Source organism: Loxodonta africana, chromosome 3 (assembly GCF_030014295.1).
Source record: "Loxodonta africana isolate mLoxAfr1 chromosome 3, mLoxAfr1.hap2, whole genome shotgun sequence".
NCBI classification, from domain to species: Eukaryota; Metazoa; Chordata; class Mammalia; order Proboscidea; family Elephantidae; genus Loxodonta; species Loxodonta africana.
The window spans coordinates 33,754,450-33,880,337 of NC_087344.1; the positions used below are offsets into that span (position 1 = coordinate 33,754,450).

The following is a 125,888-nucleotide window of genomic DNA, read 5'->3' on the forward strand; positions in this document are numbered from 1 at the left end:
AGGCCAGAGCCCATGCTGCCAGGGGCATCAGAACACAAGCAGAGGTCCCTGGGGACTTACCAGAATGCTCCAGTGCCTCCTTACCACCCAGCAACCTCCAACCTGAGCTCCCCCAAAGAGAACCTTCTCCTGCTGGAGGCACGGCCCCCTCGGGGGGTGGGGAGCAGCCTCTGCCAGCTGCAAGTCCCCCCAGATCAGCTCACACCTCGGAACATCTTGTCCCCAATGAGCTGGCAGGGGGCGGGGGCGGGGCGGGGGCAGGGCGCGGCCGTATCTAATCGGCTCGATTGTGCAGAACTGTCTGGGCTGGTGCATGGAATGTTCTCGGGGGCCCCCTGCCCCTCCCTCGCACCCACCCCCCCGGAAGAAAGGAAAATTATTTTTCGTATTGTAAACTTTAAACACGAAAAAGCTGTTTTTAATTTAGCAGAAACTGGCTTGAATCTTCACGTTGTGAACGTTTGTGTCCTTCAGAGAAGGGAGAAACATGAAAACATGCATGCTCGACGCACATAGACCTGCATCCACACATTATGATGTGCACACGGTTGCATGTACACGTGTGACGCCTGCACACCTGCACTCATACATTGTCATGTACAGGCACACGCTTACTTGTGCATGCACACATGAATATGCTCACTCACACATGTGCTCGCTCACACTCACAAAAACAAGCACATGCATGCACACACTTGCATGCACACCTGCACCTACGTATTGTAACATGCACATGTGCACATAAACACATGTACTTACACACAAGCTCATAAACGAACACACACAAGCTCACACACAATATACTCACACACGCACACATGCACACAAACAAGCTTATATGCACACAACTTCACATGCACACGTGAACACACACTCATGCACACACTTGGGCACATTTGCAAACACTCTTGTCCACACCTACACAAATCTTGAACATAAACACACATACATAAACATGCATATTCACTCATGCTCACACACATGCACACAAGCTTACACCCATCTTCCCCTCACCTAGGCTGGCTGTCTCGCTGGCCCACCTTATCATGGCACCTTGGAAGCCCTGGCCCCTCACGTCTCCGAGCCCTTGCCTCCCTGCCTGCTGCGCGTGGGATGGGCTCTCCAGGCCAGGAGGGCCGTCCGCTTCCAGATGTGATGCTTCCTCCCTGTGGCCTGGCTGCCTCCCTCTGCACCTGGCCCGGCTGTGGGAAAGGCCTCTCGGGAGGGCGGATGCAGGCCCGCGGGGGGGTGGGGAGTGTGACGCGGGCCGGGCCTCTGGGGGCCTCACGGGCCCCCCTCCGACCTGGCCGGCTCAGATCCGCCCTGGCTGCATCCCGGGGCGCGGCTCCAGCTCCTCTTTCTCACGACTGAGTGCTCCCTTCCATGAGGAGGCCTCAGAGCTCAGAGTTCGGCTTAGGAGGGTCACCTGGCTGTGTGTGGATATTCGTAGCACAAACAGATTCAGAGGGCAGGGAGTGAGAGCAAAGCTCCTACCTCCCTTTCGATGTCCCTGGGAATGTCAACAGGCATGTGGACCCCAGGATGGGAGGCCACCATGCCGCACTCGGGGCCCTGCTCGACTATTCTCGACATCCTGTGGCTGCTGCCAGCTGGCAGCCCCCTTCCCCCACCACCTCATAATGAGGTGCCAGCAGCGTGGCTGGGCCCTGGAGCTGATGCACACTGGGCGGAGCCATTGTTGGCAATGCCGTTGGCCGAGTTGTTTTAGATTCGGGCACTCTTCCCAACTCTGGTCAGTGAGCTATGAGCAGGGGAGTTCTGAGGTGGGGGCTCCTGGGTGAAAGAGAGGCCTGGTTACCCCCCATCCCTCCTTCATTGCTTCCCCCCAGAACACGATGCCAGGAGCTTCTGCAGCCACCTTGCGGCCGTGAGGAGAAAGTTAAGAGAGACATCGAGATGCCTGCTTCAAGCCTTGGAATCACAGTGCCGCCAGACCCACCCAGAGTCTCTGACCTCTAGCTTCGTGTTACAAGAAGTGGCAGTGTCTGTGCTGCTGGAGATAGGATCAGCAAGATGTGCTAATGCTTGTAACCCAAAGAATCCCCAAATATCAGCATGACAGGTGCTGTGGTTTCTCTGCCTCAAATAAGAAAACAGTTGCTGTTGAGACAACTCAGACCCATGGTGACCCCACGTGTGTCAGAGTAGAACTGTGTTCCTCAGGGTGTTTGATTCTTTTTTTTTTTACTTCTGATAAATACATAAGTAACAAAACCTTTGCTGGTTCAACGAGCCTCACATGGACAGTTCATTGACATTAATTACATTCATCATGTTGTCCAACCGTCACCGTTAACCATTGCCCAATTTTACCATCTCCCTCAACAGAAGCTCAGTGTCCCCTAAGGCTCCATAGGGTTTTCAGTGGCTGATATTCCGGAAGTAGATTGCCCAGCCTTTCTTCCGAGGTGAGCCTCTGGGTAGACTCAAGCCGCCAAACTTTTGGTGAGCAGCTGAGCAGGACATCACCATTTGTACCGCCCAAGGACTCCTCGACTCACATAATCTAGGAGTTTTTGCAAGCAACAGAAACTGACCCTGGCCAGCTTAAATAGCAAAGGTACTCATTGGAGGGCTCCTAGGTAGTGCATAGATGTGGCTGAATGGCTAGAAAACCAGGCCCAGAAAAAGGTATGAGTCAAGGTGTGAGGCCCCTGGGCCCACAGTTCCCTGCCAGGGAGCTTGTCTTAGTTATCTAGTGCTGGTATAACAGAAATACCACAAGTAGGCTGCTTTAAAACCAAACACCAAACCCAGTGCTGTCGAGTCGATTGCGACTCATAGCGACCCTATAGGACAGAGTAGAACTGCCCCATAGAGTTTCCAAGGAGCGCCTGGCGGATTTCAACTGCTGACCCTCGGGTTAGCAGCCGTAGCACTTAACCACTACACCACCAGGGTTTCCAGGCTGCTTTAGCAAACACAAATTATTTTCTCCTAGTTCAGGAGACTGGAAGTCTGAATTCAGGGTGTCGGCTCTGGGGGAAGATCCTTGTCTCTTTCAGCGTCTTTTCCTTGGTTCCTTGGAGATCTCCAGGTAGCAGGTATCTTTCCCCAATTCTGGTTACTTCTTTCTGGGCCTTATCTACTGTTTTTATATCTCAAAAGTGATTGAGTTTAAGACACACCTTACCCTGCTATGTCCTCATTAACATAACATAGAAAACCCTATTCCCAAACAGAATCACATTGCAGGTATAGGGGTTAGGATTCCAATACAAATTCGGGGGGACACAATTCAATCCATAACCGAGCTGCTTGGTGACGACACGTCTGCCACCATGGCAAAATCCAGGGGCCTCAGTCGGCATTGCTGGCTGCTGGCGGTGCTCGGCCACAGCTCCCCGGGGAAGCAGATGCCCCTGCCTGACGCTGTTTCTCTGCGCCACTTGTTCCTGAATAGAGACCTCCTGTCCACACTGGGAGCCAGGGCCCCAGCTCCCTGGGGTTGGCAAAGGGGACACATTAACATGAGAATCTGCTTCTGCTATGTAATGAACACCCCCAGTCCCAATGGCAGGCACCAGTAAACAGTTGTCTCTCAAGGGTCAGGGGTGTGTCTGTCCTGGGCTGGGCCGGGAGTAGGGGGGGCAGCTCTGGTTCCAGGTGAAAGGCTGCGGATGGCCCAGAGGCCCCGCTCCACCTGTCTCTTCTCCCCTTTGGACCAGTGGCCACCCAGGGCCTGTTCTCACCTGCAGTGGAGCAGGGGACACATGGACTCACGGGAAGCCACTGGAGGTGAGGCACATGTGGTCACTTATGTCATGTGCCATTGGCCAAAGCCAGCCATGTGGTCGATGATGGAACCTAAAATCAGAGCCCAAGCACCATTAACCAAAGCAAGTCACATGGCTGAGCCCCAAATTGGGGCCCCTGTGTCATTTAACCAAAGCCAGTCACATGGTTGAGCCCCAGCTCTTGGGTGGGGAATATGTCACCTTTAGAAAAACAGCTACAAGGCCATGGACACAGGGCAAGGAGACAGGAGGTGGGTGGGACCAGCAGTCTGAACGCTTGGCTTTGGGGCTTCTGTTGTAGAGGGACCCTGCTGCCCCATGGGGACTCCCCAAACCTAGGATCAAGACCTAGGATGCTGGGCCACTGGGAAGAAAACCCACCTGCCTTTGCTACAGCCCTACCCCTCCATGTCAGGGGACCCCCTCATTTGCATGGTGGATGGGGGCTTGTGAATGTCCTGGGGCTTTGGAAAGTGGGGGTGGGGGTGCATGGGATGATCAGCTGGGCCTCGGCTTGGGTTCCGGGTACTGGCTTTGTGCATGTTATGGAAAGGCTGGCTGTAGATGGCTGCCCGGTGTGAGTGGAGGCTGTAGGTAGGGGAGGAACTACACTGTTGGCTCCATCCCCTTGGCCGCTGTCCCCACAGTCCCAGAATCTCCCCTTGACAGGCTTACCCTGTCCTACACCCAGCCCAAGGGGTGGTGGAGAGGGAGCCGGTGGTCTTCCTTCTTCCTGTCCTCTTGTCCCACTTGGCTGCAAGACGTGGGGTTGGGGTCTGTCATATTTCGTTTCCGACAGACTCTCGCCTTTCACTGCATCTTTAAACCCAGCTCTTGCAAAGTGTCTGATGAGGGCCTGGCTTGGCCATCAGAGATGAACCCTGTCAGCATTCCTCTGTGCTTTCCTGCTCCGATGGCCCTAACTCACCTCTGGATTGACGAAGATCCCATATAAGGAAGCGCAGAAAAGCAAAGCATGAAAATTAGCATTGCGACGTTTGCTTCTCTAACAGTTACCGAATGCTTTTAAGAAGTGGGCAATGTGCTAAGTGCTTTGCCCACATTATCTGTTTAATCTTCCTAAGGGCCTGCTATGAGCAGAGCCAGTGTCCATATTTAACAGGGAGGGTAGATTGCATTTAGAGGTTTCAAGTCAAAGAGTACCATGGCCTGGATACAGGGGAAAGGACATTTCAACCTGTGCAAAGTCTCTGAAGCAGGGTCCAGCAAGGCTGGGTGGAGGATATGAGAAAGGGAAGGCGAGGAGGTGAAGCCAGCAAGGAGGAAAAGGGCCAGTTGGAGCTGTGAGGCAGAGGAGAGAAAACGATCCTATAGGCTTGGATGTGTGCTGTGTGACTGAAGTGAAGCTATTCAACAATCAGACACTCCCAGCCCTATGGGGTCAGGGCTGGCAGGAGAGGGACCCAGGGCTGTGTGAGCCAAGAGTAAAGAATGAAACTCTGCTTGGAGGTCAGGAAAAGCTTTCTGGAGGAGGGAATATTTGAGGTGGGCTTTGAGGGATGAGTAGGAGTTTCTCAGGCAGAAAATGAGTTCAGTCAACAAATACTTCCAGATGCCCCCTTTGTGCCTAGTCTTGTGTTGGCTCTGGGGACCCAAGGAAACAGAATAAACTCAAAGAAGTATACAAAGGAGTTTAAAAAAAAGGGGGGTGGATTTTAAAGTGCCCAAAGCTCTTGGTATGGAGAACAAGCCTTAAGAGAAGGGGACTTTATGTATCTGCGTCCTTTCCCCATCACACAGGAAGCTCTTGAAGGGAAGATCCTGGCCGAGCAAACATACTTTCTACTCCTGACCTCAGGTCACTAGGGGGGAACAGACAGGATCCTGGAAACAGCTTCCTTCAGAGAGCAGGGCGTTCCTGGGTTATAGGACACACAGACACAGGGGAGCCACTTCAGACAGGGACCTCGGGGAGGGTCTCAGTGGAGGAAGGGCCTGAAAGATGAGAAGGTGCCAGATACCAGAGGATCTGAGGGGAGAGCAGGCCAAACACAGGAACAGCACATGCAAAGGTCCTGAGGTGGGACAGCCAGAATGGGGGCCACAGGCTGCATGAGCTGCCAGGAGGGGAGAGAATGTTTTACTAAATTCAGTGGGAAGTATGGTATCCATCCTGGTTTACAGAGACTCCTGGTCTGCTGCAGGGAGCAGCCCTGAAGCCCTCCCCATCCCCAGGCCAGCACTCTGGCTGCAGCAGCTTTCTGAGATGGAGGAAGACAGTGAGCACGATGGGGCTGGGTTCTTCCTGAGTTGCCAGCCGCTGCTTCCTTGGGGTCAGTGGAGTGGGGAGGAGGGCTTGGGTCACATTCAGGCCATTGTGCAATAAGCAAGGCTGGCCACTTCCTCTGACTCATCACAGGGGCTTAGGACAGATTGAGTTACCACCGGGTGTGGGGTGAGCGGGGTGAGTTGAGCTGGCCTGGCCCCTTACTTCTGCCCAAACAGGTGTGCCGCCTCCCAGCACCTTACTGTGCCCTGACACCACCTCCTTCTCCCTCCAAATCTTTTTTCCTCAATCTCTCTGTGCCTGGGAAGCAGCTTAATCTGTGAGTGATCAGGGTAACCAGCATTGTCAAGCACTTACTCTGAGCCAGGCACTTGATATACATTGAAAAACAAAACAGTTGCCGTCAAGTCAGTCCTGACTCATGGCGACCCCATGTGTGTCAGAGTAGAACTGTGCTCCACGGGGTTTTCAGTGGCTAATTTTTCGGAAGTAGACTGCCAGCTCTTTCTTCCATGGCACCTCTGGGTGGACTTGAACCTCCAACCTTTCGGTTAGCAGCAAGTGCATTCACCGTTTGCACTACCCGGGGATACCTGACACACATTAACTGCATTTAAACCTTAAAAAAAACAGCTCAGAGAAGGAAGCTGAGCTCTGCCATGAGATAGGCCTGAGTTCCAGTCTTGGCTCCAGGGCTTGCCTTGCTATGGCCAGCTGCCTTTCTTGCTTTCTATTTCCTGACCTCACAGGATGGTGGAAAGAACTGGAAGGCATATATGCAGAGTGCCCAGCCCTGATCCCTTGGAGCTTTGGTCTTAATCAGTGCCAGGGGCAGAAAATGGAATTCAAATAGACTCAGGCAAAAGAAGGAATAAATTATTGGATCATATAACTGAAAAGATATGATGCTGGCCTCAGGTGTAGCTGGATCCAGGCACTCAGAAGATATGTCTCTCTACCTTTCTGTTTTCCTGTGTGAGTTCCCTCTCTTGGGCCAGTTTCTTCCATTTGGCAACCTCTGTCACTGCAGACCTGTGTTATCCTTAAACCAGTAGCCCACACAAAGGAGTTTCTCCTTCCCATGGCTCCAGCAAAAATCCCAGGATTGCATCTCATTGGACAAACTGGGTCACATGCCCACCCTGAACCAAATGTGGTGGCCAGAGAAATGGGGTCTGCTGACTGCCCAAGGCTTCCACTTTGGGGTGAGGTGTTTGTGGGGAGAGAGGGAAGTGAGGCCAGCCCCATCCACATGTCATGGGCTGAAAGTTGGAAACCGTTCTCTGGAGGACAGCTGGGTGGTGACATCAAAATGCCATCTTGAGCAGATGCTTGTTAGGCAAAAAAGACAAGTTTGCAAAAGTGCTCAAAACAATATAAACAAGAAAAAATCAGGGCAGTGGTGGTGCCCAAAACATTCTAAATATATGTGTGTATGTATTTTAGCACGGACAATTGACATTTGATTAAACTGCTGTAAAGCCAAAGAAAGCATCTTTGGAAAATGATGGGGTCCCCTTTGATCTCCCTCAGTGCTCCCTCCAGCCACCCCTTGGTTTAGTAAAAAGTGTGCTTGCTGTGTGATGACAGCTGCCCCAAATTTCACGCTGCACTGCCCTCCCTGCTTCGGGCTGCCCTTTCCCCCACCCCTCACCCCCAGTTCTGGCACTTCAATATAAACCTTCTGATATTGGCAATCACAGTCCTGCTTGGGGCGATAGATCGATGTCAAAGCACCCTCACAATGGGGAGACCCTACTTCCCCTTTTTAACTGGGATTTCTGGACTTTCCTTTAGCACCCTAAGTAAAGCTGGGGTCTCCGAACAGGACAGGACTGGCAAAATTCACACAGAAGAGCCTGAAGTGCTGTAATTTCTATTCTTTAGGTCCCTGGGTGGCATAAACAGTTTGTGGTCGACTACTAACTGAAACGTTGGCGATTTGAACCCACCCACTACAAGCCGTGGAAGAAAGGCCTGGTGATATGCTTCGTAAAGATTACAGCCAAGAAAACCCTATGGAGCAGTTCTACTCTGTAACACATGGGGTAGCCAAGAGTTGGGATCAACTGGACAGCAATGGGTTTTGGGTTTAAGGATCTGGGGGGATAAAGAGAACCAGTCAAATGTCAGGGAATAGGAAAAGAAAGGTGTGGAAGACAACTCTCGGGTTTATGGGCTGGACTCTGCTTGCAAGGGTCAGGCCTCAGCTCAAATGTGCCCCCTCCCCTGACCATGGTGGCTGAGGGAGCACCCCTCCCTCCCTCCCTCCACCTCGCTCCAGCCCATCATGGTTTTTATTTTCCACATTACACCATCGCCATCTGAAATGTTCTTGGTGCTGCTTATGGGTTGTGTGCGTCCAACCTCCACGAACTGTGCACCCCATGGGGGCGGGGACCGCATCTGCTTGTTCATTTCTGTACCTTGGTTTGCCAGTTTCTAGTAGACACTCAACAAATACTCGTTGAATGAATGAATGCACTGGTCTCAAAGCTAGGGGTCCAAGTCCGGCCCTTGGGGGGTGCCTGGCTCCCCCTTGCAAAGGGTCTCGGCCGGCTGTCTCACTCTTGGGGGCTCCAGCGCCCCAGCCCATCCGGACCTCGTCCAATGAACGGCCAGGTGGCCGCTGTCCAGCGAGCCAGGCGGTGGCTCACCGCGCTTGCGCAAAAATCTTATTCGCTCCTCCACCTCCGCCCCCCGCCAGCCCTCCGCGCCGCTGCTTCGCCTGAGAGAGCCTCCGGGACGCGCGCATGCGTCCTCGCCTCCACGCCGCGCGCCGTTCCCGTGCGCCTGCGCCACGCTCCCGGCCGCCGGCGCGTCTGCGCACTGCCCTCCGCCCGCGGGCCCGGCCAGCGCTTGCGCGGTGGCTCGGGCGAGTGGGGGGCAAGGAGGAGGAGGAGTGGAGGAGGAGGAGGAGGAGGAGGAGGAGGAGGTGGCGGCGAGAAGATGGCGACTTCGAACAATCCGCGGAAATTCAGCGAGAAGATCGCGCTGCACAACCAGAAGCAGGCGGAGGAGACGGCGGCCTTCGAGGAGGTCATGAAGGATCTGAGCCTGACGCGGGCCGCGCGGGTAAGGGGCTGCCGCGGCCCAGCACTGGCCGGGAGGGGGCGGCTAGGGGCGGGGGCGCTGGCCGGGCGGCTAGGGGCGGGGGGCGCGGGGGGCGGGGCGGAGGCGGGGTGTGCGTGGCCTGGGGACAGGTGTCCCCACCCTCCGGACGTCGTGGGCGGGACAGGGGCCCCGCATCATTGATACCTGGAAGGGACAGGTGCCCCACATCCTTTCTACCTGGAGGGAACAGGGACCTCTACATCGTTGCTACCTGGAGGGGACAGGTGCTCCTGCATCATTACTACCTGGAGGGGACAGGTGTACCCATATCGTTGCTACCTGGAGGGGACAGGAGACACCACATCATTGCTACTTGGAGGGAATAGTGCTCTCTCCATAATTGTTACTTGGAGAGGACAGGTGCTCAGGTGCCCACATCTCATTGCTATCTGGAGGGGACAGGTGTACCTAGATCATTAGTACCTGGAGGGAACAGGTGTCCTCGCATCATTGTTACCTGCAGGGGACAGGTGCCCCCAGCCTGCATTGCTTCCTGGAGAGGGCAGGTGCCTCTTCATCGTTGCTACCTGGAGGGGATGGGGCCTTTACATCACTGTTATCTGGGGGAACAGAGGTCTCTACGTTGTTGTTAGCTGGAGGGGACAGATGTCTCTGCATCATTCCTACCTGGAGGGGACAGGTGCTCCCACATCATTGCTACCTGAGGGGGACGTTTCTCCCACATCTTTGTTACCTTGGTGGGATGGAAAAAAAAAATCAAACCTGCTGCCATCAAGTCGATTCCGACTCATAGCGCCCCCTTAGGACAGAGTAGAACTGCCCAATAGAGTTTCCAAGGAGCACCTTGTGGATTTGAACTGCTGACCTTTTGGTTAGCAGCGGTAGCACTCAACCACTACACCATCAGGGTTTCTCTTGGCAGGACAGGCACCCCAAAATCATTGTTACTCGAGGGGGGGAACAGGTGCCTGTATATCATTGCTACCTGAGAGAGGCAGGTGCCTGCACGTAACTGCTACCTGAAGGTGACAGGTGCTCCCAAATTATTGTTACTTGGGATAGGGACAGATACCCCCACATCATTACATGTGGGGACAGGTGCTCCCACGTCATTGCTATCTGAGGAGAACATTGTCCCCATATCATTGTTACCTGGGGGGACCAAACTGAAGAAACCCACTGCCGTTGAGTCAATTCTGGCTCATAGTGACCTTATATGACAGAGTAGAAATGTCCCATAGGGTTTCCAAAGCTGTAAATCTTCACAGAACCAGACTGCCACATCTTTCTCCCATTGCTTTGGAGAGGGGACAAGTTCCCCAAATCATTGTTATGTGAGGGAGACAGGTGCCCTTACATCACTGTTACCTGTACTCCTGGGTGCTGGAGGAGCGACAGATGCCTCTCTTGGGGACCTGGGTGGGATAGGTATCTCTCTCAGACACCTGAGAGAAGGGTCAGGTGCTCTCCCCCATGGTGACCTGGGGGTTGGGAAGGCAGGTTGTGGTCAGTCCTGGAGCTTAAAGTGGGGATAGCCACCCTTCATGCATCCCATGTGGTAGGGCCAGGTGATGTTTCCCCCACTGGGACAGGGTCAGGTAGGACCAGGGCGGAGGGACAGCCTGAAGGGGCATCCCAGGTTCTGCCAGGGGCTGGGCTGGGGTTGGGCACCTTGCTATTGTCCTGGGCTGCTGCTCTTTGCCCACACAACCACAGTGAGGTTCCCAAGCTCCTCTTGCCTCAGTTTCCGCCTTTGTTAGTTGTGGGCCAAGGAGGTAAACTGCTTTGCCCGGATGGCAGTGACCTCAGCCACAACTCCTGCAGAACGGTGGGACCCCTGGCCTGCGCAAGAGGCCTGGGGGAGGGGTTGGGGGAACTTGCTGAGACCACCTCCCTGGGTCCGAGCAGATACAGTCGGGGTGGACCGACCCTATGTGCAGCTCCAGCTCCTTGGTGGAACTTTCTGTCTGTGGTTTTATAATAGGTTGCTGTTTTTCACTGGGTAGTGACCTTATATACTGGGATACATGTCTTCATTTTTATGCATTTGTTCATCACCTATCTGCAACTGCTGCTTGGTGGACACGGCACATCGATTTGGCTCAAGTGCCTCATGCGTGTGATCAGGATGTAGAGGAGGAGGTGGTTGGTGAATGAGTGCATGCATGAATGAGTGAAAGTGTGCAGCATAAATGTCCCCTGAAGGACAGGGCTTCGAAGGCAGGGGTGGTGGCTTCATCTTATCTGCCCTGCTGGCATGCAGTAGGTGCCTAATATTTGTAGCGTGACAAGAGGTCACACTACATGGCTGTGGTCAGGGATGAGGTCAGATTTCTGCCTTGGAATTGAAGATAGATTATTGTTTTAGAAAAGATTGTTTTTTAAATAACAGGTTTATCGAAGTATATTTCACATACCATACAATCCACCCATTTAAAGTCTACAACTTAGTAGTGTTTAGTGTACTCAGACTTGTGCGGCCATCACCACTGCCTAATTCCTTAACATCCAGCAAGAGATCCCGTCCCCATTAGCAGCCACTCCCCACTTTCCCTCCTCTCAGCCTCAGGCAACCACGAATCCACTTTTTGTCTCTGGATTTTTCTGTTCTGGGCTTTTCATATAAATGGAAACACACAGTATGTGGTGTTTTGTGACTGGCTTCTTGCGTTCAACATGATGTCTTCTAGGTTCTTCTGTGTTGTAGCATGTGTCAGGACTTCATTCCTTTTTATGGCTGAGTAATATTTCATTGTATGGATGGACTACATTGTGTTTATCCGTTTGATTGTTGTTGCAAGTAGAAAAGATTTTCAAAATACCCAGCTGGCGGTTCTCTTAGCCGTGGCACCCACTTCCCGTCTCCTTTCCCCTCTGTTCTCTTCCTTTGCATGGTGTGGAAGGAAGGTGGATACGGGCGGGTGGGGGGACTGGACCCTGGGTAGAGGCGAGCTTCCATTGGATTTTGGAGACACTCAGAGCATTGTTCTCATCCGGGGTTGATTCTGTGTCCAGGGATGCTTAGTGATGTCTGGGGACATTGTGGTTGTCACAAATGGGGGAGTACTATTGGTGTTGAGTGGGTGTGGACCAGGGATGCTGCTCAACACCCCGCAATATTCAGGATAGCCCGATGCCTGAGAATGATCAGGCCCCAACTGTCCCCACTGCTGCAGTGGGGAGCCCTGAGTTAGAGGGTGGCGGGAGGCAGACTTGGGGTAAGAGCCCTGGATGTGGGCAGGCAGTGAAAGTGCAGCCACAGCCTACGGGCTCATGGCCTTGGGCAGAGTGATGAGGCCTATGGCACTGGGGCAGGTCTACCAGTAGTTCCCAGCCAGCGTGCTGCCCCAGGGCCAGGGGCATGCCCCCTCCCCACAGTAGATCCCAGGAGTTTGCCAACACCTCTGGATAGGTGAGGGGTGGCTATCAGTACCTGCTCCTCTGCTGTGGATTCCGAAGGGCGGCATGTCCACTCCTGTGCAGGGAGACCGCCCTTGCTTCTGTGGGGATCAATTCTCCGGTGGTGGCAGCAACGGGATGGTCTTTAGATTTTAGCCAACCCACACCCCCATCTCCTCCACTGGGAGAGACTGCTTATCGGGCACAGGGCCGAGAGGCGCAGGCTTTCCCCTTCTGCCCTCAGACCCTGGGCAGTGTGCAGTAGGGTGGATTGGGTGCTCTGCCGTGTGACTTTGGGCTGGTTTCTCAGCCTCTGAGCTTCAGAATCCTGACCTGTAGAGCTGGCTAGGAGCTTTGGTGGTTCATCGGTAGAATTCCTTGCCTTCCATGTGGGAGACCCGGGTTCGATTCCTGACCATTGTACCTCATGCACAACCACTACCCATCTGTCTGTGGAGGCTTGTGTGTTGCGATGCTGAACAGGTTTCAGCAGAGCTTCCACACTCAGATGGACTAGGAGGAAAGGCCTGGTGATGGACTTCTGAAATCAGCCAGTGAAAACCCTGTGGATCCCAACAATCCAACCAATCACGGGGATGGTACAGGACTGGGCAGCATTTCATACTGTTGTGCATGGGGTCACCATGAGTTGGGGCCGGCTTGAGGATAGTTTATTGTAAAGGTGAGAGGCTTGTTCTTTTCACAGAAGGGCATTTTTGTTTGTGGGATGCTGGGGACCCCTTAGTGGACAAGGCCTGTGGGGCCGTACTCTTGGGGAGCTGACACAGTTTTAGGGGACCTGGTAAGGAATAATGGTAAAGGGATGGCTTGGAGAGAGTAAAGGAGAGGTGTGTGTTGGGGGCACTGAGGGTGGGGGGCTGGCACCCCAACAGTGAGATGGAGCCCCCATTTGCCGAGTGCCCGTGGGAATGAGGTTCCAGGTGGGGGACGGTGGGTGCAGAGGCTTCAGGGAAGAAGGGTTTGGTGGGGATTAGAACAGGACCAGGGGCCTGGAAGGGCACAGATCCTACGTAGTGAGGAGCCTGGGGGGTTTTTCCGCCTATGAGAAGCTGATCTGGTTTGTCTTTTTTAAAGCAGTTTTATTGAGATACAATTCACATACTACACCATTTAAAGTGTGCAGTTCAGTGGCATTTAGTACATTCACCATGTTGTGCAGCCATCCCTGCCTAGTTCCAGAACACTCTCATCACCCTAAAAGGAGACCCCCTACCCATTAGCCATCATTCCACATTCCTTCCTCCCCCAAGCACTAGGCAACCACTAATCTACTTCCTGTCTTTGGATTTGCCTGTTGTGAACATTTCATGGAGCCCTGGTGGTGCAGTGGTTAAGAGCTTGACTGCTAACCAAAGGGTTGGCAGTTTGAATCCACCAGCTGCCCCTTGGAAACGCCATGGAACAGTTCTTCTACTATCTTATATAGGGTCGCTATGAGTTGGAATCGACTCTTTGGGAATCGGTTTGTGACATTTAATATAAATGGAGTTATGCAATGTGTCCTTTTGTGTCTGGCTTCTCTCACTGAGCATAATGTTTTCAAGGTCTATCCAGGTTATAGCATGTATCGGAACTTTATTTCTTTTTATGGCAGAGTAATACTCCATTGTATGGATGGACCACATTGTGTTTAGCCATCATCTCTTGATGGACACTTGGGTTGTATCCACCTTTTGGGCTGTTGGAATAGTGCTGCAATGAACATTGGTGCACAGGTTTCTATGTGGACTCACATCTACATTTCTCCTGGGCATATTCCCAGGAGTGGAATTGCTGGGTCAGGTGGTGACTGCATGTGTAATCATTTGAGGACACTTCCTGTTCTAAAGAGATGGCTGTGGCTGTGAGTGGGATGCACGTGGGGGCAAGAGGGGACATAGGGAGATGCTGAGAGGTGGCCACAGGAGTCTAGGTGGGGAAGGTGATGGCTCAAGCTAGGGAAGAGGCTGAGGGGATGAACCCCAGAAATGGTAGGTTCTGGTGATGTGTTGGCTACAGGGCTGCCCAGATGGCCATATCGGGGGATGGGGCACGGGAGTGGAGAGATGTGCAGGGGGATGGACATGAGGGTGGGCAAGATGTGAGGTGGGGGACAGATGTGCAGGAGGGATAGATGTGTGGGAACGGTTGGACACAAGGGGAGGACAGCTACGCGTGTGGATGAGACATGGGGGATGAACATGCATGTGGATAGATGCAGGGGACGGATGTGGGGGGATGGATGTGTGTGGGCGAACTTGGGGGGCAGATGTGGAGGGAACACGTGCTTGTGGACGAACACGGGGTGGATGTGGGGGGACGGGCACGCGTATGGATGGATACAAGGGGAGGGACGTGTGTGGATGGGAAGGGGGGATGGACACGGAAAAGATGAATGCGGGGGGACGGATGCACGGGAAGGACAGACGTGCAGGAGGATGGATGTGCGTGTGGACAGGATTTGGGGCGGACAGATGTGCATGGGGATCAATGGGGGGGTAGATGTGTATGTGGATGGGATGTAGGGGGGATGGACTTACGTGTCGATAAATGTGCATGGTGATGGATGTGCGTGTGGATCAGATGCGTGGTGGATGGGAAGGGTAGGGCGTGTACAGGAGCCATGTGTCTGACCGTGGCCTTGGAGCCCGTCATGTGCGGCGCTGGGCAGAGGTTGTGCTGTGTAACTGCAGGCCTGCAACTCGCCAGGTTGGGAGGGCATGTGTCCTCTGGGCTCTTTGGGCACTGGTCTCACTCAGGCTGGAGAAGAAGGGTCCCTGGGTGTAGGCGTGGGTCAGCAGCACACGGGTTAGCTGACGACGGGGAACACTTCCCCCTACAAGCCCTGCTCCCGCAATGCCTACTGTTGTGGCTACAGCCTTAAATTCCACTGCTTCTGAGCCGCTGCCCAAAGGACAGGCTGATCATCTTTGCAGCCTGTGCCTCCCATAAACCCCAACAGTCTGAGTGCACCCCAGGTGCGTCCTGTGTACCCGCAGTAGGCTGAATGGTGTCCTCCAAAAAGACATGCCCATGTCCAGCCCTCTGTGAATGGGACGTTGTTTGGAAGTAGGGTCATTGCAGACGTGATTAGTTAAGGATCTGGAGATAAGATCATTATGGATATAAAACCAAAGAAACCAAACCCACCACTGTCGAGTCGGTTCTGACTCACGGTGACCCCATGTGTTCCAGAGTAGAACTGAGCTCAGTAGGGTTTTCTTGGCTTTAATCTTTATGGAAGCAGATTGTCAGGCCTTTCTTTCCCAGGCCCGCTGGATAGGTTGAAACCGCCAACCTTTAGGTTAGTATTTGAGCACAAACCGTTTGCACCTCCCGAGATATGTTGTTGATGTTAGGTGCCGTGGAGTCACCTCTAGCTCCTGGTGACCCCATGTATAACAGAGCAAAATGTTGCCCGGTCCTTGGTCATCCTCACAATAGTAGGTATGTTTGAGCCCATTGTTGCAGCCACTGTGTCAGTCCAACTTGTCGAGTGTTGTCCTCTTTTTCGCTGACCCTCTATTTTACCAAGCATGATGTCCTTCTCCAGGGATTGGTTCCCCCTGATAACTTGTGCAAAGTAAGTGAAACAAAGTCTTGCCGTCCTTGATTCTAAGGCATGTTCTGGATATTGGATGGGTTTAAATCCAATGGCAGTGCGTATAAGAGGAAGGGAAGGAAAAACAGAAAAGGAGGTGGCCACGTGAAGGCAGAGGCAGAGATTGGCGTGACGCAGCCACAAGCCCAGGACCACCTGGAGCCATTAGAAGCTGGGAAAGACAAGGAAGGGTCCTCCCCTAGAGCCTCTGGAGGAAGCGTGGGCCTGACTACACTTCGATTTCAGACTTTTGGCCTCAGAACCAACCAGTTGCCATTAAGTCGACTCCAGCTCATGGCGACCCCACATGTCAGAGTAGAAGTGTGTTCTGCAGGGTTTTCAGTGGCTGATTTTTCAGAAGTAGGTCACCAGACCTTTGTTCAAAGATGCCTCTGGGTAGACTCGAACCTCCAAACTCTTGGTTAGCAGCCAAGTGTGTTCACCATTGGCACCACTAGGGACTCTACAGTGTGAGGAAATAAATTTCCCTTGTTTTACACTGCCCTGTTTGTGGTCATTTGTTTCAGCAGCCACCGGACTCACACACTCCAGCCTGCGACAGACCCTTCGGAGTTCTGATTCCCCGTTGGAGACCACCTGTGGGGGGAGGGGCAGGGACTCCCTGACATCTGTCCTTCCCTGGACATCTCACGCCAGACATGCCCTAGAGTGGACACTTCATTCACCTGTCAGAAATTCGGGTCTTCACTTCTGCTGGGAATGAGGGGCCGGGTAAGGGTGAATGAGACACAGGACAGGGTGGGAGGGAGCGTGGCTGTGGCTTCAGGGAATGGAAAGAGTGAGTTTGGCTAGAGGGTGGTGGGGCATGGGGGGGGCGAGGTGAGGTGTGTGCGAAGAACTTGGATTTTATTCTAAGAGGGGTGGGGTGCCACCAGGGGCTGTTCAGAGAGAAGGGTGACCAGCTTGCCTTCTGCGTTTGTGGAATCTATACTCTGTGCTCGGCACCATGTAGCTTCCACCCAGCGCCAGATCCTTGATGCTCATACCTGCCCCCACCCCTGCCAAGGAGGGGGTCATTGTTTCCATTTTGCAAAGTGGGAAACTGAGGCCAGAAGCATGACCTGTTTGGCACCAGTGCAATCTCACATTGACTATATCACTCCACGCCTATTGGAAACCAAAAAGCAAACCTGTTGCCGTTGAGTAACCCCATGTGTTACAGAGTAGAACTGTTCCATAGGGTTTCTTGTCTGTAAACATTAAGGAAGCAGATGGCCTGGCCATTCTTCCGTATTGCCGCTGGGTGGGTTTGAATTGCCAACCTTTCAGTTAGTAGTTAAGTGCTTAACCATGTGCACCACCCAGGGCTCTATTAGAAATGTGTTTTTCACAGCACCCCAGCACCTACCCGCCAACCTGCACAAAACAGTGATTTCTCCAGGGTGTCCCCCTCACTGCGTGTGGACACGCGGATGAGGTCTGGTCTGTTTCATTCAGAAAAGCTGGTTGGGACCCGCCGCACTGATTTCTTCTCCACCACTGTGGGTCTGCAAATGCCACCTGTTTCTGTCAATAAAGTTTTGTTCTTGTTTTGTGACAACTGACTTTTTTGTTTTATTGTGGTAAAAATACAGACAACAGCACATGTGCCTTTTCAGCAGTTTTTACATGTACAGTTCAGTGACATCGGTTGTGTTCATCGTGTTGTGTCGCCATCACCACTGCCCGTTTCCAGTGATTCCGCCGCCATTTTTTTTTTTTTTAAGTGCACCATAAGCGGTGACTCCCAGCTCTCCACCCTCCCATCTCTGGTAACCACTAATAAGCTCTGGTCTCTATACATTTGCCTATTTCATATAAGTGGGATCATACGATATTTGTTCATTTGTAACTGACTTCCTCCGCTCAGCATGTATTTCAGGTTCGCCCATGTCCTAACGTGTCGGAATTTCATTTCTCTTGTTGATTTTGATTTAGGAGATGGCAGGTGTTACAGAGTGGGACTGCTCTGTGGAGTTTTTTTGGCTGTAATCTTTATGATTACAGATTGCCAGGCCTGTTTCTTCTGCGGCGCTTGTGGGTGGTTTCGAACCACCAACCTTTAGGTCACCAGCCAGCCACAAACCGTTGGTTCCACCCAGGGACCTTAGAACTTCATTTGTCTTTATGGCTGAGTAAGATTCCACTGTGTGGATGGACCACAATCTGTTTATCCATTTACCTATTGATGGATACCTGGGCTGTCTCCACCTCTGGGCTACTGTGAACAGCGCTACGGGGAACATGGGTGTACAGGTTTTGTCAGTAATGTTTTATCGGCATGCAGCCACACCCACTTGTTGACATGTGTTCTTTGGCTGCTTTTGTGTGACAACAGCAGAGGTGGGTCATTGTGACAGAGACCATCTGGCCTGCAAGGTGGAAATATTTACCATTTGGCTGTTTATTGAAAAAGCTTGCCTGTCCCAGGCTAATGGGTCTCTTCCTCAGTTTGAGACCCTTTGACCTGGAGCAGCAAATAGGGAATGCCAGGGGCATGGTGGATGGTGGTCATCAGCTCTCCCACTTCCAAGGCCTCTGAGCCGCCTGGGGAGACAAGGAATGCAGACTGTTGGGCTCTCCCAAGCCTCTGCTTTTGTAGGTCTGGAGTGGGGACCAGAATTCTGAGTGGGGGTCTTAGTGGGTGACCTGGGCACCGAGGGGGGTCTGGATGGTGCGTGGGCAGGGGCTAGCCCCTGCTTGATGGCACAGGGGTCCACATTAGTCTGCAGAGCCCAGAAGGTGTTCTGCCATCGCTGTCTCCAAGGTTGGCCAGGGACGTGGCGCCGCATGACTCTGCCCCAGGCCAGTCATGTCCCCACCCTGTTCACTGGCTCCTGTCTGTGCTGTGGGCCTTCCGGCCCCTCCACAGGGGCTGGATGGAGCTAATCAGGTTACTCTGGGCCAGAGCATGGCACACCTCGGAAGCTCTCAAGATGTTGATCCGTCTCCCTGCCGGGGCTTCCCGGTTTCCAATGGCTGTAGTTCTCAGGCGTCAGATTCTGGCTGCTTGGGGAGCGCTGCTCGGTGAGACGAGGTGGTTTGGCTCAAGTGTCGGGACTCAGAGTCACCGGCATGAAGGTGTCTTCTGAAACAGGACCCTCTGTGTAATGCCAGGGGAACAGTTGGATCTGGGAGAGCTGGCTGAGTGCTATAGCATGGCTTGCCCAGCACCAGGGAGGGAGCCTTGGAGATTTCCAGGCCCCTCCATGTAGAACAGTGTCCCCCCAGGGCCACGGCCGACCTACAGGGTATATTGACCACATCTGGGGATATATGTGGTTGTCATAACTGGGGGGTGCTACTGGCATTGAGTAGGTGGAGGCCAGGGATGCTATGCAACACCCTACCCTACAGTGCACAGGATGGCCCCAAACATCAGCAGTCAAGGTGGGGACCCCTCATTAATTATTTGGGGGGGGAATTGAGTTCAGCTCCTGCTCAGACTATAAAAGAACAGTTGCTGTCGAGCTGACTGTACTCACGGTGACCCCGTGTGTGTCAGAGCATGATTGCGCTCCATCGGGTTTTCAGTGGCTGATTTTTCGGAACTAGATCAGCAGGCCTTTCTTCTGAGGATGCTCTGGGTGGACTTGAACCTCCAACCTTTTGGCTGTAGCTGTGCACTTAATCGTTTGTGCTACTCAGGCATACCCCAGAAAAAAATTCCCGATAGGTTAGATCGTACAAACCTGGGTGACCTTGCAATTTCTGTGATTTCCGTCCTCTCTCCCTCCCCACTCTGTGTGTATTTAAGTGTGTGCAGCGTCATAGGACTTCAGTAGGTCAGATGGTTGTGGGACACAGAGTCTCTTGAGGGTCAGTGGAAGCCTCTAACCCAGGGGTTCTCACCTGGGCAGTTATGCCTCCAGGGAACATTGGCCATGTCTGGAGAAATTTTTGAGTGTCACATCCAGGGAGTTCTACTGACATCTGGTGGGTGAAGTCCAGGGACGCGCTGCCCAACACCGTACAGTGCGTGGGACTGCCCCACTCCAGAGAACAATCTGGAGCCAAACGTCAACAGTGTCGCAGTGGGGAGCCAGGCTTGATCCCCCCGCTGCTGGGACTATGAGGTGCAGACAGGGTGGGAGGAGGCCCCCGGCTGCATGAGACAGAACCCTCCAACCTGGGGGCATCTGACAACAATGTTGGGTAACCGATGACATCGTGTCGAGTTTGCAGGGGGGAAGGCTGAGGCCGACAGAGCAGGTGTCACAGAGCCTCATAGGTGGGAGAGCTGGCATGGGGCCAGTGTATGACCTAGAAAGGAAGTCTGTTCAATTCCCCTGTCCCACACGGCCTTGGGCATTTGCTAGTTGGTCAAGGGGGGTGTCTTAGTCTCCTAGTGCTGCTATAACAGAAATACCACAGTGGGTGACTTTAAAAAGCAAACATTTTCTTACAGATCAGGAAGCTAGAAGTCCGAATTCAGGGCGCCGTCTCAAGGGGAAGGCTCTCTGTCTGCTGTAGGGGAAAAATCCTTGTCTCAGCTTCTCTACATTTTTCTCAGCCTTCCTTGGTGAGTTCTAGGTGGCTTCTATCTTTCCCCTATTTGTGCTTTTTTCTCTCTGTGCCTAATTTGCTCTTTTTATATCTCAGAAGTGATTAGGTTTAGAATCCATCCTGAGTTAACATGACAAAGAAAACCCAAATGGGATCCCATCCACAGGATTAAAAAAACCAAACCAGTTGCCGTGCAGCTGATTCTGACTTTTAGCGACCTTATAGGACAGAGTAGAACTGCGCCTCCATAAAATTTTCAAGGCTCTAATCTTTACAGAAGCCAACTAGCACATCTTTCTCTCATGGAGCGGCAGGTGGGTTTGATCCACCAACCTTTCAGTCAGCAGCCAAGCACTTAACCACTGCACCACCTGGGCTCCTCCATCTACAGGTATAGGGGTTAGGATTTCAACATGCATTTTAGGGGACACAATGTGTTGGGGCAGCAGGAGCCCTGTGTGTGGAGGAGATGGCTCATGGAACATCGACTGTGTGGGGAGAGTGGCTGGGAGGAGGTGGGGGAGGTGACAGAGGGGTCCGGACCAGGCCCAGGATGCGGGCAATAGGGGACCATGGAAGTTTCCAGAAGGAGGCGATATGCTCTATGCAGGGAGTGGCGGAGGCCAGCCTTGCAAGAGCCCACATCTGTGCTCATTGGATCATTGTTACAACCAATGAGAAAGGGCCTGTGGCTCCCTGCATTGCACATCTGAGAAATTGAGGCACGAGAGGTCGAGTGGCTTGTAGTGTAATGTAGTGTATGGAGGAGCTGGGATTCAAACCTGTATCTGACTCTGAGGTCCATGTTTTTCCTAAACAAGCTGTTGTTGTTAGCTGTTGAGTTGTCTCCGACTCATGGCTGCCCCACGCACAGCAGGACAGAATGCTGCCTGGTCGTGAGCCATCTTCATGACCATTGTTATGCTCAAATCCATTGTTGCGGCCACTGTATACTCTGAGGGCCTTCTAATCTAGGGAGCTCATCTTCCAGCACTATATTGGACAATATTGTTATGATACACAGAGTTTTCATTGGCTGATTTTCAGGCCTTTCTTCCTAGTCTGTCCTAGTCTAGAAGCTTCACTGAAACCTGTCCACCGTGGGTGACCCTGCTGGTATTTGAAATACCAGTGGTGTAGCTTCCGGCATCACAGCAACAGGCAAGCCACCATGGTATGACACGGGAACCATCTGTAAAGGCCTCCGTTGTCTGCTGAGCCACAATTCACATTCAGCTGTCTCCCACTGAGGAACATGGAGGTCGGCCCTAGTTTTCCGCAGACAGAGACGTTCTTCCTGTTTGTCCTCAAGCATGTAAGCTGTTCAGTTTACGTGCCTGGGCACAGCTGCCCCTCTGTGTCTCCATGCCTCTTGCATAGGGAGGAGGGTGCAGCAGCCTTAGTGACGGAGGTGGCTGTGGTGGCAGAGAGGGAGGGCTGATTTGGGGTATTTAGAAGGTAACAGTGACAGGGTAAGAAGCCCTGGTGGTACAGTGGTTAAGCACTTGGCTGTTTACAAAATGGTCCGCGGTTCAAACCCAGCGACTCTGCCGGAGAAAACACCTGGTGATCTGCTCCTGTAAAGGTTACAGTCTAGGAAACCCTATGGGACAGTTCTACTCTTCTGTAGAGTTGCTGTGAGTCAGAATTGACTCGATGGCACGTAACAACAACAAAGTGACAGGGTCGTCGGGGCCCTGTGTCTTAGTTTCTCAGTGCTGCTAAAACAGAAATACCACAACTGGGTGGCTTTAAAGAACAGGAATTTATTTTCTCACAGTTCAGGAGGCTGGAAGTCCAAATTCAGGGCACCGGCTCCAGCGGAATGCTCTCTGTCTGCTCTGGGGGAAGGTCCTTGTCTCTGTGAGCTTCTCTTCCTGGGTTCCTTGGCGATCTGCAGGTGGCATCTCTCTTCCCCCATCTGTGCTGCTTTCTCTCTGTGCCTACTCTACTCTTTTTATATCTCAGAAGTGATTGGCTTAAGACGTGCACTATACTGATGAGGCCTCATTAACATAACAAAGAGAACCCTGTTCCTAAATGGGAATCGCATCCACAGGTATGGTGGTTACTATTTCAACATATATTTTAGGGGGACACAATTCAAACCCTAACATTCTGGATGGTGTTAATGGTTAAGCACTCAGCTGCTAACTGAAAGGTTGGCAGTTTGAACCCACCCTGGGGTACTGTGGAAGAAAGGCCTGGCAATCTGCTTCTGAAAGGTCACAGCTTTGGAAACCCTATAGAGCAGTTCTACTCTGCACACACGGCATCTCCATGAGTTGGAACTGGCTTGATGGCAATGGGTTAGTGACAGGGTTTAATGGGAGATGGGCAAGTGGGTAGGGTGGGAGTCTACTAGGCTGTGCTATAAGAACCAAAGCAAAGGCGTGAGAGCAGGCGGGTCCTGCCTCCCCTTGGAGCTCATGGGGTGGAAAACCCTCCATTTCTGGTTGGGGTATCTTTGACTTTGGCCCCTTCTTCCATCATCATGTCCAACCCAGACCCAGGACAGAGGGTGGTGCCTGCCTTGACTGGGCTTGACAACCAGGGAGGGGTGGCGGGGTCCAGGTGTGCAAACAAGGAAGCCACCACATGCCTCTTGGCCCAGCATACGGAGAAAGTCAATATTTATTATTTGCCAAATGGAAACGAAGCGCAGCCAAGCCATGTCCTTAGGGTTCTGAGTTGGCTGCGGAGGGAGAGAGTTCGGGGCGTTCTGCAGTACTCTGACCCTCAGAGAGGGTGGCACTGTCCATTGGTGCCAGGCTCAGTCTGCTCCCTGGATTTCCATGGGGGATATTGGACCCAGGATGTCCCCTTTAGCTCTGTTCCCTGTTCAGTGGAGGGCACAGTGGTTCCCCCTCATTGGATTGTGGTAAGATTCAGATGAGTTAACGTGTGTGGTGTGTCCGGAATGGGGCCAGGCGTGTAGGCAGTACTCAGTGCGTCTTGCAATAGTTGTGATTCTGGAGTCGAGCACATGGAGGACATTTAGCAGGCACGCAGTGGGTGCTCAGCAGGCACTCAGTAGGTACACAGCAGGTGCTCAGCAGGCACTCAGCAGGCTCTCAGCAGTTGCTCAGTGGATGCTCAGAAGGTGCTCAGCAGACATTCAGCAGGCACAAAGCAGGCATTTGGCATACACTCACCTGTTCCATCCAGTGTCCTTTAAAGGGCTGGTGTCCCCCCTCACAGTCAGGCTCCCACCCCGGGTAGTGGAAGTGTGGCCCTCCACCTGGGACCTGTCCCAGGTGCCGAGGGGCCCCTGAAGCCAGAAAGTAGCATGGGGTCTCAAAGGAGCTTCAATTTTGTGAAAAACTTTGGGGAGACACCCCAAGTCTGCAGTAACCGCACATGGTATTGAGGGAACAGACAGCAGACCCTCATGGGCTAGGGCAGGATGGGCTTGGGGCAGCGGGGTGTCCCCCCCCTTCAGGAGTGCCTGGGGGGAATGTTAGAGGCACTGATGTTGCCCAGTGAAGGACTGAGTCCTGGCCTGGGCCACCTGTGGAGGGGGGGCGGTTTGCACCAGACCATCCATTCCTTTAGTCTGTCACCTGGACACCCTAGATACCCTGTCCTTGGGAAGCACTCCGAAAACCAGCCACCAACAGCTGATCCTGGCCCCGAGGAACATCAGCCTGTTGTCTGTTCTGGTGCTCTTTAATTTACTCTGAAGGTCAGTTCCTCAAAAGCTTAACGTGGAGTTGAATGTGCTGGTTCAGATTTTCAAATGTTTCACATTCATTGTCCGAAAAGTATACCACCCACTTGACAACCCTTGCCCAAGAGTCAAGGGACGCTCCTCTTCCCTCCTGAATGGAAACAAACAAAAACCTTTCACTGTGTAACAAAAGTTTCAATCAAAACTCCCAGTCCCCATCATTAAACAAGCAGTAGTCATCTGTCTCTGTCTCCTTGATGAGTCCCTTTTGATGGCAAGTGTGAGGCTTCCCACAGGGAATACCTTGGGTTGGTTGGGTGCCAGGCAGGCTGCCCTGGCCAAGTTTTGGGTGATGTCCCATGGACTGGGGTGAGGGATTGGCCTTTGGCTCTGGGATGATAGGGGCTCCAGAAACGGTTTTCTTTTTATTGTGGTGAAAATGCGTTATAATAAAACCTCGACCATCTCAGTCATTCCAAGCTGTACAGTTTAGTGGCATGGATTACATTCTTCAAGTTACGCAATCACTCTCGCTGTCTTTTTCCAAATCATTCCAGTACCATTAACGTAAACTCACCGTCCCCTAAGCAAAGCTCTCCCTTTCCCCTTCCTTCCCACTAAGTGTCAACTAGTAAAGTTTGGTCTCTACGCATTTGCCTCTTCTAGATAGTCCATGTAAGTGTGATCACACAACATGTGTCCTTTTGTGACTGACTTCTCTCACTCAGCGTAATGTTTTCAAGGTTCATCTGTATTGTAGCATGTATTGACTTCATTTCTCTTTGTGACTGAGTAATACTCCATCTGTTGGTGGGCACTTGGATTGTTTTCACTTTTTGGTGATTGCAAATAGTGTTTTGATTAAATAAATACCCACCTTTGGTCATCCCCCCTACACACATTCGTTATCTGGTGGTGGTGGAGCTGGAGTAGTGCTGGGCGCTGATGGGGCCAGACGCTCTGGCATCCAGCCTCCAATGTGTGGGTGTCACAGTGGTTTGAGGAGGGAGGCACCCTGAGGGCAGTGACTTGGCATAGAGGGGCACGTCCAACTGGGGGCTTCTCTGAGCTCAAAGGTGACCTTGACTGGCAAGACGAATGGGGGGTGGGGAAGGGTGTTCTGGGCAGAGGGAACAGCATACACAAAGTTAGGCTATGTAGAGGACCGCTTGTTTGTCAAGGTGGCAATGGGGGCTGCAGGGGGCCGGGGATCTCCCTTGAAGAGCGTGCTTACCCCACGTGTTGGATCTGCATCTGTGCCTCTCATGCTCCCATGGTTTGCCCCTTTGACGCTGTGTGGACCGCTGTGCTGTGTCTTTGCCAGGACTGGTGCTGGCCTCCCCAGGCTGGTCGCCCTGAGGAATGGGCTGTTTCCTGCATCTCTTAGGGGCATCTTCAGGTGGTTTCTATGGCTCTGCCTCAGGCTTAGCCACCGCAGCCTTGTAAACCTGGGCCCTAGGTGTTCTGGAAGGGAATGTGTGTCATCCTGCTCGTGGATAGCAGTCTTTGCTCCTCGTGTCTCCTGCACGATCAGTCACCTGTCTCAGGTGAGAATTTGCCAGAAGCCCCCGCTGCTCCTGGGAAGGCGGGGTCTGGGGTTTGATGTCCGCAGGTCTGAATTCTGGCACTGCTGCTGTGCTGGCCAGAGGGCTTAGAGCCCTGGGGCCCAGTGGCTGAGTGGGGAACAGCTGAATCCCGTTTTCTCTGGATGAGGCCACTGGCTCCGTGCTGAGGTCACTCCAGCCACAGGGGCCTTAGTGGTCCGTGTGTTCATGAGCACTGGGCATCAGCCGAGTGCATCCTCCCTATGCGGCTCCTTTCCGGGCCCCCCAGATGACCAGTAAGGACCTGCGTCAGGGAATTACCATGGGCTGTCTGTGGGTCATTTGTGGGTCGTTCGTGGGTCATCCTGGCTCCTCCGTGGGCTGTCCAGGGTCACTGTGGGTCATCCCTGGATTGTCTGGGGGTTGCCCTGGGTTGTTTGTGGCTCATTCTAGTTTGTTCTGGTTGATCTGTAGGTTGTCTTGGGTCACTGTGGGTCATCCCTGGGTCATCTAGGGGTAGTCCTGGGTTGTCTCGGGGTCACCGTGTGTCATTCCTGGGTTGTCTGGAGGTTGTCCAGGAGTTGTTCTGGGTCATCTGTGGGTCATTGTAGGCCGTCAGTGGGTTGTCTATGGGACACTGTGGGTTGTCCGTGGGTTATCCATGAGTCATTTGTGGGTCATTCTGGGTGGTCCATGGGTCATCTGTATTGGTGCTGTGTTCATCCAAGCCCCCCAGGAGCTCTCAGCCTGCATACATGTGATGAACAGTCCAGTTGAGGCGGAGGGATGCATTGGGATGGCAGGACGAGACAGGGACCCACTTGTGACCTACGCCACCGGCCTGGTGGCTGTGTGGATGCGCTCCCCTTGCCTGTCACAAGTCTGGAGACCAGTCGCCCCCGGTTACACTGGTGCAGGGGTCTGACATGGCCGCTTTTCCTGTACCTGCCATGTGACTGGTTACAGCACATGGCCGTTCCCTTCCTCAGTGTCCTCATCTGCTGGGTGCCCTGCATGGGATCCCCGTGGTCAGTGAGGCCAGCCTTGTCTGCTGTCCCCTGAGGAGTCACTGATCAGAGCTGGTGGGAGGTGTGGCCGGGTGAGCAGGTATGAAGGCTGCCTGGAGGAGAAAGCAGCAGGAGGGGTGCCCCATGTTGCTGGGTACAAGGATGCATGGGGTCTCCGAATGGAGGAACAGTAGATAAAGGGTGTGGGGGTGTGAATCCAGGTGCAACTGGTATGAGGTGTGTCTGGGGCATAGGGAGGGGAGGACTGGGGGTTTGGGCCTGACTCAAGGCCAATTACTACAAGGAGTGTGAGGGAGGGTCTTGGTACTGTGTATGGTGCTGGCAGGAGCTAAGAGGCAGAGGAAGCAGATGCCATGAGCCTAGTGGGGGTGCTGAGATGGGGAGGGAATATTCTGGAATCAGGGCTGGACTGGGCCTTGGGAGTTGTTGGCTGATGGGTGGTGGACAGGGTGCCTGGAAGGGATGACCCTGTAATGGAAGGGTGGGGCCTGGGAGGAGTTGGAGGAGGGCAGATGTGGTCCCCATATGAGGAAACGTGTCACCAGGTACCAGGCAGCCGGGCAGGCCGAGGTGACTGTAGGGTCACCTGCCAGGCTCCCATGTCCTCTGTGGACACTTGTCCGCCTTGTCTCTGTCCCCATCATCAGTGCTGTGGTGTTCAGATGCAGGCTGGACAGGAACCTAACTGCGCGCACGTGCCATCTTGCAGACGTCTGGGTGCCTGGGCTCAGAGCCTTCCCTCCCCCCAACCCCTGCTGCCCCACCCTTGTGGACAAGCGTCTGGTGTGGCGCTTGCATGCATGGGGTCTGTGGCTGTCCAGGGGCAGCGGGGCCCAGTGGGTGTGGTAAGAGTGGCCCAGAGACCCAGGTGGTGAGGCTTCCCCAGAGGAGAGGGATGTATCAGGCAATGGGGTACAGCAGCTGCAAGAGGACTAGCTTGGGGATACAGGAGTGTCCAGGAAGGAGGTGGGGGCCGAGGACTGCTGGGTCTGGGGCACCTTGTGGAACCTTGCCCTTGCCATTGCCATTTCCATGCCCACTCATCAGACATCCTCCTGTGGGGAGGACTGTCCACTTATGCTGGGGAAGGGGATTGACAGGTGTTTCAGGGACATGGGAGTCGGCTGAGCCCAGGAGGGAGGGGACATCAGGAGGAGGGACTGCCAGGCTGGGGAGGGGCATAGACAGGAGTCTGGGGGCCAGCAGGGACTGTGTCCATCTGGGAATTGGGGCGAGCCCCAAGTGTGTCAGCACCCCTCTCAGAATCCTCTGGGGGATTGGAAGTGCATCCAGGGAGTGACCTGGGAGAATTTGGTACTGGGGCACCATCTATCTGCCCCAATACAGGGCTGCTGTGATGAGGGGCCAAAGGGACACCTGCCCTGCTCCCCATCTTCAAGGCTGATCCCCCTGTCCAGGCTCTTCCCAGCCACTGACTTAGAGTGGGGAGCTCAGTAGAAGGGACGTCTGCCCCAGTCATCCTGGCCTAGAACCTTCTGGCACCTTCTTGTCATACTCAGAGTCAGGACCCTCCCCACCCCAGGCTCCCAGCCCCGTTCCCTCCTCTCGTCTCCTTGCTTGAGGGCCCACCCTCCTGGCTTCCTGCACTGTCCCCCATTCCTCATTCACTCAGCCCTAGGGGGCCTCTGCCCACACTGGGCTCCTGTCTGGAGCACTTTTCCAGCCTCTGGCCCCTCCCTTGGAATCCTTGGCCGCCTCCTCATATCTGTGGCCTGTCTGCCTGGCTCTGTGCCCTGTGCTCCTCTGACCAGTACCCCTTCTTGTGGGCATGCCAATGCTCTTTCTTGGGGACCCAGACTGCCGCAGGGCCAACATGCAGGGGTCATGCGGCTGCGTCCAGTTGCCCCCTAGCTTGTGGGCCCAGGACAGGCGTGGAGCATGTGCAGCTTCCCCACAGAAGGTCAGTTCCCTCTGGTTCTCCCAGGCCCCCCTACAGGCCCCCCTGCAAGGTCCATGGCAGTGCTGGCTCCCAGCAGGGGGCTTCATCCCCTGGGCCTGACCCATAAACAGTCATGTCCATTGCTGGACCAGCAGTGGAGGGCTTCTTGGGGGCTTGGTGCCACACGCAGGTCCCAGCCCCTCACCACCCACCCTTTCTTCCTTTCAGGCCTCTAGTTAGCCACACAGCTGCCAAGGGGGCCAGGCAGAGAGGATCTAGCTGGGGCCATCAGACCACACCACCCTCTCTGAGAAGATAAATGGGAGTCAGGGACAGGGGTGCTCATTGAGGGGCAGCGTGGCCCCACTCAGTCTAAGTTAATGTTGAGTCTATGTTAATGTTGGTGGAACAGTACAGAGAAGGATAGTGATAATAGCGCTGGCCAGAGTCTGGCCCTGGCTGCTGACACTTCTGTGTTTCCCAAGAAGCCGGTGATTCTGACGTTGAAGTTAACTTTGAAAAATGTGAAAGCTGGCCATCTAGTCGCATTTTTTGTGAGACTTCCGACCTTGAGGAGCCACAGCTATGTTGGACAGGGTGGCCACCAGGCCGGGCTCTGACGTGCGCTGACTGGGCCCGGCGCCCACCGGACTGAGCTGAGCAGCCAGCCAGGGCCATGGGGGTGGGGGGGAGGGTCTTGCCCCTACCACTGTGGTTGTGAGTAGGACCTGGGGTCTGTTGCCCACCTCTGGGCCTGCAGGATCTGTGTGGTGGCTCTCAGGATGGCGACATGGTCCATGGTGACTGTCCCTGGTCACTGTGCTACTTCAGTGGGGACATGGGTGGGGATGGGGCAGCCAGACACCCTGTCTCCCACCTCTGCACCGACTCGCCAGAACCTTGGGAATTACTCTTTTTTTAAAAATATATATTATTTTTCTTGTGGTAAAATTTACATGACATAAAATTTACCACTTTGAAGTACACGATTCAGTGGCATTTTAGTCCATTCACAGTGTTGTGCAACCTCTGTCTAGTTCCAGAACATTCTCATCACCCTAAAAGGAAACCACATACCCACTAGCAGTCACTTCCCATTCCTCTTCCTCCAAACCCTAGGCAACCATGAATCTACTTCCTGCCTCTATGGATTTGCCTGTTCTGGATGTTTATATAAATGGAATCACACAATATGTGGTCTTTTGTGTCTGGCTTCTTTTACTGAGTATGATATTCTTGAGGATCATCCATGTTGTAGCATGTATCAGTGCTTCATTCCTTTTAAACCAAAAAACCAGTTGCTGTCGCATCAGTTTTGACTCCTGGTGACCCCACACGTGTCAGAGTACAACTGTGCTCCATAGGGTTTTCAGTGACTGATTTTTCGGAAGTTGATTGTCAGGCCTTTCTTCTGAGGTGTCTCTGGGTCGGTTTGAATGTCTATGCTTTCAGTTAGCAGCTGAGCGCTTAACCATTTGCATCACGCAGGAACTCCTTGTCCTGTTTTCATGACTGAGTACTATTCTGTTGTATGGGAGACTCCAGTGTTTGAAACTCCCTTTGTTGAGCCCTTGGCTCGTCTCTGACGGCCTCGAGGGGTTACATCCTCTGTGAGTGCCATAGAGAAGTGAAGCCCCAGAGCTGCCATGTGTTGCGCCTGGCCACACTGCCCTGATCACAGAGCCCATCCCTGTGCTGAGCTGACATCCCGAGGCCATGTGTGTGGTGGTGTGAGCAGACGGTGGTGGAGGGGCCACCATGTGGTGTCTGGTGGGTGAGCCCCCTGCCCACGGCCCCTCCTGTCTCCTGGGCTGACTGGGAAGATCTGAGTGTGGGAAACCTCACTGAAAATAGCAGCCACGTGCTTCTGTGGGTGGCTACACTGCCTCCCACCCGGCAACTGGGCCTGCGGGAGATGGTGAAAGGGGCATACAGGGTCTTGTAGAATGTGCTCCTGGCTTCCCTTGTGCACTGTGACACGAGTGGGTGCTCCATGAGGCCCCACCTTAATCCTGGAGACAGGGATGATGGTTAGGGGCCCAGAACAGAATAGTTCAGAGTTCAGGACAATGCTGCTGTTCTGGTGTGTGTTCCAGGGTATTAGGCGCTGGTGTAGGGTACCGAGTGCTGGTGTGGGGTGGTGGGCATGGGTGTGGGGTACCAGGTGTGAGTGTGGGGTGCCAGGCACAGGTATGGGGTGCCAGGTGCAAGTATGGGACATTGGGTTCAGGTGTGGAGTTTTGGGGTACTGGATGCCGGTGTGGGGTCTGGGTGTTATTGCTGGGGTCTTGGGCAGCCCTGCATCACCATCCTGGTGATAACTTTGCTGTGAATCCAAGGGGTGCCCACCATTTAGCACCGGAGTATCTTGACTCCGAGCCCTTGGGTTTTGGGACAGTGAGTTAAAGCTATGGTGCATTATACCTCCCAAGGGCAATGACGACCCTGGGTCCCCCCATCCTGCTGCCAGCACTGCCTGATGCCTTGGGGTCCTGCCCCTCTCCCTGCTGTGCCAACCCTCAGGAAGGGCCCCCGGCCTGTGTACGGGACATCTAGGCAGCTCCTAGGGCCTGCAAGTTCTTTCTCATCTTTTTTCTTCTGTTTTTGTTTTTTTTGTGTGTAATTTTTTTTATTGTGGTAAAATATACAAAACATAAAATTCACCATTTTAACCATTTTTTAAGTAACTTTTTTTTTTAATTGTGGTAGAAATATATACCCATTCACCAATACAAGTTGTACATATACAATTCAGTGTCATTGGTTACATTTTTCATGTTGTGCCACCATTACATTTTAACCACTTTAAAGTGCACAATTCAGTGGCATTTAATACATTCACTGTGTTGTACAGCCACCACCTCTGTCTAATTTCAGAACATTCTCATGACCCCAAAAGGAAACCCCATACCCATTAGCTGTCACTCCCCATCTCCCTTCCTCAAAGCTCTAGGCAACCACTAATCTACTTTCTGTCTTTATGGATTTGACTGTTTTGGACTTTTCATATAAATGGAATACACTATGTGGCCTTTTGCATCTAGCTTCTTTCACTGAGCAAAGTGTTTTCAGGGTTTGTCCACATCATGGCATGTGTCAGTACTTTAGTTCTTATTATGGCTGAGTAGCATGCCATTGTGTGGAAGGACCACTTTGTGTTTATCCATTCATCTGTCAATGGTTTGTTCTGTGTTTTTGGAGCCAGAACATGTGCAGGGCCAGGCCTGTGACAGCCTGTTCTCACTTGTCTACCCCACTGTGATCCTTGAGCAGGAGGGGCAGAGGAGCTGGGACCCTGGCTGACTGGCTGGGCCTGGGTGTCCATGGCAACTGCATCATCAGTGTCCCACTGGCCTGGCCCCCCACACCTCTTTCTTCATCGGTGCTAGCTCCAGGCCTGCCCAGGGACCCCAACAGAGCTGAGCTCATTCCTGCAGGTCCCATAGCCTCCAAGTGTGGCTGGTGTGCTGTCGTTGTTCAAGATGGTGCACAGCATCAAGGAGTAGCCCCTGAGCATGGCCAGGGGACTCTCTGTCCAGCACTTAGTGGGCTCAGTGAGCTCAGTGCAACCAGTTGGGGGCAGATACCGGCTCCCTTGCTGGGCAGTGTTGGAACCTGGCTGCTTCGTCTGCAGAGTGGGGGTGACAGTGCCTGCCTGGAATGTTCTCAAGGGGCCCTCCAAGGTCCTCTCTGTCAGCTCCAGACATGGCAGCAGTGTTGTCTGCAGGCCTGTCCACAGCAGTGCAGCCTCATCTGGAAGTTCCTCTCCATGTCAGGAGAGGGCCACAGATGGGGTGAGCTGCTCACACTGCGTTTGAGACGCCACTACCACGCAGCTGCCGTGTCTGGCATAGGCAAGAGTGTCCCCCGTGGCCACCTGGGCCCTCCTGGTAGGGTCCTTCCTCTGCTTTCGTCTTTCACGATTTTATGCAGTGCCAGCCCCGGGGCCCCGGGCTGAAAGATATAGGCTCCCCTTGCCAGGTCCTTCTGCAGATGAGTGCCCACGCCCGCCCCTGCCTTGCGGCACCTCACCCAGGCCCTCCACCACACTGGCTGCCTGTCCCCTGTGCCCCTGTTGGCATTCACCTCTCTAGCCCCCACCCCCGGGGGTGCAACCTTGGAGGGTAATGCTGACCCCTCAATGCACCTTGTGGCTTGGCCAAGCCCCCTCTGTGCTTGTCGCTACTTCCACGGGCCCTGCATGTCCTTGGCCAGCCTGGGCATCCTCGTGGCTGCTCTGAGTGCACAGGAGGGACACACAGTTCTAGGCGCTGCAGTGGATGTGGGAGCAGCAGGCAGCCCGAGGGCCCAGCCATGGCTTAGGGAATAGCTCTGGTCAGGCTTGGGTTGGGGGCATCTGAGGGGGACAAGGTGGCCCAGTCGGGCTGGGACCCTACTACCAGATCATGACCCCATAGTTCACATGATTACATAACTCGGCAGTCTCACCGAACCTGAAAAATGGAGCACAGAAAATGGAGCACGGACGCTATTTTGGGTGTGTAACGAGGGCATCTCTGCATGCACCCGTATTCTTGGGGCCCAGGCATCCAGGGGAGCCACCAAAGCATGGGGCGTGTAGGGGGGTTCCCGCCCAGCCTCCAGGTGAGGCAGTGGGAGGGTTGGCTTGAGGCGCTATTTCCAGAATCATCCGCCATGGTTCTGGGGCCAGTGGCAGGCTGCCCCTCCGGCTGGGATGCTGTCAAAAACCGGGCCTGACGCTGTCAAGACGCAAGCAGCACCGTCGGCCCGACTGTGCTGTGCCTGGCGCCCTGCCTGGCTGGTGGCCGTGCAGAGAGGCAGCCCATCCTGAAGGCCATGCCGGGGTGTGTTTTGTGTTATTCAATCGGTGATGAGATTTGAAATGAAACTGCAAAGGATTCACTCTCCAGCTACAAATAGGGTTGTGTGCTCCAGGGTGGAGGGGGGATCCACAGCATCAGACTCTTCGCATTTTATGTGCGCCAGTGTGTGCACACACACGTGCGTGAGGCACCCAGTGTCCCCACCCCCCAGCCTTGGTGAAACCCTCAGTGCCCCCGAGGTCAACCTGGAGCCTCAGGCTTGTGAACAGGCACCATGGGGTATGTGCTCAGGACCCAGGTAGTGGGTGGCATATATGTGTCACACTTGTGTGTCCTGGGCACTGCACTGAGTGTGCCATATGTAATCCTTCATCTGTTCCCTCTTGCTGCCTGCATATAGATGAGGAGACTGAGACCTAGTGGGGATGGATGCCCTGGAAGACGTGGGTCCTTATGCTGTAGACTGGCTGGAGCATCACCACTCCTGGCCCTTTGCGCGTGGTCTTCCTGCTGCCTGAACTGCTTTTGTCCCCACCCACCCTCAGCTGTTCCTCAGCCTCAGCAAGGGCCCCTCTGACTGCCCCTGGCCCTCACCCTCCCAGGCCTCTCTGCCCCCCCTGCCTTGCTCGTTTCCTCCTTGGCAAATCTGCCCATCTGCAGTTTTGTTTTTCTTTTGTTTTAATTGAGGTAACTCACATAACATAAAATCAACCATTTTAAGGTATACGATTCAGTGGCATTTTGTACATTCACAATGTTGTACAGCCGTCCGCTCTGACTAAACATTCTCTTCACCCCAAAGAAGACACTGTATCCATTAGCAGTCACTCCCATTCCCCCTCCACAGCCCCTGGCAACCACTAATCTACTTCCTGTCTCTGGATTTGCCTGTTCCAGGCATTACATGTAAGTGGAATCAATTTTACCAAACATTTAGAGAAGAACTGATACCAATACTGTATATACTCTTCCAAAACATGGGGAGGGAAGGCCTACTCCCTAATTTATTCTGTGAAGCAGACATAACCTTCATACGAAAACACAACAAGAAAAGAACTACAGGCCAATACCTCTTATGAATATAGATGCAAAAATCTTCAACAAAATACAATTGAACAGAATCCAACAGCATATTAAAAGAGTCATATACCATGACCAAGTGGGATTTATTCCAGGAATGCAGGGATGGTTCAACATTAGAAAATCAGTCAGCGTAGTATACCTCATCAACAGAACAAAGGAAAAGAACCACATGATCATTTCTGTGGATGCAGAAAAAGTATTTGATGAAATCTAACACCCTTTCTTGATGAAAACCCTAAAGAAGATTGGAATAAAATGGAAATTCCTCAGTATGATTCAGGGCATATGTGAAAAGCCAACAGGTAATATTATACTTAATGGAGAAAGACTGTGAACTTTCCTCTTGAAATCAGGAACAAAACAAGGGTGCCCACTCTTACCATTTCTATGCAGTATTGCATTAGAAGTCCTAGCCAGAGCAAGAAGACAAGAAAAAGAAATAAATACTCAGACTGGAAAAGAAGAAATAAAATTATCAGTTCACTGATGATAGATGTGATTCTATATATTATAGAAAATTCCAAAGAGTCCACAAGAAAACTAGAGCTAATAGAGGAATTTAGTAAAGTTTCAGAGACTCAGAAAGAGACTTGTACACCAGTGTTCATTGCAGTGTTATTCACAGTAGCCGAAACGTGGATATGATCTAAATGTCCATCAACAGATGAATGGATAAACAAAATGTGGTACACACATACAGTGGACTCCTACTCAGCCAGTGGGAGAAATGAAGTCTTGATACATGCTATAATATGGATGGAGCTTGAAGACATGCTGAATGAATAAGTCAGTCACCAAAGGACAAATGTTATATGACTTCATATGAAAAGACAAGAAAAGGCAAACATACAGAGACCAAGTTTATTAGTGGTTATCAGGGGCGAGAGGAAGGGGGAAAGAGGAGGTTAACGGTGATGGACAAATTTTTGGCATTGATTAAGGGTAGGGTTGTGCAGCCGATTACTGTAATTGCTATCAATAAATTGTACACTTGTAAAAGGTTGAACTGGCAAAAGTTGTGTGATAGACGTATTTATAGTAATAACTAAGAGTGGCTGCCAAGGCTGCTTATGTACAACCAAAAATCTCATGGAATTTGGTTCCTTGGTTTGGAGGTTTAGGGTCATGGTTTCATGGGGCATCCCAGGTATTTGGCCTAATAACATGTGTAGTGCTTCTGTTCAGCCCTCTAGTTTGTTGTGTAGTGTGTGGGATCTTAAAAGTTTGTAAGCAGCCGTCCAAGGCACAATAATTGGTAGCTCTGTTCACCTGGAGCAACAGAGGAAGAAGGAGAGTCAGGAATAGGAGGAGGATATGGAATGCATGGCTGGGCCTCCTTTGCCCTGAGACCAGAAGAACTGAATGGTGCCTGGCTACCATTACTGAACATTTTGATCAAAGATTCTTTAGAAGAATCCTGATCATAACAGGGAAAATACAGAACAGAATTTCAAATTCTCATGGACTCCAGACTTCCTGGAGCTATGGAGGCTGCATGAACCCCTAAAACTGTTGCCCTGAGATAATCTTTAAAACTTAAACCAAAAATACCCCCGAAGTCTTCTTTAAACCAAATAATAGTTTGGGTTAACTAAGTAAAAAATGTCTGCCTTGAACATGATGTTCTTTTAAGAACTATCTATATGGCATCAAAGCGACAGCAGCGATTTGAAAAGTCGGATAGGAACCTTAGGGGGGCAGTGAGTTTATGTTAATGAAGGAGGAACGATTCAGAAAGAAGGATGAGAATGGTTGTGTAACTGGAAGAATGTCATCAGTGTCCCCGAGTTGTACATGTAGAAGCAGTTGAATTGGTGTATGCTTTGCTGTGTATCTTCTCAGCAACGACAAAATAAAATTTTAAAAAACTGAATAAAAAATAGATTAATCAGAAAAAAAAAATAAATGGAATCACAATATGTAGTCTTTTATATCTGGCTTCTCTCACTGAGCATCGTGTTTTCAGGGTTCATCCATGTTGTAGCATGTTATCAGAACGTCATTTTTTATGGCTAGCAATACTCTATTAGGGAGCTCTGGTGGTACAGCAGCTAAGAGCTTGGCTGCTAACCGATAGGTTCGCGGTTCAAACCCACCAGCCACTCCACGAGAGTAAGATCTGGCAGTCTGCTCTTGTCAAGATTTACAGCCTTGGAAACCCTATGGGGCAGTTCTTTTCTATCCTGTTGGATTGCTATGAGTCGGAATCGACTTGACAGCATTGCGTTAATACTCCACTCGGGAGCCCTGGTGTAGCAAAGTTAAGCACTCAGCTGCTCACCGAAAGGCTGGCAGTTTGAACCCACCCAGTGGCTCCATGGAAGAAAGGCCTGGCTATCTGCTTCTGGAAAGATTATAGCCTAGGAAACCCTATGGGGGAATTCTGCTCTGTCAGATGGGTCACTGTGAGTTGAAATTGAGCCCGTGACACCTAACAACAACCATATTCCATTGTATGGATGGAGCACATTGTGTTTGTCCATTCATCTGTTGGGGAACATTTAGGTTGTGTCCACCTTTGGGCCATTGTGAGCAGCCATCTGCAGTGTTTAAATCTGCTTGCATCTGCTCTACCTCTAGTCTCCCCCAGGAAGGGTTCATTTCGTCTTTGTATCCCACATATCCCGGCCCCTGAAACCACAGCTCACATGGAGACGATGCTCAGGGAAAGCCCTCGAATAAGGAAAGGAAGAAATGAGGCCTGAAACGGGGGCACAGGACTGGGTCCCAGCATCTGACCCTGACACTGCACGGCGCCCCCACTGTAGGTCAGACACTGGCTGAGGCTGGTTCTGGGGAGTTGCCAGGTCAGAACGGTATCTCCAGGGGTACATCCCACGTGGGCATGGCAGGCACGACTTGCGCTGGTGGGCCTCAGAGGAAATTCTGGAAGGAGTGGGAAAGTGGTTTATCTGCCCAGTCTTCCCTGCCTCCGTGGGAGAATGCGGCTTGTTTGGGGCTCAAGGGGGACCCAAAAGATCTGCCTGCCTGGGCCTGTGAGTGAAAGGGGGAGCGCTGCAGGGTGCTGGACCCAGACCGAGTGGGTGGCACCTGCACTGATGTGTCGTAACTCATGCCCACGTCTGTGGTAGCCTTGTCTCCGTGGGAAGCCTTGGGTGCAGAGGTGGGTGTGGAGCCTCAGGAGGGAGGCAGTGAGTTGGTGCATCAGTGGGGGGCCCAGGCTTTCACATGGGGCAGGATCCCCTCACGGCAAAATACCATGTCACGTAACGTCACGGTCACATGCTTTGGGAGCTGGTGACAGGCAGGCCAGGTGCCTGATGAAGGGGCTGAGTCTCCATAGCACCTCCCTCCCTACCCCAGAGACGAGTGAGAAGTTGGAGTGGGATAGTGCTCATCTGCAGGGTGGGTGTGGATGGGAGCCATATTGTTCCCCTGCTTTCTGGAATCCAGTTTTGTTTTCACGGGAAAAGAGAAAGAGAGAGAGGAGTAATGGAGAGACATCGCACTGGGCCGGGCCACCCTCGGGCTCAGTGGCCACCTGTGTCTTCGTGTCACCCCAACCCACTCCCTGCTGCCCCCACCCCCGCACCCTCCGCCCGCCCACCAGGCCTCAGCTTTCTTTGAGGGCGGATAGCGGCATCTGGCTTCAGGTGAGGAGATGTGTGTACGAGTGTCCTGTGGGTGTCGTAACAAGTGGCCACAAAGAGGGTGGCTGAAAACAACAAGAATTTATTTATTTAAAATTTGATTTTTTGTTGTTATCATTGAGAATATGCACAGCAGAACATACACCAATTCAACATCTTCTCCCTGTATATTTCAGTGGCATTGATACATCCCTGGAGCTGTGTAACCATTCTCACCCTCCTTTTCTAAGTTGTTCCTCCCTCATTAACATGAACTCACTGCTCCCTAAGGTTCGTATCTAATCTTCCGAGTTGGCTGTTGTCAGTTTGATCCCATATAGACAGTTCTTTAAAAGAGCACAGTACTCAAAGCAGGCATTCTTTTCTAGTTAAGTTAAAGTGTTAACTTGGTTAACAGCAGAAACTTATTGTTTCATGGTTCTGGAGGCCAGAAGTCCAAAACCAAGGTGTCAGCAAGGGCTGTTGGGGAGAATCCTTCCTTATTTCTTCCAGCTTCTGGTGGCTCCAGGTGGTTCTAGGCTTGTGGCAGCATCACTCCAGTCTCTGCCTCCATTTATAAGGATAGCAGTCATTGGATTCAGGGCTCACCCTAATCCAGAGTGATCTCCTTATCTAAAGATCTTTAACTTAATCATATCTGTAAAGACCCTGTTTCCAAATGTGGTCCCGTTTACAGGTTCTAGGTAGACATGAATTTGTGGGGGACACCATTCAGCACACCATACTCCCCATACCCTGTGTTGTCTCGATCCCAAGCTAAGAACTCTCCTGAAGTTCATAGGCCCTGGGTGCAGTGCTCATCTCTCCCTGGGCCTTGGTCTTCTCTGCTGTCAGTGGGGGAGGATCCCAGCCTGTGGCTGGGGGTGACACGGGGCCTGACTATGTCAGTGTAGACCCCCAGGCTCAGAGTCTGGTGGCCATGAGCATGTGCTGAACAGTTTGACAGCATCATTGAGAGCTGGACAATGTCCCCTCTGACCTGGTAATCCCTCTTCTGGAAAGTTCTCCCAGAGAAATCATCCAGAACACAGATTTATACACAGAGATGGGCAGAGGCGGGGAGCTAGGGTGCAGTCTCAGGCTTTGGTTAGTGGTACAGCCTCAACTTTCTACAGTGTTCTAGAATGTTCTCAGGGAGGTGGAACGGGGGGCAAATCTGGCTGTCCCCTTTCTGGGTTGTCTTTTCAGGGTTCAGGAGAGGTAGCCACAGCTCCACAAGTGCCACAGAGCGAGAGCAGCATTCTTCAGGGCTGGGAGGGCTGTGAGAGCTGGATAACTAGGGTGCACGAAGGCCCAGGCTGGGATTGGGAAAGGGGAGTCAGCAACTGGGCAACTGGTAGAGGGAAAAACTAGACCTGAATGATGAAGGAAACGTAGCATGACTTTCTGGGGGAGGGTGGGGTCAGCACCATGGGTGGCCGGGCTGGGGGCTTCCAGGTGTAGGCAGCTGCACCCCCTCCACTTGAGAAAGGTGACTCCTTGAGGGCCTCCTGTGTGCAGGGCCTGGATACTTGTCCTCCCTGGGGACAGAGGCAGACAGTGGCCCCGAAAACGCCAACACAGTGTTCCCGAGAGTGAGGGGTTCTGTGGAATATTGGGGGAGGTGGTCAGCAAAGGCCATTGGGGAGGGACGCCTCAGTGGGACGCGAGCTGAGGAGGGGTACTGGTGGCACAGGGCCTCATGGGGCCCGAGGTCAGAGAGAGGACCGCCCCTCCCATGCTGCCTTGTGGAGCCTGACGGGGTAGTGGGTAGTGGGAGCTAGTTCTAAGGATAGCAGTTCTCGGGACTGAAAAAAAAGCTGACCTCTCAATTCAGGTGGGCTTCCCGAGGGGGCTCTAGCAGGTGCAGGAGGCACAAGGGAGAGGATCCTCCCAGGACAGGGTGGCAAGCTAAGGCCAGGCAGGAGGCTGGGCATGGCAAGGGTGGGGGCCGTGTGGAGGGCGAGAAAACTAACTGCCAGACTGCGCCTGCTTACCATGTGGTGTCTGGGCCCCCAGTGTGGGTCAGCTCAGGCAGGTGCTAAGAGCTGACTCAGTTTTCCAAAAAGACATGTCCCAAGGGTGGCCTTTGGGGGAAATGAGGACCCTGAGAATGGATAGTCAGAATGATAGGGCCCTTCAAGCTCTGCGTGAAGACAGGCAGGAGAGGGTATGGCAGAGGAGGACACAGGCTGACTCTGGATCTGCTGGAGGTCGGTGAGACTTACAAAAGTTGGGGAGCCCCAGGAAGTGAGGAGAGCGGGGCAAGGCTGGGCCAGCCCAGCAAGCAATCAGAGCAGGGCCTGGTAGGCAGCACTGGCCCAGACAGGAATGGCACAGGTGGTGGAGGGGGCCTGCTCACCCTGCAGGGGACGCCATGGGCTGGAGGTCACTCACAGCAAAGGGGCCCCCGAGAACAAGGGAAATGGAATCGACCCCTAAAGGAGAGAGCAGTTGGGGAAGGTACCGGAGCTGTGGTTCTACATGAGGACGGCTTTGAAATGGCTCTGCTCCTGAATCTGGACCTCTCCTATGTCTGAGCCAAGCTTCTTGGACGCTGCGGCTGCTTCCAGGTTCCGCTGAATTCCACACGGTTCTCTTCGCAGCCAAGTGAGCTGATGAGCCTGGGAACCAAGTTTAAACAAAGGTTAATAAAATTCTTTGCTTAGTAAAGAAAAAAAAAAAAAGGAGAGCCAGAGCGTCAGAGATGTAGAGACAGACAAAAAGAGAAAAAGACAGAGACAGAGCACAGAAAAACAGAGAGATAGATGAACAAAGAGAAATAGAGAAATACAGAGACAGGAGACAGAAATTAAGAAGAAATAGAGATAGAAAGAGAAATAACAGAGACAGAAGAGACAGAGATTAAGAGAGAAAGACAGAGATAGAAATACAGAGACGGACAGAAATCAAGAGAGAGACACACAGAGAGAGACAGAGAGAGACTTCTATAGCTGGGGCAGAGTCTGGAGGATAACCCAGACCTCAGTCACTGGGTGATGTCCCTCCATGCCTCAGTTGCCCTGCCTGTAAAGCAGGGTGGAGCTATGTCGTCTTTTCAGGGCTGCTGGCTGCCCAGCTGGCTGCAGGGCCAGGTTTTCCTCATAGGCAGGGCCCCTTGTGAGCTAGCTCTGGCCACACTCACCCCCTGGGGCCCCACACATCCTGGCCTTGTGTCTTCATGTCTGCACCGAGCGCCACCACCGTCAAGCAGAACAAAACGTGCTCTGCGCAGACACTCTGCTCCCTGAACCCCAGAACTTGGCAGCAGTGGTGGTGGGCCTGATTAAAGGCATTCCGGCGCACGGCGTGTTTGTGTGTTTGTGCTGTGTTTACACGCTCCGGGCCAGCAATGGGCAGCTGTGCAGTGTCTCGGACAACTCAGCTGGAGCCCTTGTGACGGGGATGCCTGCAGCACCCCTGTCCACTCACTCTCTCCCTGTCAAGGGGCTCCATTGTGTTGGGCGTGGCCAGGGATCAGCCAGGGGCCCCCACCACAGAGCCCAGAGACATCCTGGGGGCCAGGGGTGGGGAGGACCAAGGCAGCAACACAATCACCAACAAAAATCAGCTCAGACCTCGATGTAGGAGCCAAAACTCTAAAACTCTTAGAAGAAAACATTGGGGCAAAGCTTCAGGACCTTGGATGTGGCCATGGATTCTTAGATATGACACCGAAAGCACAAGTGGCAAAAGAAAAATAGATAAATTGGGCTTCATCAAAGTTAAAAACTTCTGTGCATCAAAGGACACTGTCAAGAAAGTGAAACAACAGCCCACACAATAGGAAAAGATATGTGTGGACCATATATCTGATAAGGATCTAGGATCTAGAATATATAAAGAACCCCTACAACTCAACAACAAAAAGACAAACAAGCCAATTAAAAAATGGACAAAGGACTTAGACATTTCACCAGCAAGGATACTCAAATAGGCAACAAGCACATGAAAAGATGCTCAGTGTCTTTAGTAACAGGGATATGCAAATCCAAACCACAGCGGGATACTACTTCACCCCCTCTAGGATGGCTACTATCAGAAAAATGGAAAACATCAAGTTTTGGCAAGGATGTGCAGAAATTGGAACCCTCATCCATTGTTGGTGGGAATGTAAAATGGTGCAGCCGCTGTGGAAAACAGTCTGGCAGTTCCTCAGAAAGTTAAACAGAATTACCATGTGACCCAGCAATTCAACTCCTAGGTATATACCCAAGAGAAATGAAAACATATGTCCACACAAAAATGTGTACACAAAGGTTCATAGCAGCATTTTTCACAATAACCAAAAAGTGGAAGCAACCCAAATGTCCATCAACAGATGAGGGGATAAACACAACGTGGTGCATTCCTCCAATGGAATATTAACCAGTTGCCGTCACGTCGACTCCGACTCATGGCGACCCCACGTGTGTTAGAGTAAAACTGTGCTCCACAGGGTTTTCAATAGCTGATTTTTGGAAGTAGATCAGCAAGCCTTCCTTGCAAGGTGCCTCTAGGTGGACTTGAACTTCCAACGTTTTGGTCGGCAGCTGAGCACATTAACTATTTGCACCACCCAGGGACCGCCTACTCAGCCGTAAAAAGGAATGAAGTTCGGATACGTGCTGTGATGTGGATGGACCCTCAAAACATCGTGCTCAGTGAGAGAACCAGATACAGAAGACTACACCATATATGATCCGGTTTATAGAAAATGACAGAAAGTAGATTATTGGTCGCCAGGGGTACATGGAGCAGGGTCCAGCAGTGACCACCACGAGTGTCCAGGTGTCCTCTCCCAGTAGGGTCATGGACGGTTCTTGCTTCTCGCAGCATTGATGTGTGACACCGTACACAGGCTATTGCCCACCAGGGATGCTTCTGTGAGCCCTTGTGTCCAGGGTTTTTACTGGGAGTTGGTCACGCAGGCATGGCTGACCACCCATGTGGCTGACTTCAGTCTCTAGCCCCTCCAGAGGCTGAGCTGATACTGCGTGGCCCAGGACCCCCACCATGAGTTCAACTGTTGGCATAGACCATCTGGGGTGGCCCAAGGCCCAGGTAAACACACATTCTTTTCAGGCAGGACCTTCCAGGGACTCACAGGTCACCTCTCAGGAGCAGGTCTCTTTGGGCAGAGTTAACCCTTTTCTGCACAGCTCCACATTGTTTTTACTGCCGGATGCCACTGAGCCGATTCTGACTCACAGCAACCCCATTTGACAGAGTAGAACGGTAGTATAGCGTTTTCTGTTAAAAAGCAAAGATGTCACTTTGAGGACTAAGGTACGCCTGACCCAAGCCATGATATTTTCAGTCACCTCATATGCATGCAAAAGCGGGACAGTGAATAAGGAAGACCAAAGCAGAATTGATACCTTTGAATTATGATGTTGGCAAAGAACTTTGAATATACAGTGGACTGCCAGAAGAATGAGCAAATCTGTCTTGGAAGAAGTACAGCTAGAACGCTCCTTGGAAGTGAGGATGGCACGATTTTTTTTTTTTTTTAATTGTGCTTTAAGTGAAAGTTTACAGTTCAAGTCAGTTTGATGGTGAGATTTTTGTCTCACATATTTTGGACATGTTAGCAGGAGGGACCAGTCCCAGGAGAAGGACAGCATGCTTGGTAAAGTAGAGGGTCAACGAAAAAGAGAAGACCCTTGACAATGTGGATTGATTCAGTGGCTACAACAACAATGGGCTCGAATATAACAATGATTCTGAGGATGATGCGGGACTGGGCAGTGTTTCATTCTGTTGTACATAGAGTTGCTATGAGTCGGAACCAACCTGACAGCACCTAAAAACAACAACATAGGGCTTTCTTGGCTGTAACTTTACAGGAGCAGATTGTCAGGTCTTTTCTCCCACAGAGTCCCTGGGTAGTGTCAAACCACCAACCTTTCGGTTAGCAACTGAGTATTTAACCATTGTGCCACCAAGCCTCCTTGCAGTTCCATGTGGAGCCCCCCAAAAGGAAGAGCAGTGTCACCACAAAGTTTCCACTCCAGACCTGAGGGCTGTGCCCCAAAAACGGAGAGTCCTCCAGCAAAGTGGGCAGGGATAGGGGCCATCGTGGGGTTGGGGGTGGGCAGAGAGGGACAGGTGGGCTGATCTTGCACGTGGGTGGGGAGTGGATAGGAGGGGTACCCCTGAGGGCTCTGCTTTGCCAGTTCGTCCATCATGTCTGCCCGCCCGGCTTTCTCTGGTTTGGACACATGTTCGCTCAGGAGGTGGCGCTGAGGCCACCTTGCCTCTGCGGGCCTGGGAGCTGGTGACTGAGCCATGATGAGGGTGTGTGCTGGGCTAGCATGTTCTCTGGGCACTTGCTGCTTGTTTGACCCACCCCAGAGGGGAAGACCAAGGCCAGGTGCAGGCACAAAGTGGGGACATGGGAGACATTGAGAGAGGGGTTGGGGGCCAGCCTGGCCCCAGGCCAGGCTAGGGGCTGTGTGTCCAGCACATCAGCTCTTGTGGGGTGGGGGAAGGCCCCAGGGGGTGGTTACAGTGGGCGTCCTGGTGGGCAGGGTTCCCCCAGCACAGACCCCAGGCAGCCTCATGAGAAACCTCGCTGAGGCAGTGAAGGAACAGGCCCAAGCTTCTCCTGCTCAGCTGCTCCAACCGCAGGAAACAGCTGTTTACCTGCATGAGGTGCTTGCCCGGGCGGGCAGCCAGTTCCAGCTTTGCTTTCCCTTGTCCCTGAGGCCCCCTAGGCAGCAGGGAATGGCCTTGAGGGGGGCTGGTCTGGCGGCCGCACGCAAGATTTCCAGAAGCTGTTTGTGAGGGAGGCGGATGGCCTTGTTGACGTACACAGTGTCGCACCTAGCAACCCGCTCGGCCACTGGGCACGAGGCCACTGCAGCTGGCTGGCCCCCCACCGCCCGCGTGCCCGACCTGACGGTGACATGAATCCCGGGTGGTGCCCCTGTCCTACCCCGTCCTTCGCTGAGAGACGGGAGGCCCCACCAGGGGGTTTTGTGCTCCTGGTCTGAGCCGCATCCCAGTGGGCCCTCCCCATGGTGCAGGGTGGACTAGTATCCCAGGTGAATGCCTGGGAATGCTGGTGGCGCACACAGGAGATGGGGAAGCCCGGGAGGCCCCAGAACCAGGCCTTGGGCTCCCTGTGCGAGTCACTGTCAGGGGTTACACATCTTGTACCCCCAGAGTTAGCACTCTACTTATGTGCTGGCCCCTGGTCTGAACTTGGTGTCTGATCGCAGCTCCTGGCAGCCATGAAAACCGCTCCCCGATCCAGGCCCTGTCTGCTCTTATGCTCACTTGCAAACGCTGAGTCAGCCGGGAGGAAAGCCGTTCCCCCATGCTCAGGCCTGGGCCCCCCAGGTTTCCAGGGGTACCTTTCTTGGTGTAGAGACAGCTGGTGTCTTTGAGGACCTGATTCCCAGGTTTGCTGCCCCTCAGATTGCACGGCCCCGTCTTGCCATGCTGAGTGAGCACAGGGAAGGATCCCCCAGACCCACTACTGCTGGCCTCTCTCTTGCAGCTCCAGCTCCAGAAGTCGCAGTACTTACAGTTGGGCCCGAGCCGTGGCCAGTACTACGGCGGCTCCCTGCCCAACGTCAACCAGATAGGCAGTGGCAGCATGGACCTGCCCTTTCAGGTGAGCCCCCCAGGTACACCCCCCCACCAGCCAGAGAGCACGTCTGATGGATGCGTGGACAGCCAGGGTCACTCGACGATTGCCAGGCTGCCCCGCCCCCGAGAGGAAGCAGCCCCCTGACATTCTTCCTGTCAGCAGGCCCTGGACTTGGACGCCAAGTTCAGCAGCCGCTCCACCTGCCGGGCCTTGGGAGGGGGGGCCGCTGGGCTTGGCCGGGTCTTGCCTGGCTAATCCACATGCCTGGGGACCCGAGGGGGAGCCCCAGCGCCTGACCCCACTTCTCTGCCACGTTTCCTGGCTGGGGCCCACGTGGTGCGGTCCTGAGTACGGCCTCATAGCACGGTCTTGCCGCTTTCACCATAAAGAATGAGCGTGGGGGCCACCCTGCGTCCCGTTTGCAGATGGGGTGGGGATGGGGGATGAAATAGGCCCCCGAGTCAGGGCCGCCTCCCAGGTGTGGTCTCAGCTCTGCAGGAACAGCCCACTGATGGCCACCGACCTTCCCTCTGCTGGGGAACAGTTCCAGACCACTGCACGTCCAGCCATCCAGGCCAGCAGGCGGGGTGGCAGCGGAATAAGATCTCTGTCCCCTGAGAAGGATGTCCCCTGGCCCCAGGTCACTGCCTGGCTCCTTCACATGCTGGGGACCCCAGGCCAGTCCAGAGTCAGCCTGGCTCAGGCCTGCACTGCTCCTGCGGTGTGCCTCGATTTCTAGCCAGCATAGGGCTCTTACAGGACTGGTGTGGGGACTTGGAGCCAGCGCCCCCCACAGAGACCCTTCCCTGTGTTCTGGTCTCTTCCTCCTCCTCCCGCATTTCTCCTGGCCCTCTCTTCTCTAGAGGAGAGGGTCTCTTTCCACATGACCTCTGGCATGGCCCTGTGCAGAACTGCACTGAAAGCCTAGGGGCTGAGGGCGGGCCGTAAGGTCGGGTCTCTGAGGGTCTCAGTTCTTTGCACTTGGCAGCCTGGCAGATTTCAGGGGGAAGCCCTGGTGACAGATCCTGTCTCTTTGATAACTGAGACCCCAGGCCCAGGCGTGCCTCCACGTGCACCCCCATGGCCTCACTGGGACTACCCCATTCACTGAACAGACACACGTCTGCCCATCATCCCGGTCTTAGGAGACTCATAAGGTCAATGGAGCCTAACTCCCCTGCCTCTGAGTCTGTCCCCCATGCCCGTCCACATGGACGAGGCCACCGCTGTCTGAGCATGTGCAGCCTGCCGCATAGAAACTCCCCAGAAACACATGAATGTCTGTGTCCCCCAACCCAGCCCTGTGACGGGGCCTGGTTAGCTGGGGGCCCAGGTTCACCCAGACTCAGCTCCAGACATCCCTGTGTATACACTGCCCTATCTTTGCTCTCTGTGCCTTGATGGCATGTCCTGGTTGCAGTGGAGACCCCTGAGCTGGGGGGCGGGAATTGGGAGTCCCTGGTGGCAGGGAGCGTGAGTCACCCCTGAGGATGGGACGCAGAGAGGGGGAGCCCAAGCTCACTGCTGCCCACCTTCTGGAAGGGGAAATGAAGCTTCATGTCGAGGTAGCTGTTTTGCCTGGCTGCTGGGAGCGGGCAGAGGGGCCTGGGGCCAGATGGCTGGCGGGGGAACAGCCAGTCAAGGCTGGCTAAAGCTGCTACACTCTCCACCCGGACAGATGGCCATGGCCCCCAAGCGCCAGGTGGCAGAGGGCCGGGCAGGGACAGAGCCTAGGGGTGGGAGTACGCCCCACCCACAACGGGCCTGGGCTCCGGGAGGCCGGCACTTGGCCCCGTGGTGCTGGTTGAGCAGGTTGGGGGGAGTGCTGGGGGAGTATGTCTCCATCAGGACTGGCCCTGAGCTTGGCGCAGAGCCTCCTGAGATGGTGCACAGCCAGCTGGACCCTGGAGGGGTCCTGGGGTTCCGCAGCCCCTCTTGGCAGCCCCTCCAGGGATGATGTGGGGAGAGGATGCTGCTGGACGGGGAGGGGACTGCTTGCACCTGGTGTGCGGGAGGGGCCCTGCTGCACCCTGTGCAAGCCCTGACCCTGAGTTTGTGCCACCTGCCCCTAGCATGTGCCCACCCCATGCCGACCCTACCCAGCCTCTCCCCCCTGCCCCGAAGCACCAGGGGGCATAGGGACCTGGGAGAGGAGCTGACCTGGGTGTCGGAGTGGGACTGAGGGTGTCGCAGGAGTCCCCAAGGGCCAGGGTTCTAGGAGAGGCTGGACATGGAGACCCCCATACATGTGCCTGGGGTAGGGAGGGCACCTGACTCTCCTGCAGCTGGTAACCAGTGTTTGGTTTCTCTCTCCCCTCCTCCCCACCTCTGCCCTGCCTTGCTCCCAGACCCCCTTCCAGTCTTCTGGCCTGGACACCAGCCGGACCACCCGGCACCATGGGCTGGTGGACAGAGTGTGCCGGGAGCGCGGCCGGCTCGGCTCCCCACACCGCCGGCCCCTGTCTGTGGACAAGCATGGGAGGCAGATATCCTTTTCTAGCGGGACACGGGGAGGGGGCCAGGGCCTAGGGGTGACCATCAGGCACAGGGCAGTGGAGCACAAGGAGGCAGGGCCACCCTGCTCTCCAGGGTTCCCAGGCATCGTGGGGCAACTGGGAGGGCTTCCCAGAGGAGGTGGTGCCACTACCTGACAAGCCGTTGTCCAGACTTGGAGGTCGAGGCAGGGGTCAGGGGGATACAGAATTGGGAGTTGGGGCAGATGAGGCCACACAGAGCACAGACTCCCACCTGGGAAGGGGGCCTTGGAAGGCTCTGAGCAAACCTCTCAGGGGGCGGCTAGTGGATAAGTGCATCCCAGAGGGGTCAGAAGGGGGCTCCATCTCAACAGCTCATGAGCAAGATCTCACCCTGTACCTTGACTGCTGGGCCCTCCCTGTCCCCCCAGCCATTACCAGAGTTGGAACGGCTGCGGGGAACTCCCAGAACCGCCAGCCCCCCAAGAACGGAGAAACCCTTCTTCCTCAGGTGTGTCTTTCCGAGGGTCAGCAAAGCTCAACCAGACAGGGCCCAGACCCCAGAAGCTGCCCATCAGCCCAGCACAAAGGCTGTGCCAGAGGTCGGCTTAGCTCAGGCCCATGGTCGAGGCAGGAGGCAGTGCCGAGTGCTAGGGTCCCAGCTGTCCCTCTTGGGGCTTGGGGGGAACTACACGAGGCCAGGCAGGCACAGCTGCAAGAAGTGCTGCAGACACCCAGCCTGCTGCCTTCCCAACCAGAGCCTGAGGCCAACGCCTGCCCCCGTGCACTTGCTCCAGGTGGGCTGCAGCAGGGATGGGGGCCGAGCCACAGAGCCGTTCCTTAACTCAGCCCACGTGGACAGCTGCCCCTATGGCACCGTGTACCTCTCGCCACCGGCAGACAGCAGCTGGAGAAGGTGAGTGCCCAGGCATCGCAAACCCTCCACCCGAGACAACCACGCTTCCATTCCCGCAGGCTAAGAAAATGAACATGGAAGCAGCCAGAAGCTTCTGGAGATCAGCTCTGTCCCTGACACGGAGTTCATGGTTTTGGTGCTTTTCAGGGCTTTTTCCCCTCTCTTTGTGACTTTTCTTTTTTAAAAAAAACTTAATTGGAATGATAGTGTATGTTCAATTCTGTCACTTGATTTTTTTCATTCATTGCTATATTCTGAGCACCTGCTCTCGTCATCGTTATTAGTTGCCTTGAAGTCGATTTCGACTCATTGGAACCTCATGTGTGCAGGGTAGAACTGCTCCATAGGGTTTTCACGGCTGTAACCTTTTAAAAGCAGATTGCCAGGCCTTACTTCCAAGATGTCTGTGGGTGGGTTCGAAGCACCAACGTTTCAGCTAGTAGTTCAGGACTTAACCGTTTGCGGCACCCAGGGACTGTGTGTTTTTAGTCATCAAAAATGCAGTCATAGAAGCCATCTACTTTTATTATAGAGAATTGGGAAAATACATAAATAGACCCAAAAGAGAAAAAATAATTGCCTGTGGTACCACCATCTAGAAAGGTCTAAAATAACAACAAGATAATATAGGCAAATAGCTACCAAATGGAGACCTTGGGTGGTACAGTTAAGCACTTAGCTATTAACCGAAAGGTTAGAGGTTTGAGTCTATCCAGAGGCACCTCAGAAGAAAGGGCTGGTGACCTACTTCCAAAAAATCAGCCATTGGAAAACCTTTTAGAGCACAGTTCTACTGTCACACATACGGGGTCGCCATGAGCCAGGGGCAACTTGATGACAGCTGTATCTTCTTACCTACCAAGCATTTATGTGCCAGGCCTGGCTCCGACTGTCACACACGGTAACCGAGAAAATGCGCAGGAGCCTTATGCAGTAGTTGCCGTTTTCATCCCTGGCTTAGATGTAGGGAAGCTGGGCCCAGAGAGGTCAGGACATTTGCTCAAGGACACAGAGCTGGTGGTGGGCCGGGGCCTGACCTGGCCTCTCACTGCCAGTCCAGCCCATGGTCAGGAGCCATCAGTACTATCCTTGTGAACTGTCCCCTTGGACCGTGTCCTCTACACCATGATGTGCTGTGACTGTGACGTCCCCCTGCCCTGAGTACATGTGACTCTTATTCTCCCCAAGTTGCCAGCTATGCAACCTGTCCAGCCCTTTGCTCAGGTGGCCCAGCTCCCTGTGGGACACTCCCATTTTACTGGGCAGCCGAGGGCCTCTCCTGGGATCCATCGACAAGGGACCTGCAGTCAGAAGGTGGTCCTCTCCTAGTGTCTATACTCGTAATCCGTTCCCAGAAATTGGGTCCCCAGGGTAGGGGGCTGAGCCTTTCCCAGGCTTCCAACAGCGAGAGCCTCCCAGGCTGACTCCCCTACCTTGAGGACCCCAAGGGACTACATTCATTCTGGCGTCTTCCCCCAGCCCCATGTCACTGACTTCCTCCTTACCTATCATACCTGGTTTGTTATCTGAGCGTTTTGAAGGGCGGAGTCGCCAGGAAGAGCCCCCAGTGACAGGTAGGGGGGCTTGGATCCCTGAGGCTGGGCTTCCAAGGGAGTGTCAGGACTCCTCTTTGGGTCGGGGTGGGGGTCCCAGTGGGAATGCAGCATCCTGTGGCTGCAATGGAGAAACCAAAGAGGAGACCGAGGGACATCGATAGCTTTGCAGAGGGAACATGGTCACCTTGTGGCTCTGTAGAGAACAGAGGGTTTCTCTCGTGGGTGCAGTACAACAGTGACTCACAATGTGCGCAGCATCCCATGGTTTAACAGTTTCTGATGGGCCTGTGGAAACCCTCATGGCGTAGTGGTTAAATACTACAATTGTTAACTAAGAGGTTGGCAGTTCAAATCCTCCAGGCGCTCCTTGGAAACTCTATGGGGCAGCTCTGCTCTGTCCTATAGGGTTGCTATGAGTCGGAATTGACTCGATGGCAGTGGATTTGGATTTGGTTTTGGTTTTGGATGGGCATGTCCCCAGCAGGTGGGGGTAGGGGTCACCGTTTCTTTCTCCCCCCAGGACCAATTCTGACTCCGCCCTGCACCAGAGCACAATGACGCCTACCCCACCAGACTCCTTCTCGGGTGGGTCCCAGGATGCACATCAGAAAAGAGGTATGCATGATGACTGCCCTGACGGGAAACACAACAGAGAACCCCTGAGGGAGCGGGAGAGCAGTGGGATGCAGACCTCAAATTCTCCTAAAAAGACCAGACCTAATGGTCTGACTGAGACTAGAGGACCTTGGAGGTCGTGGTCCCCAGACCTTCTGTTAGCCCAAGACAGGAACCATTCCTAAAGCCAACTCTTCAGACAGGGATTAGACTGGCCTATAAGATAGCAAATGTTATTGGTGAGGAGTGAGCTTCTTGGATCAAGGAGACACATGAGACTATGTGGGCAGCTCCTCTCTAGAGGGAAGATGAGAAGGCAGAGGGGGACAGAAGTTGACTGAATGGACACGGAAATAGAGGGTGGAGAGAAGGAGCGTGCTGTCTCATTAAACGGAGAGCGACTAGGTGTATATAAATTTTTGTATGAGAGACTGACTGAATTTGTAAACTTTCACTTAAAGCATGATGAAAGTTTTAAAAAAAAGAGGTATGCAGCATGTGTGAGTTCAGTGCTCAGGTCTGGCAAACCCAGTATGTGGCCCCTGTGTCCAGGAGCTTGCAAGCTTGTAGGTGGATGGAGCTACCAGCGAAGACTCAGAGTGTCCTGGGGAACAAGGAGAGGGTTATTTGTTTGGTGGGGATGGGGCACTTTCAGAGAGATGGTGCTATTTGAGTTTTGGGTTTTGAAGGATGCATAGGAGTTTTCTAGGCAGAGAAATCAGTTCCTGCAAACACATAGAGGCCTTTGTTCTTGAATTCTTAGCATGTGCACATGATACACATTTAGATTCTTTTTAGATGTAGGGAACAGCAGCCCAAACAACAGAGGTATTTATTGGTTCATGACAAAGTAAATCCAGGGCTAGCCTGACAGCTTCAGGCATGGTTTGAGCCAGGGGCTAACACTGTACTGTTGTGGCTTGTGCCTATTCCTTGGCCCTCCTTCTTCTGGGATGGCTCTACCCTTAGATCCCTCCTTGCCCACAGCCCTTGGGCTGGTCCTTCCAGGGTTACAGCAGGTGGGAGATAAGCCATCTCTTCCCCAGAGCCTTTTCTTGGCGTAGCTGGGGTGGGTCTGTGCCCATTGCCCAGGCCTTTGGCCTGGCCCCCGGAGCTGGAAATGGATGCAGTGTCCTTGGGGACTTCAAGGAGTGTAGATGCTGTCCTAAAAACGAGGGCAGAGTCCCCCAGAGCAAGGATAAAAACTGGGACAAAGTCCCCCAGAGCAAGGAGGGCAGACACTATGAGGCCAGCCCCAGCCGACCCCACGTGGTATGGTCCGCCCCAAGATGCAGGCCCCAGAGGATTCTGTACAGCTCCAGCTCAGAGTGTCTCGGCTTTGGAGCATTTCACTGTGGGCACGTAAATGTCCCTGGAGAGTTTGCTGATGGAAGGACCATGGGCAGAAATCCTCATCCCTGGGGGCTTTATCTGCTTCTTCTTCCCTGGGACCACCAGCCAACCAGGGGCGAAAGTGCAGGAGGAGCATTCCCACGACAAGTGAAGCCCCAACCCACCCAAGTTCCTCTCTGTTCCAATGTCATGGGCCATTCTGAGCCTGTGTTCTCCTGGCAGGTCCCCCAGGAATGCAGGGCTTGGGAGGGTGGGTGGTGTGACCGTGCAAGGGAGCAAGTCTGATGGGCCTAGGGGGGCACAGGCAGAGATGGGGTCAGGTGGCCCCGCTGCCCCCACTCTGGGTGTCAGGAGGAGGACTTTCCTACTTGCCTGAGTTTGTTGAGACACGGTCACAGGGAAGAAACTGAGCCTCCAGCTGCATGAACAGAAGGAGGGAATGTTTTAATCTCACTGTAATTGAAAGGTCTGAGGAAAAGAGGGACCTGCCAGGGCCAGGACCTTGAATGAGTCCCATCCAGTGCCTGAACCTCTCTCCCCTTCATCTCTGTCCCTCCTCTTCTGGGGCCGGGCTGGCCTCTTGGCTGATCCAAGGGGTTGCCGCAACCATGGCTTGATCAACCCAACCTTGGCTGACTGGGTGGCATGGACCAGGCCCCTGTGCTTGGTGCTGAGGGGCCCAGGAGGTAAGGGAGAAGGCAGGAGGTGCCTGGGCCATGTCTGTTCCAAGGGACAGAATAGATGCAGGCCTCAGGCCTGAGGGTTTTAATTTTCGTTTCTGTTTTAGACACAGGACCTCTGACTTACTTGAAATTATTTTTAATTTTACGAAACCCTTGTTTGGAGCTTTAGATCAGTTTGCAGACACTATGGTGACAGCATGGCAGATCCGTGTGTTGGAGGAGGGCCCACCGGTGCCCCCATTGTGCTGGGAAGAGATTTCTTTTCTGATACCCTTTCTCTTCTTCCCCTTTGCCCCAGTTTTACTATTAACGGTCCCAGGAATGGAAGAGACCTCGTCTGAGGCGGACAAAAACCTTTCAAAGCAAGCATGGGACACTAAGAAGGTAAGAGCCTCAGAGCTTTTGTCAGCAGGTTTTCTTGTGTTTTTGAGTCAAGGATCCCTGAAATAACACTTGAGGAGGGGCTTCAGAGTCCCTGAAGTGTGACTGTCACTCGGATTTTGACCACACCCACATTTATTTAACAAGATCTGCAGGCCTGTCAGAGTCCCTGAGTGGTAGACATGGTGGACATGGTGAACATGATCGGCTGCTAACCGAAAAGGTTGGCAGTTTGAGTCCACCCAGAGGTGCCTCGGAGGAAAAACCTGGCAGTCTGCTTCTGAAAGGTTGGATGTTTGCTAAATGAAGCAGACGGGTTTCGAACTTAATGACACAAGGGTGACCCAGTTGCCATCAAGTCAACGCAGACTCATAGGGACCCATGTATGTCAGAGTAGAGCTGTCCTCCATAGGGTTTTCACTGGCTGATTTTTAGGAAGCAGATTGCCAGGCCTTTCTTCCGAGGAGCCTCTAGGTGGACTCAAACCTCCAACTTTTGGGTTAGCAGCTGAGCATGTTCAAGATTTGCACCACCCGAGGACTCCAGGATGGGAGGATACCCTGACATAATGAGACTGGAAGGAGGGCAGGCCCAGCACCGTGGCAAAGCTCTTACCACCCCTTAAACTACGAGTTTGCAATGACATCCTAAATAAGCCCAGTCTGATTTGCTGGGAGTGGGGCGGGCATGGGCGAGTTTTTAATCTGTTTAGAAATCCGTTCATATATGTAGCATCTGTGGGATTCTTTTGACATGCTCTTTAGAGACCCATTGTGAGTGGGCTTTGTGGAAATCCCGTAATAAAGCGAGTGTTGACTTACGGCATTAGGAGGCCCCCGCTGCCAAGCACAGACTCGTCCCTTAGCATCCTCCGCAGCGCTGGGCCCACTGGTCTCATGCCACACCATGGGCTCCCCAACGGCGGTGGCTGGGCGAGGCCCCCGTGTGGGGTGTTGATGGACGGGCCCAGCCCCTGGCAGCAGGTACCCTTTTTCTCAGATAATCCCTAAAAAACACATCAGCTGGCACTGTCTGCTTGGGGCCTGGGGCGGCGGATGGAGGGGGGACATGGGGCACTGCCGGGGACCTCAAGAGCAGACGGGATTCTGTCCTGTCTTGTCTCAGCCGGAAGAGGGCTCTGTCTTTTGTCCTTGAACAGGAGTAAGGATTCCCTGGCTGGAGCTACACTTTCCCCGCCTTCCTTCAACCTTCCTGGGGCCCTTTCTGCCCTCCTGGGGTTCCATTAATCCTTCTGGGTTTTTCAGGAACCTCTCAGGGTTGCTTCAACCCTCCTGGGGCCCCTTCAACTCTCTTAGAGTTCTATTAACCCTCCCAGGATCCCTTTAACGCTCCTAGGACCCCTTCAGTCCTCTCAGGGTCCCTTCAACTCCCTCGGGGTTCTGTTAACCCTTTCAGGGCCCCTTCAATCCTCCTGGTTCCTTCAACCCTCTTGGGGCCTCTTCAACCCTTCCAGAGCCCCATTAACTCTCCTGTGGTCCTTTCAGGACTCCCCGGGCCCTTTCAACCCTCCCGGGGCCCCATTAACCCTCCCAGGGTCCCTTCAACCGTCTGGGACCGCTTCAACCCTCTGGGGCCCTGTTTACCTTCCCAGGGTCTCTTTAACCCTTTTGGGCCCTTTCAACCCTCCCAGGGCCCCTTCAACCTTCTTAGAGTCCCTTCAACCTTCTTTAACCTATTAGTGTCTCCAGCTGCCAGAGGAGCAACCCACGAGGCCCTTCCCTGGGGTGAGCCCACAGGGCAACCAGGAGCACAGGCTGGGGAGGGCGCCCTGCTCCCCAGGCTGGGGCCCCACTGCCCAAGGAGCCCAGGGATGCTTTATTGTGATAAGTTGTCGTGTCCTCTGTCTGAGTACAGAACTCAGAAGTGGGGAGGAAATGCTCTCCATGTGGCTCTGAGCTCAAAGCCCCATGGCCTCCACTGCTGAAAGGGAGGGGGCTGCTTGGCCTGAGACACAGGCTGGAGTGGGTAGGCTCCCATTGTCCTGAGAAGCCACTTTCCCAACTGTGTGTGGTCGTGGGCCGTGGGTCTCCCCCCACAGACCCTGTGTTTCGACAGTGTCCCCAACCAGGCCATTAAACGGAACCACCCACTAAGGGTAGCACAGCCCCTGTGGGGTCCTGATGGCAATTTTGGTGAGTGACTAGGGGTCCCAGGTAGGAGTCACACTTCTGGCGTACCACAGGAAGGCAGGGGAGTACAGGGTGGGCTTTGTTAATATTGTTATTAGTTGTCATTGAGTTGATGCTGATTCATTGCAACCCCGTGTGTACAGAGTAGAACTGCTCCATAGGGTTTTCAAGGCTGTAACCTTTCAGAAGCAGATCGCCAGGCCTTTCTTCTGAGGCATGTCAGGGTGGTTCTAACTACCAACTTTTCGACTCTTAGTTCAGTGTTTAACTGTTTCTACCACCCAGGGACTCCTTGCAGGGCAGACATCATGCTCTAAACTGCTAGGACTCACTGAACCCTGTGTTGTTCTGTGTGTGGACTTGGGGCCTGACCCCCTCCCCAGAGACTGCCATGGCCTCTATGAGTGCCAGGCAGATGGACACATGCAGGGCTGGAGTGGGGAGGGAGCCATGCGGGGAGATCCCCTGCTGTGTCGAGTAGGCCCCTCAACCCTAGGAGCTGGCATTCTTTGTCTTCGGGACTCTGACATCGGAGAAGCTCAGTGCCGCTCACCATCCCTGGGCTCTGCGGGAAGTGACCATGCTGTGAGGAAGCACAGTGCGCACAAGGAGGCTGCCCACCTCCACTTAGTGCCATCTCAGCCTGTGCTGTCTTCTCTTTCAGACGGGGTCTAGGCCAAAGTCCTGTGAGGTTCCTGGAATCAAGTGAGTCTCCTATATCCACAGCCCCCCGGGTCTGCTCGGGGGACCCAGAACTTTCCAACCATGTGGGAGGCTGCAAATCCCAACAGGAGGAACACAGAGCTGCTGGCGACCACCCAGAGAGCCCCTCACTGGGCTGCCCGGGATGGCAGCCTCCCTCCTTGGCCCCCAACACACCCTACCCCTGGGGTGGTTGCCTGCCCTGTCCCATCTCAGAATCAGACTCACTTGAGGCTTTCTGAGGTCCAGTTTGAAGGGCTGCCTCCTTCCCTCCACAGCCCCTGGGGAAGAATGGCAGCCACCCCTCTTTTCCCCAAGTGTTCACCGGCCTTTCTCTGTCTTTACCTCTAGCATCTTCCCGTCCACTGACCAGGAAGCCACGACTGCCCTGATCCCTGCCACCCACAACACAGGGGGCTCGCTGCCTGACCTGACCAACATCCACTTTCCCTCACCGCTGCCCACCCCACTGGACCCTGAGGAGCCCCCTTTCCCCGCCCTGAGCAGCTCCAGCAGCACTGGCAACCTCACGGCCAACCTGACGCACCTGGGCCTTGGTGGTGCCCCCCAAGGTAAGGCTGGGTGTGCGTCACAGTATGGGGCTAAGAGCTCCTCCATGATGAGCTAGGCCCCAGGCGAGGACGGCACCTGTGTGAGTGGTAGCTATGGGAGCCACGTCCAAGTGCCAGGGGCCTGCAGAACCCAGGGAGAGGAAACCCCTCCAGGGGGGCTTAGAGTGGCCAGGCTGACCTGAAGGGGGCGTCCCAAAACAGAAGGAACATCCTGAGAAGGAGCCTGTGCTCTTGGGCTCTTGGGGTAATCTCAGGCGTTGGATGGGCTCTAGGGGTGCTTGAGGTGGGGGCTTCAGAGGGAGGCTGGGTAAACCCAAATGTTTTAAACAGGGAATCCTCAAGGATTTTCACCCAGTGTCCTCTTTGCCTTCTATATTCTCTGTCGGCCCAAGTTGGACCCTCAGCCCTGCACAGCACCCTCAGGTCCCAGTCTTGTTTCTGCCCAGAAGGGTGTGCAACTCCTGTGCCCCCTCAGCTCAGGACCCCTGCATGGTCCCCTGGCTTCCCCCGAGTAGACACCAGGGCCTGGCCACAGCCCAGCATCCATCTCTGAACTCAGCCCTCTCCACTAGGCCGTTCCAGGGCTTTGCATGTGCTGCCCCTTCCACCCTGCAGGACTCACTCCCGCCCCCTCCTGCCTCACCCAGATGCCGCCCCTCGGCCTCCAGCCTATGCCCTCTGACCTCTGTCTTTGAGGCAGTTGACTCCTTAGTTTTGTCATCTCCACTTGCACCAGAACAGCCACCTTTTCACAAACTCCCTGCTGTGGCCCCTGGGCAGTGTTTATTATGAAACATGTGAGGCTGTGTCCTGGGCGGTGCTTCCAGGAGGAGGTGGGGATGGGCCAGATGAAGCTCCAGGGAGAGACCTGGGCGGTGGTGGACTCTTCGTGTGACATGAGGACCCAGGGCCAGCGCTGGGGACATGGCCATGAGAGAAGACAGAGAGCCCTACCCATGGAGCCTCAGAATAAACGAACACCTGCCCATTTCCTCATTACCAGTGGTGGACACTACCACCTGTCAGTCCGTAGTGGCTTCTTGTTGTGATGCTGGAACCTGTGCCACCAGAGCTTCAGATAGCAGCAAGGTCACCCATGGTGGGCACGTTTCAGCAGAGCTTCCAGACTAAGACAGACTAAGAAGAAAGGCCTGGTCATCTGCTTCTGAAAAGCAACCAATGAAAACCTTGCGGATCACAACAGACTCGCTTGCTTTGGGCACATTATCAGGAGGGAGCAATCACTGGAGCAGGACATCATGCTTGGTGAAGTAGAGGGCCAGCGAGGGTGAGGGAGACCTTTGGTGAGTGTTGTGATGCTGAACTGGTTTCAGTGGACCTTCCAGACTAAGACAGACTAAGAAAAAAGACCTGGCGATCTACTTCCGAAAATCAGCCAATGAAAACTTTATGAATCACAACAGAACACTGTCCCATATAGTGCTACAAGAAGAGCCTCCTAGGTTGGAAGGCATTCAAAATACACAGTGGCTCCAACAACACACACAAGACTCAAGCATACCAATGAATGTGAAGAGGTCCAGGACCAGGCACCGTTTTGTTCTGTTTTACGTGGGGTTGCTGTGAGTTGGAGACAACTTGACGGCAGCAAACAAGAGGCGCTGTCTCGTGGCCTCCACACCGCTACCCCCAGGGCCCTCAGGAGCCCCCCAGCGCCCACCCTCCCAGGAACTGACCTAAACATCTCTGCAGAACCGAGCCTAAACAAGCTCAGCAAACATGGCACATGTGAGAGCCATGGACGCAGGAACACACATGGGGCCGGAGCTTGGATTGGAGTGCCCCACACGTGTGGCCGCTTGGGGACCAGTGGCTTTGGCAGCTGTTGGGCAGGGGCATTGCCTTCTGTGTGTGTTTTAAATCAGGCTGGAGCTGCTGACCCCCATGGGCTCAGCTCCCCAGCCTCCAGCCAGTCAGGACATGGCCTTGTGAGGGAAAGGAGCCCTGAGCCCCTAAGGCAGTGAGCCCTGCTGAAAGCACCTCCTGGCCCATGTGCTGTGCATACAGGGTAGCAAGGATGCTGGGTCCCCCATGATAGCGTGTGTGCTTCAGGGCAGCCCTCCAGCTGGTTCCAGTCCCTTTTTCCAAAGGTGTGCCAGGCTGCCAACAGGAATTCAAAGCGAGACAACACCTGTCTACCCACCTGCCCTCCTGGCCTGCTGGTCTGTGGTGGGTGCCAGGCCAGGAGCAAAGACAAAACCTCCCTGCATTCAGGGCAGGTGTTACCAACGGGCAGTATGAGGGCTGAATCCAGCTCACTCTGTGTGTGTGTGTGGGTGTGTGTGGGTGTGAGTGTGGGTGTGTGGTGTGTGTGGTGTGTGAGAGAGAACGTGCACAGGTGTGAGAGCATGTGTGTGTGAGTGAACGTGCATGTGTGTTTCCATCTGTGAGGGTGTGTGCACATCTATAAGTGTGTGTGTGGGAGCGTGTATACATGTTTGTGTGGGTGTGTGTATGTGTATGCATGTGTCATTTTGCACGTGTTGAGTATGTGTGAGTGCATTGTAAAGGTGTGTGTCTGAGTCTGCATGTGTCCGCATGCACAGGTATATGTAATACCATCTGAACTGATGTCAGAGTCGGGGATGGGCATGTAGACAGCTGGATCTTTGGACCCTTTTAGAGAATTGGAAGGTCCAGCAGCAGTGGGCCCACAGTCCTGCACCTGAGACAGGGCTGGAAATCTCTTTAGCTGCAAGCCCCACTCGCCCGTTATCTACATCTGGTCCCTGACACTGGCCCCTAACTCATCTCTGCATTCAGGTTTGCCCTCCCTGAGCTCCCATGCACCGGCTCTGCCACTTGCTGGGTCCCAAAACCCATATCTGACCTGAGCATCGATGTCACTTGGCTTCTGGACCCACGGGGCATGGGAGCTCAGAGAATACATGGGAGCGACATCGGGCCCATCTCTCCGGGTCTGGCCAACTCCTTGTTCAGTGCTCCAGGGACGGCTCCAAGCTCTCCAACTCAGGCCTCTGTAGAAGCCTCCAGCATTGCTGTGTCTGTGCCCGATTCTGGTGCCCGGTGTCTGTGCACAAACCAGCCTTCAGGGCTCAGCTTCAGCAGCCAAAGAAGGCGCCAGTCCCCCCTGCTCAGCTGGGCCTTGCAGAGCCACCAGGGTGTCTGAGGGGAAGTGCAGGCATGACTGAGCTCACCTGCTCTTTGACATGGCCCTGGACTGGAAGCAGCTGCCCTGGGCCGAAGTGGGGAGGCTGGAGGCAGAGAGGGAGGGAGGGAGAGAGCAAAAGGGAGGGAGAAAGAACGTCAGAGACAGAGAGAACAAGAGGGATAGAGACAAGCAGAAAGACGGAGAAGATGAGAGATACAGAGATAAAGGAGAGAGACAGAGAAGAGAGTGACAGAAAGGGAGGAAGGGAGAGAGAGAGATGTAGAGAGGGTGGCTCTGTGCTCCCTGAAAGCATCATGCAGGTCGTGGGTGGAGCAAGCTTGGCCCTGCCCAGACAATCCCTTTGTGGGCCAAGGTTGATTCTGATGCCCTCCACTGTATGGTTCTGGAACTCTCTGGGTGACTCAGGCAGCTTCACCAGCCTTGAATGTGGGCCAGACTCCCTCAGAACTTGCTCATGACCTCACTAGGATCTGATGTGACCCCGGAAAGGTGGCTGTCATCATCTCCATCTCCTGGGCTGGAAAACCACGTAGGGGCAGGTGGGGAAGGCCCTCGGTGCACCCACAGTTCCCAGGGCACGGGCCCTAATACCCCGGGATCACCCACAGGTCCTTCCACAGACATGTCCAGGGGACCTGGCTGCCTGGGGTAAAGGCAGTGTGGGGGCATGGTGGGGACGAGAGCAGAGGGCAGGCCACAGCAGGGATGAATGCATTGGGTCCCGGGCAGGGAGAGCAGGAGGAGAAGAGAGCTTGAGGTTTCTAGCTTGAGGGGCAGGGGCTGCACCCTAGCCATGGGGTGCACAGGAGGGTTGGGGGGTAGGTGTGGGTGAGAGGTGACGGGAGCAGACACATTCATCGAGGAAGGGTGCAAACGATGAGGGGACCCATGGTGTTAGGCAGGACTGACCCACTTGCAGCTAACCAGAATCCACAGAGATTCAAGCAAAAGAGGGACTTTCTTGTCTCCCCAAACCAGGAAGTACCCAGAGTGGCTGGACTTGGGGCTGTTCTCACCACCTCCTGGCTCCCAGTTCTCTGGCAGGCTCTTCCTCTATGGCCACAAAGATGCCCTCCACCCATCCAGAGCTCCAGACTGCTCTTCCTGGAGTTCCATCAAAAGTCCCAGAGCAGGCAGTCATTGGACCAATCTGGTCACATGTCCATCTTGGGCCACTATGCAGCCCAGAGGCAGGGAAGCTCTGATTGGCCAGGCCTACATGACACACCCCTCCTGGAGCTGGCAGTGGGATGGGCCAGTGGGGAGGACCAGATGATGAGCAGGTCTGGTTGGGGAACATTTATCAGCATGGGGAGATGGGGTCCCCAAGGTCAAGGTCCCACCTTCCCCTCTCCCTTTCAGGAATGACCACACCAGTCTCCTCACCGCAGCACCGCCAGCCAGGCGTCAGCCCCCTGTCCCTGAGCACGGATACCAGACGGCAACAGGCCCAGCAGGTGCCACCCACCTTATCCCCACTGTCACCCATCACTCAGGTGCGGGGCCGGGGGACTGGGGTTCAGGGGGAGCCAAGGGGGCCTGCAGAATCCCACAGCCCCTTGACGCTTTTCCTCGTTACCATCAAAGTTGTCAAATGCGTGGGGGACAGAGACCAGCAATGGGAGCACCAGTGCCCAGGATGGGCAGACCCTCAGTGTTAACCGTCTTCATGTGGGCTGGGGCAGGACCCTGAGTGCAGACAGGCCTGGAGTGTCGTCATTATGCCCCTTCCTCTTCTTTCTCTTCTTCAGGGTCGAGTTGAAGCCCCCATACTCAAATGTTTAGAGGGTTTTCCTTTTTGCAGTTTACCATGTTTACTTCCTAACGGTAAAAAAAAAAAAAGGAACTAAAAAAGTAGAGGAAGCAAATATAGCAAATCGTAAAAAGGAAAATCCTCTATAAACATTTGAGTATGAGGGTTTCAACTTGACCCTGAAGAAGAGAAAAAAGAGGAAGGGTCATAATGACGACCATCTAGGCTTGTCTGCACTCAGGATACTGCACCGTCCGACTCGATGGCAATAGGTTTTGGGTTTTTTTTTATAACCGTAAGAGGGAGCCCCTGGGTGGTACAGTTGGTTAATGTGTTTAGCTGGTCACTGAAAGGCTGGTGGCTCGAGTCTACCCGGAGGTGCCTCAACCGTGACAGACAAAAATGTCTCTAGACGTGGCTGAATGTCCTTTGGGGGCAGGATTGCCTCTAGTGAGGACTCCTGGATTAGGGGATTCCACTGACTCCCAAGAGACTAAAGTCCTATGATGCTACACACATGGGGAGGGAGAGAAGAAGGAAATCACAGAAGCTGGAGGGTCACCCTAGTTTATGCCATCTACTGGGTGGTCAAATGGTGAACCAAAGGTTGGCGGTTCAAGACCACCCAGACGCACCTTGGAGGAAAGGCCTGGTGATTTGCTTCCAAAAATCAGCCATTGAAAACCATATGGAACACAGTTTTACCCTGATACACATGGCATTGCCACAAGTCGGCATCTGCTCAGATAGCAGCTGGTTTTTTTTTTTTTAACAGATTAGGGCTTTTTTTTTTTTTTTTAACATAGCACCCACAATAGAATTACCCGTGATTCCTCCTGCACCTGCCTGGTCTGTCTCCTGGCTGACCCATATCCTGTGCAGTGGATGGTCAGGTCTGGCTGTGGATGGCAGCCTGGGCAGCCCTAGGGCTGTGTCACAGGCTGTCCATGAGCAAATCGCCTTGGCCAATCCTCCTGGTCCTCCTCCTCCTGTCCCTCAGCCTGCCTGCCTTTCAGGAAGCCACTTGTTCACAAACTACCCACTGCTTTGGGTTGTAGGCCCTGTAGTCAGGGGTCAGGGCCCTGCCCACCCAGAGACCAGCAACTTCCATACTTGAGTCTAGATTCCACACAGACTGACCCAGCCCTGAGGTCTCACCTCAGTTGGCTTTTGTGTTTTTTCTATCTCTCTCCTTTTTTTTTTATTGTGGTAAAAACATGCATACCAGAACATCTGCAAACACAGGTGCCACATTTACAACTCAGGGACATACATTTCTCATGCCATGTCACCATTATCTCTGTCCTTTTCCAAAGTCCTTTCCATGTTTTCCTCTTTCCAAACACAAAAATGCCAAGCCAGCCATCACCGAGTGACCATGCTCTGTCACCACACCCTGGCCAGCTCCCAGAGTGGACAAGGCCTGGGGGTGTGGCGGGCCTCCAGGGTCCAGAGGAACTGAGCTACTGAGTGTGGCCACAGCAAGGACATCAATGGGCAGGGAGGCCAGGAAGGCATGAGCCGCCAGTGTGCTGAGTGTGGATGTGGCCAGCTCTGGCTTGACCCTCTGGGCCTCAGTTTCTCCAGCTGTTCACCATTGCATGGTTGCGAGCTAGCTGGGAGAGTGGGCCACGACAGCCAGTGTCTCCATGACAGTGTCCATCCTTTCCCCCAGGCCGTGACCATGGATGCCCTGTCCCTGGAGCAGCAGCTGCCCTACGCCTTCTTCACACAGGCGGGTGCCCCACCACCACCACAGCCCCAGCCCCCGCCACCGCCGCCACCCACCTCGCAGCAGCAGCCACCCCCGCCTCCAGGCGGTCCTCTGATGCCCAGTGCCAGCCTGCCGCGTGGCCCACAGCTGCCCCCGCTCCCAGTCACCCTGTCGTCCTCACTGCCCCCGTCCCCTGCTGACAGCCCTGGTCAGCCACCCCTGGGGATCGACGTCACATCGGTGAGCCAGGAGGATGGCTGGGCCACAGACTTGGGGAGGGGGCCCAGAGGGCAGGGGTGGGCTGGGGGCCCAGAGGGCAGGTGGGGGAGCACAGGGGGGCAGATGAGGGGCTTGGGGATCAGAAGGACAGGCTGTAGGGACTATGGGCAGAGGGTTGGTCAGGACCCTCAGCCAAGGCTGTGACCCCAGTGCATAGATGGGAAAATTGAGGCATGAGGAGAGGCCATTGGCTGTCCCGTGTTGGGCTGCCAGACACCTACTTGTGCCCCTCCTGCGACCCCTCGCTCCCTGAGTCCGGCTTCTGTGGAGGTGGGGTGTTCTCAGAGCTCCTAGGGTCTGGGGAATAGATTTCTAGAAAAGGGGGAACCTAGAAGGATGCAAGGGGGTTGGCCAAGGACAGCTCTGTGGGGCTCAAGGTCACCAGGGCTCGGTTTGCCCCTCAGCTCTCACATCCTCTGGACTGCCCAGTCAGTCAGCCTGGTTCCTCAGGGGTGGGAGGCACGGCTACATGTGGCCAGATCCAGAGGAGCAATGTCTGGAGTGCAGTGAGTCCTGCACTTGCCACCAGACTGAGACCTTCAGAGGCCCCCCTGCCCAGGACCGCCACCAGGAGGTGCCCAAGCCTGCCCTTTGGGGGAAGAGCAAGTGTGGAAAGGGGATTCTGGAGCCGGGCTGCCTCACGCCCCAGTCCTCTGAGGCCTTTGGCTGGATGCCTCACACTGGAGAAGGGAGATGCCCAGACGGACGTGGGGTCTGGGTGGGCTCAGAAAGCAGGTGACCACTGCCTGACACCCCCAGGAGAGACAGACCCCTCCTGCTTTGACACGGGCCACCCCTTGGTACCCAGGAGGAGCTGAGTGGTTCAGTGGGGAAAGGGCACTCCCAGGAGGCCTGGCCTGCGGGTGGCTGTGCCCTGTGTTCCCCTGGCTGGGTGGGTCTCCGTGCTGACCCCCTGTCCTGCAGGTGCCGTCCCTGCAGCAGTACCGCACGAGCGCCGGCTCCCCAGCCAACCAGTCCCCCACCTCGCCCGTCTCCAACCAAGGCTTCTCCCCCGGGAGCTCCCCACAGGTGAGGATACCGCCACCCCGATTCTTCCACCTGTCTACCTGCCCTTGTGCTGCCCATGTGTCCTGTCTGTGCCCTCGCTGTACCCCATCCCTTCTCATCCACATCTGTCGGCTGGGGCTGGGCAGGGCTGGGGTGTTACTGATGCGGTGCCAGGTGGGTGGTAGGAGCAGGGGGGTGTAGGACTAGGGGGTGGACTGGGTGGCAACAGGGTGCCAGGTGAGGACTGCGGGATGGCCGCCTGGACGATGGAGAAAAAGGCGCTGCTTCTGGTGCTAAGCAGCCCTCCCTGAAGGTGCCTGCACCTCTGAGGTCCCTGTGGGGCACCATCAGGGGCAAGGGTTTAACATAGTGATGGCCAAGCCTTGTGTCGGCCTTGCCTAGGCCCTTTACTCAAGGACCCAGGGATACCCCTTGAAGCTTCGTGGTCATAAATTCCCAGAATGCACCCCATCGTGTGGCTCTGAGCCTAGACCCCACCCCCACCCCCTCACAACCGAACCCTGAGCTCCCAGAGGCAGAGGGGACCCCCCACTTTAGGGGAACAGAGGTGACTAGGGCTCTGGCCCCTCCTGCCCCCTTAGCTCTCCTCCACCGTGACTGAGCCTCATGGAGCTGGGGGGCAGAGTTTGGGGGCTGAGTCATCATCATGCGTGCCCAGAGGCTGAGCTGTCCCCACACAGCCTTGGGGTCTCAGGGGTCCTTGCCCCATTTCACAGGCAGGGAGACCAAGGCCATCCCAGCCCCTGGGAGATGGGGGGTTTTGCCCCACATCTAGCAGACTCCAGGGTTTCCTGCCATGCCCGGTGCCCCTCTCCCCACCTCCCCCCCCGCAAAAGTGAGCTCGAAATGGATCCGGCTCTCCGACCCAGCCCCAGTCTCCTAGGAGTTACCTGACCCAATTGCCCCAGAGAAGCTTCCAGCTTGGCCTCTGGTCAGGGTTGTGACCTCAGTAGACACCCTTCCCTCACGGAAGAAGGGGCTCCCCAGAACCTGCTGCCCTGTGCCCATGGGTCTCCCCCAGCTGACCCTAGAAGCTGAGAAGATCCCAGAAGCCACTGCAGTGCCCAGGCCCTGAGCAGGACGCTGGGTGGCCTTGTTGCTCTGCCTGATGCAGGAGGGGTTTCAGGGGCAGGGCAGGGCTCTCCCAGGGCACACAGAGACCCCTACTCCATCAATGTTCAGTGGGAGGGCACTGCTGGGGCCCGTTCTATACAGCCTCCTGGCTTCGTGAGCGGGGAAAGGTAGCAGTGACCCCCCATGAGCACCGATGTTGGGGGTCGTCTGGCATCTACACACTCTTGGAGTCTCTCAGCTCCAGTAACATGTTGGTCTTGGGGGTGGTACTGTGAGGGATGAGGGAGAAACAGCTTGGGGAGGTGGTGGGATGTTTCTGAACCATGCGAGGTCCCCTAGGGGCAGCAGAAAGTAGTTGCTGGTCCCTCAGTCACGTCCCTCTCATGCGCAGCAGAATAAGAATCGGGTTGGGTCACTGGGATGGTCAGCTAATTCTCAGGCCCAAACCTGAGGCGGGTTGGCTGACCTCATGCAGAGAGGAAGCGTCCTGCCATCTGTCCAGCAGTGTCTGTGGGTGCCTTTGTCCACCACGTGTGGGCCCATAAGGGTGGGGCAGCCCCATTCAGAGACAAGTACTTAGTGACCTGTTCCCCCAAGAAGTCCAGCCTTGGCTTCAGAAAAGGCCTGTGACAACTGAGATAGGTCAGACACCATTCCTCCATCCTGGTCTTTATCTGGGAAACCCAGCCACAGCTTGGTAGCTTCCTGTTTCAAACCCTGAAGCCGAGGGTTTTTAGAGTAGATGTGGGCATGTGACTGTCCTGTGCATGCTGTAATGAAGTACCACAAACTGGGGGGTTAAAGCACTAGCCGTTCATTCTCTCACAGTTCTGGAGGCCAGAGGCCAAAATCAAGGTGTCACAGGGCTACGCGCTCTCCTGTGGCTCTAGAGAAGGGTCCTGCCTTGCCTCTTCCATCTTCTGGTGGCTCTAGGCAGTCCTCGGCTGATAGATGGCTTTTCACATGGCATCTTTCCTCTGTCTCTGTCTCTTCTCTCTTGTAAGGACAGGTGTTGTATAGGATTAGAACCCGCCTTACTCTAATATGACTTCATGTTGATCTAACTGATCACATGTGCAAAGACCCTACTTCCAAACAAAGTCACGTTCCCAGGCATGGGGGCTAGGACTTGGCCACATCTTTTGGGGAGACATAATTCAACCCAAAATAGTAGAGCTTTTGCCACGTTGCCGTATTCCTCTCTAGCTCCTTTCCTGGCATTTGAGAGGTGTAGGGAAGTCCACCCTCATGGACCCTCCCGCATACTCTGTGCTGGGGGTGGGTGTTCCCCCCTCTTCTCTCAGCCCTGCCAACCACCCACAGCTGCCCGCTGAGTCTGCATTCTGTGTGATCAGCTCCTATCTGGTCAATCAAGGCCCCAGATTCTGGCTTTGGCCATTGTCAGAACACTTGGAGATCTTTCTAGAGCATTATCAGGCACACGCATGTTTCTGGCGTATCTGCAGGGCACATGGGGGTCTTTAGAAGCATCTGTCTCTGAAGGGTTTGTCAGGGTGCGGGGCTCTTTCTATAGCATCTGTTGGGGCATGCAGGGATCTTTCTAGAACGAAGCTCAGAGGGAGAAGGTCCAGGGCTTGTACTCTGTGGAGACACTTGCCTGGACACGTAGTAGGCCCATGTGTTATGCGGCCCCATGCGGGCAGCTAAGGGCAGCAGAGGAAACAGGTCAGGCTGTGGGGGTGGCAGGCGGCTTGTGGTGGACACAGCTGTGTGGGGCTCTGAGGTCCTGGGACACAGGGGTGGTGTCCCTCTGTGGAGCTGCCTGCACTCAGGCCCAGCACCTTGTCTTAACTCTGTCCACCCATCCTGCATCTTCTCGGAGGCCAGCTGGGGGCCAGCAAGCACCGTTTCTGTTCTGAGTGGGGGAGACGACTATTGCCTTGACCCCAGCCACACTGGGTTCTCCTCCTGGGGCCTGTCCCTGCGTCCCCCACCTTCCATCCAGTGGAAGCACAACCACCCACACCCAGGCTCCAGGGGGAGGAGACTGTCAGTACAAAGGCCCCCAAGGAGCAGGCGCTGGGAAGAAGCTGTCATCCCAGGGCATCCGGCACACCCTCGCCCCTCCATCCAGAGGGTAGGATCCCTTAGAGTGAACGCTGCCATCCCCCTACCGTCCGAGTGCTCTTTGGGGTTCCTGGGAGCCTCACCTAGCCAGAGACCACTCCTCAGCAGCCTTTCTCTGTCCGCAGCACTCCTCCACGCTGGGCAGTGTCTTTGGGGACTCATATTATGAGCAGCAGATGGCAGCCAGGCAAGCCAACACCCTGTCCCACCAGGTGAGCCAGGGCCAACGAAGGGCTGGGGCACAGGTGTCAGGAAACCTGGGGTGAGGAGGCAGGTCGGGGAGGAGACGGGAGGGGACCTGGATGGGGGTGGGGTGCACACCTGTGCAGTAGTCTGAGACAGGTCAGAAGACAAGGATGCCTATTATCAGGGGAAGGCGGGGGTACTGAGTGGGGCTGGGACTGGGGTGGGGGCGTTGCAAAGGCAGGCCAGGCAGGGCCAGGAAGGGAGCAGAGGTGGGGCCAGGACTGGGCCAGTGTGGGGTGGGTACAGAGCCAAAATAGGGAGGGGCCAGGACGAGAGTGAGGGTGGAGCAGTGGGCACGGTCCTAGGGCTGGTCCCTCACTTGCTTATCCTCCATCTATCGGGGACTTGGATGACTCTGCGGGGAGGGTGCATGCGTCTGCCTGTGGTGCCCATGGGCTGACGGCCGCCGCGCCCACCTCCAGCTGGAACAGTTTAACATGGTGGAGGGAACCATCAGCTCAAGCAGCCTGTACAGCCCTGGCTCAACACTCAGCTACTCGCAGGCAGCCATGATGGGGCTCACGGGCAGCCATGGCAGCCTGCCAGACACCACACCACTGGGGTACCCGAGCCATGGTGGCATCCCCAACATCATCCTCACAGGTGAGTGGGGTGTCTCGCACTCTGGGATCGGAGCAAGCATAGTAAGGGCCTTGGAACCTGGAACCCCCATGCCCCACCAGACCCACCTGTTGAGTAGGCACATGGGCTGGGACATGCGTGACTGTGGCATGGACTAACAGATATGACAACATGCCACACACCATGACCAGCACCACCCAGAGCCCTGAATAGGGCCTCCGTCCAACACAGAACCCAGAGCCTCCCACCGCCCCCCTCCACATGCTCCCTGGGGGCTCTGGGCTTTGTTGAGGAAAAGAGTGATTTCCTGAGAAGCCAGGGCTACTGGAATTGAGGATGAGACCACCCCCTCAACGGTCCCTGCTGGCGTCTCCAGATGGAGCCTCCTGTGGCCTGGAGTCTGAGTCTGAATTCAGGGAAACACAGGTGAATCAGGCCCCTGGGGTTGTCCTCACAGCCCAGAGGATCAGTAGTTTTCATTCCCATTTCACAGTTGGGGAACAAGCCTGAAACCACATTTCTAGTAAAGCACCTGGGGTTTTGTGGCTTGAAATCCCTGCTGGGAACCTGGGCTTCCCCCGACCTGTGCAGCGCTGTGTCCTCACAAGGCAGTCCTTGTCTCTCCTGTCCCCTGTGCCCACACTGGCATCCCCAGACACGCACACTGACCCACACAGATCTCCTGATAGAGCCTGGGTCAAGCGGGGAACCCTGGCTCCCACTAGGTCAGCACTGACTTCTGGAGCCAGATCATTCTCTGAGGTGAGGCTGTCCTGCGCAGTGCACGGCGTTGAGCAGCATCCCTGGTCCCCACCCACTCGACGCCAGTAGTGCCCCAGTCATGAAAACCACAAGTGCCCCCATACCTTGCTGAGTGTCTCCTGGGGGTTAGAATTGTCCCGGGAGAGGACCCCTGGGGTAGGAAATTCCATTGACCCTTAAGAGACTGTGTCCCATAATCATCTGACCTACTGATATCCTAGGACGATGCATGTATTTAAATACACAGACTGAGTGGGGAGGGAGAAAGGAGGGACATCACAGAAGCTGGAGGACCCCCCTGGAGCCCCTGGTGGTGCAGACGGTTAAGCACACAGCAGTGAACCAAAACTTTGGTGGCTGGAGTCCACCCTGAGTTACCTTGAAAGAAACACCAGGTGATCTGCTTCCCAAAGTTCAGCCATCGAAAACCCAGTGGAGTCCAGTTCTACCCTGACCCACAAGGGATCACCATGAAGGAGGGTTGACTCAGTGGCAACTGTCTTTTTTTTTTTTTGAGGATCATCCTGGTTTATGCCACCTAACTCACTGGGAATTTATTCTGGTATATAGTGTGAGCAGGGATCAAATTCAATTTTTCCCAGACCACTAATGCAAGGCTCCTCCCCCTTGTCACTGTGGACATCTGGGGCTGGATCATTCTCTGCCATGGGAACCATCGTGTGCATTGGAGAGTGTTGAGCATCATCCCTGGCCAACACCCACTTGATGCCAGTAGCACCCCCACCCAGTTGTGACAACCAAAAATGTCTGCAGACATTGCCCAGTGTCCCCAAGGGGAAGAGTCACCCTGAGAGTGTTGATAGGGGACGTGAGGCACAGTGCTCACTGACAGGAAGCAGGAATCCAGGACTCAGCTGTGCCTTTTGTCCCTCTCTCCCCACCCGCCAGTAACTGGAGAGTCCCCGCCCAGCCTCTCTAAAGAACTGACCAGCTCCCTGGCCGGGGTTGGTGATGTCAGCTTTGACGCTGACGCCCAGTTCCCCCTGGACGAGCTCAAGATCGACCCCCTGACCCTGGATGGGCTGCACATGCTCAATGACCCCGACATGGTCTTGGCTGACCCGGCCACCGAGGACACCTTCCGGATGGACCGCCTCTGAGCAGCCGCCACCACCACCGCCACTGCGGTCAGTGGTCCCCACAGCGCCGCCATGCACCGGCCGAGCTTGTGATTCTGAGCTTGCGATGCTGCAAAGCGCCCCGACCCGCCGTCCCCGCCCACCCGCCGCCTCCTGGTTGCCCCCTGCCCGCTTGTCCCAGCGTGAGGCCGCGGGCCGGGCTGGGTGGGGGTCGGAGGCCTGAGCCCCCTGCTCGTGGCCACCCTCTGGTTGTCCCTGCCGGTTCGCCTAGGCTGTCCGCTTGGGACTGTGTGGGGGTCGGAGGCCTGAGCCCCCTGCCTGTTGCCCTCCCCTGCGCGTTCTCGCCCCTTCTCCTGCCTGGGGCGCGAGTGAGCCCCCGTAAGATACCAAGAGCATGTGACAGGTCCGCTGGGCCTGGGGGGCGTATCGAGGTGCATCTTCCGACTGTTGTCCAGCTCTCACTGCCTTCCTCTGCCCCGCCCTCCGCCATCCCCGGCTACCACCCCAGGGAGCTGGCACCAGAGAGGGGGCCCGGACCCAAAGCAAAATAAACACTATTTTGACCGCTGTCTTTTATATTTCTGAGCACATGCAAGACGCTGGGCTCTGCGCGGTGAAGGCGCGGTGTGGACTGAGCGTCCCCAGCAGCAGCGCCTGAGCTCCCAGCCTCAGCCGGTCCTGGGTCACCATCGCTGCGTGAAACTCCTACCCAGGCACGGATGACAGTTCGCAGACGCTCAGGGAGGCAGGAACGATTCCGAAGGTTTCAACAGCTTTCAGTTTTTCGTTATCTGTCCATGGTCGATGTTGTTATGATTTCATCCTGCTCTTTAAGGAATCGGGGTGGGGGGAGCCAGGGCATTTGTCTTGTTGTTTTTCTTTTTCTTTGGTTCATATTTATATTTTGGTTGTAGACAAGACCTGAACACTTCTGGCTGACCCTTGGCTGCCAGCATGTTTGACCCCAACCTCCCTTGTGTATATTTTTACTCTTAACTGGAAGTAGGTATACCCCAATTTGTCCAAAATTTAGGGTCCGAGCCACCTGTATCTGCCAGCACAGTGAACCCCTGGGGAGGGGCTGGATTTTGGTTGAGGGTCTGTATGGACCGGGTGGCACTCCCTGCTGCAGGTGTCGGGCTGGCAGGGGGGCACCTACCAATATCACCACCCTCTGAGAACCCAGGGCCAAGCTGATGCCCCATTCTAGAAGGTTCCTGGTGCTTCTAGAAACACCCCTAAGGCTGGTAATGTACCTGGGGCTGAGACCGAGCCCTGGGCCATCTCTGACCCTTTGCACTACAGATCCCTCGAGGGTCTTTCTGTGGCTGCTTTGGAACTTGAGCCTGTCCCACCCCTCGAATTGTATCCAGGTGTGCTCACCTTCGGCTGCCCCACCTGCTGGGCTGGTACCTTCTGCTTAGCTGGTCCTGTGGTGTTGGGCGCCACCTGCATAGGATCTGGGGGCATTCCTTGCTCTGTCTGGGGGAGCGGACTTGACCCAGCTCCAGTCCCCCCTGATGGCCAGACCATTCCTCTCTCTGGCCCCTGGCAATGGTGTTGGCCTGTCCATGATCACATTGCCCTCTGAGAGCCAGATTCCTCCCTTCCTTCCCCCCCTCCACTGCTGCCGTTCTTGGGAGCATGTGGCGGGGGCTGGGAACGAGAGGCGGAGACATTTTTATTTTAAAGAAACTACATGTAACTTGTACATAGGAGAGTTTGATGAAGATGCTTAGACTCACACGTGGAACTTTTAAACAACGGCCTTAATATAGTGATCTGCACCCACCTGGCCCCACACTGGTCCCCAGCTCAGGCCCCATACTCAGCTGGCCGGCCGTGGCTCCCTGAGGAGCCCAGTGGAGGGAGAGTTGATCTTGGGGACCTGTGTCCTGCTATGCACCCTGAATCATGTTATCCGATGGCTCTGCTCCATCTTCATGTTGTTTTTCCATTCGAGAGGTGACCAACATCACGTGAAACTTCCCAGAGACGGGATGGGGATTTGAAGCCAGCCAGGAGGCAGTGTCCAGGGTCCCTGTGTCGAAGGGCACGTGCCTCCCTGGGTCTGGGCAGCCCTTCAGGGTGCACAATAGGGTTGCTTTTTTTAGTATCACTACTAAATATTCTTAAATTGCCAAGACTTTCTGAGACAAAAAAGCAGACAGGAACCAGCCCTTTGAATGGGTGTGAAAATACTGTGGTTTCTGACATGCTGCAGGGGACAGGAGGGGAGTCCCCAGAGTCATGTCTATAGGTCTGGTGCCTTCGTCCTCTTGCTCGGGACAGGCCTGGATACTCATCCTTCCTGCGTGCCCCCAACCTGGCCAAGTCTGCCACAACAGCAGCTGGCCGAGGAAAAGAGAGAGAGCTGCCTATATGTCCCTGCCTCGGTTTCCTCTCCAGCCTTGGGTCTGCAGGGGCAGTGGGCTTGCTCCCCTGTGTGTGGCACCTGGCCCGAGGGGGGCCCAGGGTTAGCTCCTCCCTATGTCACCAGGAGAGTGGTTTGTGCCCTTGTTCTACTACTGCCCCTGGGGGTGACTAAGGACCTTGTCAGGGTGGCACCCCCACGTCACAGATGACCCGAGGGTGAGGCACTGGCTCCCCACCCAGCTCTTATAAATGGGGACAGGCCAGCACTGTGTGGGGGTGCCTGGTCAGCTCCTTCCCCTCTATGCACGCCCAACCCCCTCCTGATGCCCTCCTGGGGGGTCAGGGCAGGTGCCAGCCCCTGAGGATGGTGGGCTCTGAGACCCCTTGGGGGAAGACCCACGGCTTCCTTGACACTTGAGCAGAATTCGGAAGTCTTGCAGCTGGCGGCACCCAGAAATTGGCTGGCTTCCCAGCGAGGGTGAGCCCTTCATGGGGGCACCCAGAGGGTCAAGCCCTTCTGTGGGAGTTCAGGGAGACCTCTAGGCTTCCCTAGGACAAGGGCCACAGGGTACAAGGATGAGGTGAGGCACATGTTGGGGGCCTTTCCCCCAAAGGACATCCCTCTGTGAATCCCTTCCTCCCTCTGGCCTGAGGGGCGTTGGGGGTAGAAGGGCCTCAAGCTGTCCTTCATCCTCCTGTGGGGTCCTGGGCCAGGGTACCAGAGTCTCACATCTGTGTTCCTGGCTTGATTTTGGGGAGGGGCTGTGCCCCCAGGTGGACCATCCCAAGGCCACGTGTCATAGCGGGTGGCCGAGGCTGGGTGTCTGACGAACACCATGAGACCCCCATGCAGAGGGCGAGAGGCCTCATGTCTGTCCATCCTCTATCCTGCAGGGACAGACCTTGGTCTGGGACTGCGCCTGGCACTGGCTGTGGCGGGGCAGGCCGGGATAGGGGGATTGGGGGCAGATGCCAGCACAAGACCATCCCTGTCCAGCTCTTAGGCCTGGTGAACCCGTCAGTGTGACCCCTGGGGGACTCAGAGGCACCGAGGGTGCGGGGGAGCAACCCACACCCCTGGTCCTCCATGTCACTCGTGACCAAACGTTAATCTATGCACCTGCCCTGTCCGAATCTGAGTTCCTTTCTGTGTTCCCAACAACGGCCATCCCAGCACCCTAGCCCTGGCACAGGCTGAGTGAAGTGTGTGATGCCTGGCAGTATACTGGGGATCCCTGTCTGTGTCCCTCCACCCCACTCCCATCAGAGCAGCAGCCCCAGTCACCCTCACCAGGTCCTGGTGGAGCTGTGCGTCAGAGGATGCGGGGGCCAGGACATGGGGGACCCTCAGTGTGGGGGCTGGGACATGGGAATCCTCAAGTGTGGGGACCGGGATGCAGGGAGACCTGGAGTGCAGGTGCCAGGATGTGGGGGGACCCTCGGTGTGGGGGCCAGGATATGAGGCTTCTTCCTCAATGCAGGGATAGGACACAGGGCACCCTCAGCTTGGTGCTATGGGTCAGCACTGAGGTCACTGGCCACTGCTCCTCTGGGTGGCACAGTGAGGAAGCTGGGGCCCTCTGGGGTGATCGGGAAGCTGGGTACATTTATACCCCCAGTTCTCCCCGGGCCCTCACCTCTGGAGGTCTCCCATGCTTGAAGGGGGTTGTGCAGCCACTAGGCATCCTCCTGTCAGCTCCCGGGGTCCCCGCCTGGCTGGCAGTGGTCAGGGGTGAGGAGGGGTCCCATAGCCCTGGGCAGGCACAGGCAGGCCTCACCTGAGTACTGGCTGTGGTCACTGTTCCCGTCATAGCTCTGTAAGAGCAGAGAGGCGGGGTGACCTGCACCCCCAGGCCTGTCCAGTGGTGTCTGGCCCTACCAACTCCTGAGGGCATAGGGGGCAGGACCAAGCCCAGCCAAGCGGGGCCCTTGGGTTTCCCATGGTGGCTCAGACCTGCAGGTGGGGAGCAGGGACTGGAGTCAGGGTGACTGCTCCAGAGGGCTCCCTGCTGCATGCAGGTGGCCTACGTCCCCGCTCACAGGGCACTGGGATTTGGGGACATTGATGCTCAGCCTCACCCGGCCAGTACCCTGACCCGCAGGTCACCACCCACGTGCCACTCTTGGTAGGAACTCCCAGGGGCCGGGCGCCCCGCTGATATATGCAAACCTGCGGCCTGTCCTCCCCCAGCATGTACTCTGGCGGCGGGGCGGGCTGGCCGGCCGCTCTCCCTTGGCGCGGATGCTTCTGTCTTTGTACCTTTGCATCTTTGTAATGAAATGTAATAAAACTCCAATGTTTTCGTCTCTGCCTCCTCCTTCCTTCCAACCCCTTCCTGCTCCCTCCGGAGGAGCCAGAAGCATCGCAGGGGTCCCCAGGACAGGCACCTGAACATGGCCACGTGTGAGGGCCCCTCACGGGCCCAGACCTGGCTCCTTAGGCCCAGAGCCTACCTAGGGGCAGACTCTCAAACTTAGAACCACTGAGAGACCCACTCTCAGGTTCTGGGGCAGACAATCCAAGGGGTCAGTGTGGCTATCGCACACACTGCAGGAGACACAGCACAAGCCTAGGGGCCTCCCCAAATTGGGGCCAGAAGTTCCTGGTCCCCAGCAGGCTGCTGGAGCATGGGGCATGGGGATGGGGAGGGCACATGGGAACCCTGGCCGAGCCCTCCCACCAGACAGACTGCAGTGCTATAACTACACACACACACACACACACACACACACACTTTATTTCGTCCTCTTGCATCCCCTCTCCCCTTCCCCCCAGGCTGGTGGACAGCCCCCAGCCTTGGCAGGAGTGGTATTTGTCCAGCAGTGAATCCCCACTCCTGGCTCCTAAGTGAGCTGCACCCGCTGGGCCTCATAATCCTCCGGGATGGTGTCTGTGGAAAGGGGGTGTGGTGAGTGGGGGCTGGGGCCCACCTGGCCTCACCCTGCCCAAAGCGGTACCCTCCTTTCCTGTGCTCACCGTTGCAGCGGTAGCGTAGGTTGGCCCAGATGATGTTCTCCTGGGAGAAGCAGAAGACCCCCAGGCGGCCGCCCCGCATGGTGGTATCCAATACCACGTTGCTGTCGGCCACTAGCTCCGGGCCCTCATAGAATCGTACCCTGCCCGTGGGAGAGGGGAGGCATGAGGTGGGGCCTGGAAGAACCCTGCTCTCTGGGAGCCTCAGTGTTTCCGCCCTGGATAATGGCCCCATCCCCACTAGGCAGAGGCCTGCCAGCATCAGGGTGGGCAGAGCCCCAACCTGAGCTTCAGTTTCCCTATATGAAAAGGTCCTGCACAGGGTAGGTGCTGAACAGACCATCTGGACTTTATGGCAAGGCGGGGGGGGATGGAGAAGTACAGATAGGGTGAAACCTTTACCTTCCAGGGCAAAACCTACTTTGTGCACTCCAGAGCCAGGCACAGTTTAACAACACCATCATCGTTCCCATTTACAGAAGAAGAGATCTAGGGCCCCAGAGGGCCCCCTCAGGGAGCAAGGCACTGCAGGGAGTGACATGGTCCATTTGCAGGGGTGGGGGTCCCCACCTGATGTAGCCCACTTGGGGCCGGTGCTGCAGGAACCAGCGGTAGGACGTCTTATCCTTCCAGCCAACATTGCGAGGGTCTTTCCACAGCAGCCGCACCTGCGAAGCTGTGTCCCCTGTGTGCCACAGCGCGTTCCTCAGCTGCTCCCCAGGGCCAGTGGTGGACTTCACAGCCTGTCACCGCACCGAGGACAGGGAGAGGGTCTCAGAGGGCATTCAGGCCAGCAGAACCCTGCAAAGTCTTACACTGCTCAAGGGGGAATAGGCTGAGAGCTGCAGCCCATGGAGGAGTGGGAGGTCCCAGGGGTGCTGGTGCTGGGGGCAGGGGGCCTAGATGGGGGACCCACAGGAGCCTCCTTGAGTACTAAATGGGGCTGCCGGTGGGTCATGGGCTGGTAGTTGCCTGGAGACTCATGAGAGAATTTGGGTGCTCCTAGACAGGTTCAAGTTCTGGGAGGATTTGGGGGGCCTGCAGGAAAATTTAGTGACCTTAGAAACTTGGGGGTCCATGAGGTGAACTGGAGTCTAGAGGATCTGGGAGATTTGCTGGAAGGTTTCGAGAATATATTGGGGCTGGGGAGCCTATAGGTGATACCTGGAGCCTAGAGAAAAGCCTGGAGTTTCTGTGAGAGGGTTTGGGGGCCCAAAGGAAGGTTGGGGGACCAGAGAAAGTATTTGAGGGCTTGTGGGAGGATTTGGGAAGATTAGGGTCTGTGGAAGGGTTCTGAGGACCACAGAACGATGCTGGGGGTCTCTACAGCCTTTGGAGACCGGTGGGGAGGAGGTGGACAAGTCCCTAGGAAGATCAGAGTGCTGGCGGAGACTCCAGGGAGGTCAGGGGTGGTGGAGGATAGCATTGTGGGAAGGTCCGGGGGTCCCCAGAGAGACAGGCACGGGCGCACCCCCAACCTTGAGCTGGATGCCCGGCTCGGCCACCGCACGGAAGGGGTTCGCCTGCCAGTACGTCTGCTCCATCTGCTTCCACATGACCACGTAGAAGCTGGAGCTGTCCTGGTACCCGAAGATGAGGCCCGCGTAGTCGTCGTCCGTGACCGTGTTCACGTGGAACGTGCCCTCAAAATCCACGCCATTGAAGGCCGTGTAACCTGGGGAGTGGAGAAGATAGGACTCCCGGACACCGGCCCACCCCTTCCGGTCCACGACCTCCTCAGAGCCTACGGAGGCCCAGAACCGCCCACGGCACAGCCTCTCCAGGGGCCGGACAGCCTCCAGGCCCCAAGCCCAGACATGGACAAGCCCCCTAAACCTGACCCCGCCCACGCAGGCTTCGCCCATGGCCCCCACCTCCCCCGAGTCTATAGCTGTTCCTATATGGCCCCCTCCTTGGCGAAGACATGCCCCTCCTGGGCCCAAGCACGGTCCCGCCCCCCAACAGCCTGCCCTGCCAGCATCTTACCAACAGCCAGGCCGGGGTCGCTGTTCATCGTCTGCACTATCTCCATCCCCTGGCGGGCCATGGGAGAAGGGAGTCAGGCCGTACCTCATGGCGCTCTGGGCTCCCTACCCCCATCCCCGCCCTCACCTGGTTGAGCACCACCCAGTTGGGGTCGATCTGCGCGTCGCCCTCAGGATCCAGCACCACCGTCTGGAAAGCCCGGAAGTCGGTAAGGGTGACCTCAGCGTTCTCAGGGCACACGTCGATCTTGTCCACCACCTTGTCAGCATCAAAGTCATCCTGGCAAGCGTCCCCAACGCCGTCGCCTGGGTAAGGCGGAAATGCCCTCAAGGTGGGCTCAGTGCCAGGCCCCGCCCACTGTGGCCCAGGCCACGCCCGCTGCCATCCACGAAACCACCCACTAGTTCCCAGGTTCTGCCCACACCAAAGGTCCGACCCATGCCCAGGCAGGGCGTGCCTACAAGGCCACGCCCATTCAAGGCTCCGCCCATGCTGGCACAGGTCCAGCCAACGTCCACCCAGGCCAAGCCCACCCGGGCCACGCCTCCACCGTTCCGTGCCCTACCGTTCGAGTCTTCCTGGCCTGGGTTGGGCACCACGCGGCAGTTGTCCCGACTGTCAGGGACCCCGTCATTATCGTCATCGTCATCACAGGCGTCTCCCTGGCCGTCGTGGTCTGAGTCTTCCTGGGCACTGTTAGGCACTGTAGGGCAGTTGTCTCGAGAGTCCTGGTGCCCATCCCCGTCCCTAGAGTGGGGGCACACAGGCAATGAGAACCCCAGAGGGCCGTGTCAGGGACCAAGTGGCATCACCCACACCTGGGTTCTACCCCCAGAACAGGACGGCTGCCTTACTGGTCTTGGTCGCTGTCACAAGCGTCTCCCACAAAGTCGTGGTCCACATCTCTCTGGGGAGGGGGAGGCCACAGTCAGGGCAGAGGGTCCCAGGACCCTCCCCCCACCACACATCAGAGCCAAGGCCATCCCCTGGGTGAAGGCGGACTGGGGCACTTATGTGGCAAGGGTAGAATGGTCTAACTTGGGTTCACCCAGGGTCTAACCCCGCTGGATGTATCGCCCCCACCTGGTCAGGGTTGCTCTTCTGGGGACAGTTGTCACAGGCATCTCCTATGCCATCACCATCGCTATCCTTCTGGTCTGTGTTGGGCACTCTGGGGCAGTTGTCCACTGTGTTGCGGATACCTGGGGAGATAGGGGGAGAGGCCAGGCCCCCGAGATCAGGGTGGGGCCAGGCTGACTCCAGCGGGGCAGGGGCAGGCGGCAGGTCATCTGAGGGGACAAAGCTTCCCTTGTCTCCGGCTTCCTATAACTGAAAAGTCACACCCAGAACGCGTGCCTGTCCCAGCCTCACAGGGGTTTAGGATGGCTAGGGGTGGGAGGTTTTTAGGGGTGGGAGGTGCAGTGGTCAGGGGTTCGGTCCTCACACGGGCAGCTCAGCTAGGTCCCCACCCTCCGAGGAACGCACCCCCCCCCCGCCTCTATTTCTTCTTTTATAAAATCACCGCCTCCCTGGCTCTAAACCCCAGGCTCACCCCTAGATGCCCGCTAGCAGCGTTGGCACACTGACGACCTCCTCTTCCTCCAGCCCCTCTCCTCGGCTCTGCCCTACTCCGGCCGCTGCTCTCGTCTTCATGGACTGCCTTGGTCCAGACCCCCCTACCCAGGGGAGCTCACCCCTCCCCCAGACCCCGCCTTGCGCGCTCACGGTCGCCGTCAATGTCGTCGTCGCAGGCGTCGCCCCGGCCATCCTGATCCGTGTCCTTCTGGTCGTCGTTTTTCTGGGATCGGCAGTTGTCACATGCATCACCCCACTTGTCGCCGTCCGCGTTGCGCTGGTCTGGATTCCGCACCAGCGGGCAGTTGTCCTGGGGGATGGGGGCGGTTAGGGGGTCAACCGGCTGGGCAAAGTTCACCCCCCAGAGCCCGCGCCTCGCCGAGGCCCCACCCTAGGCCCCACCTTCTCGTTGGGAACCCCGTCCCCGTCAGCATCTGGGTCGCAGGCGTCTCCGATGCCGTCGCGGTCCACGTCCTCTTGCCCTGAATTGGGCACGGTGACACAGTTGTCCTGTGGGCGCAGGAAGACGGCATGAAGGGCGTGGCCAGAGGGAGCCCCGCCTGTGCTCCTGCCAGGCTACGCCCACCTCACGGTCCCGCCCCTGCCCTACCCCGCCCACCTTGCGGCAGTTGCGCTCTGGGCAACGAAGCTTCTCGTCGGGGAAGCCGTCAAGGTCGGTGTCGCGGCCACAGAGGAGCCCGTTACCGGCCCAGCCGACTGCGCACTAGGGGATGGAGATGAACGGGTGCGCGTCCCCTCAGGGCTGCCCCCGCCCCCTTCGACACGCCCTCCCACGCCCGCTTAGGCCGCCCCCCAGCTCCGGGCCGCCCCTGGGCCCCGCCCCGCCCACACCCCTGCCGCCCCGCCCCCCGTCCGCACTCACTACGCACGACCGAGAGCCGTCGCGCTCCAGGACGCAGTCGGCCTTCTCGTGGCATGGACTGGGCGTGCCGTCCGGGCAGAAGCGCTGCGGACGCCGCTGACAGCCGGACTCCTGGTCACCCACGAAGCCGGGCTGGCACGGCCCGCACTGGAAGGAGCCCTGCGCGAGGCCGCAAGCGGTCAGCGCGGGCCACAGGCTCTCCCACCCCGTCCCCATCCCCGTTCCCCAGCCACACCGGACTCACTCGCGTGTTGACGCACACAGAGTTGGGGACGCAGTTATGCTGTCCAGTCTCACACTCGTTAATGTCCGTGCACACCTGGGAGGGGAGACGCAGAGGTCACCGCCCACTCAGACACCCCACCCTCCCACCACTCCGCTCCTCCTAATTCCTCTCCGCCCCCCAGACCTTAGTCTCCTCCTCCTCCCTGTAGCTTTGGGGCTGGGAAGAGGTACCGGGGCTGATGGACTTGTTTACTGAACGAAAAGGGCCCCCTTCCTCCTGCATAAGTTGGGACTGGCGCCCCCGCGCCCCTCACCTGCTTGTTGGCTTTCGCGAAGGCCAGCCCCACGCCCTCGTGTGCGGCGCCGCTGTACCCGGGCGGGCAGGCCTCGCAGCGGAAGCCGGGGCTGGTGTTGATGCAGCGGACGCGGGGGAAACAGGGGTGGGCGTTACACTGCGGACGGAGGGGTTGCAGGGGGTCAGAGCGCGGCGCCTCGGAACTTCCCAGGCGTGAACTCAGACATCTCAAAGGTCTTCAGTCTGGACTTGCAGGGGTCCATGGGATGGGCAGGGGCGCCATGGAGGCGGGGGTGGCGGAGGCAGTTTTCCCAGGGATCAGACCTGCCTTTGCTTAGTTGGGGAGGGCACGCCTGGAGGGGGGGCTGCTCCCAGACCTGGTGGGCAGGGTGCTCATGGGCGGGGGAAGGGACTTTGGTGGCGGGCGTCCCCAGCGGCGGGAGGGCGTGGTCGTTGGAGACGCCGAATCCGTTGGTTGGGGGTTGGTCGGGACCGAAAACCGCCGGAGGTGGGAGGGTTGTCGGGGCGTGAGCCCCTGGGCAGTGAGGGAGATCGTGGGGGCGGAATCACGCCGGCGGTAGGGGGGGCGTCGTCAGGGCCCGCACCCTCAAGAGGTGAAGGGGGTTGTCTAGGCGGAATCACCCCAGCGGCGGGGGTGTCGTCGTCGAGGGGGACACCCCCAGGAGGTGAAGGGGTTCGTTGGGGTTCCGCCCCAGCGGTAGGGGGGTCGTCAGAGCGGGGATCCTCGGCAGTGGAGGGGGTCGTGGAAGTGGGGGCCGCCAGCGGTGGAGGGGGCGTCCGGGCGAGGGGGGGTGTCGGGGACGGGCGCACCTCGTTGACGTCTGCGCAGTGCGAGCCGTTGCCGGTGAAGCCCTCAGGGCAGGGGCCACATCGCGCGCCGCTCGACGTCTCCGTGCAGACCACGCCCGGGAAGCAGAAGCCAGGTGCACACTGGGGCAGGGGCCGCATGCTTAGGCCGGGAGTGTGCGCCGACTGCATCCCTGCGTAGGGTGGGAGGGGGGCAGGACCGGACGGTCAGGACCACACCCCGGGAGTGGGCAGTCAGTCAGGACTACTCCGGGAGGGGCAGGATGGGCAAGGGGCGGGGCATGGCGATGAGGACCCCCACCCTGGGAAGGGGGAGGGGGAGTGGGGTGGAATCAGGACCCCACCCCGGGGGCGGGGCAAGTTGACAAGACCACACCCCAGGGATGGGGTGGGTGATCAGGACCTCTCCCCGGGGGCGGGGCGGGCAGGACCACCAGAGTAGGGGGTGGGTAGCCAGGACCCCACCCCAGCGGCAGGGGAGACCCCGGCTCCACTCTTGGCCTTCTGGGTGTCTCCTAGCCCCCCTCACCACATTCCCGCGCCGCTCCTTTTCCCCTACTTTGCCTCTCCCCACGGTGTGTCTCTCCACTTCCCTGCATCTCTGCGCGGTCTCTGTCTCTCCCACAGTCTGTCTGTGCCCGTCTCTGTGTTTCCCTCCTTGTCAGTCCCTCGGTCTTTCGCTCTGTCTCCTTTTCTGTCTCTCTCCCCCCTTCTCTCTCCTGCCCGCCCCGCGGCGCTCACCGCACGCGTCACACTCCATCACCGTGTTTTTCAGGAACGTGATCTCCTTGACCTGCGGGGACGGGGGCTATCAGCGGGGGCCCCTTCCCATCCCTCGGGGCCCCTTCCGGGCTCCCCCAGTTCCTCCCCTGGACCTCCTTTCCACAGACCGCCTTGCTTCTCCGCCCCCCCCCAACCATGTTCTCTCACTTCCCGGGACTCCCTCCGCTTCCCCTGGTCCCCTCACCCCCTTTCTCTAACCCCCTTGCCTCACCCCGTTTACACACCTCCCTCCCCTAGACTCCTCTCCCTTCCCCCCCAACCCTGGCTGCGACCCGGGCCCCGACCCCCACCCGCACCTGCTGCCGCAGCAGTTCCCGCACGTCCTGCAGAGCCGCGTTGGTCTCCTGGAGCTCCCGTAGCATCTGCGGGGCCAGGTCTGCGTCTGCGACGTCAGGGGGCGCTGGTGGGGCGTCGGGGTGCGGAGACTCCCGCCGCCTTCACCACCGCCCCGGGGACCTGTGATTCTCACTCTGCTCCTCTGGTTCGCCACAGAACGCAGGGCTCCCGCCCCCCGACACCTGCTTTCTCTGCCCTTGAGCGCCCCAGCGAACAGCCCGCAAGCCCCCAGGAAATCCGCCCTTCGGTCTCCCGCAGGCCTGCCCCCCGCCCCCTCGGGGCGAGCGCGGCTTACCCAGCTGGACCTGGCCCTGGCCTGACGCGACGAGGGTGCCCAGGACGAGCAAGAAAACGCAGGCGGTGGCATGGGCCATAGCGGAGCTCTGGGTCGGTGGCGCAGCTCTGCCACCCACGAGGCCGCAGGGCTTATTTATCCAGCGGCGCCCGGGGACGGCCCACCGGCGGCCCAGCCCAGCCCAAGGTAAACAGACGGGCGGGGTGCCGCTGGCCTCTGCGTTCAACGTCCAGCCCGCCTGCCAGGCGGAGAACCAGGCTCAGGGCTGAACCGGGAAACTGACTCAGGGGGCCTGTGAGGGGGGGCGGTGAATGGGGAAGTCAGGCGGGACCACCCCTCCAGTCCTCCCACTCGTTTATTGAGCGTTTGCTGTGTGCCAAGCCTGGGGCACAGCTGGAAGCCAGGCTGTCCCCATGGTGGCTCCCACAGCTCACACCTGGGGAAACAGAGGCACAGTGACTGGATACAGGCTTTGGGGTCAGACTTTATAGGATCAGGCAGACCCACCCTCTGCACCCTCCTGTCTTGCTTCTAAACCAGGCAAGTGGGCCAATGACTTGGCTCAGTGCCTCAGTTTCCCACCATGTGCAATGGGGCAGTAAATATTATTGTTGGTAATGATGTTAATGATTAGAGGGAAATGATGAGGGCAGAGGTGTGAGAACAGGGACTCTCAGTGTTCCTCTACAGGTCCTGGTTCCCTTGGCGATGGCAGCTGAGACCCCTGCCCACTCTGCTACACTTTTCCCTCCTTGAAGTTCTCCAGATGGGATGGAGAGAGGAGTCTGGTGGCCCATGCACCCGAATCCCACCCTTATCTGTGCCTCAGTTTCCTGATCTGTGCAATGGGATGTTAGTGCCCCGCTGGGGGTGAGCCCCCCTCCAGAGGGGATGGAATTAAGGGCTCCAGTGGAGGAGCTCCAAGAGGGGGCCCAGGGCTCATGTTTGTTGAGGCTGAACCATACCTTCGGAGCTGAGCTCCAGCTGCTGTGGGAACAGCCTGTAGTACAAATAAAAATTGCTGTTAATCAGGAAAATAGTCCCTTCCAGACCAGCAGCGCTTTGGAGCTCCTACAAAACACCTGGGATTCCTTCCATGAGTCGGTTAACCCTCACTGACCCAGCCCTCCAGCACTCACTGCTTCTGTTCTATAGACAGGGAAACTGAGGCCCAGTGAGAGGAAGAACCTGACTTATGACCACTTTGCAGGACAAGGGTAAAGCTAGAGTCATAGCCAGATCTATTCTTCAGAGGTTGCAGAGAAGTCCCTGAGGGCTTCCTGGAGGCAGTGACAGTGGAAACATGAAAGGGAAGACTCAGGTCAGTAGAGGGAAAAGGGCGGAGGGAAGCTCTTGGGTAAAGGCTTGGAGGTGGGGACATTTTGGGCGCATTCATTGTTTTTTACAGGTGTGTCTTGAGCACATACTATGTGTAATGACCCACCATTACAATTAGTGTAATATAGTTATAAATCTTGACCCCCTTCACCAGAGCATTTAACTCGATCTCATGATGGGCACTGGGGACACAACATGAACAAGCCGGACCCGCTGCCCTTCCCTGATGAGGCGCCCAGTCTGATGATGAGGCAGCTACGTAATCAGACAGCGACAACACAGAGATATCAGAGCTTTGATGGAGGATGCACAGTCAGCTGTGGGAGCTCTGAGGAGGTGCTTGACCCAGACTGGAGGTGGGGAGCAGTGAGGGTAGGCTTCCCAGAGAAGGAGGGGACACTAACACTGAGACCTGGAAGATGAGAAGGACATACTGAGCAGAGAGATGGCGGAAAGATGTTCCAGGTCGAGGGGAACAGCAGAAGCAAAAGCCCTGAGGTAGGAATGAGCCGAAATATGTCAGCAGCTCATTGCAGTGCTATTCACAATAGCCAAAAGGTGGACACAACCCAAGTATCCGTCAACACATGAATCGAGAAGCACAATGTGGTCCATTCATGGAATGTCACTCAGCCGTAAAGATAAATGAAGTCCTGATACATTCTATAATAGCGATGAATCTCAAAAATGTTATACTCAGGAAAGTAAGACACAAACACAAAAGGACAGATATTGTATGATCCCGCTTATGTAATATATCTAGAATAGGCCAGTGCATAGGCAAAGTTTATTAGTGATTACCAGGGGCTAGGGGAAGGGAAAATGGAAGGTTATTACTTAAGTTTCTATTTCACGCAAACCAAACCCACTGTCATCGAGTTGATTTCGACTCGTAGCGACTCTATAGGACAGAGTAAAACTGCCCCTATGGTTTCCAAGGCTATAAATCTTTACAGATGCAGCCTGTGGCTGATGGATTCAAACTGCCAACCTTTCTGGTTAGCAACCAAGCGCTTTAACCACCGCACCACCATTTGAAAATGGATAGTGGTGAATGTAATTAATGTCACCAAATTATACATTTAAAAATGGTGAAAGAGCCTAGGAAGACAGGCCTGGCGATCTAGTTCTGAGAGGTCACAGCCTTGAAAGTTCTATGGAGCAGTTCTACTCGGCGCACATGAAGTCATCATGAGTCAGAATTGACTCAGTGGCAACTAGCAACAACAACAAAAAAGGTATATAAAAATGGTTAAAATGGCCAAAATTTTGTTACATGTATTTACTAGAATTAAAAAAAAGAAAAAAAGGGATGTTGGGGTGGTGAGAGCTTGAGGTTCAAGGATAATCAGGAAATGGATTGTGGAAGGGCAGTGCCAGTGGTATGGGGCTCAGGTATCTCCTGAGGGCAATGGGGAGCCACAGACGATGAGTGAGCAGGGACAAGCCTTCAGGAGAGGCCAGGTGGCTGTAGCCAGCCCTGGCCCGGGCACTTCCTGCAAAGCTCGTGCCCCGACAGTGCCTGCCCTGCCTGCTGCCTGTGGCCGGGCCGTGAGCTCACCTCCTGTTTTCCTTGGCATCTGGCTCACCTGAGGGCTGCTCCCGGCTGGTGCTGGAATTCTCGGGAAAACCACAGCTCGGGGCAGGGCTGGTGTGTAGCTCGTGTATCTGGGACAAGGGCATATGGAAGCCAGGCCCTTGCCACAGGCCCAGCACAGGGCTGGGGCTTTGACACACGTGGCCCCATCTGTGGCTGGGCCATGGGGAGATGCAGGGAAGGGCATTCCAGGCAGAGGAAACAGCAAAGGCGGAGGCCCTGAGGATGCCCCAGTGTGCACATTAGACAAGGGAGGCCCAGAGAAGGGCAGCTCTGGTTTCACACTCCTGCTCCCTGAAACCCACCAGTCATCATCCTGAAACCCCCCTTCCAGGAGCCAGGCCCCTTCTTCCTGCACACATCACGCCAGCCTCACATTAGAGAATAGCCCCTGCTGGGTGCCTTTCTGTGCCTGTGTACACGCTGTTCCTGATACCTAGAATACCCTCCTTCAACCTTCAAGGCCCCACTCCAATGCCCCCTCCACCAGGGAGCCCTCCCTGACCCCCCTGGGCAGGGCTGAGGGACTGATGCCCTTGTGACTGGTCCCCTGGGATCCCTGGAGACCCCCAACTGAGTGTTCCTGGTAGAGGAGGTTGGGATGGGGTGACCCTCCAGTTCAGCCGTGTGTGTGCCCTGTCGTTACCAGCTTGGGAGCCCCTGGGAAGGTGGGAGGGCTTGGTGAGCCGTGGCCTACAGTTAGTTAGGGTAACATCATTATCATTCCTTACACTTAATGTAACACTGCTACTGTTAATAAGACCAGCATCAGCCACCACTGTACTTTATACAGCATTCAAGGCCTGGCCTGGACCACACAACCTAGGCTTGAATCTAGCCAGGCACAGCCTTGCTGTGTGACCTAGGGCGAGTTGCTTGACCTCTCTGTGTCTGCTTGCCTATCAAATGGGAGTGAGAATTTCAGAGAAGATTGAGTTAACATGTGCGAAGTACTTGGCCCACTGTCAGCCTCATCAAAGAATATGTAGCTTATACAACACCTTAGGAGTCCCTGGGTGGCACAAATGGTTATGTACTTGATGACTAGTCCAAAGGTTGGCAGTTTGAACCCACCCAGAGGTGCCTCTGAGAACAGGCCTGGCAATCTGCTTCTAAAAGGTCACAGCCTTGAAAACCCTATGGAACAGTTTTACTCTGCATACATGGGGCCACCGTGAGTCAGAATCACTTTACGGCAACTAACAGCAATGGCGATTTACACCTTGGATTATTCTTACTCTCATTGTACTCAGAGAGGGGACGCAAAGGCCCAAGGTCGCCTAGCAGGATTTGAACCCAGAATGTGGGAACCCCAAGCCCTAAACACCCTTTCCCACCCTTGACCATGGAATCTGGGAGGGAGATGCTGCTCGGGGCCTCCTAGCCTAAGCCTTCTCTCCGCCAGCCCCCCTTCGCATCACACCAGGCCTAGTGGTTCCCGGAGCTGTGCCAGGCTGGGGCAGAGGGGCTGGTCCTGGCAGGACAGTGCCCTGGGCCCCCAGCCCGGCTGAAGTGTTTCTGGCAGAGGCCTGCTGGGCCAGGAGACGTGTGGGCGCCCGCTGCCTGCCTGCTGCCCAGCCACCTCCCCTCGTGAATCCAGAGGGAAAGTATGTCGGGAAGGCCAGCCTGCCCCACCCTAGGCAGGCCAGTTGCAGCCAGTGGGCCTGGGGAATCCATCAGAGGGGCCAGGGAGGGCAGCCTAGCCAGGCTGCATGCTTAACCAGGGAGCCCAAATTCCCCTGCCTTTGACACCCCAGTTGGACCCATCTCTCCAGGAGAACCAAGTCAGGGTGTGAGTGAGGGATACTGGGGCTGCAGCGTGACCTTTGGCGGGCCCCACCTTCTCTTCCACCCTCCGTTTGCCCCTGACCCCATTGAGTCTTAGGCTCACATCTGGGTGATGAGAACAGGTGAAGAAAGATAACAATAAATACAATAGCTACAATTTATTGAGCAAATGCCAAATGCTCAACGCCCTGACATTCGACTTTTTTGGGATTTCCCGTCCCGTCCTCATCAGGCTCCGGGAGACAACAGGGCACAGGGATCAAGGCCTTGGTCTTCGGCATTGTCAGGCCCGATTTCATATGCCAGCGCTGCTGTGGGACCTGAGGCAATGGTTGAACCTCTCTGTGCTTCAGTCTCCTCCCCCCGCTTTTTTTTTTTTTGGTCACCTTTGAAAGTTTATTATAATGTTGTGTTAACTTCTCAAGGTTGCTTCACAATTAGGCTTCAAGAAAGGAAGAACTTCAGGAGAAACCTGGGGAAAAAAAAAAAAAGTTGCTTTTGAGTCGACTCTGACTCCTGGGGAGCCCGTGTGTGTCAGAGAAGAACTCTGTTCCACAGGGTTTTCGATGGCTGATTTTTCAGAAGTCGGTCGCTAGGCCTTTCTTTTGAGGCACCTTGGGGTGGACTTGAACCACCAACCTTTTGGTTAGCAGCCGAGCACGTTCACTGTTTGCACCACCCAGGGACTTCACAGCATTCAAGAGGTGCTGACTTTTAAGGACGACGCGACACCAGACACACAGTCGTCATCCTCCTGGTGTCCCAAGAATAATTGCAGCAGGACACACAGACGCCCTCCCCTTCTCTCTTTTCCTCCCGTATTTAATGAGATTTTTGTAGGTCAGAACAAAACAAACTCATGTCTGTTAGGAGGAGGAGGTGCCTGTGGGGAGAACTGTAGAAGTTCTGTTCTCTCCCTCGTCTCTGTCTCTCTTTCCCCTCTTCTAATGAAGTAAAAAAAAAAAGTGGAAATGCCAATTTTATGCACCATTTAACAGTAGCAGTAGAATCCAAGATGCAAGTGGGCAGGATGGCACAGCCCCTACCTCTTAGGGACCTTGTAAGAACAGAATGAATTAACAGCACAGGCAAGGGCTGAACCCTCAGTCAATGTTGGTTATTGGTAACGTCCCCACTTTACAGATGGGCAGACTGAGACTTGGAGAGTCAGGTCTGTCTGCCTTCTTGATTTGGGCACTGGATGGTTAGAGGGGAAGGCAGCTCCCGGAAGGCCCATAGGTTGGCCGCAGGGAGAGAGAGGGTCTTCCACTCAGGGTTCTGGGTGTGGGGGGTGGTCAAGAGGACGAGGAACCAGAGCCCTCCCTGGCTCCCCACTTGCTCCCTGCCCTCCCAACCCTCATCCTTCGTTATTAACAGGAGGCCCTTGTTTAGGAGTGATGGACGGAGCGGGAGGGAGGGTGCACTGTGCTTACCCATCGGCCACTTGGTGGGGAGGGCCTGGGTGGCAGGGGAGGCTGCCGGGCAGGAAGGAGCACCTGCCCCAATGCTAGAAGACTGGCACACAATAAGTGCCAAATCAATGCTTGTTCATCTATTGGGTAAGACTCAAGATCTCTGTCCACCTGGCAGATGCTGACCCCACACTGCACTGGGGCCCAGCTGCCAGCGGGCAGACATGTCCCAGCCTCCGGCCCCATAGTGGAGGGTGGACAGAGGTGGACAGTGCAGGGCAGAAGGGCTACCTGGGCTGGAGGGAACTAGAGGCAAAAGGCCAGGAAGCCACTGTGAGGGAGACATTTGTGCCAAGAGTTGATGGTCAGTCCCAGGTAGGGGGCATGGCCAGGGCAGAGGACCCGAGGTGCGGGTGCATTCGATGCAAGGGAGGTGCAGCCAGGGGGTGGCGCGGCTGGAGCCAAAGGCATGAGGGTGAGGGGCAGTGGGGGCTGGGCCACAGGGATGTTTTGGGTGGTGGGAGCCAAGGCAGGTTTGGAGCGGGACACCTGAGCAACGTGTTTGGGCTCTTCAGGCCCCTCCAGCCCCATCTCTCTCTGCACTGTGGGCCCTTGCCTGGGCTACAGCTGCCCCCGGGTGCACCATCCCCTTTGGATGGCTCACTCCCCCTCACCTAATGAGGTTAGAGCCCTCCTCTGGCCTTCACAGTGCCCTGAGTGTCCCCCATCAGCTCTGACCATGAGGCACAGCCACACCAGGTTATGTGGGTTATGTGGTTGCCTTCTCTGCCAGACTGAGCCCCACCATCTTGTTCCCCAACATGTGTCCAGTACCATGCGCTCAGCTGGGATGGATGGATGGATGATGAGTGAGTGGGTACGTGGCTGGATGGCTGGCTGGGTGGAGGATGGCTGGATGGATTGGTGAGTGGATGAGTGGACAGATGGGTGGATGGATAGATGGACAGGTGAATGAATGGGTGGGTGGATGGATGAATGGGTAGGTAGGTGAGGTGAATGGGTGGCTGAGTGAATGGATGGATGGATGAACCCACCTGGGGAGCCTCTCTGGCGTGGCAGCTTGCAGCAGAGGTCACTATGTGGAATTGATAAGAGAATACAGGTGAAGCTCCTGGTAGATGTTTGCTGTACATTCCCTGTCTCCTTTACCCCACATGAGATGAAAGGAGGTGAACAGGAAGGGCTCACTCCAGCCTCCTCTCTCTGTCCCTCTTGCTCTCAGGCTCCTCCCCACCCCAGGGCCTTTGCACAAGATGTGTCCTCTGCCTGGAGCACTCCTCCTCCTACTCTTTACCTACTGACCCCCACCTACCCGAACTTACTGGTAACCCCTCAGGCTGGGCCCAGCCCAGTGAGCTGTGGCCCACCACCTGCAGAGGGAGACTGAAGCATTTCATCAAACCTTCCCAGGAAGGGCCAGACCACCACCGCTCTTGGGGTCTCTGGAGGGAGCTGCGGGCAGTGACAGGCACACGATATCCTCGGGGAAAGGGACTGATATCACCATTGCCGTTGGTCGTCATGGTGCTGGGTATGCCCTCAGGGACCCTCACTCCCTGAGCCTTCTTGTCTGTCTTTGCCACTGGGTTGGAACAATCACTATTTCTTTGAGCTGCGGCCACCACCTGTCTGTGGTGGTTGCATGTTCCTCCCATGCTGGAAGCTATGCCATTGGTATTTCAAATATCAGCAGGGTCATTCATGGTGAACAAGTTTCAGCAGAGCTTCCAGTAAGACTAGAAGGAAAGGCCTGACGATCTACTTACGAAAATCAGCCAGTGAAAACCCTATGGATCACAACAGAATATTGTCTGTTATAGTGCTGGGGGAAACCCTGGTGGCGTAGTGGTTAAGTGCTACAACTGCAAACCAAGAGGTCGGCAGTTCGAATCTGCCAGGCACTCCTTGGAAACTCTATCGGGCAGTTCTACTCTGTCCTATAGGGTCACTATGAGTTGGAATCGACTCGATGGCAGTGGGTTATAGTGCTGGGAGATGCACTCCATAGGATGAAAGACACTCAAAATACACAGTGGCCACAACCATGAACTCAAGCATACCAGTGATCATGAAGATGACACAGGATCAGGTAACTTTGCATGCTGTCGTGCCTGGGGTCGCAATGAGTCAGAGATGACTCACTGGCTACTAACAACAGAGCCGTGGAGTTCTAAAGAATCATAGAATCACAGGGCCATGGGGCCATGGGACAAAGAGCCACTGGAGTAAAGAATCACAGGCTTATGACATCATGGAGCACTAGAGTCACGGAACCAGAAAATTCAGAGGTAGGGCGGACTTCAGGTGCGGCTGGATCCCGGGCACCAAACAATGGCTGTCGGAACGTGTGTCTCTTTCTCCCTCAGCTCAGCTGTCTTAGAGCCACAGGGCCACAGAGTGTCAAACCATAGACCATGGAGTCTTAGCCCCACTGGACCCAGAAGACAACAGAACCATAGAACCACAGGGTGGTGGAACCCACAGGATCCCAGGAGGATGGAGCCATAGCAGTAGGGGACACCACGTCTAAGATGCCACCGGGATGGAGTCTCAGAATGGACCCCAAAAGAACCACCCTCTCGGCCACACCCCACCCGTCAGCTGTCTGAGAGGAGGCTCCTGGGGCCACAGCAGCCACAAGGAGCTACCCCCCTTCCTCTCTGGGCAGCCACGGGAGAAGAGGACCATGTCACGGCCACCGCCTGAGTCAACCAGCCGCTGGATGCTCCGCATATCCCCGTGCCAGGGCCAAGTGAGGCTGTCCAGTACCAGCAGACAGTGCCAACCTCCGCCGGCGCGCCGGGACGCCCTGTGCTCAGCAACAAGTGGAAAAAGAGGCAATGAGTTACTTTTGCATACATGTCTTTAAAGGCCAACAGCAACACAGTGGAGGGGAGGCCGGACTCCGGCCGTCTGCCCGGCACCTCCCTCAGCGCCCACCGCCCTCCCTCATCCACAGCCCAGTTCAGATTCCTCCAGTGTGTGGTGAGCAGACACATTTGTGTGTGAGCGAGCTCCCCCAGGACAGCTAGGCTGTTTTAGAGAGGGGAAACTGAGGCCTGGAGCATGGACAGCGACACACAGGAGCAGAGCTGAGACTTGAACCCAGGCCTGTTGGATGCTTGTCAGCACCTAGCCCCTACCTCCTGGATCCCAACTGTTTGTGTCCAGATGTGGTGCAGTGCCACAGCGGGTAACGTCAGCCTCAGTTTCCTCTCTTTTCTGAGCCCAGACAAGTCTTGTTCATGGGACTGCTGTGGGGACGAACTGGGATCACAGCGAGTGTGCAGCAGACAGGACAGGACCAGATGTTGCTGTTGTGGAACAACCCTGGCCCCACACCTTGCCCCACCCCATCTTATAGAGAGGAGAAGAGCAATGGGGGTACTGACCCTCCTGAGACACCTGCCCCCATGAGGGCTGCTCTCATCTGCAGAGTAACAAGAAATGGAATGAAGGGAATGTGGTGGCTCGATACCTGAAAAGACCAGAGGTAGGGCAGTCTTCAGGTATGGCTGGATCCAGTGACCCAAATGATGGCTGTGGGGAATTTGTGTCTCTCTCTCCCTCAGCTCAGCTGCCTTCCTCTTCTTTTTATTGTGGTAAAATTCACATAACATAAAATTCACCATTTAACCATTTTAAAGTGTACAACTCAGTGGCATTTAGAACATTCACCATGTTGTGCAACTACCACCTCTGTCTAGTTCCAGAACATTCTCACTCCCCACTCCAAAGGAAACCCTATACCCATTAGCAGTCATTCTTCATTTCTCCTCCCCTAGCATTGGCAACTACTTTTTGTCCCTCTGGCTTTGCTCGTTCCAGACATTTCGTATAAACGGAATCATACGTTATGTGGCCTTTTGTGTCTGGCTTCTTTCACTGAGCGTAATGTTTTCAAGGTTCACCCACAGCTAGTTTCAGAGCGTCATTCCTTTTTATGACTGAGTAATATTCCACTGTGTGGCTGGACATCCTGTTTATCCATCATCTGCTGATGGACACTTGGGTTATTTCCGCCTTTGGGCTATTGCGAAAAGTGCTGCAATGAACATTGGTGGACAGGTTTCTATCTGAGCCCCCGTTTCATTTCTCTTGGGTTATATACCTAGGAGTGGAATTGCTGGGTCATATGGTAATTCTGGAAACCCTGGTGGCATGCTGGTTAAGAGCTACGGCTGCAAACCAACAGGTCAGCAGTTTGAATCCTCCAGGTGCTCCTTGGAAACCCCGTGGGGCAGTTTTATTCTGTCATATAGGGTTGCTTTGAGTCGGAGTCGACGGCAGTGGGTTTTGTTTTGTTTTGTTTTTTAATGGTAATTCTGTGTTTAACTTATGAGGAACTGACAGTTTTCCACAATGAATACAGCATTTTACATTCCCACCATTAATGCACGAGTGTTCTAATTTTTCCACATCCTTACCAACACTTATTATTTTCTGTTTATTTTATTTTATTATTAGTATGGCCATCCTTTTGGGTGTGAAGTGGAATCTCACCGTGGTTTTGATTCCCTAATCAGGGGTCTTCTTGCTCCCTGAGGTGCCAAAGATGGGCCAACTGTGCCAGGCTTAAATCTCCCAGCCCCAAGTCTAGCAGAAGCAGAACAGCAAAGATCTCAAGGCTGACTTTCATTGGCCCAGCTCGGGCCCCACCCCCATCCCTGAGCCAATCACAGTTATCAGTGCATAGAACGCTCCTGTGGGCCAGGCCCAGTGCCTGAGTCAGCCTCTGGGGCTGGAGGAGGGGGCCAGCCCCTCCTGGACCACCCAGATGCCAGTAAGGCAAACATAGTGGAGCCAAGACTGAATCACCCGACCCAGACTCCTGCCTCAGGGGGTTTCCGGTACCACTGGACTGCTGGGCCTGACTGGCTTTCAGGGGGTGACCCAGGCTCCGTGCCAAGCCTCTGCCTTCCACTTCTGTCTCCAAAGGGCTGCGTTTGAGGCCGCTTTACTGCCCTTGCCTGCTGGGGTGCCTCCAAGGCCAGTGGGGGCCCACCCTACTCTTCTGGCCTCCTGACCTCCCCTGGGTACCAGGCAACCTTGAACATGGAAGGGAAACAGACTTTGTCTGGAAGCCACCAGCCTGTTATTTCCAAACAGCCTGCAGGAGTGGAGGTGCCAGCAGCCCATGGGAGGGGCTTCCTCAACCTGTTGCTGGCTCCTAGTCTGCTTGGCAATGTCCAGCTCCTGGTCCCCAGCCCCCCTGTAAGTCTGAAGGAATGAAATGGGGAAATACATAATAACAGGGAAGAGTCTGCTTTGGAACAGCAACTAGGACCATTAATGATATCTGGGAGGAAGGGAGGGAAGGAGGCCCTGACACAGGAACAAACAGAAGTCCAAAGAGATTGAGACATTTGCTCAGGACAACACAGTGACTGAGAGGCATATCTGATTTCAAATGTCTCCTACCTTTGTGTGTGTATGGGTGTAACCATCACCACCATCTATTTCCAAAACTTTTTCACCACCCCAGACACTCTACCCTTTAGCGGTCACTGCCCATTTCTACTTTCCCCAAGCCTTAGGCAACCAATAATCTACTTTCTGTCTCTATGGATTTGCCTGTCCTGGGCATTTCATATAAATAGAATCACACAATACATGGTCTTTTGAGTCTGGCTTCTTTCACTCAGCGTAATATTTTCAAGGTTCATCCATGTTGTAGTATGTATCAGAGCTTCATTCCTTTTTATGGCTGAGTGATATTCCATTGTATGGACACAGCCCACATGCCCATCAGCAGATGAATATTCCATTGTATGGACACAGCCCACATGTCCATCAGCAGATGAATATTCCATTGTATGGACACAGCCCACATGTCCATCAGCAGATGAATGAATAAATTTTGTTTATTCATTCATCTGCTGATGGACATGTGGGCTGTGTCCGTCTTTTGGCTATTGTCAGTAGTGCTGCACTGAACATTTGGGTACACATTTTTGTTTGAACATCTGTTTTTTTTCATTGCTCTTGGGTATTGAGACTGTGGTGAAATTAGTTCCTTTATGTGGCCTTTTTCTTGCCTCTTTGGAAAACAGTTTAAGAGATTTTTCTTCTAAACCCTGAGGAGTTATTTTTGCTCAGTTTTCTACCCCAGAGAGTTTGTTACTTTTATCCAGGGTTGATTGACATTTCTTGGGTGTTATAGATTGAATTGTGTTCTCCCCAAAATGTGTGTCAATTTGGCTACTCCATGATTCGCAGTATGGTGTGATTGTCCACCGTTTTGTCATCTGATGTGATTTTCCTGTGTGTTGTAAATCCTACCTCTCTGATGTTAATGAGGTGGGATTAGCGGCAGTTATGTTAATAAGGCAGGACTCAATCTACAAGATTAGGTTGTGTCTTCAATCAATCTCTTTTGAGGTATAAAAGAAGTAAGCAGAGAGACATGGAGACTTTATACCACCAAGAAACAAGAGCCGGGAGAATAGCGCAACTTTTGAACATGGGGTCTCTGTGCTGAGAAGCTCCTAGTCCAGGGGAAGATTGATGACAAGGACCTTCACCCAGAGTCAACAGAGAGAGAAAGCCTTCCTCTGGAGCTAGCATCCTGAATTTGGACTTCTAGCCTCCTAGACTGTGAGAGAATAAATTTCCGTTGGTTAGAGTCATCCACTCCTGGTATTTCTGGTACAGCAGCACTAGATAACTAAGACACTGGGTGAACTGTAAAACAGCTTGATGGTTTGATACTTTTTGTCTGACTCTGGGCTGCAGTCTGCCCTGTGATTGGTCTATTTTATGCACCTTACAGGGATTGGTCAGTATACCATAGACTATGCACATGAAGTGACTATAGTCCACTCTGGAGCCCTGGTGGTGTAGAGGTTAAGAAGTTGGCTGCTAACTAAAAGGTTGGCAGTTCAGATCCACCAGCCACTCCTTGGAAACTCTATGGGGCAGTTCTACTCTGTCCTATAGGGTTGCTATGAGTTGGAACTAACTTGACAGCACCTAACAACAACAACAACATGGTCCACTGAGGGGATTTGTCAGCCCTGCTAGAAGGACTATGCCTTGAAATTGACAGGGAATTTGCTTACATATGCTATCAACCCCACAGACATTTCTAAAAGAAAAAAAGGAGGAAAGACAAGAAAGGATAAAAGAGAGAAGAAAGAAGAAGCAGAGAAAGAGGAAGAACCTCCTGAAACAGCTGTAAAATGGCTCAAGGGCTGTAACACTAAAGACAGCGAGAGTTCCTGAGGGGTCCCTGCAGCAGAGCCTGTGGCAACAGGCCCAGGAGGGGCCCTGTGGCAGAGTCAGCATTGATGGCAGAAATCTGCTGCTAAGAATGCAGCTAAGAGAGATGAACAAAGCTGCCACACTGGCTATGAGCTGGGTCAGTTAGCAGTGGAGAGGCTGACGACAGGGAGACTGAAGGCAAAGAGGCCTGAGTGACCGACCGAGAGGGGCATGCATGGCCAAGAGAAGGCCTGTCCTCAAGGGGCTGAGAGGAGGATTGGATGGCTGGGGGGCAGGGAGCATGCATGGCAGAGAGAAGGGCCTGCCTGCTTGCACGGCTGAGAAGAGCTAAGAGAGCTGTCCTAAAATGAAGAACGGAGGGATGTGCTCTCCGCTTCAGAGGAGCTTTCCAGACTTCGCCTACATGCTTCCAAATGCTGATCCCAAGCTGTACCCTGTTAACTTCCCTAATAAACCACTTAACTGTAAGTATAGCTTGTGAGCTCTGTGACCCATTGTAGCAAATTGCTGAACCCAAACAGGAGGAGAAGAGTGCTGAGGGGAGGGGCAGTGGCCGGTGTCAGAGATGGAGTGGTACAGCAGCTGGGAGAATGTGGAAATCTGAGAGACATTTGACCTCCACCTCCTAGGAAATGGCTTTGTGCCGATTCTTATATTTGAAATTATTCACGTAGATATTCAGGAGTTAATTCTATGTTTAACCTTTTGAGGAACTGCTGGACTGTTTTCCACAGTGGCTGCACCCTTTTACATTCCCGTGAAGGTTCCAATTTCTCCGTATCCTTGCCAACACTTGTTTTCTATTTTTCTGATAATAGCCATGCTAGGAAACGCCAAGTTCTTAACCCACATGTTGAGCTGTGGCCTCCCCCTACAAATTACTGGGATCAGAGGAGCTGATATTTATTCAACCCGGTTCCCACCCTACCCTGATTCGAAACAACCAGCTTGCCTCCTGGACTGGAAGGCTCAGACCACCAGATCTTGTCCACAGTATTCTAGCTGGGTCAGATGAGGGGAGGTTGTTGTCGGAATAATGGTGACTCCTTGTTATGGATTGAATTGTGTCTCCCCCTCAAAATATGTTATGGAATCCCACTTGTAGATAAGGCCTCTGGGTAACACAAATGGTTTGCACTCTACTACTAAAGGTTGGTGGTTTGAACACACCTAGCGGCACCAGGTTCCGCTGGTATTCATAAGGTTTTCACTGGCTAGTTCTCTTCAGAAGTAGACTGCTGGGTCCTTCTTCCGAGTCTATCTTAGTCTGGAAGCTCCGCTGAAACTTGTTCTCCATGAGCGACCCTGCTGGTATTTGACTATTGGTGCCATAGCTTCCAACATCACAGCAACATGCAAGGCCCACAGTGTGACAAACTGATAGACACCTGAGGGGAATTAGAGTATACCAGAAAGATGTTCACCTATTTTATTGACTACACAAAGGCATTCGACTGTGTGGATCATAACAAATTATGGATAACGCTTTGAAGAATGGGAACCTGTGCATGGATTAAGAGGCAGTCGTTTCAAGAGAACAAGGGGATATTGGGTGTTTTAAAGTCAGGAACGGTGTGTGTCAGGGTTGTATTCTTTCACCATACTTATCCAATCTGTATGCTGAACAAATAATCTGAGAAGCTGGGCTATATGAAGAATGCGGCATGAGGATTGGAGGAAGACTCATTAACAACCTGTGTTATGCCGATGACACAACCTTGCCTGCTGAAAGTGAAGAGGACTTGAAGCACTTACTGATGAAGTTCAAAGACCATAGCCTTCAGTATGGGCTACACCTCATCATAAAGAAAACAAAAGTCCTCACAACTGGACCAGTAAGCAACCTTCAAGATAAATGAAGAAAAGGCTAAAGTTGTCAAGGATTTCGTTTTACTTGGATTCACAATCAACACCCATGGAAGCAGCAGTCAAGAAATCAAAAGATGCATTGCATTGGGCAAATCTGCTGCAAAAGACCTCTTTAAAGTGTTGAAGAGCAAAGATGTCACCTTGAAGACTAAGGTGTGCCCGACCCGAGCCATGGTGTTTTCAATCGCCACGTATGCATGTGAGAGCTGGATGATGAGTAAGGAAGACAAAAGAAAAATTGATGCCTTTGAGTTGTGTCTTTGGCAAAGAATATCGAATCGACCATGGACTGCCAAAAGAACGAACAAATCTGTCTTGGAAGAAGTACAACCAGAATGCTCCTTAGAAGCAAGGATGGCGAGACTATGGACATGTTATCAGGAGGGATCAGTCCCTGGAAAAGGACATCATTCTTGGTAAAGTAGAGGGTCAGCAAAAAAAAGCAAGACGTTCAAAGAGAGGGATTGACACGGTGGCTACAACAATGGGCTCAAGCATAACAATGATTCTGAGGATGGCACAGGACCGGGAAGTGTTTCATTCTGTTGTACATAGGTTCGCTATGAGTTGACACCAACTCAATGGCACCTGACAACAACAACAGCTGTACCATGGAACAAAGGCCTGCGACCTGCTTCTGTAATTATAGGCAAGAAAACCCTTTGGGGCAGTTCTACACTGTAACACATACAGTCACCATGAGGCGGAATAGACTCAATAGCAACTGGTTTGACTTTTTGATTTATACCTGTGGGTGTGACCCAGTTGGGACATAGAGTTTTGTTTGTTATGTTAATGAGATCATACCCGAACAGGATGGGTTCTAAATTTAATCATTTCTCAGTTACAAAGTGAGCAGATTAGACACAGAGACACACACACAGGGAAAAAAAGACACCATGTGAGGATCAACTATAACCCAAGGAAGCAAGGAACACCCAGGGGCCGCCAAAAAGGAAAGAATTGATACAGCAGAGACTCTGGTTTGGACTTTTAGCCTCCAGAACTGTGAGACAATAAATTCCTGTTCTTTAAAGCCATCCATCAGTAAGTGCTTCAAGTACTCTTTGCTTTCAGCAAGCAGGCTGTGTCATCTGCATACCCAGGTTGTTAATTAGTCTTCATCCAGTCTTGATGCTTCGATCTTCTTCATATAGTCAGCTTCTCAGATTATTTTCTTGGCATACTTATTGAAGGGTTACAACCCTGATGCATACTTTTTCTGATTTTAAACCATGCAGTATCCCCTTGTTCTGTTCAATCAACTGCCTCTTAGTTTATGTACAGGTTCCGCATGAGCACAATCAAGTGTTCTGGAATTCCCATTCTTCACAATGTTATCCGTAGTTTAGTATGATCCACATAGTCGAATGCCTTCGCATAGTCAATGAAACACAGGTAAACATCTTTCTGGTATTCTCTACTTTGAGAGACTTGAAGCACTTACTGATGAAGATCAAAGACCACAGCCTTCAGTATGGATTACATCTCAACCTAAAGAAAACAAAAATCCTCAAACTGGACCAATAAGCAACATCGTGATAAATGGAGAAAAGATTGAGGTTGTCAAGGATTTCATTTTACTTGGATCTACCATCAGTGGTCATGGAAGCAGCAGTCAAAAGATCAAACAATGTATTTCACTGGGCAAATCTGCACAAGACCTCTTTCAAGGATTAAAAAGCAAAGATGTCACTTTGAGAGCTACAATGCACCTGACTCAAGCCATGTGTGATGGTTAAGGTTGTGTGTTAACTTGGCTGGGCCATGATTCTCAGTGGTTTTGCAATCATATGGTGTTATGATCACTTCAATGATGAGATTTGATATGATGTGATCACCTCCAAGATGGGATCTGCTGTGAGTAGCCAGTAAGTTAAAACGGTGTTTCCTTGGGCATGCGGCCTGCATTGAATATAAGTGGACATTTTGGCAAGGCTTGTGGCTATTTGGCTGCTCCGGATCCTGCAGCTGGCTCCTGTTCATCTGACCTCTGGTTCTTGGGACTTGAGGTAGCAGCTTACCTGTGGTCTTGGCTGCTGATCTTGGGATAAATTGATCTTTGCAGCCTGTAAGCAGTCTGCTCTCTGACCTGCCGATCTTGGGTTCACGAGCCACTGAAGCTACATGACTCAGGAGAAGCCTCCATCCTGACCTACAGACTTAGGATGTTCCAGTCTGTACAACCGTGTGAGCCATTTCCTATATATAAATCTCAATATGTATATATTTATATGCTTTGCTGGTTTTGCTTCTCTCGAGAACCCAGCCTAAGACACTATGGTATTTTCAATCACCTCATATGCATGCGAAAGCTGCACAATGAATAAGGAAGACCAAAGAAGAATTGATGCATTTGAATTATGGTGTTGGTGAAGAATATTGAATATGCCATGGACTGCCAGAAGAATTAACAACTCTGTCTTGGAGCAAGTACAACCAGAATGCTCCTTAGAAAGAAGTGAGGCCCTTGAGACTTCGTCTCACGTACTTTGAACATGTTATCAGAGGGACCAGTCCCTGCAAAAGTACACCATGCTTGGTAAAGTGGAAGGTCTGTGGAAAAGAGGAAGACCCTCAGTGAGATTGATTGACATGGTGGGTGCAAGAATGGGCTCAAGCATAATGATTGTGAGGATGGCACAAGGCCAGGCAGCATTAAGTTCTGTTGTATATAGGTTTGCTATGAGTCGGAACTGACTCAACAGCACCTAACAACAATAAAAACAAAGTCACCTACTTGTGGTATTTGTGGTAAAGTAGCCCTAGGTAACTAAAACCAAATACCAAACCAAATCCATTGCCATAGTGTTGATTCTGACTCATGGCAACCCTATAGGACAGAGTAGAACTGCCCCATGGGGTATCCAAGGCTGTAATCTTTATGAGAGCAGACTGCCGCATCTTTCCCCCACAGAGAGGCTGGTGGGCTTGAACTGCCAACCTTTCGATTAGCAGCCAAGTGCTTAACCACTGCACCACCAGGGCTCCTTCTAGGTAACAGCCAGCCGGTATTCTCAAAGCTAGCCCTGGCTTCCTCAGGCTCAGTGTTATGGATTGAATTCTGTCCCCCGAAAATATGTGATGTAAATCCTAACCACTGTGCCTGTGGATGGGATCCCATTTGGGAATAGGGTTTTCTTTGTTATGTTAATGAGGATGTATCAGTAAAAAAAAAAGTATAGGAGGAATCCTAAATTTAATGAAAAAACCAGAAGAGACACAAACAGACCGACAGACACACACGAGGGGAAGAGACAATCCATGTGAGGATGGTTTAAAAGCCAGGGAACCAAGGAACACGTAGAGCTGCTGACAAGGAAGGAATCGACGTAGTTGAGACCCTGATTTGGACTGTCATCCTCCAGAACCGAGAAACAATAAAGGCCTGTTCTTGAAAGCCCCCCGCTTGTGGTATTTCTGTTACGGCAGCCCTAAGAGACTAAGATGCTTCTTGAGGCGGGTGCTGTGATTCTGCCAATTGTACAGATGGAAAACTGAGGCCTGAAAACAGGAAATCTCTTGTCCAAGGTCTCAGGGGCAGAAGCAGGATTTGGACCCAGACAGCCTGACCTGGGTTGAAAGTTGGCAACACATACCTCTGCCTACCCTTCACCCCACTGTGTTCTCTGGGGAGACATGGGGTGCAGAGGTTGGCCCTGCTGACCTTGGCCCTGTTCCTGAACAGGTTTCTCAGCATGTCCCGAAGGCTGGCGGGAGTCCGGGGCCTGTTTTTCTGCTCAGTGCTGGGTTGGAACGGGTGCGGTGCAGCCTGGTCCTGGTGACTATTTTCGTAACTTTTACAGCTTCAGCCAGGATGCAAACACAGAACCACCCTGCCCCCCAGACCTGGCCGGGCTGCAGCCAGTGGGGCCACACGGAGCTGGCTGGGGGTAGCGCCTTGGGCGCGGGGCCGCCCCAAGCCACACAGTGCCGGGGCTCCAGCCAGCTCCACATCTGGACTCTTCGGCTTGGGCCTCATTTCCAACTGGAAAACAAGGGACTGGGGATCGGAAAATCGTGGGTCCCCGCCCTGTTTGCACAGCTCAGAGGTTGGGGTCAAGGACCTGGCTGTGCCCTGCAGCCTCTCCCCAGGAAACCCTGTCAGGCTTGGCGTCAAAGGCCCTGTTCGTCCTCGACGTCCAGCCCAGTCCAGACACCTCCGGTATCACAGCCAAGTGTGCTCGCAATGCCCCGACTTCTCTCCAGGTCTTTCTCAACTCATGGAAACGACCCTACTGTTCATTCAGAGCCTGCCGGAGACCTGAAAGTATCCAACACTCCTCCTGGGCCCTCATGCCGCACGTCCATTACGTCAGCAGGTCTTGTCCTCCAAAACATTCAAATCCAACCGCATCTCCCCACCCGTGGCCCTATCCTGGTTCCGGCCCTTCTGACTTCTGCCTGGATGCTGCCCTCACAGCCTCCCCGCCACGGCAGCCACAGGGGATGTCTCCAAATCATAAATCAGACTGCGGCCCTCCTCTGTTCACACACCCTCCATAGTTCCCCATTGCTCTTGGAACAAAATCTACCTCTTCACTGCAGCCTGCAAGGTCCCAGGTGATCTAACCTGGGCCTGCCCCTTCAACCCGCCCCCCCACCCCCATCACTCTGCTCCAGCCACATGGGCCTCCTCCCTGTTCCTCCAATAGCCAAGCCACGCCCTACCTCAGGGCCTTTGCAATGCTCTTCGTCCATATTTATGTGTGTGGCGACTTTCTGTCACTCAGGCCTCAGCTTAAATGTCACCGCCTTGCGAGGCCTCCCTGAGCAAAAATGCCTTCACCCAAGCACTCTTCATTTTTTCAAATTATTTTCTCTGTGTTTTCATGAGGGAGGGGCTGTAGTTTACTCCTAGCACATAGTAGGTGCTCAGGGTAGACAACTGTGGGGCTCTGTCTTCTTGGTGACAAAGGGACATATCAGCCTCCAATATAAGGTTTGAGAAGCCTCTCCCCCTTCCAGCTCCCCAAACCCCCTGCCCCAGCCATGAACTGGGATTTATAGGCCGGAACCTCCCCCTCAGTAAATGCCAGCATGAGCAGAGCTGTGATGGGCAGTGCACAGGCAGCTGGGGGCAGTCAGGAGGAGGGACTGCCTGAAAGAAGGTTAAGAATCAGCCAGCTAAGACCACAAAGGGTGCTCTGGGTGGGGGTCAGTGTGGGCAAGGCCTGGAGGCAACAGAGAACAAGACAGAATCCAGGAACTGGGTGTGGTGGGGCCCGGCTCACATGGAGGGAGGCTGCTGAGGAGCTCAGACTGTCTCCAGGGGCTGTGGGGAGCCATGGGGGTATATAAGCAGAGGCTCATGGAGCTGTGACATCACACCCTGTGTGGCCCTGGGAGGCTCCCACCCCAGACTGCAGGGCCCTGTGGGCCGCCAAGCTGGGAGTGTCTCAGGGCCACTTTATATGAATTCCTTTGGAGAGCCGTCTCCAACCAGCCAGGCTACCCAGCGTCCCTGCCACCGTAGGCCTCAGGGAGGTCCAGTCATCTGCCAGAGTCTCCGGGCCCCAGGGACCACGCTGACAGCACCGGGCTCTGCCTGGACCTGCAGCCACCCCCCAGGACAGCCCTGCCCCTCTCCCTGGCCCTTGGTGGATACAGAAGCCCTCTCTCCTTATTCCTCTGGAATTTTCCTCGCAGACCCTGCCAACGCCTCCAGGAACATATTAAAAGAAAATGTTTCCAGTTCGAGCAGGGCTGTTTTATGGCTCTCCGGGCCCAGGAATCTGACCACAGAGTGGAAAGGCCTCATCACACAGCTCCTCCAGCTCGGATCCGGCCCACCCCTCCCCTACCCTCCTGGGGGGCTCTGGTTCTGTCGGGTTTTCTAGCCAAGCAGAGTGTCCCCAGTCGTCCCCTCCAAATGATAGTAGTTCCTTAGAAAAATAGAGACTTGGGGCTAAAGGCTAGAGTGGGTGCACTTTCAATCATTTAGTCATTCAACAAATGTCTGCTGAGCCCACAGTGTGGCCACTTCTGTACTGGGTGCTGGAGACACAGCAGGACAAGTGGGACCTGTCATTGCCCTTGAGGAGCTCGAGGTTGGGTGGAGGAGGGTGGGGCTCTGCACTGCTCCCATTTCTCATGGCTGAAAACTGAGGCCAGAGAAGGCAGTAGCTTGCCTCAAACCACACAGTTGGTGCTATTCCAAAGTGGGGATGTCCATGACAATATTGGTGGATGGAGAAACACAGGGATTCTCTTTGAAGAGCCCTAGCCATAGAAGCCACCTCACACCAAGTAGAACCAAAAAACCAGCTGCTATCAAGTCAATTCCGATTCATGGCAACCATGTGTGACACAGAGTAGAGCTGCTCCATAGAGTTATCTTGGCTGTAAGTTTTGCAGAAGGAGATTGCCAGATCTTTGTACCGTGGCACCCACTGGGTGGGTTCGAACTGCCAACCTTTTGGTTAGTGATCAAGCACAAACCATTTGCACTATCCAGGGACCTCAAGTAGAATGAGGCACCTCCCCAAAATCTGCTGATGTGCCCCAGGACATGATGGTGGTCCGCCCCTCCCTGGTTTACCCCTGAGGAAATATTCCTGCCCAAACCCATTGGTATAGGCAGGTCTCAGACCTGGGTGGCCAGCCGCCACCCTACCCACTGACCAGAGTCTGGGGAAGCCAGGCCTGCGGTCAGCTCGGAGCCTGTGGTCAGCCCAGTATGTGGGCCTCAAAGCAATTCCCTCAGCTCATCTTGTACTTGGATACCTCAGGTGGGAGGTGCCAGGGTCTTGGTCTGGCCGTTGTTGCACCATTCCTCTGTATGACGTATTCACATTGTTCATGATGACAATTTCAAATGTTCTCAAAAGGAGAGAGAATTGTACAATAGCCCCCGCTATGTTTCTCTCTCTCAGACCCTAGGATTATCAAGAGTCACTCAGTTGCTTCATCTACCTCTTTGCCTTTTTTTTTTGGGGGGGGGGTCTTTTTATTTTAAACAGCTTTATTAAGCTATAAACCAGTTGCCATGGAGTCAGTCCTGACTCATGGCAACCACATGTGTGTCAGAGTAGAGCTGTGCTCTTCAGGGTTTTCCATAGCTGATTTCTCAGAAGTAAATTGCCAGGTCTTTCTTCCAAGGAGCCTCTGGGTGGACTTGAACCTCCAACATTTCCATTAGTAGTTGTGGTGGTTTGAACACAGCCAGAGATGCCTTGGAAGAAAGACCTGGCCATCTCCTTCCAAAAGGTCACTGTCATTGAAAACCCTATGGAGTATAGTTCTCCTCTGAAACACAAGAGGTCGTTATGAGTTGAAGTCGACTTGATGGCAACTGGTTTGGTTTTTTGGTTTTGATTGAGATATAGTCCACATATGATACAATTCACCCATTTAAAGAACATAATTCAATGGTTTTTAGTATATTCAGTACGTTGGGAAACTGCCACCACTATAATTCCGTAACCTTTTCATCACCTTGAAAGGAAAGGCCCAGGAGCAGTCACTTCCCATCTCCTCCCCCAGCCCCTGGCAATCACTGGTCTGCTTTCCTTCTCTGTGGAGTTGCCTGTTCTGGACATATCATGTCAACAGAATCATACACTCCGTGGTCTTTTGTGACTGGCTTCTTTTACTCAACATAATGTCTTCAAGGTTACCCTCTTAATTTTGAATTTAATTTTACTGAAATATTTTAAAGCCATTTCAGGCCTTGTGTCATTTTCGATTTCTCTACTACTTATACGTCTCCAAAACCATGGGGATTTTTGTACACAACCACAATGAGTTATTCATATTTCAATTTCTCCAGCTGTCTCAAAGTGACTGTGTACACTCAGAGTGTTACAACCAGGTTCCAAAAAAGTCCCCATGTGATTATCAGGTCCCTTCAGTCTCGCTTTATCCCCCTCTTTTTTTTTTTTTACACATTGTTAACCTGTGGCTGAATCTGGGCCTCTTGGCCCAAAGAAGGTCCCCCAGGCTGACTTCAGCTGGCTGGCTCCTCCTGGGCTGGTTAACCAGTTCCTCTGTCCCCCGTATTTCCTGTCAACTGGTATTTACCTCTAAACCAGGGGTCAGCAAACTTTTCCTGCAAAAAAGCAGATAATAAATATTTTTTGGCTTTTCAGGCCAGATGGTCTCTGTTACAATTACTCAGCTCTGCTCTTGTAGCACAAAGTCACCAGGGACAATATGCAAGCAAGTGGGTGTGGCTGTATGCAAATAAAACTTTATTTATAAAACCCAGTGTGAGCAGCCAGAGTTGATATGTAAATGAATGGGAGTGGCTGTGTATGAAGAAAACTTTATTTACAAGGTCCCTGGGTAGCGCACACATTTTGTTCTTGACTACTGACATAAAGGTTGGTGGTTTGAACCCATCCAGCAGCAACACAGAAGACAAGCCTGGTCATCTGCTTCCATAAATATTACAGTCAAGGAAAAAAAAAAATTTTATTTACAAAAATAGTGAAAGCAGCAGGGACAATATGTAAGCAAATAGGTGTCGCTATTGTTGATAAAACTATATTTACAAAAACCAGCAAGAGTAGCCAGAGAAAATATGTGAATGAATGGACGTGACTGTGTGTCAGTATAACTTTATTGATAAAAACCAGTGAGAGCAGCCAGAGACAATATGGAAATGAATGGTGTGACTGTGTGCCCATAAAACTTTATTTACAAAAACAGGCTTGAACTGGACTTGGCCTGAATGCTCCAGTTTGCTAACCCCTACTCTAGAGGTTGATTAGTTTCAGGTTAAGCTTTTGGGCAAGAAAACTTCCGAAGTGGTATTGCGAGTGTTGGTTTTCACTGCCTGGGAGACATACGATGTGTTTGTCCCACTTGAGGTGACACTAACACTGATTAGTGCATTGGGGGTGGCAGATGAGGGCCCCCACTGTAAACTCCCCGTCAACTGTTGGTTTCATCCATTAACGGGTTGTTCTTTGAGTCCATGATGTCATCAAGGGCTGCTAGCGGCAAATTTCCAATGCCATCGTCCCTTCAACAGTATGGAATCCTCCTATAAAGAAGAACTTGCCTCCCTCAACCACTGAGGTTTGGTGGTCCTGAAATGCAGTGTCTTCATGGCTAATTTTCAGAGAATGGAGTCGAAGTCCCAGTTACCTCCAGCGGTAGACCACAACTTAAAAAAAAGTTTCTAGAAAAGTTAACACACGCAGTTAATTAACATAACCAAAGTGGTGATGGTTGTACAACATGGTGAATGTAACTAATGTCATTGTGTCTCTTTTCATTTTATAAGAATACCAGTCAGGTTGGATTAGGACCCACCCTACTCCAGTATGACCTCATATTAACCTAACTAATAACATTTGCAAAGTCCCTATTTCCGAACAAGGTCAAGAACACATGTACAGGAGATTAGGACTTCAACATATTTGGGAGGAGTCTCTTAGGCTGGGTTCTGTAGAGACGCAAAACTAGTAAAGCTTATATATTGTTGTTAGGTGCCGTCGAGTCGGTTCCAACTCATAGCAACCCTATGCACAACAGAACAAAACACTGCCTGGTCCTGAGCCATCCTTACAATTGTTGTTATGCTTGAGCTCATTGTTCCAGCTACTGTGTCAGTCTACCTTGCTGAGGGTCTTCCTCTTTTCCACTGACCCTGTACTCTGCCAAGCATGATGTCCTTCTCCAGGGACTGATCGCTCCTGATAGCATGTCCAAAGTATGTGAGACTTAGTGTCACCATCCTTGCTTCTAAGGAGCATTCTGGTTGTACTTCTTCTAAGACAGATTTAAAAGCTTATATAGAGAGAACGAGAAATTTATATTAAGAAAATGACTCACACGGTTGTACAGGCTGGCAAAGCCCAAGTCCGTGGGTCAGGCTGGAGGCTTCTCCTGACTCATGTAGCTGCAGGGGCTGGTGAACCCAAGATCAGCAGGTCCACAGGCTGCAAGGCCGATGAATCCTAATATGGGCAGACAGGATGGTAGGTAAACTGCTAGCTCAAGTCCCAAGAACTGGAAGTCAGACAAACAGGCGCCAACTTCAGGATTCAGAGCAAGAAAAGCCTGGGAGCTTTGCCCGAAAGCCCACCTATATTGGATGCAGACCACACCCCCAAAGAAATTCCCCTTCAACTGACTGGTTACTCACAGTAGATTCCATCATGGAGGTGATCACACGATATCGGATCTCATCATGGAATTAATTACATCATTATGACTGCCAACCTATATAACTGCCAAACCACTGAGAATCATGGCCCAGCCAGGTTGACATACAACCTTAACCATCACAGTCCAACCCTTGTCAACTTGGCATCTTGTACATGTCTCCATAAAACATGCATATTCTCTGAATAAAGACAATTGTAAAGTCATACTTGCCCTTAACTTGATACAATTAACACGGGTACAACTGGAATTGTACTAGCCCTGTTTACATCAGGTATTTTATAAGTGAAGAAAACAAAAATATTTGATGCACACATACAAGGAAGAAATAATCATAACAATTATAGGCCTTGTTTTTGCAACTAGTCATGTGGTGGTAGCTGGTATTTAGAACTACCTTCTTCTACCACCCTTTCCATATTCCCTTTGCCCTCAGCAAGCACCTCAGTTAGTCGTGGTTTTTTGCCTGGCAGGGTGACCAAAACTTGCATTCCTGAAGGATCTGTGCCATTTGTAGTCATATTGGAATTGGATTGCTGTAGTTTTCCATTCATTCAATCCCAGGGCATGGTAGTACTAAGGGACGCTGTAAGGAATCTCCTGCATTCCAGACATACTCTTCTTTACCGCCAATACGTAATAGCAATCCTGTTTCCTCTTGGTAATCAGGATCAATCACACCAGCCAATATGGTAGCTCCCTTCTTTTCCTGTTGGTCCAGAGGCATAAGGAGCCTAAAGTGGCCAGGTGGCATTCATAGCTTCCAGTTCAATGGACTCAGTGATGTGTCTCCAGGTGGGAGCACTACTCCCTTTGGAGCTAAGACCTCTAGATCAGCAGATCATAGGGTCGCAGGGACAGGAAGCAAACATTTTGTGAGTGGGTCACTAGGGGTAATAGTGAGTGGTGCCATCCCCATTCCTATCCCTTGATTCTTGGACCCGTGAATCCTGGCTATGGGAGAAACAGCATCACATATTGCATGCTGGTTTAAAGCATATGCAGCCTCCTGGAGAACATTGCCCCCCCTGCAAGGTACCGCCACCTAAACAATGGTGCCATAATTGTATCTTTAGAAGGCTATTTCATTGTTCTATCAAGCCAGCTGCTTCAGGATGATGGGGAATATGGTAAGACCAGTGAATTCTATGAGCATGGGCCTATTGCTGCACTTCATTTGCTGTGAAGTGAGTTCCTTGATCCAAGACGAAGCTGTGTGGGATACTATGATGGTGGATAAGGCATTCTGTAAGTCCACAGATGGTAGTTTTGGCAGAATCATTGAGTGCAGGGACGGGAAATCCGTACCCAAAGTGTCTGTTCCAGTAAGAACAAAACACTGCCCTCCCCATGATGGAAGCCATTCAATGCAATCAACCTGTCACAAGGTTACTGGCTGATCACCTCAAGGGATGGTGCCATATCAGGGACTCAGCGTTGGTCTCTGCTGCTGGCAGACTGGGTACTCAGCAGTGGCTGTAGCCAAGTCAGCCTTGGTAAGTGGAAGCCTATGTTGCTGAGTCCGTGCAGAACCTCCATCCCCACCACCATGGCCACTTTGTTCATGACCCTATTGGGCAATAACAGGAGTGGCTGGGGAAAGAGGATGACTGGTTTCCAGAGAATGTGTCATCCTATCTATTTGATTGTTAAAATCCTTCTCTGCTGAGGTCACCCTTTGGTGAGCATTCGCTTGAGACACAAATATTTTCACTCATTTGGCCCATTCAGAGAGGTCTGTCCACATAACTCCTTGTCTCCAACTTTCCAATCATGTTCCTTCCAAGTCCCTGACCATCCAGCCAAACCATTGGCCACAGCCCATGAATCAGTATACAGTCACGCATCTGGCTGTCTCTCCTTCCAAGCAAAGTGAACAACCAGGTGCATTGCTTGAAGTTCTGCCCATTTGGAGGATTTCCCTTCACCGCTGTCCAGGGAGGTCCCAGAAAGGGGCTGTAGTGCTGCCCCTGTCAACTTTTGAATGGTGCCTGCATATGGCGCAGAACCACCTATAAACTAGGCATGAGTTTTCTCTTCTTTAATCCCTGATCATAAGGAACTCCCCATGAGGCCATAGGTGCTGACTGGGAGATGGAAGGTAATGTGACAGGAATAGAGACCATGGGCATTTGGGCCACCTTCTTATGCATCTTACTTGTGCCTTCAGGTCCTTCTTGGGCCCAATCTCATATATACTACTTCCATTTAATATGGAGTGGTGCTGTGCACGTCCAACTTTATGAGCCTGTGGGTCAGATGACACCCAGTTCATGATGGGCAGCTCAGGCTGCATGGCGACTTGGTGTGCCATGGTTAAGCATTCAGTCTCTACTAAGGCCTGATAACAAGCCGAAAGCTGTTTCTAAAAGGAGAGTAGTTATCTGCAGCAGGTAGAGAAGCTTTGCTCCCAAATCCTAAGAGTCTGCACTGTGATTCACCAATGGGGCCTGCCAAAGACTCCAAATAGCATCTCTATCTGCCACTGCCACTTCAAGCACCATGGGATCATCTGGATCATATGCCCCAAGGGACAGAGCCACTTACACAGCAGACTTAACCTGTTGCAGAGCCTTCTCTTGGTCTGGGCCACACTCTAAATTAACAGCTTTTTGAGTCACTTGATAAATAGGCCCAATGAGGGATATGTTACCTCTAAAATACAAAGAGGTCCACTATGTATTTTCCTCCTTTGTAATTGTGGGAGGGGCCAGATGCAATAACTTACCCTTAACTTCAGAAGGAATATCTCAACACGTCCCACACCACTGGACCCCTAGAAATTTCACTGAGGTAAAGGCACCTGAATTTTTGTGGGATTAATTTCCCACCCTCTAGCATGCAAATGTTTTACCAGTAAGTCCAGAGTCATTGACGCTTCTTCCTTACTAGGTTCAATCAGGATGATGTCATCAATGTAATGGACCAGCGTGATGTCTTGTGGAAGGAAAATGAGATCAAGGTCCCTGCAGACTAAATTATGACAGGGCTAGAGAGTTGATATAGGTCTGAGGTAGGACACTGAAAGTGTATTGCTGGCCTTGCCAGTTGAAGGCAAAATGCTTCTGATGGTCCTTCAAAACAGGTATGGAGAAAAAGGCATTAGCCAGATCAATAGCTGCATACCGGGTACCAGGAGATGTATTAATTTGCTCAAGCAATGAAATTATATCTGGAACAGTGGCTACAATTGGAGTCACCACGTGGTTAAATTTTTGATAATCCACTGTTATTCTCCAAGATCCATCTGTTTTTTTGCACAGGTCAATAGTAGGCAAGTTGAATAGGGAAGTGGTAGGAGTCACCACCCCTGCATCCTTCAAGTCCTTGGTGATGGCAGTAATCTCTGCAATCCCTCCAGGTATGCTGTGTTACTTTTGGTTTACTATTTTCCTAGGTAGGGGCAGTTTTAATGGCTTCCGTTTGGTTTCTCCTAACATAATAGCTCTTACTCCATTTGTTAGGGATTCAATGTGGGAGTTCTGCCAGTTGCTGAGTATATCTATTCCAATTATGTATTCTGGAATTGGGGAAATCACTACAGGATGAGTTCAGGGATCCACTGGACCTACTGTGAGATGGACATGAGCTAAGGCTCCATTAATAACCTGACCTCCATATGCACCCTCTCTGAATGGTGGGCCACAGTGATGTTTTGGATCTTTCGGAATTAATGTCAGCTCAGAGCAGTATCCAGTAATCCCCAAAAAGTCTGATTATTTCCTTTCCCAATGAAAAGACACTCTTGTAAAAGGCTTTAAATCTCTTTGGGGAAGGTTGGGAGAAAGGAAAATGCTATAAATTTTTAGCAGTGTAGTGGGGTCTTTCCTCAAGGGGAGCTGGCCTCCCCTTCATTCAAGGGGTTGTGGGTCTGTAAACTGGCTCAAGTCTGGGAATTGACTGAGGAGCTGTGACTCTCTATTCTGGCAACTCGAGTTAGATTGCTGTTCATTTGACCTAGAATCCTTTTGGTTGTACAGATCAAGCAAATATTTAGTAGATTTCCTATCTATTTCACTCCTAGGGACACCATGATTAAGTAGCCATTGCCATAAAAAAAAAAATTTGTAAGTCCATATAAATTCAGACTATTCTAATTACTGCTTGACTCCGCTGTCTATTGTGGTAACCATGCCTACTTTGTCAACTGAGTGCCTCTACTTGGCCACAACCACCATGGGGTCCAATCAGCCCCATTGTAGTTAGATGTCTTAATTCAGTTAGGGCCGTTCCCACTGTCTACTTACATAAAATAACAATCACAGCAGTCTTCAAGGATGCTGGGGGTCCTTTCACATGTTTGTTCCCCACGGTTGTGGTAAAAGGTGTGTCCTTCAAGCACTCCATGTGAGAGCCTATGGACCTAACCAGATAAATCTATTCTAACATGCCAATTTCCCCAAGCCTGAATACCTTCTTCTACAGTATACCAAAGCAAGTCTAGTACTTCAACTTGATTTAGTGTAGGCCACTCTATAATCCATGCTTCAGTGACTCAACCAAACAAACTGTTAGATCCTTCCCTAACCTCTTGAGTGGAAACATTGAATGAAGAGTCTGTGCTCAGTGAGCCCATATCAATAAACTTAGGCTGATCTATCTTTATGTTCCTTGCACCATTATCCCACACCCTTAATAGCCATCCCTACACATATTCCCAAGTTTCTGTTTGTACATATTAGAAAAGTCAAGCAGTTCTTTTGGGATGTAGCATATCTCCTCCTGGATCATACTTTGTACTTCACCTTTCGGGACCCGCTGGAACTTAAGTCTAGTTATAGGTCTAGAAGCCAAAATGGATGGTGGGATGTGTTTTGAGGACATTCAGCATTGTCTTGTAAGGCAGCTGCCTCAGGCAATGATTCAGACAAAGGCTCTTCAGACACAGCTGGGTTAATCTCACTAGATGGGGGTGCAGGGGCTAACGGTTTTACTGGGGAAGGTGGCTTAGGCTACAAAGATGGAGTCATCTCTTCAGATGGGAGTGAGAGGGCTGGTTCTGTTGGAAGGAATGATTCAATGGAATTTAGGGGCTCAGTGTCCCCCACTTCCTGATTATCTGTCCATATGTCCCCATCCCAAGTTTCAGGATCCTATTTCTTCCCAATCAATGCCCTCACTTTAAGTTCAAGATTGCACTCAAGATTGCAAATGGAGTTGACATTATAATTCAGCCACTCTTATGATAAGACTCTGGGTTTGGTTTTTGGCAATATCAGCTCTGTTACTACAAGAAATAAGGCTTCCTTTCAAGGCACAAGTAGAAACTTCAAGGTCATTTATGTGGCAGTTGAGGTCTGACTCTGAAGCCCTGAGTTCATCTCTTTCTTTAACCTCTTTGTCTGGCAAAAGTAGGACCAACCAACCAGTTTCCTTATACTTCTCACTCTGCCAAAATTGTAGAAAGGTAGCAAACATGTGATCACCCACAGCCTCGCCTACCGCTAATTCCTGATCTATGAAAAAAAAAAACTACGAGTGGTGATATTTTGCATATTTCTATTACCACCTCACTGCCATGGATTAGCAGTGCTCTTTTTACTGCTAGGAGCAGAGTTATCAACACAATTCAACCCCTGACAAACTCCTACATTGAGTCTCTCCCTGGGGATAAAGCAATCATAATGAGAAAGGCCAAATGGAAAACTCTGATACTGCCCCTCATTCCCAGATAAAGTAGTAAATCACAAATAGTTGCCAATGGAGATTAGGCCACCATTGAAGCCTGAATGAACTTAAACATAACAACTATCACGAAGACGGCATGTTGTTATGTGCCGTCGAGTTGGTTCTGAGTTATGGCAACCAGATGTACAACAGAACGAAATAGTGCCTGGTCCTGCGCCATCCTCACTGTCTTTGCTGTGCTCAAGCCCGTTATTGCAGCCACCGTGTCAATCCATTTCATTGAGGTCTTCCTCTTTTTCACTGACCCTCTAATTTACCAAGCATGATGTCCTTCTCCAGGGACTGGTTCCTCCTGATAGCATGTCCAAATTATGTGAGGTGAAGTCTCAACATCCTTGCCTCTAATGAGCATTCTGGCTGTAGTTCTTCCAAGACAGATTTGTTGGCTCTTTTGGCGGTCCGTTATATATTCAATATTCTTTGCCAACAGCATAATTCAAAGGCATCAATTCTTCTTTGGTCTACCTCACTCATTGTCTGGCTTTCATATGCATAACAAAAATCCTGACAACTGGACTAATAAGCAGTATCACGATAAACAGAAAGTATTGAAGTTGTAAAAAATTTCATTTTACTTGGACCCACAATCAATGCCCATGGAAGCAGCAGTCAACAAATCAAAAGGTGCATTGCATTGGGCAAATCTGCTGCAAAGACCTCTTTAAAGTGTTAAAAAGCAAAGATGTCACTTTAAGGACTAAGGCACGCCTGACCCAAGGCCTGGTGCTTTCAATCGCCTCATATGCATGTGAAGATGGCATAGGACCAGGGAATGTTTCATTCTGTTATATGTAAAGTCATTGTGAGTGATTTTGGACTTCTACTTCCAGAACTATGAGAGAATAAACCTGTTATTTTCAGGCCTTCAACCCTGTTTGTTCAGGTTCAAACCCCTGCTGGGAATTTGCATTCCTACCCCAGATATACTGAATCAGAATCTACAGTTTAACAAGATCCCCAGGTGATCCTTATGTATATTAAATTTTGAGAACCACTGCTCTACTAGTGGTTCTCAGAACTGGTCCCTAACCAGCAGCATTAGCATTGTCCGGGAACTTGTTAGAAATGCAAATTTTCAGCAGGGGTTTGGAACACAAATGAATCGGTTCAAAAATAACTTTTTTTAAGCCACTTGGTTTGTGGTCACTTGTTACAGCAGCACAGGACACTCATACACTAGGGTTTCAATAGACGTGTAGTGGTTTGGTTTCAGTAGGTGTGATGGGTTTTAAACATCAACCTTTGGTCTCCTGGGCAGCAGTTTCTCTGGGCACCTCTGGGCAGTGATTTGTGGCTTATGCACTTGACTTTGGAAGGGCCAGAGCTGGTTTGCTTCCAGGTGCCCATGCACTGCTCCAATCTCCTTCTGGGAACCACTTCCTTTTTTTTCTGATAGAATACGCATAACATAAAATTCACCATTTTAACCATTTTAAAGTGAACAATTCAGTGGCATTCAGTACATTCACAGAGTTGTGCCATCAACACTATCTAGTTCCAGAACATTCTCATCACTCCAAAAGGAAACCTCATACCCATTAACTACCACAAATCTCCCTCCCTCCCGCAGCCCTGGCAATCACTAATCTACTTTCTATGTGGATTTGCCTGTTCTGGACATTCATATAAACGGAATCACACACTATGTGACCTTTCGTGTCTGGCTTTTTTCACTCAGCATAACGTTTTTTCAAAGTTCATCTGCCTTGTAACATGTATCGGTGCTTTATTTGTTTTTATAGCTGAGTAATATTCCATTAAAACCCTGGTGGCACAGTGGTTAAGAGTTATAGCTGCTAACCAAAAGGTTGGCAGTTCGAATCTACCAGCTGCTCCTTGGAAACCCTATGGGACAGTTCTACTCTGTCCCATAGGGTCACTATGAGTTGGAATCAACTCATTGGCCACAGGTTCAGTTGTTAATATTCCATTGTTGATGGGCACTTGGGTTGTTTCCACCTTTTGGCTATTGTATGTTATGCTGCAGTGAACGCTGGTGTACAAGTTTTTGTGTGGACAGAGGTTCTCATTTCTCCTGGGTATATGCCTAAGAGTGAAATTGTTGGGGGCAGTGGTGGTTCAGTGGTAGAGTTCTCACCTGCCATGGGGGAGACCTGGGTTCAATTCCCAGCCAATGCACCTCATGGGCAGTCACCAGGTGTCTGTCAACGGAGGCTTGTTTGTTGCTAGGATGCTGAACAGGTTTCCGTGGAGCTTCTGGACTAAGATAGACTAGGAAGAAAGGCCTAGTGAATCTGCAGTTATTAGAAAGCACTGCTGCTGTAGCACTGTGGATGTATAGGTTTCAAAGCAAGGATGGAAGCAGGGAGACCAGGTGGGGGCTGTGCTAGGGTGGGGATTCCATGAGACATACAGCCCAGGAGACATGTGGATGGTTTAAATGTGCCAGGCACAGGAAAGATCTTGGCAGATTCTGTCTGTATTTCCTTTAACATTTTTGAGCATTTTTACTCTGCACTAGGCAAACACCTTCCTAACTGGAAAGATGCCTTTAAAATAATGTAATCCCTGGGTGCTCTGGATATGGGGGCATTGGCGGGTCAATGGTAAGTAGAATCCTCACCTTCCATGCAGGAGACCTGGGTTTGATTCCCGGCCAACGTATTTCATGTGCAGCTACCACCCATCTGTCAGTGGAGGCTCACATGTTGCTAGGATGCCAGACTGGTTTCAGCGGATCTTCCAGGCTAAGACAGACTAGGACGAATGAACTGCTGATCTACTTCTGCAAATAGGCCAATGAAAACCCTATGGATAATAAAAAATTATTAGAAAAGAAAACACAACAGTCCAATTCCCAACTGATCATAGAGATGGCACAAGAAGGGGCAGCATTTCGTTCCATTGTGCATAGCGTCGCCAACAACCACCACAACGGTGGCTCTATGTGTAACATTTTGAGAAACTGCCAAACTTTTCCACAGTGGCTGTACCATTTTACTTTCCCACCAGAAATGCACAAGGGTTCCCATTTCTCTCTATTCTCTTCAACACTTTCTATTTCCCATTTTTGGATTATGACCATCCTTGTGGGTGGGAGGAGATCAGTTTTCCTTTGGATTCGGAGCACGTTCACCCCCTAGCACATGACACCAGGGACTTAACTCTGGTGAGTTTCGTTTATATCCCTGAGAGAACGTCAGCTACATGGGGCCACATGGGCATCTGTCAGTTGGGGGCAGGGACACCCACCTAAGCGGGGGCTCAGGGCCTACTGGGAGGTGTTACTTAGTGTCCGCCCCCTCCCCCCACCTCTTATAAAGCAACCATGGTGAAATTCCATCCGAAATAAGTCCTGCCTGCAGCCTGGCTCTAGGACAGGAGGGTTCCAGGGGCTGCCATCCTCCCCGCAGACACCCTCCTCAGCCTCAATAGCAGCCCTGTGGGAAGTGAGCCTTTGAGGTGGGGCCCCCCCAACCCACCTTCCAAGACACTCCAGTGCATCCCCAAAAAAGCAACCTGCGGGGACATGGAATTGCAATGGCTGCCTGTTGTCCCCCAACCCAGGTCCTCCCTGACCCGTCCTCACATTGAAAGAGGCCCTTCAAAGTGAGGAAGGAGGGCTTTAAAACACACACACACGTGTTTTCTTTTGCCACCAGCACCCTCCGGGTGTGACCACATGTCTGTATTTGACAAGGGACTCCTTTGAAGCAAGAACGGGGCCGCTGAGGGAGACCCACAAGCATCCACTGTTCCTGTGGGTGATGGGATCCTCGAACAGGCCTCTGGGTCTGCCCTGGCTGGCCACATCTCAGCAAAGCCTGGGCACGAGGGATGAATCTCTGGGAGCCGACCAAGGGGCTTCAAAAGGGCCCATGCTGAGCAGCAAGGAGTGGCCACAGGCTCATCGGCAGCCTTTCCTCAATGCTCTGGAATGTCCGTGCAGTGGCCAAGGCCTCTGCTTACCCTGGAGGGACCTCTCTTGGTATGAGGGGGAAAATTTCTTTTTCCTGGCTTTGGGGAAGCTAATACGGAACAATGGAAGCGCCAGGACTACGGGAAGTTTAAGTCCACTAGTGAGACAGGCCTGGGATTGGGGATGGCCACTGTTATGGTTTGAACTATGTCTCTCAAAATAGATATATTGGAGTTCTAACCCCTGTACCTGTGAATGGGACCTTGCTTGGAAATTTCTAGTAGTTGTCTAGTTGATTTCAACTCATGGCATCCCCATGTGTGCCAAGTTGTGCAAGCATTCTCGCTATCCTTTTCTAAATGATTGCACCCCATTAACATAAACTCACTGGCCCCTAAACAAAAACTCCCCCACCCTACCTGGTAACCATTAATAATCTTCAATTTCTACGCTGTCGCTGTTGTTAGGTGCCGTCAAGTTGGTTCCAACTCACAGCGACCCTATGCACAACAGAACAAAACACTGCCCGGTTCTGGGCCATCCTTAGATCGTTGTTATGCTTGAGCTCATTGCTACAGTCACTGTGTCAATCCGCCTCGTTGAGGGTCTTCCTCTTTTCCGCTGACCCTGTACTCTGCCAAGCATGATGTCTTCCAGGGACTGATCCCTCCTGACAACATGTCCCAAGTATGTAAGACGCAGTCTCACCATCCCTGCTTTTAAGGAGCATTCTGGTTGTACCTCTTCTAAGACAGACTTGTTAGTTCTTTTGGCAGTTCATGGTGTATTCAATATTCGATTTCTATATATTTGCTTATTTCATATATTTGCTATTTGTATGAGATCATACAATATTTGTCCTTTTGCGGCTGAATTATTTCACTCAGCATCAAGTTTTTAAGGTTCATCCACGTGGTGTATATCAAAACTTCATTTCTCTTTCTGGCTGAGTAGTATTTCATTCGACAACGTTCTGCTGCTATTCATAAGGTTTTCACTGGCCAGTTTTTTCAGAAGTAGATCGCCAGATCCTTCTTCCTAGTCTGTCTTAGTCTGGAAGCTCCACTGAAGCCTGTCCACCATGGGTCATCCTGCTGGTATGTGAAATACCTGTGGCATAGCTTCCAGCATCACAGCAACATGCAAGCCACCACAGTACCACAAACTGACAAGGATTTCATTTTACTTGGATCCACAATCCATTCCCATGGAAGCAGCAGTCAAGGAATCAAATGATGCATTGCACTGGGCAAATCCGCTGCAAAAGACCTCTTTAAAGTGTTAAAAAGCAAATATGTCACTTTGAGGACGAAGGGGCACCTGACCCAAGCTATGGTATTTTCAATCGCCTCATGTGCATGTGAAAGCTGGACGATGAACAGGGAAGCCCAAAGAAAAATCGATGTGTTTGAACTATAGTGTTGGTGAAGAATATCGAATGTACCATGGACTGCCTGAAAAACGAACAAATCTGTCTTGAAGGAAGTACAGCCAGAATGCTCCTTAGAAGTGAGGATGGTGTAAAAATGGCGCGGTGGAAGCGTAGGACCTCCTTGATTAAATTTCACAGGCGGGGAGGAAAATCATTACCGGCATTAACAGCCCAAGGTTGATTCCTAGGAGGCAGGGGTCAGACACACCTCTTCTCTTCAACCTTTTTAACAATTCTGACACCAAATGCCTGTCCCATGCCAGTCTCTACTTCTCTGCTGGGTTCCATAATTCATTGCAATGGCCACACAGAACTCACAGACAATACTCACGATTATGAAATATATTAGGAAAATAACAGGTTACAATTCAGGATAGGGAATGACTCAGGATACAGTTCTTTGGTCAGGACAGCTTCTGGGCTGTGCTCACAGGCTGGCCTTTCCCTGACCCTCAGGCCTCTCGGGCCAGGCCTCTGCCCTGCTCAGACAAGTGTTGCAAAGCTCTGGAACTCCACTGATAAGTGCCCAGAGGCAGGGGCTTCTCTACAGAAGGAAAATAGCACCTATAGCAATTAGTGTTAAATTGCTGAACGATCTGTCACAGGTGTTGATGGAAACTGTGATGGCCAATAGCAACTGCATACCCAGGGCTCATATGTGGTGTCCAGGAGCCCTACCGGCACATCCCTTCCCCGAGATGTGCCTCTGCCCAGACACACCCCATTGCAACAGGAAGCCTCGCCTGAAGGCGCTCAGCTGTCTTCCTCTGTGGTTCGGCAAGCCTAGCCCACCAATAAGTGCCCAGGGGCACCCCATTCTGCCAGCAAGCATCCTGCTCGAAGGCGCTCAGCAGGGACAGATTACCCAATAAGCAAATTACCCCCAGGTTTACTTGTACTTAATTACTAATCTGTAGTGCACAATATCACCTGTTTTCACCCACGTGGCATTGTGCACTACAGATTAGTAAGTAAATGCAATTAAGCCTGTGCATAAAAAAAAAAAAATTTTTTTTTTTTTTCTATATCTTGCTCAGTGGTTGATTTGCCCTGACACTCAGCCCTCTCTTTCCAGGGTTCGGCATACCTGGTGTAATTGCTTTGCTCTGTGGGCCAGGAAGCCCACTCTGCTGTCTCACGCCAGTCTCCTGCTTCTGCGGTTGCCGTTGCTCTGCTATCACTCTTGAGTCTTGCACTTTCACCCATTACCTCTCTCTCTGTCTCCTGGTTCTAGGAGGTTCTCAGCACAGGGATGCCAGGTCCAGAGGATCTGCTTTACTCCCTTCTCTTCTTCTTCGTGGCAGTGAGGTTCCCCCCATCTGCCTCTGGGATGGCTAATTTTAAACCTAGCCAGATGGCAAAACTGACCAACTCCCTCGTAACGGTTCCATACACCATATTTCCATGGTCCCAACCCCACAACGGTGCCGTGCACCTTATCTGCATTATTGGCAAGCTATCTGATCCCCTTGGTGGGCCACAAGCACTTTATTTGCATAGTCCCACACCATCATTGTGTGGGAGTCACAAAGGTTATGGCTAGAAGGGCCATATTAAGTAATTCACTGCACTACAGACGGCGAGACATTGTCTCTGTTTTTTGGACATGTTTTCAAGAGGGACCAGTCCCTGGAGAAGGACATCATGCTTGGTAAAGCAGAGGGTCAGTGAAAAAGAGAAAGACCCTCCATGAGATGGCTTGACACAGTGGCTGCAACAACGGACTCAAGCATTACGATTGTGAGGACAGCACAGGACCACGCAGTGTTTCGTTCTGTTGTACATAGCGTCGTAAGAGTTGGAACTGACTTGACGGCACCTAACGACAACAACAGCAGTATCCCGTTGTGTGTATATACCACATTACGTTTATCCATTCATCTGACCATAGGGTTTTCAATGGGTGATTCTTTCAAAGTCGATCACCAGTCCTTTCCTCCTAATCTGTCTTAGTCTAGAAGCTCCGCTCAACCACCATGGGTGACCCTGTTGGTATCTGAAATACCAGCGGCGTAACTTCCAGCATCACAGCAACATGCGAGCCACCACAGTATGACAAACTGACAGACAGGTGGTACACAGAAGGTGGTGAATGAAGGAATGAAAAAGCAAAGTCTTTTCTGTCTGGAATAGATAGAAAAGCTGGAAAATGAGGAACTGTTGCAGGGGTGGGAACTCTCAGCTCCACATAGCAGCTGGGAGCCCTGTGAGCTGTCTACAGTATTAAGGGAGCCCCACGGTCTGAAGACCTGGAGATAGAAAACCAAAAAGGAAGAACACACTTGGCATTTCTCAAGCTGAAAGAACTGAAGAAAAAAATCAAGCCTTGAGTTGCAATATTGAAGGATTCTATGGGGGAAATATTAAACGATGCAGGAAGCATCAAAAGAAGACGGAAGGAATACACAAAATCACTATACCAAAAAGAATTGGTCGATGATCAACCATTTCAGAAGGTAGCATATGATCAGGAACAGATGGTACTGAAGGAAGAAGTCCAAGCTGCACTGAAGGCATTGGTGAAAAACAAGGCGCCAGGGATTGATGGAATACCAACTGAGATGTTTCAATGAACAAATGCAGCGCTGGTGTTGCTCACTCATCTCTGTCAAGAAATTTGGAAGTCGGACCTGGCCAAGCGACTTGAAGAGATCCACATTTATGCCTATTCCCAAGAAAGGTGATCCAACCAAATGCAGAAATTATCAAACAATACCATTAATATCATATGCAAGTAAAATTTTGCTGAAGATCATTCAAAAGCGGCTGCAGCAGTATATCGACAGGGAACTGCCAGAAATTCAAGCCAGATTCAGAAGAGGATGTGGAACGAAGGATATCATTGCTGATGTCAGATGGATCCTGGCTAAAAGCAGAGAACACTGGAAGGATGTTTACCTGTGTTTTATTGACTCTGCAAAGGCATTCGACTGTGTGGATCAAAATTATGGATAACATTGCGAAGAATGGGAATTCCAGAACACTTAATTGTGCTCATGAGGAACCTGTACATAGATCAAGAGGCAGTTGTTTGAACAGAACAAGGGGATACTGCGTGGATTAAAGTCAGGAAAGCAGTGTGTCAGGGCTGCATTCTTTCACCATACTTATTCAATCTGTATGCTGAGCAAATAATCCAAGAAGCTGGACTGTACGCAGAAGAATGTAGCATCAGGATTGGAGGAAGACTCATTAACAAACTGCGTTATGCAGATAACACAAGATTGCTTGCTCAAAGTGAAGAGGACTTGAAGCACTTACTGATGAAAATCAAAGACCCCAGCCTTCAGTATGGATTACACCTCAACATGAAACAAAAATCCTCACAACTGGACCAATAAGTAGCATCATGATAAACTGAGATAAGACTGAAGTTGTCGAGGATTTCATTTTACTTGGTTTCACAATCAACACCCATGGAAGCGGCAGTCAAGGAATCAAAAGATGCATTGCATTGGGCAAATCTGCTGCAAAAGATCTCTTTAAAGCACTAAAAAGCAAAGATGTCACCTTGAAGGCTAAGGTGTACCTGACCCAAGCCATGGTGTTTTCAATTGCCTCATATGCATGCAAAAGCAGGACAATGAATAAAGAAGACTGAAGAAGAATTGATGCCTTTGAATTTTGGTGTTGGTGAAGAATACTGAATATACAATGGACTGCCAAAAGAACAAACAAATCTGTCTTGGAAGAAGTACGACCAGAATGCTCCTTAGAAGCAAGGATAGTGACACTAAGTCTCACATACTTTGGACATGCTATCAGGAGGGATCAGTCCCTGGAGAAGGACATCATGCTTGGTAGAGGGTCAGGGAAAAAGAGGAAGACCTTCAACGAGATGGATTGACATAGTGGCTGCAACAATGGGCTCAAGCATAGCAATGACTATGAGGATAGCGCAGAACCAGGCAGTGTTTCATTCTGTCATACATGGGGTTGCTTGAGTTGGAACTGACTCGATGACTCCTAACAACAACAACAACATGATCTGGGGACAGGAGAGGAAGTGTGGTGCTCCAAGTCACTTTACAAATGAGTCAGGTCGCCATACTTGTAGCTGACCTAGGCCTTAAAAGCTCTGAAAGCCTTTTACTGAGCACCTACTGTATGCGGGCATTACTCTCCACGTGGGTAAGACCATTCTGAATAAGGCCAAGCCCTGTCCTCATGGAACTTCCTTCCTAAATACTTCATAATGAGGAGAGTGCATGGTAGCTCAGCTAATCCTTGCCACCATTCTAATGGTGCTTATGTCCCTTTGGTGGCCAAGGAAACCCTAGGCTTGGAGCGGTAAAGTCACTTGTACTCAGTTGTACAGCCAGGAACAGCCAGGCCTAGAGGTCACTCCAGAGCAAGTACTCCCAAGTGCTTTGCTATGTTCTGCCTCTGAATAATAACAACAACAATAACAGTAATAATAGGAGTAATAATAATGCCAGCTGTAGTAGTAGCAGTAATAGAGGTAAGTAGCATCGGCAGTAATAGTCGTGGTAATAGTATCAGTAGTAGCAGTAATAAGAGTATTAAGTGTCAGGGGTGTCACTTGCAGCTACAAATACTATAGTAGTGGTAGTAGAATATGAATAATGGGAGTAATAATATCGTCAGAAGCGGCAGTAGTAGTAATAAGCAAAGTAATAGGGATAATAATAGTGTCAGTGGTAGCACAGCAGTGGTAGGAGTAGTAATAACAATAGTGTCGATGGTATTAGTTGCAGCTGTAACCGCCATGTTAGTAGAAGTAATAATAGTATCAGCAGCAGCAGCAATAGGCGTAAAAAGTGTCACGTAGCAGTAGTAGTAATAATAACAGGGGTAACAATAGTGTAGGTAGTAGTAGTAATTGGAATTAACAATGATGTCAGAGACTTTAGTCTCAGCAACAAACACCGCAGTAGTAGTAGCAGTGCTAGTAGTGGTAGTGATGTTGTTGTTGTTAGGCGCTGTCGAGTCGATTCCGACTCACAGCGACCCTGTGCACAACACAATGAAACACTGCCTGGTCCTGGGCCATCCTCACAATTGTTGCTATGCTTGAGCCCACTGTTGCAGCTACTGATCCACCTCTTGAGGGTCTTCCTCTTTTTTGCTGACTTTCTATTTTACCAACCATGATGTCTTTCTCCAGGAACTGATCCCTCTTGACAACATGCCCAAAGTATGTGAGACGTAGTCTCGCCATCCTTACTTCTAAGGAGCATTCTGGCTGCACTTCTTCCGAGACAGGCATGTTCGTTCTTTTGGCAGTCCAGGGTATACTCAATATTCTTCGCCAACACCACAATTCAAAGGCGTCAGTTCTTCTTCAGTCTTCCTTATTCATTGTCCAGCTTTTGCATGCATATGAGGCAACTGAAAACACCATGGCTTGGGTCAGGTGCACCTTAGTCTTCAAGGTGACATCTTTGCTTTTTAACACTTTAAAGAGGTCTTTTACAGCCGATTTGCCCAATGCAACGTGTATTTTAGTTTCTTGACTGCTGCTTCCATGGGTGTTGATGATAGTAATAGGAGTAATGATAGTGTCAGTAGTGGTAGGGGTTGTAATTAAAAAAAAAAAAACCTCATTGCCGTTGAGTTGATTCTGACTCATAGCAACCCTACAGGAAAGAGTAGAACTGCTCCATAGGGTTTCCAAGGAGTGGCCAGTGGATTCGAACTGTTGACCTTTTGGCTAGCAGCCAAGCTCTTAACCACTGTGCCACTAATGTTAGTAGCAGTAGTAAAGATAGTATTACTAGTAGCAGCAACAACATTGTCAAGTATTAGTGATAATAGGAGTAACAACAGTGTCTGTAATAGCAGTGATGGGAATAACAGTAGCGTCAGGGGCCTCAATTGCAGCAGCAAACACCATAGTATTAGCACTAGTAGTAATGATAGGAGTAATAGCAGTGTCAATTGTAATGTTGTTGTTGTTAGTTGCTGTTGAGTCAATTCTGGCTCACCATGACCCCATATGTGCAGAGCAGAACTGTGCTCCATGGTGTTTTGAAG

The 125,888-nt window shown here is 53.0% G+C and overlaps 2 protein-coding genes and 1 non-coding gene across 4 annotated transcripts; 2 read left to right on the forward strand and 1 right to left on the reverse strand.

The window, feature by feature from the left end:
• The first annotated feature begins 8,930 nt into the window (after positions 1–8,930).
• Positions 8,931–75,653, forward strand: CRTC1 (CREB regulated transcription coactivator 1). 2 transcript variants are annotated; one of them, XM_064281006.1, is made up of 14 exons: positions 8,931–9,081; positions 45,694–45,810; positions 48,135–48,272; positions 49,115–49,176; positions 51,253–51,347; positions 53,682–53,767; positions 56,580–56,620; positions 56,969–57,189; positions 61,706–61,839; positions 63,772–64,050; positions 65,014–65,118; positions 68,406–68,492; positions 68,949–69,129; positions 70,780–75,653. In XM_064281006.1, exons 1-14 carry the CDS (start codon positions 8,956–8,958, stop codon positions 70,989–70,991), a joined length of 1,884 nt encoding a protein of 627 aa, XP_064137076.1. In that variant the 5' UTR covers positions 8,931–8,955; the 3' UTR covers positions 70,992–75,653. The 2 variants fall into 2 exon arrangements, with proteins under 2 accessions (XP_064137076.1, XP_064137077.1); XM_064281007.1 differs by having other exon boundaries at positions 61,706–61,800.
• Positions 75,654–75,824: 171 nt separating this feature from the next.
• COMP (cartilage oligomeric matrix protein) lies at positions 75,825–83,642 on the reverse strand. Its single transcript, XM_064281005.1, has 19 exons — positions 83,527–83,642; positions 83,192–83,277; positions 82,854–82,905; positions 82,116–82,285; positions 81,304–81,441; positions 81,009–81,083; positions 80,765–80,923; positions 80,501–80,605; positions 80,284–80,391; positions 80,032–80,191; positions 79,390–79,508; positions 79,161–79,213; positions 78,872–79,053; positions 78,433–78,611; positions 78,307–78,355; positions 77,799–77,995; positions 76,891–77,063; positions 76,324–76,463; positions 75,825–76,237 (listed from the first exon to the last, which is right to left on the reverse strand). Exons 1-19 carry the CDS (start codon positions 83,603–83,605, stop codon positions 76,191–76,193), a joined length of 2,271 nt encoding a protein of 756 aa, XP_064137075.1. The 5' UTR covers positions 83,606–83,642; the 3' UTR covers positions 75,825–76,190.
• A 33,005-nt stretch (positions 83,643–116,647) lies between these two features.
• TRNAG-GCC (transfer RNA glycine (anticodon GCC)) lies at positions 116,648–116,718 on the forward strand. The gene has a single exon. It is a non-coding gene; the product is annotated as a tRNA-Gly (tRNA).
• Positions 116,719–125,888: the final 9,170 nt, after the last annotated feature.

Bases quoted from the DNA above. Each gene is read 5' to 3' on its own strand.
- COMP (XM_064281005.1), bottom strand. From the start codon at position 83,605: ATGGCCCATGCCACCGCCTGCGTTTTCTTGCTCGTCCTGGGCACCCTC. The intron at 81,442-82,115 runs GTGCGCCCGTCC...CTCCGTCCGCAG, and splicing joins ACTGCGCAGACGTCAACGAG to TGTAACGCCCACCCCTGTTT. The intron at 80,606-80,764 runs GTGAGTGCGGAC...TCCATCCCCTAG, and splicing joins ACGGCTCTCGGTCGTGCGTA to TGCGCAGTCGGCTGGGCCGG.
- CRTC1 (XM_064281006.1), top strand. From the start codon at position 8,956: ATGGCGACTTCGAACAATCCGCGGAAATTCAGCGAGAAGATCGCGCTG. The intron at 48,273-49,114 runs ATATCCTTTTCT...AACTCAGCCCAC, and splicing joins TGGACAAGCATGGGAGGCAG to GTGGACAGCTGCCCCTATGG. The intron at 57,190-61,705 runs GTAAGGCTGGGT...TCTCCCTTTCAG, and splicing joins CCTTGGTGGTGCCCCCCAAG to GAATGACCACACCAGTCTCC.